Here is a 144,179-nt window from a genome sequence, read left to right as displayed (position 1 = left end):
ACAAGTGGCAAGTGCATCTAGGCGTCACCGTCGTCCTGCTCATCACCTACATATATATAGAGAAGGGTGAGCTTGGATACTCAGTGAATGGTATAAATAATAAAGGGGTTTACATGAATGATATCCGAAATCTTTATCAAATCAAGGCACATCACATCTTGTACAAAATCCAAGGGCAAATCAAGTTTATCTAACAAATCTTTTAAGTCTCAACAATTAAAGTCTTTTAAGGCTTTCAAGTTCCAAGGGATGACATTAACAAAGGTTGTGCTACAAATGCTTATAGTCCCCTAGCACGTACAGACTTTCAAAGATTGTGCTACAAATGCTTATAGTCCCCTAGCACGTACGAACTTTCAAAGATTGTGCTACAAATGCTTATAATCCCCTAGCACGTACAGACTTTCAAAGATTGTCAAAACCAAAGCTAATACTTGATACACAAAATAGGGATAGTCATTCATGCTTAACAAATACTTTTCCAAAACAAGCAAGGCAAAACTTTATCAAAACTTAATAACATAACTTTATTAAAAATACCACTCACATAGTTCTTCAAACGTCGGGGTCAAGGCAAGTCCAAGTCCTACAAACACATGGCAAAGTCTATTGAATGCACTTCTCAAAACAAGTCTTGTATACATGTAAATGACCTCGGCATTCTTCAAAAACTAAGTCAAATCAAAACAAAACACAGTTTCTTATCTCGGGAAAACATGCTGGGCAACTACCAGGCCTAGGCCGAGGTCCCACACCTCCTTGCCGAGGTGTGGCCTCGATGGCCACATTCAAGGAAATGAAGTCGGGAAAATCTGGGTTTTCCTCTCTTGAACAACATGACGAACATGAAGAACATGAACATGAGGAAGACGAATGCAAAGATCATAATTTGCTATTACAAAATCTGAGATTTCATGCTATGAATTCAAAAACATGGACCTGAGTACCCATATTCAAGGATCTTGTGAGAACAAACACAAAAACATGAATCTTAATGCAAACTTTCGGATCAAACAACACTTTTTCTTCAAGAACACGTGAACACTATTTTCTCTTTCTAAAACCAACTTTAAATCAATGCATGACGTGCAGAATAGGTTCGATCGTGCAATGCAGCTAGATAAACATAAAGAACAACAAGAGTAAATCAAGAATCTAACCTCAATACACGAATCTAACGGTTTGATCTCTAGGAATCAAGCTCGAAAGCCTACTCTCTCACTCTAAAACTTCTTCTTCTTCCTAGAGCTTCTCTCTCTCTACAAAGCAAAGGTATAATACAAAAATGTATATTTTCTAGGTCTGCCGGCTGACTTAACCCTCTGCAGGGATACGTGGCAACGGCTGGTTGGTTCTACTCAAAAAGGTGACTGAGTGAAAAGACAAGACTATGACAAAGTGTACTCAACAAGCTAGGCAGCAAGAGCACTCCGACAAGTAACGACATCGGCTAATAACAAGACTTCGGCAAGCAAGGAGCAAGGACATCGGCTAGAAAGGACAACACTTGGCCTAGCTGTGCCACACCTTGGCCTAGATGTGCCACACCTCGGTCTAGGTCATACCAATCCAGGAGTAAGGTCACTTGGGTTCAAGGGTAACATCTCGGCCTAGATAATACACATCTCGGCCTCGGCGATGAACACCTCGGACTAGATAGTGACATCTCGGCCAACATGTCAGAGCGAAGGTGGAGTCAACCAAAGTAAATTCCAAGATGGTCTTAGATGCAAGAGGTTCAAAACTGACCTAGGCTCAGGGTGACCTCGGCTAAACCCACACTAAGTAAGGTACAAAGCATGCTGTAACACTTAAGCGAACAAGGACAAGACTTGAAATGCAAGATTAACAAGACAGAATCATATGAATGCATATGAGTATGGTTAGGACAGTGTGAGGGTTATTACATCCTACCTCCCTTAAAGAAGTTTGGTCCCCAAACTTGAGTTACCTCAATTCAAGAATAACTCCGGATATCGGACTTTCATTTCTTCTTCCATTTCCCATGTAGCATCCCTTGTCGTAATGCTCCTTCCATTCAATTTTCACTATCGGTATTGCCTTGTTTCTCAATTGCCTCACTTATCTATCGATAATACGCATCGACTTTTCTTCATAGCTTAAATCTTCATCAACCACAATCCCAAAATGATCGATCACGTGTAGTGGATCCCGAATATACTTCCTCAACATCGAGATATGAAACACATTATGAACTTGACTTAATCTCGGTGGTAAAGCAAGTCTGTAGGCAACCGGGTTAACTTTTTCAAGAATTTCAAACGGCCCAATGTAACGGGGTGCCAATTTACCCTTCTTCCCAAATCTTGAAACTCCTTTCATCGGCGAGATCTTCAGGAATATATGATCCCCAACTTCAAACTCTAACTCCTTTCTTCTCTGGTCGGCGTAATTCTTTTGTCGACTCTGAGCGGTTCTGATTCTCTGTTGGATAAGCTTGATCTTTTCGGTTGTCCTTTGAACTAGATCGGGACCGATCAAAGCTTTATCTCCTACCTCGGTCCAACATATCGGCGATCTGCACTTTCTTCCATATAAAGCTTCATACGGCGCCATGCCAATGCTAGCTTGATAACTGTTGTTGTAAGCGAATTCTACTAATGGTAAATGCACTTCCCAACTTCCTTTGAAGTCCAATACACATAGTCTAAGCATATCTTCGAGTTTCTGAATTGTCCTCTCTGTTTGGCCATCGGTCTGGAGATGAAAAGCTATGCTAAACCTCAACTCGGTCCCCAGAGCCTTTTGTAAACTTTGCCAAAATCTAGAAACAAACTTTGGGTCTCGGTATGACACAATGGACATCGGCACACCATGAAGTCTAACGATTTCATTCATATACAATACAGCAAGTCGATCAGCATTAAACGAAGTCTTAACAGGCAAGAAGTGTGCTGACTTAGTTAATCTGTCGATTATAACCCAGATCGAATCCATTCCTTTCTAGGTCTTCAGCAAACCAATCACAAAGTCCATGGAGATGTGTTCCCATTTCCACTCAGGAATCGGCAAAGGTTGGAGAAGTCCTGCTAGCCTCTGATGTTCTGCTTTCACTTGTTAACAATATAAACACTAGGACACGAACTCGACTATCTCTCTTTTCATATTCGGCCACCAAAAAGTCTGTTTTACATCTTGATACATCTTGGTGTTCCCTGGATAAACTGCAAATCTAGATCCATGAGAGTCTTGCAAAATCTTTCCTTTCAACTCTGGGACGTCGGCCACGCACAATCTTCCTTCAAACTTAAGCACTCCATTCTCAAGGGTGTAACCTGACCTCGGCCTGGTGATAATCTTGTCGGCTACCTTCTTCAGGAATTCATCCTCCATTTGCCTTGCCTTTACTTCCCCAATAGTAGTCGGCTCCATTGAAATCATGGCTAGGCATGCCAAACTTCCCACTGACTTTCTACTCAATGCATCGGCTACCGAGTTTGCTTTACCTGGGTGATACTGAATCTGCATGTCGTAATCCTTCAATAATTCAAGCCATCTTCTCTGCCTCAAATTTAGTTCCTTTTGAGTGAACAAGTACTTTAAGCTCTTGTGATCTGTAAAAACTTAGCAAGAGGCTCCATACAAGTAGTGACGCCAAATCTTCAAAGCAAACACCATGGCTGCTAGCTCTAGATCATGGGTTGGATAGTTCATTTCATGAAGTTTCAACTGACTAGATGCATATGCTATGACTTTGCCCCCTTGCATTAATACACAACCCAAACCCTTATGTGAAGCATCACTGAAAATCTGAAATTCCTCATTACCTTATGGGAGTACAAGAACTGGTGCCGTAACTAACCTCGTCTTCAACTCTTTGAAGGCTGATTCTCTATCATCGGTCCATTCATATGCTGTTCCCTTCTTAGTTAGTTGCGTCAATGGTACTGCAATCCTTGAGAAGTCCTTCACAAACTTTCTGTAATAACCTGCCAAGCCCAGAAAACTATGAACCTCGGACACGGTCGGCGTCGGCCAATTCACAATGGCTTCAATCTTACTGAGATCAACTGATATACCCTCTTCATTAATCACATGCCCTAAAAATGAAATGCTGAAAAGCCAAAACTCGCACTTGCTCAACTTGGCATACAACTTCTTGTCCCTCAAGATTTGCAGGGCAAGTCTCAGATGATTCCCGTGCTCAATTGTACTCTTGGAATAGATCAATATGTCGTCAATAAAAATAACTACGAACTCATCTAGATACGGCTTAAAGACTCTGTTCATCAAGTCCACGAATGCTACAGGAGCATTGGTCACTCCGAAAGGCATTACCAAAAATTCGTAGTGGCCATACCTTGTCCGAAAAACAGTCTTTTCAATATCCTCGGCTTTAACTTTCAGCTCATGGTGGCCCGACCTAAGGTCAATCTTGGAAAAGACTCGTGCTCCTTGTAGTTGATCAAGCAAATCATCAATCCTAGGCAATGGGTACTTGTTCTTAATGGTTACCTTATTAAAAGTTCTCTGTAATCAATGCAAAGGCGAAGTGTGCCATCATTTTTCTTAACAAATAGAACGGGTGCTCCCCATGGTGAAATGCTCGGCCTAATAAATCCCTTATCCAACAACTCTTGTAATTGCAGTTTGAGTTGTTGTTTTGTGCCTTAAGATTGGGTCATTGTATATGTCTCCATGATTAGGTTTTTGGTGTCACGACCCCATTCCGCCCCTAGTAGAATGGTGCCGTGATGGCCAGTAATCCGAGATTACCGAAGGCCAACTTTCAAAATCCACACACAATCAGAGTGTTACGTATGGGGCTAACATGTGCGGAAGCAATATATACAAATCTAATTAGTACATAAGAGTTGTGCATAAGTTAAATGGAATGGCATACATCTCTACATAGCTTTAATACAACAAAGTGAAGTGCAAAAATACATCTTGACCAAAAGGCTTCTCAGCCATCAAATACAAAATACAATGAAATACAACTAAGAAGCATAATCCTCAAGATGTTGTAGAAGTGCAAAATCCAAAACAAGTGGCAAGTACATCTAGGCGTCACCGCCGTCCTGCTCGTCACCTACATATATATATATAGAGAGAGAGGGGTGAGCTTGGATATTCAGTGAATGGTATAAATAATAAAGGGGTTTACATGAATGATATCCAAAATCCTTATCAATCAAGGCACATCACATCTTGTACAAAATTCAAGGGCAAATCAAGTTTATCTAACAAATCTTTCAAGTCTCAACAATTAAAGTCTTTCAAGGCTTTCAAGTTCCAAGGGATGACATTAACAAAGGTTGTGCTACAAATGCTTACAGTCCCCTAGCACGTACGGACTTTCAAAGATTGTGCTACAAATGCTTATAGTCCCTTAGCACGTACGGACTTTCAAAGATTGTGCTACAAATGCTTATAGTCCCCTAGCACGTACGGACTTTCAAAGATTGTGCTACAAATGCTTATAGTCCCCTAGCACGTACGGACTTTCAAAGATTGTCAAAACCAAAGCTAATACTTGATACACAAAATAGGGATAGTCATTCATGCTTAACAAATACTTTTCCAAAACAAGCAAGGCAAAACTTTATCAAAACTTAATAACATAACTTTATTAAAAATACCACTCACATAGTTCTTCAAACGTCGGGGTCAAGGCAAGTCCAAGTCCTACAAACACATGGCAAAGTCTATTGAATACACTTCTCAAAACAAGCCTTGCATGCATGTAAATGACCTCGGCATTCTTCAAAAACTAAGTCAAATCAAAACAAAACACAGTTTCTTATCTCGGGAAAACATACTGGGCAACTACCAGGCCTAGGCCGAGGTCCCACACCTCCTTGCTGAGGTGTGGCCTCAATGGCCACATTCAAGGAAATGAAGTCGGGAAAATCTGGGTTTCGCTCTCTTGAACAACATGACGAACATGAAGAACATGAACATGAGGAAGACGGATGCAAAGATCATAATTTGCTATTACAAAATCTGAGATTTCATGCGATGAATTCAAAAACATGGACCTGGGTACCCATATTCAAGGATCTTGTGAGAACAAACACAAAAACATGAATCTTAATGCAAACTTTCGGATCAAACAAGATTTTTTCTTCAAGAACACGTGAACACTATTTTCTCTTTCTAAAACCAACTTTAAATCAATGCATGACGTGCAGAACAGGTTCGATCGTGCAATGCAGCTAGATAAACATAAACAACAACAAGACTAAATCAAGAATCTAACCTCAATACACAAATCTAACGGTTTGATCTCTAGGAATCAAGCTCGAAAGCCCACTCTCTCACTCTAAAACTTCTTCTTCTTCCTAGAGCTTCTCTCTCTCTACAAGGCAAAGGTATAATACAAAAATGTATATTTTTTGGGTATGCCGGCTGACTTAACCCTCTGCAGGGGTACGTGGCAACGGCTGGTTGGTTCTACTCAAAAAGGTGACTGAGTGAAAAGACAAGACTATGACAAAGTGTACTCAACAAGCTAGGCGGCAAGAGCACTCCGACAAGTAACGACATCGGCTAACAACAAGACTTCGGCAAGCAAGGGGCAAGGACATCGGCTAGAAAGGACAACACTTGGCCTAGCTGTGCCACACCTTGGCCTAGATGTGCCACACCTCGGTCTAGGTCATACCAATCCAGGAGTAAGGTCACTTGGGTTCAAGGGTAACATCTCGGCTTAGATAATACACATCTCGGCCTCGGCGATGAACACCTCGGACTAGATAGTGACATCTCGGCCAACATGTCAGAGCAATGGTGGAGTCAACCAAAGTAAATTCCAAGATGGTCTTAGATGCAAGAGGTTCAAAACTGACCTAGGCTCAGGGTGACCTCGGCTAAACCCACACCGTGTAAGGTACAAAGTATGTTGTAACACTTAAGCAAACAAAGACAAGACTTGAAATGCAAGTTTAACAAGATAGAATCATATGAATGCATATGAGTATGGTTAGGAGAGTGTGAGGGTTATTACATATTGTCTGTATTAATTAGGTTGGTTTAATTATCATATCACCAAGCCCATCACTGATTAAAGGGCGTGCCCCACACCTATGCTTTGTTTTCTTTAGCAATTATAAATGGCAATGATAGATTCTCTATCCAAGATGCTAAAGATCAAAAGTTTTACCAAAATTTCTATCAAATGTTTCATATAGGTGTGAGACCCGCATAAGACCCACATGTTGTGGATCCCACACCCATGTGAGACATTAGATAAAAATTTTGGTAAAACTTTTAAAGTCTCTAGCATTACTCATTGTTTATTGTTAAAGCTTTGTTGGTTAGGTTTGACTTCTCTTAAGTTGGTCATTTTAACTTGAGAGAACATTTAAATTTGGTAGGTCTATTTTGAGATTGATTTCGATAATCCGATCTATTTACTTTTTAGAACTTGTTAAGTGAAATATTTATGTAAAAAATTGTTGGAAAAAAATAATTTTATGGTGACTTTAATGTGAATTTAAAATAGGTCTCAACTATTAGTTGAGGTGGGATTAAATGAGTTTAGATTCTTTGTAACAAAATCTTTACACCATAAAAAGAACGGTGATGCTACATGCACCAATTCGTATATTAATTAGTATACCAACACTAGTCATGATATTATTATTGACCTCACTCATTAATCGCATTACAAATACTAAAAATCTCTTAAATTATGTCACATCATCAATTGGTACACTAGTTAGTATACTAATTGGTTCATATAGCATTATTCTAAAAATAATGATAAAAAACCATTAAGAATTGAATGAAAAATTGTCTCATAAAGTTGGCCTCATGAATGGGGTATTGAAAATTATGTATAACTACCAATCTCACATTAATTGTAGATGAGAGAATTGATGGGTATTTAAACTTCAAGATTTTGATAAGGGCATGAGCTCTTTGGGGCATCCAAATTTTTCGAAGGAAGGGAGTTATGAATGCTTCAAAGATGGGCTACGACCAAGACTATGATTCAAGTTAGTTGTGTAAAAATTGCCACACGCGTGCCGCCTACCCAAGCCGGGTCGTGAATCGTGGATATTGGAGCTTAAGGAATGGGTTAGGCCGGTTTGGTGGCCCATTAACCTAATCTTTTTAGGTCAGGTTTGTTTGGTGGCTGCAGATATACACACATATGTATATAGAGTGTGTAACTCACACACTTATTCCCCATCAATTTTGTAGGAGTAATAGACTGCATTGGCTAGGAGGCTCCTCCTCTCTTCCCCATTGTGTATAAAAGGAAATCTCCTCTTTGGTCTTAGACACAGAATTTTTGGCTTCCATACAGTTAGTCTGCTCCTATATACTTCTTCCTGTGTGAGAGAATGCTGTCATTGTCAGTTCGCTGGAGCTAAACAGAAGGTGCTTCTGCGTTAGCTAGTATATACTGTCGCATCTTGGGAAACAGACGCCGACACTCCTCCAACACCCACAGTAAGGCGGCAAATCTGTTTTAAGGAGAGTATAGTATTACACAGGCTTCAATTTTCTTTCTTTTCCTAAAGTTTTGTTAAATATTTCTGTTCATCAAAATGTAATCTCTAGCATGAATTAGATTTATGTTTTCTTATTATGTAAATCAATTTAATTAAGTATGAATCTACTTGTTTATTTTATTTAAATTACACAATTTATACAACAAGCTTAAAACAAATTATATGTTTTCTATGAAATTATACAAATAAATTCATATATAATTTCACAGAGTTGTATTTTTCCTAGAACCGTGGCAATCAAAGACAGTATACAATTCATGATTAGGATGTGTAGTTTATATGCTTGCTAATGTTTCTGGGAAATCAGAATTGTTTATATACTTGCATGATGATGAATAATTAGATTCTGTTCGTGACTTAGACATGCAATTTAATATTTATAATCATGCCACTGTTTCTCACATGAAATCCATGATTCTTTTAATCAAATATGTAAATCATAGTATTATAACGCAGCGGGAAAAATATTTAGATCATACCTTTAGGTGATAGAACCTCGCGGGTAAATCACGTGCTTCCAGAATCTGAACAACGAACCCAGCAGTGGAGTGATACTACAAAATGAGTATCACCCACACAAGTCACAGTGCAAAATAGCTTGATCGTTGTTTAAAGAGAGAGAGTCTGGGAAAAAAGGTTATGGGTAAAACCACATAACGTATCTGATATACGTATATCCCATCATATCAGATGTATATTATTAAATATATATCAACCAATATCTATCTATCCATCTATCCATATATATTGATATAATAGATATAGATATCCTGAATGATTATCCAAATAAGTTTTGAATTCAAATTCAAACTTACATGGATAAGGTTCAAAAGGTTTAGGTTCAAAGGGTCATGCCACATTGGCGCCCAATTTCTAACATCTCCCACTCGCACATGAGTTGGCATGACACTGCCACATCTCTATCTCAATCTCCCCAAAAATGAACAATCTCATACTAGCCAATGCACCGTGCAACTGCTGAGAACACCTGCATGTGGGAGCTCTATACTAGAAACTCAAAATGAGCCAACATAGAGACATCAACCCAAAAAGAACAGAAATAATGTCTCATATATCCTAGACCCATCTAATTACACTGGTCCAAAAAACATCTCTAATCCCTCAAAAAGAGCATGTTTGACCCTCTCAATTCTTGCAATATATTCACACTCAATCCGTCTCTCATACAGAGCGATGTGAGTTACCAGCAGTGAATATACAACAGTGGTGTAATACTAGATGATCTTCCTTTTGCCCTCATGCCATTTAGTTTAGGATTGACCGCTTTCCCAGTGATATCCCTTAAGACCGAATCATACATGACCGTAGGCAACATACCAAAGTAGCAGAACATCAACCCCTTACCTTATGACATAGTCAAAAGTCACAAAACGGTACATAAATGAAAGTCATATCAATAATGACATGTAAGACTCACACGGTGAGGAAATAGGGATCCATTCTATCACCTCATTACTCGGTCGCCAAGCACATATAGTATGAATACATGTTACGGTGGAGTAACTCTTCCAAAAGAGTGACGTCATACTCGATACACTGTACAGATCTTAGTCTAGTCACTTTCTAGCGCCTAATCCGAATTCTCTATTTGCTCTCCTTCTAAGTGCCAAATGAAATCTCACATCTGGCTAATCACAACATGCACAACATGGAAAGTGGGTACTAACATCCATGTTTGATCCTTAACACAACCTCATCTTGGTTGTAACCAAGGCGACATACATAGTGGATAATTTTAAGCCTCTCTTGGCTCCAAATAAAAATAAACCACTAGTCTCATCCTTGCTCGCTCCCAAGAGCCAAAGGCAATTGCTCGTGTGAGTAAGCCAATCTTGCCTGCTGACATCATCATCTACTAATCATTATGGCACAAACCATAATAGTGTCAACATCCCATCATCTCAAAATAAGTGATCGATTTTTTAAAAAAATTTGACCACAACTTGCGCAATTCTAGATTCCAAACATAAGCCTTATCAGCACCTCTTGCGATAAGTATATACAACGGAATCCACCATGTGCGCCTCACATGATGTGATTCAAGATCACAATTCTAGATTCCAAACATAAGTCTGATCAGCACCTCTTGCGATAAGTATATACAACGGAATCCACCATGTGCGCCTCACATGAAGTGATTCAAGATCACTACCTCTTGAACAATAACCTCTCTAAAAATATTTTGGTGACCAATTTGCGTTTATTCTGGATGCGCCCAACTAGCGCATTGAATCTTACAAGGAGCAAATTAATATACTACTAGTAAAGCATTCTATCCACAATCTAATGAGCAAGGTTAATGTCTAAACAACTCAGTTAACCATTTACCAAAGATGACACTTATCATGCCGAATACGTCCACATAGCGTACTTTAGGCTCCCACGACAAAGAAAAGATCAAGGAATATAGGTCATCTGTTTCTTCCAAAGACAATTCGAGGATTCACTCAATAGCTAAAGCTCTGGCTTTTACCGATAGGTAATTCAATGGGTTTGCAATTTTGCATCTAGAATCGTTCTAGGATATTCCTTATGTAAGTCATCGAAAACAAAACAGGAATTCTCCCAATACAATCCCTAAGGATCATATATCCGAGCATATAAATTACATCACTCATGTCCATCATAACTAAAACAAAGGACTGCCCACCCTAGGTGGTGACAACCCTATAAATTTCTGGCTCATAATGACTAAATAAGAAAAAAAAACTTCTTTTGGACCATTGACCATGCCTCAGTGGTCTTCATCGATCATCGTTTGCCTATCATGGCTTGACGAAATCTAAGAACCACTATTTGGATAACTGTTTTAGGCTATAAAATATTTATTGGAACTAGCAACCTTTTTGCGCTCCGAACTTTTCACCATAAAAATAGAAGGTAAATCCCTATGGATTTACTTATCCAATTCTCCAATGAGAAAGTTGGGTCACAATGCCTACAAATCAATGTTCCGAACTTATGTCAATCATAGCCTAAGTCAAAATAACCTCACTCCCCAGGAGGAAGTCTTCTCATGGTCTACACTTTCTTCAATGGTGCGACTTTTCGGTATCTAGCGAGCCTTATGCTTTAACAACGACTATTCAAATTACACATAACTTTAGAACAGTTTCGCGTCATAATGGAAAGTCAACCAAATTATAGAAATGGTTAATCCTCAAAGATTTTGTCTTAAACTGTGCAACATTGATCCACTTTCTAAAAAACAGGGGACTAGAGCCTTTGGCATTATCCTAAGCTCTTTATCATCTTGCAGAGTAATCATGAATGTTTCCTTCTCAATCACCCAGTGATGACGTGGAAAATTTTCATATTCGCTACCATGCAACTAAGAATGTAGAGTATTCTTCTCTAATGGAGTAATCCATTAGTAGGCACATCGCTCCCACTGTCCCTAGGATATTGGAAATTTCTTTCCATACTCAATTAGGCTACATAAAAGCGCTATGCTTAGAATTCTCTATCTTGTAGAGTTCCAAAACTCTATTCACATCACCTTTACTAAGAAAAATTTATGTGACTTAGTTACACTACCACAAAGCTGCTTACCTATATGCACATGACCCGAAGGGTTTACATGACCGCATACAATAATGCGCCACACGACCCTATGTGTTTACAAGACAACATACAATAGTGCACTATAGAACCCTAGGTCTTAACCTCGCAATCTTATGAGAAGTAAAATAAAGATAAGCTGCTTAATGGTTACAGATCGCCCATAGATGGCTCTCCGCTAACCCATTACTCAAATGGAGTGTAAAATCTGATATGGAGGGCACTTAGTTAGGGATATAGGCAACAAACTAGTGCAATTTCCAATTGGGAAACATTTTGTGCCATTATCCACCTAACATTAACAATATTTAATTCTTTATCTCTACTACACCATTGTGTTGTTGAGTACTAAGAATAATCAATTTTCTAAGCATCCATTTCTCTTCACAGAGCTTTCTAAAAAAAACTCAAATAGATACTCATCACCTTGGTCAAAACTAAAACCACAAAAGCTCTTATCTAATTGATCTTGACCTCATATGTGCAATGTCAAAAATCATCTCAAAACTTTTGACTTATGGGAGATCAAATAGTTTTGACTCAGATGCATATCGTAATCTATAAATGTGTCGAGATTGAGGCTTAGCTATCATACCCTTACACATATCTAGTCACAAATATCATAGTGGACTAAATGCGCCAATACAAATGACCTTCTACGGCTTTCCTACTTGTGCGCAACCATTGCGAACAAAGTTACACATTCATATGAGAGCAAGATGTCACAAGCGAATGGGCCCGAAAGGGCCTACTCAAACCATCCATGTCATCTTCTCATTAATGTGATTAAGTACAACAAGCCACCGATTTGTGTCCAATGTCATAAACTAATTCCAATCATCCTAATGTGTGAGTTCTCGAAGACAAGTTTAAAGGTTTAGGCCTAACTAGGTAATGACTCATGACTAATTCATGTTCACTAGATCATAGAAGGATGTCATGGAGATACCAAGTGCGCCTAAGTCGCAAGTTTAACTAGTAAGTGCTAATCCCCTGCACTTTCAAGTTAATTTTATTCTCCATATACTTTACTGCATCTAATTGAAAGATGACGATACTCCTCTTGCCATCTCTGTTTCTCGCTTCATAGTTACTTGCAATTAATTCTACTATCCACAAGAATGAGAGAATAAGCTATCAATCTATGACAGCTCCTGAAGTAACTTAAGCGCGAATTAGGCTAAAGAGTCTAATTCAACACAATGCTCTCACAAGCGATGCGTCAAATTCTTAGAGTCATAACAACCTTGTCGGCCTTGACCTTTTCATTACTATGTTACAACGTTTGCGCTTAGTGGTAAACGTTATTCAAAACGTTAGCCTAGCTAAGGAATTATACAAAGAAGCACCTCCTCATGTCTCACACCCAAGTGTGGAAACAGTAAGTGTCCAGACTAAGACAAGTCGGCAATGCTAATAGATTTTGCAGCCACTTGGCGCTAATCTCTTCACTTAGTGTTAATAGATTTTTCTGCTACTAAGAGCTAATCTTTTAACTTCAGGTGATACTTCAATGCACACTATTAAAGTGTGTGAAATTTTGCTCCATCCACTCCTAACAGTTGAATAGAGAGCAAAACACTGCTCATACTGGCTACTCATCTTACACTTAATGACTAATTCATTTAAGCTCGCATTTCTTGGATGACGTGACTCTTGAATGTTACTTCATCTAATGATGCACATCATTACAAGTCAAATTGCAAAGTCAATCCGCGCAGCTCAATGGTCAAGATCACATACAGATCTATTGAGGGCTTACTAATTTCATAACTCCAAAACTCGCCAATCAAAACTACAAGTGTGCCGTTAACCATAGCGCACACATCAAATTTTGTTGTGTCAAACAAGGCAACAAAAACAGGACGACTTTGAGTCATGTTTCCTTACTTTTGCTCAATTAAGCTCTGACCTAAAGTCTCCAAGACTTTTGATCATCTAAAGAATAGGATTACATTGTTCACATTTGAACATCTCTACTAAGTCTAGGTCAACCAAATTAACTTTCATAAGCTAAATCAATTTAGAGAGAAATTCGCATTGAGATTAATTTGATTAGCATAATATAATTTTGCCACAAAAATCTAAATTAAATAGTGACAATATTACACAAGTCGTAAGATCGAAAATCCGCTATGCTCGTAATCATCTCTTGCGCCACAAGTGACAATTATCTAAAATTTAATTTAATTTATGCGCAAAATATTGGTTTTCTGGAGTTAATCTACAAAGATTTCTCTCAACTGAATAGCCTCCCACTAACTATGGCATGTCTAAAAGCATGATAAAATATTTTAATTCCATACAATAGCATCATAATGTAGATTCACAACCAACTCATGCTATGTCACAATTAATAATGGAATTTAAACAAATAACAATTAATCATGCTATTCTAATTACAACATATTAGAAACTCTAGGCAAAAAACAACAGTATGTTGTATTTAATATTCAAATTATGCCATAACAGAAAGTATATCACTTCTGAAAATTTCTAGAATTTTCTGGTATTTTCTGAAATTTTAAATAACTAATAAACACACATAAAATTAGAAATAAATATTCCAGAATCTGGTAAAATGCAATAACCATACCAGTAAATAGTAAACTATAACAATAGTCTATAATAAAAAATTCAGCCCCAGAAACTTAATCATGCAACACTAGATGCATTTTAAAACAGAAATAATGAATTATTATTTCAGGAATTTTTTTTTATTTTCATAAAATTTTGAAAATTTTACATAAGATAAAAAATTTAATTCTGAGTCTAACGATATCAACCATGCTTAAAATAAAGCTATAACAAATTAATTATGACCATTTAACGCGATTCAGAATTTAAAACAAAACAAACAGCGCCTAAGTACCAGCAGCCAAGCCAGCCAAGCCGCGGAGGAAAAACGGCACGGCTCAGCCAGCGGCTCAGCGCACGGTGTGAGCGTGCGTAGTGCGGACGGCACGCACGTGGACAGCGTGTTTGACGCGCGTGATGGCCCGTGTAGGCGCGTTGAAGCACGTGGCAGCGTGTGCCCGCCGCTGACAGTATCAGGTGGCACGTGATGCCCACGCGCCGCCTCTCAGGGTGTTTTTGGGTCCAATTTCGGTACTGCAGGACTCCATTTTTCACAATAAAAACATTTATGGTCTCAAAAATGACATTTAATGAATATAAAAATAAGGTGTATCACACTCTCAATCTAATGAGAGTTGAAATGCAAAAACCGTGCACTTCATCTCCCTCCTCCATTAATTCATGCATATATCATGTATATATATTTATATAAAAATATACGCGTATTTTAATGCATAAAAAAAATAAAAATACTCATATTGGCTCTGATACCAATGCAAATCATAGTATTATAACGCAGCGGGAAAAACATTTATATCATACCTTTAGGTGATAGAACCTCGCGGGTAAATCACATGCTTCCAGAATCTGAACAACGAATCCAGCAGTGGAGTGATACTACAAAATGAGTATCACCCATACAAGTCACAGTACAAAATGGCTTGATCGTTGTTTAATGGGAGAGAGTCAGAGAGAGAGTCTGGGAAAAAAGGTTATGGGTAAAAACCACATAACGTATCTGATACACGTATATCCCATCATATCAGATGTATATTATTAAATATATATCAACCAATATCTATCCATCCATCTATCTATATCTATTGATATGATAGATATAGATATCCTGAATGATTATCCAAATAAGTTTTGAATTCAAATTCAAACTTACATGGATAAGGTTCAAAAGGTTCAGATTCAAAGGGTCATGCCGCATGGGCGCCCAATTTCTAACAAAATATATATATATATATATATATATATATTTCCCTAAGATTTCCTATTACTTCTCTGTATTGTGAATTTTATTTTTATTTTTATTAAAAAAACATGTTTTATTTTCTTAAAAACTGAAACAGTTTCATTTAATTTGTGATTCAATTGCTATTTATTTAATTATATATATATATATATATATATTAGGTTGAGAATACTCTTACATGCTTCTTTGTTTAAGCCCACTGTACAGTGTTTATATGCAATGTTATTTTCTGTTTTCCAATTTAAGGAGATATGCATGATTACTATTGTATTATTTTTAGTTTCCTACCATGTTGTGCATGCTGTTTATTTTATAATTTTATAATGTAATTTGGATGCTCATGAGTGTCTCAAGTTGTAGTTAAAGATACCATGCTAAGTATTTCTAGTTTTCTAGTATAATCAACATGTTCAATATCTACTACATTCTAGATTAATTCACATGTTTATTATTTCTTAAATTTTTAAGATAATTTACATGTTCTTTAAATTTTCTAAAATTAAGTCAAATTACATGCTTATTATTTTCTAGAGTTCTAGAATTGTTTGCATGAGTGTATTTCTAAATTTTTAGTTTAGGCTTCGTTTGGGAAGAATAATCGAGTTGGGTTTGGGGCTATTTTAGTCACAAATAGACAAAATAAGTTTTTTAACTCAATAAGATAAAACATCACATCCAACCCACAATTATTACATTCTTTTTCTTACAAAAAAGCTAAAAAAATCCTTTCCAAACGAGACTTTTTAACCCCAGGCTAAAATAACCAAAAAGCCAACTCACTTCTCAAATAGAATTATTTACATGTTAATTACTCTAGAATTATTTACATGTTAATTATTAGATTTATTTACATGTTTATTGTGTAATAATTTCATATGTAACTCTTGCCAATTAATTCTAATTTAAGTTTTAGAGTTATAAGTTTTGTAATTTATTTCGGAGTTATGAGTTTAATTGTGTAACTTGTCTAGCATTGTAATTTTTGCTTATTTTTGCTATTAATTAGATTGCTAGAATGCGCTTCTTTTTCATCTCCTTTTAATCATTACTTTGCCAAAAGCAAAGAAAAGTTGAGGGGATAAAACTTTGTCCTCCTTCAATCACCACTTTGCCAAAAGCAAAGAAAAGCTGAAGAATGTTTTTGTGAATAATGTGTGTCTTATATTTTGTTGTGATCTTCTGCTAACCTTCTTTATATGAATACCTATGCAAAAAGGGCTGGGGAAAAAAATGCAAAACCAAAATTTTAGACTACTAACATTTTTGTTGAACAAAAATACCTAAGCGTAGAAAGGAAATTGTGGACAAGATAGAATCCTAAGTGGATTGGTAACTTTTCTTTATGATTGAAGCATTTTTTGCTTAGGGTTTAGTTGTGGTTATTTACCAATATTTTTTAAGTAAGTGTGTGTCTTTAATTTCTTGGAAACATTTTATTTGCTTGTTATTGTTGTAGCAATTCTTTGATTATTTGTAATTTGGTTAGCAATTTTTTATTACTTGTAAGTTCTGGAACTTGGTTTGTGTTAGCCTAGTTTATTCCCTAGAAAACTTAATTCTAAATTTGTTTCCCATGGACTAGGAGTCAACATACTCTTGAAAGTGTTGTCGAAGGTTAATTGGGTCTTACGTGGAACTGGTGTGACCCCTCCAGTCTTCATGGAAACTTTCTTGACCATGTTCGATTTTAGGGTAAATGGTGAGACTAGTTTTGAAAGATTAAGGCTTTAAGGAGTGATCGTGGTATAGAATATGAATCGCCTTTTATTGAGATTTGTGCTCAATCTGAAATTATCCACCAAGCTACAACACCTTATTTCCCTCAGTCAAATGGTGTTGTTGAGTAGAAAAATAGGACGTTAAAGGAAATAATGAATGCAATGTTAATAAATTCTGGGTTGCCACATAACTTGTGGGGCGAATCAATTCTCTCTGCAAATTACATTCTAAATAGAATACCTCAGAAGAAAGTAGACATGACTACGTATAAATTATGGAAAGGCCGCAAGCCTTCTTATAATTTCCTATGAATGTAGGGGTGTCTTGACAAAATGGCGGTACCTACACCTAAGTGGGTTAAGATAGGTTCGAAAATCATGAATTGTATATTCATTGGCTATGCACAGAATAGTAGTGCATATAGGTTTCTTGTGCACAAATCTAATATTTCAAATATACACAAGAATACCATTATAAAGTCAAGGAATGCGTTTTTCTTTGAGGACGTGTTTCCTTGCCGAACTCGAGGGGATGATCAAAGTTCTTAAAAGGAACTTGAAGATGATCCTAGCAATAGTGATCAAGACGAGGAAGTAGAAGAGCCAAGAAGAAGTAAGAGGGCTAGGACTTCCAAGTCTTTTGATCCAAACTTCTTGACTTATATGTTAGAGGGAGAACCTCAAACTTTCCATGAAGCCGTGACTTCACCTAAAAGTACCTTATGGAAAGAAGCAATTTAGAGTGAGATTGACTCCATTATACAGAATCATACATGGGAATTAGTTGATCTACCCCTAGGCAGTAAGGCCTTGGGGAGTAAGTGGATATTTAGAAGAAAGATGAAAGTAGATGGGTCAATTGATAAGTATAAAACAAGGCTACTTATCAAAGGATATAAACAGCGAGAAGGCTTGGATTACTTTAATAGGTATTCACCTGTAACAAGGATTACATCCATTCGCATAGTGATTGCGATAGCCACTTTACGTGATCTGGAGATAATTCAAATAGATGTAAATACAACTTTCTTAAATGGAGATTTAGATGAAGAATTCTACATGGAGCAACCCAAAGGGGCTTTTAGCTTCAGAGCAAAGTAAGAAAGTCTGTAAGCTTGTTAAGTCATTATATGGTTTGAACTAAGCTCCTAAGAAATGGCATAAAAAGTTTGACAACTGTATGTTGTCAAATGGATTTAGAATCAATGAGTGTGACAAATACGTATATGTCAAAGACACTGACAGAGGTTATGTCATTTTGTGTCTATACGTTGATGATATACTCATTGTTGGTAGTAATGATAAAATGATTAGAACTACAAGAGATTGTTACACTTTAAGTTTGACATAAAAAGATATGGGCCTTGTAGATGTAATTTTGGGTATTACGATTACCAGAACATCTGGTGGTATTGTACTTTCTTAATCTCACTATATTGAGAAGATACTTAAGAAATTTGGTAAATCAGATACAAGTATGTCTAGGATACCGGTAAACTTGAGTCTACATTTGACCAAGAATAATGGTGAGAGTGTTTCTTAGCTACAATATTCTCATGTCATAGAGAGTTTAATGTATCTAATGAGTTATATAAGACCGAATATAGCCTACTCTGTTAGCAGGCTTAGTAAATACTCGAGTAATCCGAATGCTACTCATTGAAGGGGCATTGTACGGGTGTTAGGTTATCTACGCTACACCCGGGATTATGAGATGCATTATACTAGATACCCAGTGGTACTAGAATGGTATATTGACGTTAATTGGATATCTGATATAAATGACTCCAAATCCACTAGTGGTTATGTGTTTACCCTCAGAAGGGCAGTTGTGTCGTGAAAATCTTCTAAGCAAACGTGTATATTGAGATCAACGATGGAATTTGAGTTTGTTGCTTTGGATAAAGCAACTGAAAAAGATAAATGGCTTCATTAATTCATTGAAGATATTCCACGTCTGTATTCATTGTGATAGCCAATCAGCGATTGGACGGGTGCAAAGTAATATGTATAATGGAAAGTCTAGACATATTCGTCGTAGACATAAATCCATACGACAACTACTCACTAATAGAATTGTCTTTTTAGACTATGTAAAGTCTAAGGACAACATTGTGGATCCGCTAGTCAAAGAGTTAACTCGAGAGTTAGTAAAAACGTTATCAAGAGGAATGGGGCTAAGGCCTTTAGTAATGTTATCAGAACGGAAAACCTAACCTAGTCGACTGGACAAGGGGACAACCTAACTTCATGTAACGGGGTGAGTCACTGAAGAGGTAAATCCTCTTGTCCATTCCTTTGTATAGTGATACCCTATGGGGGTGAAAGGTTAAGCTAATGCTTTTAATGACCTAAGTGATATGAATAATCAACTGTGGTATAATAAGATACCTTATATAGGTCACATATGTGAGTGCAAAGTGGGGCTGCTTCTTTAAGAATTGACAAAGCCGAATTCTTTAAAAATATTCACTGAACCAGGCTAGTGTTCCAGGGCCATATCGAACACTCCAGTGAGAACAAGAACAATGGTTGGACTAACTCTTGTGTGAAGTCTATTGTCTCGATTTATATAAACGGCGAAATAGTTCAAGACATCACGTTCACTGGTCAGCTAGTAAATTCGATAGACTTTCACTACGAAAGGTTTAAGGCCAACAGTTACCTTTTCTGATGCAGGGATAGTCTGTGTGCTCTCTCTTCAAGTCTTTGTTGTAAACGTTATTCGTCTTCTTTATTTGGTCAATTTTTATTCATTTTGGGGATTTAATGTGAAATTAAAGTAGGTCCCAACCATTACTTAAGGTGGGATTAAACGGGTTTAGATTCTTTATAACAAGATCTTTACATCATAAAAACAATGACAAAAAATCATTAAGAATTGAATGAGAATTTGTCTTATAAAGTTGGCATCATGACTGAGGTATTGGGAATTGTGTATAACTACTAATCCCACATTGATTGTAGATGAAAGTATTGATAGGTATTTAAATCTCAAGATTTTGATAAGAGCATGAGCCCTTTGAGACATCTAAATTTTTCGAAGGAATGGAATTATAGATGCTTCAAGGACGGGCTTTTTGGCTAAGACTATGATCCAGGTTAGTTATGCAAAAATTGTCACACGTCGCAATAATACTATTTCTAAAGTTTTCTATTTATGTGGTCTTATTAATCGGAAGTACTATATACACCCGTCGCAATAATACTATTTCTAAAGTTTTCTAATTGGGAAGGGCTTTTTTCTAATCTATTTTGTGGAGTTAGCGGTATTATTGGGTTCATAGGACCCACCACGAGTCTTGTTTTAATAATTCGAACCGTTTAATGTGTGGATCTTGTTGAGCATTTTATTCTTGCAAAAAATTACGTTGATTGGATATTGATAACTTTTTGATCATATCATATTTTTATCAATAATAAATATAATTTTAAAAATAAATTGTTAACAAAAATGTATTTTGATCAAAAGGCTGTCGATATCAAATCAACATGATGAAATACTCGAAGAGCTCTTCACATTGAACAGTGCGGATTGTCAAAATGAGACCTTTGGTGGGCCCCACCCTTTCCTTTGCAATTATATAACATATGATTGATATGTTTGTTTAAGAAATCCATAAAAATGCAACATTTGTTTATGATCAAAATAGATACCATTAAGCATCTGAATAATTTTAGGGGATTAATTAATTGTAAGAGAAGCAGAGATCCACATCAACATTGCTTCCATTATATTTTACCTACTGCTGTGTGGTCCATTCACAATGTCATTGACCGTACTTATATATTTCTATTTTGGGTGGTAATGAACACTTCTATAATTAGTAATTTTATAATAATAATTTGATTTTAATTAAGGAGTCGTGGCCTACCTGTCATTTGATCTGGAATAGATTTAATAAATCAACCACTAAGGTTCATCACTCACTCCATCTAATTCTCCACAACAATTGTTGAATCAGAGCTTTTGACGTTAAAATTCAGAAGTTCTTCTTGGAATATTCTCTCTATTTTTATTTTCATTTTACCTGAAATTAAATGCAATTATGATTATTCTCTTTCTTTATTTGAATATGGATGTGGTTACCTTGTAAGGGATTTTTTTTTTTTTTTTGAGATATTTACTTTTCTTTATCATATTACAAAAAAAAAAACTATTTATAAAAATAAATAAAAATAAATAAAAATAAATAAAAGAGCTTTGGCTTCATGGATTTATTATTATTGAATTGCAGAGGGTATAATGCCTTGTCGATGTTAGATAAATATAAATGTATTATTTTGATACGGTGATATATCTAAGAGTAAACTCATATCCATTATAATAATTAAAAAAAACTAATTTCCATTAAAATAATGACAAATTAAAATTAGGGAGATTTGATCAAAGTTTCCATATAATAAAACTTTAATGCATGTTAAAGATAAATACAAAATATTTTTCTTGAAAAGTACAACTCATACCACTATTATAAAACGGTGATACTATATGCACCAATTAGTATACACACTAGTGTACTAACTACTGTTATGATATTATTATTGACCTCATTTATTATATAAGTTACAAATATCCAAAACCATACAAATGATTCTACATCAGTTGTTAGTACATTATGGCATGTTTGATTGGGTGGATTAGAGTATGGGATTGAGATTATTAATCCGTGAGTCCAATTATCCTATATTTGTTTTAATATTTTGGTTTAGAATTATTAATCCAACGAATTTGCAAATCCAATGGATGTTAATCCAATTGGATAATGAATACCACACTAATTTAATAAGATTATTAATACTGCACTATTAGTCTTGTGAATCAAACATGACCTAATGTGTATATTGATTGGTACATATAGCATTATTTATTATGAAAATATTAAATTATAAAATAATATAACTTTTGATCTAAATGTCGCTTTTTAATTAAATTAGTTTTTTTAGAATTATCTTATCAAGATCTATCAAATAAGATTTATGTTGACTATAAAATTCTTAAATAAAAAAAATTATTACCGTTAAAATTGATGTAAATATTAATATGTTGTTTTGTCACACAGTAACATATTACTTTAGTTCACAGTAACATGTTACTTTAGTAATATTATTCATGAAAAAAAAAAGATATTAAATTTTATCCTTACTTAGTTATGGGAAAATGTCTCGTAGCTCAAATTTTGTGGCTCAAAAGTGGCTCAAATGGCCAAAACGACGTCGTTTTGACCATTTTTATGTTGTTCTGTACTCAAAACGACGTCGTTTTGGCCATTTGAGCCACTTTTGAGCCACAAAATTTGAGCTACGTAGCATTGTCGTTAATTATGTGTCTCCTCGGGATTTATAAAGTAAGATAAACTGAGTTTTCTTTTTTACCAAATAATGAGCCAATGGAAGGTTTTGGCTAAATTTTCCTCAAAATTATGTAAGAAAGTTTAATACCATATAATAAATCATAAAAAAATAAAAACAATAAATCGAACGAATTAACAAGTTTATTGACCATTCCTTCTCGGAACTACGTAAAGTGTGACGTCAACAGCTTGTCATTGACGATAAATATAAAAAAATGGTTTACGAATATCCATGGTGAATCCACTTGGTATCTCCGATAGATTCAATTGGCATCAGCTAAATATTTAATTTATATAGAGATTGTTTATCTAAATAGTTAAGCTTTGACTTTAATTATTATCTGCTGTTACATTATGAGAAAAATGTTTTGAAATACATAATAGTAAAAATTTAGTGTAGCGGTGAAATTAACGACGTGATATTATTAATACCTAATAAAATTATATGATATTATTATTATATTGAATTTTTTTTTCCTTTTAATCTAGAGCTAACCAAACCAAATCAAACCAAGCCTTAAGTCTCATCAAATGAGGTCGGCTACATAAATCCTTCTTCTCCATACGGTCCTATCAAAGGTCATTTCATTAGTCAAATTAAGTAGATTCATATCTCTATTTATAACGCTAGTCAACGTTAATCTAGGCCTACCCCGTCCCCTAACACTTCCATCTACCGTTACAGCATCGCATCTCTTCACTACTGCCTCTGTTGATCTCCGTTGAATATGACCAAACCATCTCAAATGATTCTCTCTCAACTTATCTTCTATCGGTGCTACTCCTACCCATTCCCGAATACACTAATTCCTAATTCTGTCCTGTCTAGTCTTACCACGCATCCACTTTAGTATCCTCATCCCGAATACACTCATTCCTCTTAATCTAGAGCTAAATTAGTAAAATCAGGTACTAGATTATTAAGTAGTTTTTTTATAGAAATATGAGACCTACACAATTAATTACGTGAAAGAGTTGTAATTGATTTTGTAATCAAAATTTTAAATAATAATTGCGGTAGTTAGGTCCAAGTACAATGTATGCATGGGACCACACCAGGAATCTATGACTTTCACTCTCTAAGAGCTAAGAACCAACTGGCATGTTTCCGTTGGCCGCTTTTTGTAGAAAGCTCTCCAAATCAATTAGTGAATCGTTTGGCTAAAATTTATTTTTCACCCTGCTTAAAGATCATCCCAAGAATTAGATTTGATAATTATTTCATATATGTAAGGTGAAAAATTATATGATTAAATATTGAGTCTAACGGTAACGCTATATGTTAGTTAATAAAATAGATGAACGCTCTTTTCTGTCTCTCTAATCTAACTAATCACAATACCGTAATTTGAGATTTTTAATTGATTAATAATATTGTAACATGATATAACTGTGACACTTGAAATAGATATATTAAGAAAATAGTTGGAGTCCCCCGTTTAAAAAAAAAAAAAATGAATGTGGAACCTTTTTTTAAATCGTTTCTCATTTGTTGTCAATATTACCAATTAGAGTTAACTAGTTATGTCAATAGCTGACCTAACCAATGAAATGAAATGCTTTCCTATTATTTCAAATTGAAAAATGAATTCCCTTTTTATGTTATAGTTGATATATTATGATCGAATTAGTGGGTGCCAAACTAGATATGGATCTACTGCTCTGTCCAATCCAAACCACCACAAGCGGAGTATTATAATATTTGATTGGAGGTATTTGCTAGAGAAGTTGGTGTTGGAAATTGGCTTTCGTATAATTTTTTTTTTTTTTTTTTTTGTTAATTTTGAACATTAATTAAGGTGTGACCCAATCATTATTTTTAACGTTTTTAATTGGATTCATATTTAATGTTGTGTAGTGAATATATATTCATGTATTTGGTTGTTCAAAACTATTTTCGACTGAATGAGAATTCAACGCCCGTTTTCTGGTTCGTGAAACTAGTTTTTTGATGAGTTTCCTACACGTTTGTGAAATGTACTTGTCCCACATTGGAAAGGCTTAAAATTTTGAATAGATTAGGTTTATATACCTTAGCTTGGGATACTTGGGATGGGATGGGCCCCAAGGGGTACCCAAGTGTATGAAAGGGTAAGGTTATGGGTGAAGTGGGCTAGACCCTTTGAACCCAAAACAAAAACCCCGCGCTGCTGATCGGTTGTGCACGGTGTGAGGTTGGGTTGGCTTTGTCCAACCTAATACTTATCTTTTTGAGCCAAAAACTTTTATAATTTATTTTTAATTTTTAATTTTGGTTTCAAAACTCAAAATAAATTGGTCCGAAATTTTTTTCTTCACCCAAATAGGTCCCTAACAGATTCACAAGGGTCAAAAATAGGTTCACAAGTGTTGAATTCAACTATTTATCTGTTCAAACAAATTGGTACCTGTTCAATCTGTCCAAATAGGTTTTCCACCTGTTCGAACAACCACCTTTTCTCCTATAAAAATCTAGCCTTCCAGCAATTCAGAACAGACATTTTTTCCTCGGATTTTCGTCTCCCTTGTCCCCTTTCCGTCTTCCTATTCTCTGCATTTAATTTTAGGAAAAAAAAGAGAGAGCTTCAACAAAGTTTTGGTTCGTCAAACTTAATTTTATAGTACTATAAAATCAAGTATTAGTCGTTGCATCTTGGGAGTAGACACCATTTTAACATGAAGCACCGGAGCACAGGCGAAATCTACTTTAAGAAGATTGTATCCAACACAAGTCTCAACATTATTTTCTGTAAACATTTAATTTAAAAAATAATTTATGTAATTATTTTTAAAATTATTTTATTTTATTATTTATTTAATTTATACATTTAATTTACACACACATTCCATTGTGGGGTTTAACAGTTGGGACTAACCAGGGTACTGCAGTGCTACAACGAATTTAATGATGTGCAGATCTTACGGCAAATATTTGCAGTACATTGGCCACGTGTTCATGTTTTCAATACTCCTCTTTTATGTATTATGAATCAACTGGTACTAGATCTGTTGAAAAAAAAAAAATCAACTGGTACTAGACGTCAGAAGAATTATGTGTACTAGACTCATTTAATTTTAATTCACCGCCTTTTAAGCCAAAAAATAATTAATTCGAGACTTTAATGGAACAAAAGAAACACAATATGAGGTTCTTGTTTTGATCCAACCATCACAAAAGAGAAAAAAAGATGCATCACAATATCACAATTTTTTAATGATAAAAACAAAATAAAATCAAACCGCAATGCACAAAGTTTATAATTAACAACATTGTAGAATCTGACACGATGGTGATGGTGATGTCAGAAAGAAGAAAGCATTATTGGATGAAAAATCATATATTTAGGAAACAAGTGGATGGGTCATACTCAACAGATCCATCATTGAACCATACATTAATATTAATTAGAGATTTAATTATTGAGGTTTTGCTATAGAGTTTTGTGTGGAATGCACGTAATTAAAGACAAACCCATAATTTATCATTTTTCACCACGATACTATAATTAGGATTTAAATAGATTTCAACACTAAATAAGCACAAAAATTATGAGAGAGAGAGACAGTGACACATACATATTAAATTACTTTCTTAAATGTGTAGTCGTCAGAGTTGTCAATTGATTAATACTACATTTCATTATCACTGACCAATCAAAGTGGTTTAAAAAATATAGAGTTAGTTCAATTTGAATTTGCAAAAACTTGCATAATCAATTATAATGATGTACCAATGAGAATAGCTGATTATCACTTAAAATCATCACAATCAGGGTTCACTAATACGAAACCATCCTTCTCATATGTGTTCGTCAGCCAACTTTTACAAGTGGACTTATGGTTTAGATTCTATTTTCCACTTCCTTATGCTACATGGTTAATTACCTTGTGTATATTGAACAAGATATTACTTGTATTTTGAAATTTATTAAGGCAAAATCCCAAACACTTTTAAATTAAAAAATAAAAAAGAAAAAAAGAGAGGAGAAAGAAAAAAGAAAAAACGAGTAACTTTCAGTGGATTTATAATTTGATATATTACTTTGTAGTAAGTTGTTGAATCATAATTCCTTCATATTCACCAAACGTGTATATATATAAACTGATGTACAAACAATAAGTTTGAGAAGAATGTTTGATTTTTTTATAGTTGAATGTGATATTTGTAAGAAAAAAAAGTAAAATAATTATAAATTTGTTGTGATATTTTATCTTATTGACTATTTTAATCCATTTTATCTTTTAGTACTATTTTAGTTCAAAAGTCAAAAACGTCTATTGCCAAACACCCCGTTAGTACAGGTCAAGCATATGCTTGTGTAGCATGTCCGGCAGGATTGGTTTTGAACCCAGCTCGGCGTCCAGCTAGGTAGGCAGGCCCAAGCTAGCGAGCTCGAACTTGTGGGATTAAGGCATGTGATGGGATTTAGACCCCCATTCATAACTGCTTGCCAACAATCAAAGGACTGTACATATGGAAGGAGTTGTGTAGCGTCCCTTGATTGGAACAAGCATAACAGAGTTTTTTTTTTCTCTCAATTTAGGTGGAAAGAGCCTCTAGAGGAGAGGAGAGCGTGTGTATATGAAGGAGGTAGACTATACAAAAATGGTACGCATAGTTATTCTAATGATCCTAATTCTCAGTGGTTTTCATCCAAAAGCTCTTTCTAACTTGAGCCTCAGAAGGCACTTGGTTATGACACCTCTTGGTGCATCCAAAGGACATGTTTTGCAAGAAACAAATGAGAAAGGAGGCCTAATTAACCTCATCCTACATAGCTCAATCAACTTCCATTTGATTGGGATTACAAGTCACCCACTTACTTACTGATATCATCACAAACTTTTGAGTGATTTAATATGAATGAGTATGATGGATATATTTTTTAAACTATTTCTTTATTTACTAGATGAGTTCTAAATTAATTTTGCAAAAAAATTAAAAAAATTGAACAATTAGTAATTTTATAGCCAATAAAAAAAAGTTTATATTTGAAAAAAATGGTGATGAAAATTTAGAAAAGTTCACAGAAGTATTAATTAAATCTAAGAAACACCAACAAAAAAGCAATCTCAAAACACTCAAATTAGGTTGCTAATCAACTACAACAAATATTTAATTATCTCAAGAAATGACGATCTTGATATTGACTTGCAGTCCAATTAAATTTAGTAGGTAAGGCCTTGCACATGATTAAGTATGAATGGATAATTAATTAGTTTGCAAAAATAATATAATGTAATATAATATGATTTTTTAATGTGTTTCAACATAAGAAACAAACTTGGGGCCTGCTGGTTTTGTACAAGCGAATTAGTGATGAGGCATTATTATGCATAAATTAATTAATCCTTAAAATCATTAAATCGGTGTTCTTCCCGTGGAATGAAATCATACATAGAGATCAATAATGATTCTCGGAGATTCCATTAACGGGATTACGTTTCCATAATAGAAGTCAAATTATTACACTGATCTCATCTTACCCGCCACCGCATATTAATTAGTTAGATGCGGCGAACATAGGCCGACGACACCACACAAGAAAAATGACTTTACCAAACACCGCCCCCGCTTTTTCTTTTTTTTTTTTAAATACCAACTGACTCCTCCTTCTATAAGATTCCACAAGTAAAAATATATTAGCTACTAAAAGGGTAACATACATTCATCATCCTTGTAATTTTAAAAAATATAATAAATTTTAGTAGAATTTGGTCAAAATCTCAAAAAAAAGGAAATTCTTTAATACATATCCATCTTTAGTTACCATCTTTGTGTCTTGGTTCTGACTTATTGTGCTGTTAGTTATGAAAATTATAAAGTTAGTTATGACATTATTTTGATTATAATTTAATAATTGTTTGATTATAACTCATCTAATAGTTAGTTACAACTCAATTTTTTTTAATTGTAACTCCAATAATATATTAACTTATGTTATTTATGATAATCAAATTTACAAATAACATAACTTACATATTACCATATCATTACCCCTCCCTCAAGGAAAGACATTTGTGCCATGAACTATGTCAAACAGGTATAAGGCAGTGAAAATTGTGAGGACATAATTTTTGAATGATAACACATGCCCAAGGTGGCACCGAAGTGTCATCTGAGGTGCCATGTGTCCTGGTCATGATGCCAAGGTAATCTCGGTTAGGCCGAGATCATATGCGAAAATACCAGAATCTGGGATAAGCGGATAAGAGACAAGAGTCCTAGATTGGAAGAGGACTTCAGTTTGGATGAAGATAACACTCTTAAAGAGTTTATCCCAATCTAACTGGGAGTCCAAGATTAGCATTGAGCCAAAATCCATTGGAGTTAGGCTTCTATTGGGATTAGGTCAGTGTTGGCTATAAAAGAAAGGCACCCTCATAGGTCTAAGGTACGCTTGTTGTATTCTGAATAGTGAGTTAAGCACTTGTGCTATCTTTGAGAAATAACTAACTTGATCGTTAGAATACTCCCGGGTGGACGAGCCACCGCCGGAATCTCTTCTTTCTGTGACAGGTCATTCAGGCTTGATCTATTCTGCCGATGGTCTCCAACTGAGTATTTGTTTGGCAATGTGGTCAGAAATCGACTCATATAATTTGGCGCTGTCTGTGGGAAAGACAGAAGAATAGATGGCCAACGACGGACAGAAAGAGAAGGTTGGGGACGACATTCCTACTGGAAGTGGGAAACATATTGACCCTAGCACAGAAGAAGATAATTGCAACGAAGAAACTCGGGGACAAAACCCCAGAGAGAAAGACGTTGGCAAAGAAGACGACGTAACAAAGAAATCAGACCGAGATAGGTATTATAACGAGGACGACCTCCAAGAATGGAAAGATAGATGCCTACGGAGGGACGGCGAGATGAAGGGACTGGCGAAGGTGGACCTGCAATCGGTTGTCAATTTCATGATGCAGAGCAACGTCATGCAGCCACCATTCCCGTTACAAGACACGCCGATTCCAGCGTCCAAGAACAATGCCCAGAAGAGAGGGCAAAAAACAATCCCTATAGTCCATCAATACACCAAGACCGAGGAACACTGTCACTGGCCTTCAAGGGAGGTCGGGCGAGGAGAGTCAAGAAGGGGAGATTCTCGAAGAATGCATCGTACAAAGGAAGCTGACCCCAAAGAACATCGGCATGTTCAAGGGAAGGAGCTCTATTTCGACGCAACTCATGGAGAAAGGCCCAAGATGACTCATAATGATACTAGGAGTAGCACACCAAAAAGGCTGAAATCTGTTGATAGCCGAGCTCCTAGATAGACCAAGGAGGATCTAAGGGATTACCTCCAGAGGAAGTAACAAGATGCTGAGGTAACCTCTCCGGTCAAGCCTGTTCTCGGTGGAGTTGGACAAATTTGAGACCCCGAAAAAGGTTCTATATGCCGAGGTTCCAAATATATAACGGTAAGTCGGACCCTAACTTTCACATCGACTTGTACCTGAACTCAATGGCATTATACACCGGGAACAAACCGTTGCTCTACAAGGTGTTCTCTTTATCCTTTGGGGAGATCGCATTAGACTGGTTTCACAAGTTGCCAAAAGGAACTGTGAAAAGTTGGGAAGGCTTGGCCGAGATGTTTGTGGCCAGGTTCGTGGCAAACAAACTACAGCCATTGAAGGTGGACACCTTGATGGCTCTGAGAATTGGCAAGGACGAAAACCTTAGGGCCTATGCCAAAAGGTATTATGAAGTATTCAACTGAATACCAGGATGCAACCAAAAGGTCGTGATCGTGTCGTTTAAGAATGGCCTGAAAGATGATTGCCTGCTTTAAAAATCACTGCAAAGACATTGTCAAAAAGCATGGAAGAATTTATGGCTAGATAGAAAAGTATGTCAGGGCCGAGAAGGACATGTTGGGGACAAAGGCGTCGAAACAAGAGAAGCAAAGCGGCTCTCTGAAGCGAGGCCGAGGTGATGGTGGACACAATAAGCAAGTGACAGGATTAAGGACTGCACAGGCAGTCGCAACCGTATTCCGAATCCCAGTTTACAAAGTCTTTGAGAAAATCTGAAATTAGCCCTATTACAGAGCACCAACAAGGGTACTAGGCGAGTTTATGGGAAGAAGCCTTGGCAAGCACTGTGCTTACCACAATGAAGCTGGACATTTGACTCAGGGGTGCAGAGCCCTGAAGGCACATCTGGAAAACCTAGTAAGACATGGCCATTTAAGGGACCTAGTAGACAAGGCCAGGACAAGAGAAAGCAAGCAAGACTACCCCAGGCACTGACAGCACTGCCACCTCCGGCACTGCATCCGTAGGCAGGCGGACCTCGAGTGATCAATGTGATTCACTCAAAGGTCAATGAGAACGAAATACGTAGGGAGACTCAGAACGTAAAGCACTTACAGCATGTGTACCAGCTCCGTCAGAAAAGACCTAGGGCAGACGAGTGTTAGGGACCAGTGGTGTCCTTTACTGAAGACGACCTAGAGATGGTACAGCATCCACACAACGATGCCTTGGTAATATCCCTCCAGATTGGAGAGTGCCAAGTGAAGCGCATCTTAGTTGACCAGGGCAGCTCTTGTGACATCATGTATGTCAGGTGTTACAAGGAACTTGGTCTTCACCAAGATAATCTGGAGCATTCCAATGGCCTAATGGTTGGGTTCAACGGCACGCCAACGTGGCCCCTGGGAGCCGTAATTTTAGAGGTGCAGGATGGCACCAAGAAGATAAAAACAAAGTTCACCATAATCAACACCCCCTCCCCTTACAATGCTATCCTGGGAAGGCCATGGCTACATGCAATGGGGGTTGTTCCCTCAACATTACATCAGCTATTGTAGTTTCCAACGGAGCATGGAATAGAGGAGGTCAAAGGAGATCAGGTGCAGGCGAAGAATTGCTCCATGGCAGCAATGAAATCTACCTGCAACATACGAGAAGCAGAAAAAATAGAGATAAAGGAAGAGGACATAGAGGTCTTGAAGGTCAGCAAAGATCCAGCCGAGAAGAGTGAAGAAGCCCTGAAGAAAATTCTTGTCCAGCAAGGGGATGAAGAACGCTTCTTCCTTCTCGGCTCGGGCTTGGCCAAGGAAGAGGAAAAAGAGCTAGAGACATTCCTGAGAGCAAACATTGAGGTGTTTGCCTGGACACCATATGAGATGCCTGGTATTGACCCCGATGTCACTTGCCATCGACTAAATATAGACAGATCGGCCAAACCTGTAATCCAGCAAGCAAGGAGGCCGACGTTGATGCATATTGAGGCAGTAGAAGAGGAAGTGGGCAAACTTCTAGAGGCCAGAGCCATTTGAGAGGTAAACTACCCAACATGGCTATCAAACACGGTCGTCATGAAGAAAAAGAATGGGAAGTGGAGGGTCTGTGTGGACTTCACTAACCTGAACAAGGCTTGTCCTAAAGATAGTTTCCCATTACCCAAGATTGACCAGTTGGTGGATGCCACTTCAGGGCATAGAAGGATGAGCTTCCTGAATGCCTACAGGGGTTACCATCAGATAGCCTTGTACCCCTCAGATGAGGAAAAGACTACATTTATCACCCTAAAAGGGATGTATTGCTAAAGAGTAATGCCTTTTGGGTTGAAAAATACAAGAGCAACTTACCAGAGATTGGTGACTAAGATGTTCAGACATCTAATTGGCTAAACAGTGGAGGTATACATAGATGACATGGTCATAAAGACCAAGGAACCTGATGATCATCTAGAAGACTTAAAAGCTGTTTTTGACATCCTTAAAACATATCGGCTCCGACTCAATGCATCGAAGTACACATTTGGAGTTGGGTTTGGTAAGTTCTTAAGATACTTGGTAACCAGAAGGGGCATTGAGGCAAGTCCAGGTGTGCATTTGGAGTTGGGTCTGGTAAGTTCTTAGGATACTTGGTAACCAAAAGGGGCATTGAGGCAAGGCCGGATCAGATCAAAGCCATCTTAGAACTGAAGAGCCCAACATCGGCAAAACAAGTGCAGATATTGACTGGAGGACTGCAACCCTAAATAGATTCATAAGCAGAAGCTCTGATAAATGTAAACCTTTCTTCAGCTTTCTGAAGAAAGCCACAGACTTCTTATGGACCGAAGAGTGTGAAGTCGCCTTGGCTGACCTGAAGAAGTATTTGACCACAGCTCCAGTTCTCTCAAATCCAGTACCAGGAGAAGAGTTGTTCTTATACTTGGCAGTTTCAGAACATGCAGTGAGTGCAATAACAATCAGAGAAGAGAAGAGAGAGCAAAGGGCAGTTTATTACGTGAGTAAAACCCTAGCAGATGCTAAGGCCAGATACCTTCCCTTGGAGAAGTAGACACTGGCTTTAGTAATGGCTTCCAAAAAGCTAAATCATTACTTTCAAGCCCATAAAATTGTAGTGTTAATTGAACATCCTTTAAGGTCCCTGTTACAGCAAGGAGATCTGACAGGCAAAATAGCCAGATGGGTAGTGGCTTTGGGCCAATATGACCTGGAATTCAGACCCAGAACAGCAATCAAAGGCCAAGTCTTGGCCGACTTCGTGGTCGAGTTCACACCGGATGCCGTCATACATCGGGCTCTGTTGAGCCGAGGTATATGACATCCAAGTGAACCAGGAGAAACCCAGCTGGGGATAGCAAAGCAAAGGAAGGAAGAGAAACTCAGGCCCTGCAGCATTTACATCAGTGACTCATTCTGGTTGTTTGTTGATAGGAGTTCAAACCGACAAGGAACGGAGGCAGGAGTAGTGCTAGTATCGCCAGATGGGCAGATACTGGAACAATCTATTCGTTTGGGGTTTAAGGCCTCAAACAATGAAGCAGAATATGAAGTACTGATCGCAGGATTAAAACTGGCAATAGCAATGGAAGCAGACGAGGTAATAGTCTTCTGTGACTCCCAGCTTATAGTTAACCAGGCAACAAGCGAATATACAACCCAAGATGAAAGAATGCCGGCCTATGTAAAGGAAGTGGGCAGACTAGTACCCTTATTCCAGAATTGTCAACTACAGCAAGTTAGCCGAGACGACAACAGCCACGCTGATGCTCTGGCCAACCTGGCTAGTGCAATAAAATATGGAGAGGCAAGGACAATAATGGTTGACTACTTGTCAGGCCCAAGTATAGAGCCACTGAACACAGAGCATGAAGCAATGTGTATAGAGATGGGTCCAAGTTAGATGGATACGATAATAATATTCCTTGAGATGGGAAATTGCCAGATGATCACAAAAAGACGCACAAGATCAGACTGAAGTCGGCAAGGTTCAATTTGACAGCAGAAGAACATCTCTACAGAAGATCTTTTACTAGACCCCTTCTGAGGTGTGTGCATCCTTCACAGATTGAAGACTTTCTGTATGAGATACATGAAGGCATATGTGGAAGCCACATTGGGGGCAGGTCACTTGCCCATAGGGTCATTACTCAGGGGTACTGGTGGCCCCACATGTAGAAAGATGCTGAAACCTATGTCAAGAAGTGTAAGAAGTGCCAGAGGTTTGCACCTTTGATACATCAACCAATAGCAGACTTGAACCTAGTGTCCAGCCCTTGGCCATTTGCCCAATGGGGCATGGATCTTGTTGAACAACTGCCTCAAGCAACCGGATGGAGGAAGTACCTACTGGTGGCAACAGATTATTTCACTAAGTGGGTAGAAGCTGAACCCCTTGCAAAAATTCGGGACGTTGATGTGAAGAACTTCATATGGAAAAACATTATCACCAGGTTTGGGATCCTAAGGGCAATAATAGCTGACAATGGTACACAGTTTGACAGTAAGCTAATGAAGTGTTTTTGTGCAAACTACAAAATCAAGAACTATTACTCTACCCCAAGCTTTCCTCAGAGTAATGGTCAAGCGGAAGCCTCCAATAAGGTTATCTTGGATGGGATTAAGAAAAGACTGGACACAGCAAAGGGAAAGTGGTTAGAAGAGTTGCCCAATGTACTTTGGGCATATCAAACTACGCCGAAAAGATCGACTGGAGAGTCCCCATTTGCCATGGCTTATGGCACAGAAGCAATCATTTCACTAGAGGTCAGTATCCTAGGGATTAGAACCCAGGGGGTAGAAAATAGGACCAATAAGACATTCCTGGCCCAAGATCTGGATCTACTAGAAGAAAGAAGGGAGAAAGCAGCAATTCAGCTGGGGGCATACTAGTAGCAGCTTGCCAGGGCTTATAATAAGAAGGTCAACCCACAAGAGTTCCAAGTTGGTGACCTCGTCCTGAGAAAGGTCGTCGGCAACAAGAAGGATTCCAAAGAGGGCAAGTGTGACAACCATCACCTCTAATTAGTGCTAAATTGTGATTGAGTATGTTAAGTAGTTGATTAAGCTGAAATTCTGAACTGATTGCATGAAAATGTTGCCTAATTGCATTTCTACCTGTTTGTCATTAAATGATCTGTTCATGTTTTGATTTCGGACTGCGAATTGAAGGCCTTATCGGCGACCGAATCAGAAATTGATTAGTGTTTTATGCTAGTTAGAATTTATGTGATTTTACGGTAGGTTTAATTAAAATTTGATTTGGAATGATTAATTAGATTAAATAAAATTAAATTACATTAGTTTGATTATTTGCATTTTTACTATTAGTGGGCCACTTTAGAGGCATTGTTTGGTGTGTAATTCATATCACACTTGATGCATCATTCCTTCAGCCACTTTCTAGACCATAACCGTGAGAGAGAGAGGGAGATAGGAGAAAATTGATTCAACAAGAAATTTGGCTAGGAACATTAGACGAATTGGAGAAGATTGCAAAATTGAGCTTTCATACCTAGAATTCATGACCTAAGGTAGGGAATTCATCCTTTTATTTATGTATTTGAGTTGTTACATGCATGGTTCATGAGAAATTAGTGATTTGAGTCAAGAATTAGCTTGATATGTTAAATTAAGAGTCCATGCATGCATGTATATATATATTCTTGAATTTGAGGTTGTTTTCATGGGAATTTCTTCATGCATGTTCATATTTTGGTAGAAGTCCATGAATTGGTCATGTTCTTGAGCTCAATCTTGCATTTCATCTTGTTTTAGAGCATTGGAATTCATAGGAGCTCATGCATGTTATGTTCTTACTTAGTTCATGAAAGTTTCTTTGAAATTGTGTTCAATTGGCTTACCTTTGGGCTTGATTTTACAAATTGATCTTCAAAACATGTTGTATTATAAGTTTCCAAGTGTTTTCTAGAAAATTGGCCCAAAAGGTTGAGTTTTGATGTGTTGAATGCTTGGTTTGAGCTTGGGAGGCAAATCTGGAAATTCCAGATTTTGGCTTCCACGTTCGAGCGAAGGATTCCACGCTCGAGTGACCATCGTTCTGTTCAGAGCTCCGCTCGAGCGACCATCATTCTGTTCAGAGCTCTCAGGTTTTTGTACATGCAAATGCTCGAGCGAAGGGTTGTGTCTCACGCTCGAGCGAGCATCGAACGGGGATTTTCAACATCCAGTACTTTTGCATTTTTATAGACCGCTCAAGCGAAGGAGTTTACGCTTGAGAGACCCCTCTATTTTAGCAAGCTTGCTCAAGCGAAGAAAGCCACGCTTGAGCGAGACCCCTATTTTCAGCAAATTTTGAAAAGTATTTTAAAGCACATCTTTGCATCCTCATTTCATCCTAAGCATTCCTAGGCCATGTTTAAGGCATCTTAATGAGGATAATGTTATAGAACCACACCAAGTCAAGCTAAGGGGCTAAGTTATTAATCCCAAGAGTGTAACTTAGTGTGTGTTCATTCTGCAACTGTGTAGGGTTGGCATCCGAGGACGCTTATTAGCCTGTCTGTAGCCCAGTACTCTGTGAGTAATAATGTTGTAAAGATACGTTCAATTATAACTATTTCTGAACGATTGATTATACTGCTTTCTGAAATGGCATCGTTTACTGAATGAATGTTTGTCCTATTTGTAAACTGTATTCGTGGCATCCATAGCAACTTACTGTTACTGCTACTGTTACAGAGATCTCTGTCGGTTCCAATGTTGGGACCACTACTGTCTACTGTTTGATGGCCATCAACTGACTGTTTGGTCTGTCAAGACCTACTGTACTGTTTTGCTATTAGATTTACCACATATGACTATTATGGTTTTTGAATAACTATTATGGCATGAAATATGAACCACTGATTGAGTAACTGTTTTACTGATACAATTGACTATTTTAATTACTGAAAAGACATTCATTCTTAACCCCTTTACGTATATGTTATTCACTGGGTTTTAGCTCACTGTTTATATTTATATGTAGGTGTCCAAACACCAGGCCGAAGCTAGGAGCGTCAAGTTAAGCACCTGTTTTGTCAAGCCAACCTTTGTGCTTCACTTTGAGGTTCCATGTCTGTTCAAGCTAGAACTGCTCTGGGGTGTCTCAGTTCCACCCTTCTGTCTCTGTTTTGTAACAAGTGTTTAAGACTTGACTGTACAGTTATGTTGAAGGGACTTGGTCCCTAACCCGGTTGTTGTGTATATGACGTATGTATATATGTTGGTTCATTAATGTGGCTTGTGCATAAAGTCTTTTTGCATTCAAGTTTTCACAGCTCATTGGACATTTTTTATTTATTGTTTTGGCTTCAGCCAGCCCCTCATTCTGTATTACTGTCCTTACTATTAAGCAGGCCTTTGGTAATCATGTATTATTGACCGGTTACGATGCTAAACCCATAGGGGCGGGTTTAGGTCGTGACAGCAAGCTTGGTCCGAATTGGGAGGGACCCTATAAAATCATCTCGGTCTTGAGCAATGGGGCATATCAGCTCGAGGACAGTGAAGGCAAAGAGTTGTCAAGACCTTGGAATACTTGCAATCTAAAGTTTTTCCAATCATTAGATTTTCTTGTTTTTTAAGTTTTTTGTTATTAGCCGAAGCAATAATAAAGTTTTAGCTTGATTTTTAAACTTGTGTAGTGTGACTGGGCAGACACTTGACGATGTTTCTAATTAAAACATGACGAATAACTTAGACTTATTATATGACATAGTTGAATTATACTTGCATATAATAGAGTTGAACTAAGTTAACGATGTTTCTGATTGAAACATGACAAATAACTTAGACTTATTATATGACAGAGTTGAATTATACTTGCATATAATAGAGTGAACTAAGTTAGCGATGTTTCTGATTGAAACATGACGAATAACTTAGACTTATTATATGGCAGAGTTGAATTATACTTGCATATAATAAAATTGAACTAAGTTGGCGATGTTTCTGATTGAAACATGACGAATAACTTAGATTTATCATATGGCAGAGTAGAATTATACTTGCACATTATAGAGTAGAACTAAGTTGGATTAACCTGGACTTGTCATATCGGCAGAGTCAGACACAGATTGGAACTAAGAACATGTCAGTCAGATTAACAAAGAGACCAAGGTTGGTAACCTTGGCCAGTCTTTGTTTGAATCTAACCTCGGCGACAAGGTCAAAGCCACATGCTTAATGAGAACCCAAGTGGAACTTAAGTTCACATTAGGGGGCAGAGGGCTGGAGAATGATGCCTGGGAGTTGAAATTTACAAGCCAAGGATTGGTTTAACACTTGTTAAAATTTTAGGAAAAATTTACAAGTTGAAGTTAAGCTGAGGTTATGCTAAAGGAAGATTGGTTTAACACTTGTTGAAATTTTTAAGAAAAGTTTACAAGTTAAGCCAAGTTTGTATTGAAAGAAGTACTTACGTATTTGCCGAAATTACCATTTTGCCAAGACTTAGAAGATATTGGAAAACAGAGGTTCTGATAGGTATAGAGTGGAGTGGCAAGTTGTAAATAACACTTTTGAAAATATTATAAAAAATATTTTCAAGTATTAGGTCAAAGCCGAGACAAACTGTTAGTGGGTATAACCGAAGTGTTCCACACTGAGAAGATTACACAGTTAAGGTGCACGTTGAAGACATGCAAATTATTCAAAGTATAGAATCATACAAAAAGAAGACAAACATGCAATCACTTTGAAAAAAGAAATTTGAAAGTACATTCAGATAAGAAAAGAAAGCACTTCGGCCTGACATTGAAGGATAATTGTTCAGATTACAAAAGTGGCACGTCGGCCAAATTAAAGCTTACATTGTTTTAAAAGTAAGAAAAAAAGTACAAAGTACAAGAAATAGATTAAAGCATCAAAATGGACTACTCGACGTCGGTGGCGGATTGTGTCTCGGCCCCAGAAGACAGTTGGGAAGACTTCTCAGCAGCCTTCTCAACCTCGAGCTTGACATCGATCTCTTGGAGAGTCTGGCCGATGCTCCTCTCGACGATAGGCTCGTCAGATGTTGTCTTCTCGGGGGTGGCCTCTTTTGAGACCTCGTCATCCTCATCCTGAGTCAAGTCCAAGACTTGCTCATTCAGAGTTGGGGACTTGGCCCCAGCAGCTTATTTCGTCGTCTCAGCCTCAGCTTCCTCCTCGGACTCAACCACGCCCTCAGATTGGCTTGGAGTATGAGTGAATAGCAGGACGAGGTTACTGGCATTTTTTAGGGGAGAGTCTTCAGGGACAGCCAACTCCTTTAGAGCAGCCATCCAACCAAAGGTGAAACCCTTATTGCATGCCTACTTCACTTGTTTCTTGTAATCTTCCTTGACGCCGACTACCCCCTCGGCATACGCCTTCTCATCCGCCGCTTTGATCTCAGCGTCCTTCGTGGCCAGGGCAGCAATGAGCTCAGCCTGGGCTTCGGCGGTCTTTGCCTCGGCCTCTTTCTTTTTGGCTTCGAGGACTTTGGTAATGGCCTCAGCGGCCCCAGCCCTCTCATCGACCTCATCCTTAGCTTTTTTGGCCTCATCGGCCTGGCTTATTAAAGTCTTCATCTTGGCCTCAGCCTTGTTAATGGTCTTCTGCAAGCTAGCAGCCTCCTTAGTCTTGTTAGTGAACTCTTTCTTAATGTTAAAGACTTGCATTGCGAAGGAGTGGGCGTACTGGATCGCCTTGAAGAAATGGATAGAACAAAAGTTAGTAAAATTTTCTAAGTATGAGAAATAAAGAATGTAAAGTACCAAGTGTTAGGGGCTTACTTGTGCGGAATGCTGCAACATTAGAGCAAAGTATTCATATTCGCAGACCTCGGCGTTGCGTTCGAGGTCTTTTGGGAGAAACAAAGCCGTAGAGAGGGCAATGCCGACTTCAATGTCAGTCGCACTGTCGTCGGCTTTGACCAGCTTGTCCTCGATAGTGATTGGAGAGGCCCACGGGGCATCGAATTTCATGGACCCCGAGGTTGTCGCGGATTCAGACCTCGGCCTTTTTGACCGCATTGACTTAGAGGAAGCAACCTAGGCAAGCCTCTTTTCGGCAGCAGAGGCATTTTTTTCCGCCTCAGTAATTTTTGAGATCGGCAAGGTGTCCTCAGAGTCAATCTAAGTTACCGTTGCGTTAGGTTCGGCTTTCTTCAGTCTTTTTGGTTTCGGCTTTGGCTGAGACTGGGATGGTGATGGTTGTGCGGTGACAGTGTTAGGGATGTGGGCTAGAAGGTCGTCTGCTACTGCCTTCTAACGACCCATCTCGACGGTGGCTACAGTTCTACGCTAGCATTTGCGTTGAGAAGGTGGGATTAGTTGTGGAGCCGAGGTTGATGGCTTCTCTGCTAGATCAGATGTTGATCCTTGGTCAAGCCTTGACGATTCAGCTTGTGGAGTTGTTGCTAAAGACTTGCTTTTTCTTGGGACGTCGGGAAGTACAAATTTGTAAGTCGGGATAAAATTCAAGAGCAGATGAGCCTTGCACTGATTGATTGGCAAGTTCAACAGCTTTTTGAAGTCCTTGCTGGGAAAAAAGGACTTGCAAAAATCCTTTAGTGGTTGAGGGAGAGCTGCAAGAAAAAACAGACGTCAGCACATATATAGAAGGAACAAAGTGTTAAAGACTTGAGAGCAAGTAAGGTAACTCTTGGCTCTTACCATTACCCTCTTTAAAAACTGATCGGCTCAAGGGATAGAGATGGAGGTCCTCATCTGGTGAGAATTCCCAGATGCCCGAGAAGATGAAATAATCGTCCCCGGCGCCCTTGTTGGAATCAGGGAGGTCGGCGATGAGTTTGTATTGCGTCAACCATGGCTTAAGATAGTAGATGTAGCCTTTTTCTGACTTAAGGCCACACATGGTATAGCAGTACTGGATGTCGGCAAGAGTAACCCTAGTGTTCTCTTTTTTGGCTAAGGCAATTATACCATTGATAACTCGGTAAGAGTTAATGGCAAGCTGCATTGGGTTTAATTTGTAGTAATGGAGGACTTCTCGGAAAAGGATGTCAAGTGGAAACCTGAGTCCACATTCTGTGAAGGCTACGACAGGAAAAGGCATGAATTCCTGTCAGGCATGATGGAGTCTTCCTCCCCTGCCAACCTCAGATGAACGTCGGCTGGGATGGAAAACTCCTGCCTAAAATATTCTAACTTAGTTTGGGTGTCTACCCTATACCTCCATCGAAGGTGTTGGATTTCAGAAGGAAATGTTTTGTGAAGGTTTGAGGAACCTCAGCAAAACCTAGACGAATGCTGGGTCGAGAATTTTTTAGAATCTAAGTGAAGTTTGTTTCAATTTTTCCTAAAATTTGTGAGTTCTACAACAAATCCTAAGCCTAAGACTATAGAAACAAGAATTGAAGGCAAGAATTTGGAAAAGACACAGAAAACAGAAACAAGAACAATGATTCAGAATCAAGAATAGTGATGAATTATCAAGAACACTGTGACAGAGTGTATACAAGGGTGTGAGACCAAAAATAGTGGCAAAAAACCAAGTGTATGAACAGAATGTGTATACGTGTGTATACCTAGAGACAAATTGCAAGCAAGGAAAAATTTATAACATAAATGAAGATTCAAGAACATGAATGAAGTCACAGTAGCAGTATACGAATGTAACAGTTTGAAGTAAAACAAGAAACTGAAACGAAGGGAAGCAGTGGCTTTACCAGATGAGTGAAGTCGGTGTTGAGTACGCCAGAGTCAGATGATGGCAGCAATCGGAAAAGATCAGCAAAAGCTTCGCCGAAGGGAAAGAATGGAAGTGGTTGCAGAGCTTGAGAGCTTGAAACAATGGCGGATTTGGGAGAGTAAAGAGAGAGAAAGTTTGAAGCACAGAGATCAAAAAGTGTGAAGTGAAAAGACGGAGAGAGAGAGGTGATTTTGATCAAACACGAAGAATGGCGGCAAAATGGCAATTAGTGTGCCTAGGACAACGTACTTGTCAGACGGCGCACGTAGACGTGATGTGACATAATGGCGCGTGTCAGGTACAGTTCAGTAGAGGAAAGACACGTGGCAAAAATGGTTGACATACTGTGCGTGACAGCTCATACGGCTGTTGAAACTCTTGGAGTTCGTGATTTAATGAAACAGGACCTCGGCTAGGAAGGTGATCTTGGCTGAAAAACTTAGAACCAATAACCAAGTTTGGTTCTAAAGCATTAAAAAAAAAAAACAGCTTATAAGTCTTGGTCATATTGAACCAACGAATTATGACCTCGGTAATGAAGGATAAAACGAGCTTAACCGATGTGCTAAATGGAAGAAATGATATAAGTTTCATCACCTCAGGATGCCGAGGTAATAGAACCTAGGGGGTAGTTATGGGGACATAAATTTTGAATGACAACACGTGGCCGAAGTGGCACCGAAGTGTCAGCTGAGGTGCCACGTGTCCTGGTCATGATGTCGAGGTAATCCCGGCCAGGCCGAGGTTATCTGCGAAAATACCGAAATCCGGGATACACGGATAAGGGACAAGAGTCCCAGATTGGGAGAGGATTTCAGTTTAGATGAAGATAAGACTCTTGGAGAGTTTATCTCAATCTAACTAGGAGTCCAGGATTAGCATTGAGGCAGAATCCATTGGAGTTAGGCTTCTATTGGGATTAGGTCAGTGTTGACTATAAAAGAAAGGTACTCTCATGAGTTTAAGATGCGCTTTTTATATTCTGAATAGTGAATTAAGCACTTTTGCTATCTTTGAAAGATAACTGACTTGATCGTCGGAGTGTCCCCGAGTGAACGAGCCACCGCCAGAATCTCTTCTTTCTGTGATAGGTCATTCGAGCTTGATCTATTCTGTCGGTGGTTTCCAGCTGAGTATCTGTTTAACAGTGTGGTCAGAAATCGACTCACAAAATGGTCCTCTTTTTCCTGTTGGAGACTTGGGAGTTGCAGAGGCACCCGAAACTCTTACTACACTTTTTTGTACTTATCTCTGCTCTCAATTATTGTGGACACACAGAAAGAAAGAGAGATGAAGATCTTTATAGTTTGGGAAAGGCCCAGTTGCAATGCGCACACAATTAGATAGGCTCAGCTCAAAAAATAAAAAATAAAAAGTAATGGAGGAGGAGGCTACAATAGGTCTTTACAATTAGAGCAATAATAGATATTTTTTTTAAAAAATTATCAAAGATTCTATACAATACTTATATTGGTGTGTCCCTACCACAAAAGACCCACATTTATGAATTATATAAAAAAATTTGAATCTCTAATATTTATGTTTACATAGATCAGAGTTGAATTTTATGAAAGGCATCCCAAATTAGTTAAAAAAAAATAAAGAAAAGAGAGTTGTTGGAGATGCTCAACTGGAACCAAGAATTTGATCACTTCTCGATGGTATTGGGAAGTTATTAGATTTCACCTACCTCCCCTCATTTTATATAATTACGCATATACTCTTAGGTTATGTTTGATTCATAAGATTAATAGTAAAGTATTAATAATTTTATTAAATTAGTGTGGTATTCACTATACAATTGCGGCATGTTTGATTAGAAGGATTAAAGCATGGGATTAGGATTATTAATCCGTGGGCCCAATCATCCTATGTTTGTTTTGACATTTTGGTTTAGGACTATTAATCCAATGGATAATTAATCCAACAAATTTGTAGGATTATTAGTAATGGGGTAGGGGTGGGATAGTTAATACCACACTAATTTAATAGGATTATTAATACCCCACTATTAGTATTGTGAATCAAACATGACCTTGGATTAATATCTATTGGATTAATAATCCTACCCCTACCCCTACCCCTACCCCTACCTCTACCCCATTACTAATAATCCTACAAATTTGTTGAATTAATTATCCATTGGATTAATAATGTTAAACCAAAATGTTAAAACAAACGTAGGATAATTGGGCCCATGGATTAATAATTTCAATCCCATGCTCTAATCGTCCTAATCAAACATGCCCTTAATTTACATTTAAAATTCTATTATATCCTTTATATATATGTACAAGTTAGGGTTAAGATTTACATTTGTATCATTTTACTTTATAATACTATTAACAACATTTATTTATATATATATATATATATATATATATAAAGCTAGTGAGGATTTGGATTTACACTTTTGTATCATTTCACATTATAATAATATTTAATAAATTTTTTGTTTAAGTATTTCTGTGACAGTGATTTTTAAATAAAAAAATATAAGAAAAATTTGTGTGGCGAGACGGGTAAGAATGCAACTAATTAAATAATATAATCAATATAAATATTATAAAATATCACATTAGATGGTATTCACATATAATTGTTACTTATTGTTTCTTAGTGATTAGATCTATTATTTATGCTTTTTGGGACCACAACATTGGTGAATGGTATTAAAATGTTACTTTGAAAAACCCCACTTATGTCTTTGATCCGGAAAATAAGTAGATTCAAAAAGTGGATTTAAATTATTAAATCATAACTAATATTATTTTAAACATAACTGAAGATTCTCTTTAATCACAAATAAATTCACTATGATAGGATATCAAATATCAAAGTAGATCTCGCAATTACCTTTAATTTGGTAATTATCTTGATCACCATCACAATGACTCTCATAAAAAAATTACAATAATTCATAATTAATACTGATTTAAATTATGAATAATATTAAGGACCATGAAAAAAAATCATGAAATTTTTTCATCATTTGATTAGTGTGTGGTGTTTCATCTCTAAAATTACCCTTAAATTATATATATATGATATATCGAAAATTCTATAATATATACTTAAAAAAAACGTATATTATTTGCTTCGATTACAATCTTTAATGGTTTTTTTATTATGACCAAGTGTGATATTAGTTATGACTTAATTATGATTCATTGTATTGTTAGTTATGGTTGGATTATAATCTATTGTAGATGTTATTTTGATTTTGAGCAATGAATTTTTTGATAATCCATAAGTGGTGTTTGGTTATGACCATCTTTCGTTTGGTAATAACACGAAGCAGTATAACACTACAAAATGTCGTAACTTGTATATGTGTTAGCACCATAAATCTGCAATTTTTATTATTATTTATTATTTATATAATTGCAAGACACGTGGCATCTTCTTATTCATTTGGAAATTAAAAGAAGTTTATGGAGATGATGGAGAATATGAAAGACAAAGTGGATGAGTGGAAGGACACATGGCAAGACAAGAATGAAGATGGAAGAAATGGGTAGTTACTAAGTAGTTATTGTTGTATTTTTTCCTCTATAAATAGTTATTAATGGCTACATTGTAATGATCCAGAATTCAAGTCAAAGACAATTGATTTCAATATTTCTTGTATTTTTCCTTATCTTAGGAGTAGTTTAACATAGATTTATATTTCGAAGCATTTATTTTCAGCAATTTCATTTCGAAGCATTTTATGCACTTCATTTTCGAAGCATAGGAGTAGAGGTAAGTAATTATTACTTTGATTGTTCACTCAATCGTCTTTCTCCGTCTCCCTCATTCTTCTTTTAATTTTTCTTTTCTCTACACTTGGCAATTTTGAAGTCTTCTTTGTTAAGGCAAAAGAACCATCAAAGCAATCGCTTGATAATTGGCTTGAATTTAATTTGTAAGGATTTTTCAATCTTTGCTGGCACGCTCGTATTTATGATATTTTCCTTCATAAGAAAAATAAGCCAACAATTTTTTGCACGCCCAGTGGGATGTCAAGTGTAAGGAATGAAAAATGAATTGGATTTGTCCATTTCAAATAGCCTAGATGAAATTTATTGGCATAAACAAGAAATTTTGGATCTTCAAGAAGAGATCCATTTTCTTGATGAAATAAATTTTCATCCCTTACAATATTATTTGGTGGAAGAAAAAAGACACCATTTAATTGGAGAAATTCATCAACTTGACATGGAAATTCGCCAATGGAATGATGAGTTATCAACTCTCACTACCAAGTCTTTAACTGAGGCCTTAATGGCCGGAATTGGTGAATTTTTTTAGAATTTTTTCATGGTTAAAAATAGCAAAAACAAAGAGTTGATTTCATCAATGGCTCGGGGGGTTCAAGAATCCGTTTTTAAAGAGGCAAATTATGAAATTAACATAACGAAAGAACATGTTCTTGAGCCAAATTTGGCTAAGAATGATGTTTCATGCATGGCTCAAGAGGTCTCAAAATCAATTTTTAGAGAGTCAAGTCATGAAAATAATATATCTATGGGTGATTTTCATAAGCCATTAATGGCCAACATGGAAAAACAACCCACTTTGCCAAATAATTATGAAAATCTATTCGGCAAAAGTCATGTTTTTAAAACAAACATGGTCAAAAATAATGAACAAGCCACTGTTCATGAATTCAAAATTTTTGACATTTTTCAAAATGTCAAAAAGTATGAATTTTCATAGTCACGCTATACCATGACTTTTGTTATTCGAAATCTATTTTGGATTTGTGGATCATATCAAACGTTGACTTTGATGGAATAGCTAACAAATAATATTTCGTTATTGCAATATATTGAGCCAAAAATGTTGTTATTAGTTGATCCATAAAACCATCACCATTTGGTTTTGTGGTTACCTTCGAAGCATGTCTCAAAACACTTCGAAGTAGATTATTCATTGAAATATCATTTTATAGCCATTAATGGCTAGTTAAAATGCCAAACTAATTTCATAATAATCCAACTCTTTGGATTTAGTTCGAAGAGATGTCGTGAGCACTTTCGAAGGACGACTTTAATCCTTTAGCAACATATGTGACTTTCGAAATGTAGTTTTGTCATCAATAAACACCTTCGAAATGTAACATGGGACGAGAAAACTTTCGAAATGTGTACCTCTCTTCAAATATATGTAAAATGACAATTAATTAATTATCAAATAATTCTTATTTTTGGCATGATAATTAGTGGCTTTACTGATAACCATTTTTATAGCCATTTGTTACATGAAAATGTAACTAGTATTCTATAAAAGTTGGTTCGACGAACAACGGTTTTGGTGTCTTCGGAGAATTAATAATTGGTTTAAAACATAAAATTAATATTTTCATTAATTATGTGTGAACCAAAACATACAAAATTTGAATAACTACAATGTTGCCCAAAAGTTGCTTCGAAAACCCTTTTGCCATAATTTTGTAAGCTTCAAAACACTCCATCTTACATCAACAACAGCTTCGAAGAAAAAATAGTGATAGTTGTGAACCTTCGAAACTTTGCCGAGTATTTCCAATGATGTAATTCGTCCTTTGTTGGCATTTTCGACCTTCGAATGATAATTTTAGTCCTCTATACCACCTTCGAAGCTGGTTATTTAGCATGTGTAACAGTTTGCTAAGGTAAATCATTGGCTTTGTCTTGAAAATATGTAGTTATCCTTCGAAACTTTTCTGCAATAATATCCCTTCAATACGTATATATATAATTCGCAACATCTAGTCATAATTTCATGCTCATTTGAAGCAGTTTATTGGTGCTATTATATCATTCGAAGCACTTTATTGTTTAGATTAGTCATGTGCTTGGTTCAGCCCTTCAAAAATTCAAATAAACATCATTTTTAAGGGCTGCGAGGGGTAATGTTAGCACCATAAATCTGTAATTTTTATTATTATTTATTATTTATATAATTGCAAGACACGTAGCATCCTCTTATTCATTTGAAAGTTAAAAGAAATTTATGGAGATGATGGAGAATATGAAGGACAAAGTGGATGAGTGGAAAGACACATGGCAAGACAAGAATGAAGATGGAAGAAATTGGTAGTTACTAAGTAGTTATTGCTGTATTTTTTCCTCCATAAATAGTCATTAATGGCTACATTGTAATGATCCAGAATTCAAATCAAAGACAATTGATTTCAATATTTCTTCTAATTTTCCTTATCTTAGGAGTAGTTTAACATAGATTTATATTTCGAAACATTTATTTTCAGCATTTTCATTTCGAAGCATTTTATGCACTTCCTTTTCGAAGCATAGGAGTAAAGGTAAATAATTATTACTTTGATTGTTCACTCAATCATTTTTCTCCGTCTCCCCCATTCTTCTTTTAATTTTTCTTTTCTCTACACTTGGCAATTTTAAAGTCCTCTTTGTTGAGGCAAAAGAACCATTAAAGCAATCGCTTGATAATTGGTTAGAATTTAATCTGTAAGGATTTTTCAATCCTTACTGGCACGCTCGTATTTATGATATTTTCCTTAGTAAGAAAAATAAGCCAATAATTTGATATACCTTTTTTGGACTGTGTATCAGAGAATTTCTCATGATATAGATCGGAAAAAATTTATGTACTGCAAGTTGTAACATAACCCTTTGATCTCAATTTAGAAAATGAAAAAATTATTACATGTTTAAAGAGTATCATGTGACGCTATTAACCTAAGTAATATCAAACATAAAATACATATATTTTTTTTTTGGTTACCGTTCAAACTTATAATTAAATCCATCATAATAATAAAAAAAAAAAAAAGTTACGTCATATACGTACCCTTCTCCACACCTAAAAAATTTCTCAAAAAATGACTCAATTTTTTAACGCACGCCTGGCGGAGCAAACGATTTCGATTTTTTCAAACAAACAAACGTGACGCAGTTTAATTAATTATTTATTTTCATTATTATTTAAAAAAGACAAAAAAGAATGAAGCTAACCAGACACCTGAATCAAGGTTAAAGTCAACTTGGGTAGTTATGGGGGTTGTGCAATGTCATGTATGGATGATAATATAGGATGAGGGGTCACGGTGGTGCCCCTGCTGTGGCTGCTGTGCCGTTCACCGTTTTTTTTTTGTTTTATTTTTTTTTTTTAAGGATTTCATTAACTTCTCATTTCATTATCACAAAACAAAAAAAAAAAAAAAATGAAACTGTGCCCTTTTCATCTTTTTTTTTTTTTTTTTTTTTTTATGTTCTCACTATGTTTTTTGACATGATAAATTACACTTTGTCCATATATTTGGTCACTTTTTTATTTTAATTCTTAAAATTTAATTTTTTTATTTTAGGGTTTAGGGATTTTTTTTATTTATATATTTTAGAGTTTAGGATTTAGGGTTTAGGGTTTAATTTTTAAAATTTATTTTTTTTATTTTATGGTTTAGGGATAAATTTTTTTAATTTTTTTTTAATTTTAGGGTTTAGGGTTTAATTCTTAAAATTTATTTTTTTATTTTAAGATTTAGGGATAAAATTTATTTTTTTTATTTTAGGATTTAAGGTTTAATTCTTCAAAATTAATTTTTTTTTATTTTAGGATTTAGGATTTAGGTTTTTTTTTTTTGAGTAAGAAAATAAGAAGTTAATTCTCAAAAAGAAAAAAAAAAAAAAAAAAAAGGGGTGCCGTTTTGAACGGCATAGCAGGCACAACAGAAGTACCACCGCAGTAACCCCTCATCCGATAATATAATCAATAGTCATTTTCTAACCCCAAATAATAATGATAATAATATAACAGTCATTCACTCAAACTAATCTGATTGATGGAAAGAGTAAGAATCTTTTTTGTCCACAAGACAGCATTAAAATCATTTTAATAAAGAGCAATCACATGAGGTGGAAAAAAAAAATACCAATAAATAAAAGGTATGAATGATATTTACACATTTATAATTTTTTATTTATACTCCACCGCAAGGAAACTTACACCCCCACCTGCACATAATTTTGTTTCTATCTCCTGCTACATGTAATTCTTCCTTTTAATAAAAAAAAGCAAAAAAAACACAAAAATAAAACGGCACTGCTACGTAATTCGAAAATTAAATGGCTCGAAATCTTAAAACGACATCATTTTAGGGTGTTTTTTGATTCTCTTACCGGCAAAATAATATTTTCGAGCTATTCGAGCTCTACACATTTGAGCTCTCACGCATTTTCCAAAACCAAAACAGAGAAAAAGAATACTAAGAGGGACATAATAACCTTTGTTTAATATTAATATATTGAGTAAATGTTAGAATGGCTAAATACATGGAACGCAAACTCCATTATATTACTAATAAAACTCTGTAGTATTAGAAAATATTGAATTAAAAATAGAATTTTATATTCAAGTATTAATTTATAAATTTTTATTTCATTTAATTTTAATTAAAAAGTTTTAAACTTTCAAGTGTTATTAAATTTTTCATAGTCAAAATTACTTTTTAAATAATGATTGTTCATCATTAATGATTATCTATAAAGGAACATGATGATTTGACGTTTATTTTGACCTTCAAAACTTAAAAATATCAAATTTTAACTTAAAAAAATTAATATATATATATATATATGAAAAAAACTAATAATTTTTTTTTAAAAAAAAATTGAATTATTTTTGTGTGCAAAACTGAAAATTTTGTGTTTATAAAGGAGCATGATGATGGAACATTAATGTGCAAAACTAAAAAAAAAAAAAACTTAAAAAAAATTTGATAATGTTCTTAGTTTTAAAACGGAAAAAAAACTAATAATATTCTTGATTTTATTAGATAGTTAAATCAAATCAATAAGTAGAAAGGCAAAAATATTTCTCATGCTTTGTATTTTTTCAGTAGTTAGTGAAACAATTATCTGGAATATTACTATGCATGTAAAATTAATAATATTCTTAGTTTTAAAAATCAGAAAAAAAAATGGTAATGTTCTTAATTTTACTAAATAGGACTATTGGTTTAAAAAAATCTTAGATAGGACTTGAAGTATCATAACATTTATAAATAAGATTTTTGAGTAATTAATTCTTAAAAATAAATGTATTCATAAATTAATAAGAGTAGCAAGCACTTATTAAAAAAAAATTGAAAAGGAACAAATTTAGATGGTTTAATGATGTTTAACAAAAATATAAAGAAAAAATAATAACAAATAACCAAATACATATGGTATATATTTTTTAGGGCAAATTACATATACACCCCTCCAGGTTTGGTTAAATTACAGATACCCCCCTGAGGTTTCGGAAATTACATCCCGCCCCCTGAGGTTTGTATTTTCATAACAATTTACCCCCTGAGGTTTATATTTCATAACAAATTACCCCCTAATTTCTTATGCAAATATAGCATTCAGGGGGGAATTCGTAATTTCTCAAACCTCAAGGGGTATCTGTAATTTTGTCAAACCTGGAGGGGTGTATATGTAATTTGCCCTATTTTTTAAGAGCCGTGTACCGTAAAATTTTATAGTTAAAAAAGTTTGTCTTTATTGATATTTTTTAGAAGTTATATTAAATTTTTTTATAGAACAGACTTTAAAAATATAAAATTTATTTTAAATTTAAAATAATAAAAGTCATTAAAATATAAATAAATAAATAAATAAATAAATAAATCACAAAAAAAAAAGTTAACCCCAAACAAACGCCCGGTTGAATTGATTTGGTTTTGTATTCTCAATCTCAACTAGAGACTACAGTACAGCTGACTTAACATAACAAAAATATTTTAGAGCTCTAATATAGGAGCTCTAATAGTTCTAATGGGAATGTAAGATCTACAATAATTTTAATGAGAATGTAAGATCTACTCTGATGTGATGTTTATACCTTGTCTTTTTTTTTTTTTACTTGAACACATCACTAGAGTTCAAATTAAAACTCTAAATTTAGAGCTCTTTAGCATTCTCCCTTAACATAATCAAAGCGAATTTCATATAGGAATGAATGATGAATGGAAATCTGCTGCCATGGCCGCTTTTTTATTGTGGGTCCTACCTCAGAGGATTAACAGAACAGAAATGACAGACTTTTTAATTTTTATCTTTCCAATCCTTACAGACACATATAAAAATAAAAAATAAAAAATAAAAATAAAAATAAAAATAAAAACAAAAAAAGTAACCGACCACAATAAATTGCGGGTGGTAAAAATTCTCTAAAATGGGGTCCCACCCAACAGAATCTTTTGCAATTCATTTCACACCCTTTCCAATTTTTTCCCTACCCTACACCATATACAGATATAAATGTAAATAACCCAGAAACAGAAACTTAAGAAAGCACTGCCAAAGAAACAAAACTTGAGGACACAAGACAACTGTCTTTGAGAGAGAGAGAGAGAGAGGGAGAGAGAGAGAGCGCACTTTATTTATTGAGTTTGAGATATTTGTTTCTTCTTCTTCTTCTTCTTCTCTGTGGATGGGGGGATTTTAGGAGGAGGGAACAAAGCAACAGCTACAACCACCACCTACTCTTCAAATTTCAGTCATCATCATCATCATCATCATCATCATATTCATATGTGACTCTTTACCAAATCATAGTTTCTGATACATACATACTAGCACAGCATGCCCGCTTAAAGAGTTTCCAAAGAATCTTCACATAAAAGTGAGTCACTTGTTACTTTCTTTTTCCTTTTTTCTTACCTTTTTTTCTTCTCGATCTTACGCTTTCTTCTCTAATTTTCTCACTTTGTTTATTGTATTGGGTTGAGTAGCTTTTGGGTTTCAAGAACTGGGTCAACTTTACTTTTTCATGAAATTTTGTTTAATTCATGCTTATGATTCCTCACTTCACAAATAGGGTTTACCTTTTTTTAATTCCGACTTTATGAATAATCGAAATATAGTTGCGTTTGATTAGGGTGAATTCTCTCGATTTGGGGTCCACCAGAATGCTCTTTCAGGTTGGGTAATTGAGTTTGTTCTTCTAAGTTCATTTTTGTGCTCCAACCAAACTAGCGTTGTGTTTGGTTGGAGTATTTGGGGATGGAATTGGAAAGGGAAAGGAAAAAGGCTTGTGAAATTAAGTGAAATGTAATTATTCATATTTCACCTAACTTTTCATTTTTCTTTTTCAAATTCTTCCTCAAATCTCCCAAACAAACACAGCATAAAGTTTTCCCAGTTCTTGACGAAATGGTGTATTGTTATTTGGGTTTTTTGTTCTGAATGTATTCTGAGTTGGGTTTTCCCTCTCATACTAGTTCTAGTCAAACCGTTTGAGCTTCTACTTAACTGTTATGGTGTCACCCTTCTGTCAAACTCTGTTTGGTTTCTTTCCTCTGAAATGCACTTCTGATTGCAGTTTCAAAGCATTTTATGTTGATGATGTATGTGCGATTCGGGCTGATTGGGTTTTTGAAGACAGACAAAACGAATCCTCCCTGGAAGTTCTTCTTCTTGTTTTTCATATTTACAAACCTTCTCTGTTTCGGGTCGTGACCTTTTGCATTTTTTGATGATCTAGGGTTTATTATGGAGATGGAGACTTGATGATACTTCATTATGGAAGATGGTGCTTTTATACCTAATATAATGTTGGAAACACTTTCAGACAACACTGTGAATTTTGAACTTTTAGACGAGCTCTTATACGACGGATACTGGTTAGAGACCGCTGAAGAATCCAATTTATGGCAGCCCGTTCTGTCCACTTCTAGCCCTTTAAATTTCTCTTCGTATTGCCCTCCTAATTCAGAGACTAAAATGGACCATTTGAATCCAAACCCACATAAGAAAAGCTGTGAAGAAGGAACAGAAAGATCATATTTTGGTGACAATCTGCCTCTGGTTTATCCCCAAATGGATGACCTTATTGGAAGTCAAACACAAAACATGGAAGTTATCCTGTCTGCAGCATCTCCGGGCCAATCAGAAAATTTTATGGTCGATGGCACTGAAATGAGCACAAGATTGTGGATTGCACCAAGTGCAAATCCAAGGCCGATCTTCTCTGTGGAGAAGAGATTAATGCAGGCAATTGAGTACCTAAGAGAATCGACAAGAGATAGAGATGTCCTCATTCAGATATGGGTGCCTATAAAGAGAGGAGGCAAACATGTCCTGACCACTAACAACCAACCGTTCTTTCTCAGTCCCAACTGCAAGAGTCTTGCAGATTACAGAGATATTTCGAGGAACTATCAGTTTGCAGCGGAGGAGAATTCAAAGGACTTTTTTGGGTTGCCTGGCCGTGTTTTCTTGAACAAATTGCCGGAGTGGACTCCTGATGTTCGATTCTTCAGAAGGGAGGAATACCCACGTGTTAATTTTGCTCAGCAGTATAATGTAAGCGGGTCTATTGCACTTCCTGTTTTTGAACGGAGCAGAGGCACCTGTTTGGGTGTTCTTGAGATTGTGACTACTGCTCAGAAAGTCAATTATCGCCCTGAACTTGAAAATGTCTGCAAAGCACTCGAGGTAACTAATGTTTTTACTGTTTTTAATGTCTAGTTTGTTTAAACTATGAAGATCTAAATAAACAAAATTTAGGTTGCATATGGATATGTAAATTTGAATTTGATAATAGATTTAAAATTTTTGTTTGGATAAAAAATATACACGGAGGATTTGAAATTTGGTGATGATATTTACACTACTTCTTTATATGTGTGTATATATACATGTGTATGAATATATATATATATATATATATATAATAAGCTTATAGGGAAAAAAATAAATAAATAAACTTTCATATATAATTCATATTCATATTGTAAGTATACATTAATGATTTTGATTTTGGAGATTGATTAGTACTAGAAAAGGTGGTGGATGTTATATGTATATGTCTACACACACACACACACACATATATATATAGAGAGAGAGAGAGAGAAAGCGAGAGAGAGATGGTTTTGGAATTGAGAAATGCTTTAGACCATTAATTAGTGGTGGCTCTAATGATGTGGCAGTAGGTCCCACCCACTACCAGAGTGTGTTTGTGCCTTGTTTTTTCTTTTCTTTTTTTCAATTGCCACCTCACTAGTTGTGGGATTAGTGATGGCAAATTAGTGGTCTATAGCATTGCTCTTTGGAATTTTCCAACACCAGCCAACAATTTTCCTTCTAAGAGGCATAAGGATGTTTGTTGTGTGATTGGCTACAGTGAGTGATATATACATATCTATATATATGCGTCGGTGTTACAGTCTAACGAAGGGTTGGAAAGAAGTTGAGGGAGAGAGAGGAGCTTGTGTGGATTTGAAATAACGCCTGTTCAGACGTTTTTTGAAATATGTAGCTTCAAGGCACTTAAATCCACAACTGGATTCATAAGGATTTGAAATCATAGCTCCTTATTGACTATCCAAACATATCACATAGATTTGAGTTGTGAATTTCAAATCCACATGATCTGAATCCTTATATCCAAGCAAAGCCTTTTTTCATTGAAGACAAAGGAAATTTAAAGAAAATCTGGACATGACCTGTTGAGTATCCAGTGCCAGTCTGATAGCAGCATGTTATCTTGAATTTTTGTCTAGCATTTGTATAATTTACATGATTTATTCATTTGCTCCTAGCTTTCTAAATGTGCCAGTTTTCTTCAGCTTTATTCATTCTATTGTGTCACTTGCAACCAACTCTATACTAGAGCATGACATGCTGATGGGGATTGCGAAGGCATTGGATGACAATAAATTGCAGAATATAGGAATTTTAGTATATTTAATAGGATTTTATTTCTTTATTAGTAGTTTTCTATTCCTTTTGGTTTCTTAATTAAATAGTGCTTATGCCTTTTTGGGGGACTAGATGTGAATATTGACTATTGAGATTGATAACCGAGAACATTTGCTTGGGAGTGCAATGCCCAGTAGTTTATCTTGAATTTTGAATTTTTGTTCATTCTATTGTGAGTGCAATGCCCAGCATGTTATCTTGAATTTTTGTCTAGCATTTGTATAATTTACATGATTTATTCATTTGCTCCTAGCTTTCTAAATGTGCCAGTCTTCTTCAGCTTTATTCATTCTATTGTGTCACTTGCAACCAACTCTATACTAGAGCATGACATGCTGATGGGGATTGCGAAGGCATTGGTTGACAATAAATTGCAGAATATAGGAATTTTAGTATATTTAATAGGATTTTATTTCTTTATTAGTAGTTTTCTATTCCTTTTGGTTTCTTAATTAAATAGTGCTTATGCCTTTTTGGGGACTAGATGTGAATATTGACTATTGAGATTGATAACCGAGAACATTTGCTTGGGAGTGCAATGCCCAGTAGTTTCTTCACTCTCTCCTTTGTTTTTGGTGCTACATCACACTCTCCCTCATGTTCTTGTCTGAATAAATATTTCTACTTGCAGGCCTTTGATTTAAGGAGTTCTGAAATATTGAGTCCTCCCACAATAAAGGTATATGGATAATATCTGGAAAAACTTGTATAAAAATTAAAAATTCATTCCTAACATCACTCACGGATATGCTTCTCTATTAGGCTTGTGATGATTCTTACCAATCGGCATTGAAAGAGATTCAAGAGGTTTTGAAATCTGTCTGTGACGTGCATGGACTACCTTTAGCTCAGACTTGGGCTCCGTGCATGCAACAAGGTAAAGCTGGGTGCAGACATTCCGACAAGAACTATGCTCGTTGTGTTTCCACTGTTGATTCTGCTTGCTACGTTCCGAATCTGCAAGTCCTAGGCTTTCACGAAGCATGCTCCGAGCACCACCTGCTTAGAGGTGAAGGCGTTGCTGGGGGAGCATTCATGACGAACCAACCCTGTTTTGCCACTGACATTACTGCTTTTAGCAAGACTGAATATCCTCTTTCTCACCATGCCAGGGTGTTTGGATTGCGTGCCTCTGTAGCAATACACCTTCGAAGTGTCTATACTGGATCGGCCGATTTTGTCTTGGAGTTCTTCCTTCCGTTGGATTGCCATGATGCTGAAGAACAGAGGCATATGTTGAGTTCGTTATCCTCTGTGGTACAACATGTTTGCCGGAGTTTACGTGTTGTTACAGACCAGGAGTTAGCGGAAGAAACCATTGACCCTACGGGCGGAGGACTTGATGAAGAAAACACCCGGGAATTGGTGTCTTCGCTTTCAAAAGAACCCTCTCGAGAAGAAGAATCGTCATGGATTGCCCATATGATGGAGGCTCAACGAAAGGGTAAAGCCGTTGCTGTGTCGTTAGGGTTCCAAAAGGAGGAGCCGGAAGAGTTGTTCAAGGTGACAACCCATTCGGATAATGATGGGATGGAGTTCAATTTTGGGGAGGCTTTTTTGGGGCATAAGCAAATTCATCAAGATACTGGATCCAAAGGAAGTGCCAAGAGCAGCGGAGATTTTTCTTCTGTCGGCAGACGTCGTGTATCAGGTGGCAGAAAACCAGTTGAAAAGAGACAGACTAAGACTGAGAAGACTATTAGCTTGCAAGTTCTTCGACAATACTTTTCTGGGAGCCTGAAGGATGCTGCAAAGAGTATTGGGGGTAGGAACATTATTAATTCGTTATTATTCAAACAAATTATATTTGTTCTATTCTGAGTTAGGTAGTTTTCATACTCCACCAGAACACTGAGTAAACTCTTCATTAGGCACTTTAGCCTTTCAGGATGTAGTTAGTCAGAACACCATGAGAAGATTTCTTAATATTTTTCGCAGCCCAGAATCCATTCTCCACATTAAAAAAAAATAAAAATAAATAAAAAAAAAGAAAGAAAAGGGTTTCTATTGTTTAAAAAGTGAAAAGAAATGGAAAATATGCTCAAATCCCAAATTTGGAAAATATATAATGAAATCCACTATCAGTTCAATGACTTCTAATGTAAGCTCATCTTTAATTCAATTTCTTTCATCATCGTTCCCTTTCTATTTGTGTTTTCACTTCCATCTTTGCTTATTTATTGTAGGTGTCCCAGTATTATATGATAATTCCTTGACGAAATCTTGAGCTTATTTAAATTATTCCTCATTCCAAATAATTTCCAATTGTCAAACCTCTTATAATGTTATGGATTCCACTGTTGCTGACTACAAGATTGGGATTGATGTTTAAATTTTGTTCAGAAAACCATTAGATCACAAAGTTCTTTAGAGTTCAAAACTGTATGCAAGTTGTTCTTAGAATGTCTCGGTTACATTGAAAGTTCTTGTTCTTGTCATATGATTTCATGCAAATTAGCCATCATCAGCTTGCCTGTGATTCGCTTACCTGGTTTGTTCCGTTTTGCAGTGTGCCCCACTACCTTGAAAAGGATATGCAGGCAACATGGCATCACTCGGTGGCCTTCACGAAAGATAAAAAAGGTCGGACACTCATTAAGGAAACTCCAAAATGTAATTGACTCAGTGCAAGGCGTCAAGGGTGCTATTCAACTCAGCTCGTTCTACACCAACTTCCCAGAACTAAGTTCTCCAAATTTACCTTCCACGACAAGCCCTCTCTCCACATCGAAGATGAATGATCAGTTGAAGCAGCACGACACCCAACCTGAGGCCAGCCTTTTTAGCCCTGTAACCACTACCTCAAAATCTCCCTCCTCTTCCTGCAGCCAAGGCTCCTGTGCAAGTTTCTGCTGTTCCACAGAAGCTAAGAAGTTGCCACCTGTCACTGTCCTTCACGCCTCAGGTGGTGGAGATGCTGCATTGGTAGAACAGCCCAGTGGGGTGCTAAAAAGAGCATGCAGTGATGCTGAATTACACAAATCGGGTCAAGAGGAAACCAAGCTTATTGGAAGATCCAAAAGCCACAAATGTTTCAGTGAGCTTCCAATGCTTGATGCCGTGCAGACTTCATTACCAAAGAGTGGCAGCCAGGTTTCAAGACGTGGGAGCAGTTTTAAAATAAAAGCTACTTTCGGGGAAGAAAAGATCCGATTCAGCATGCAACGAAATTGGACTTTTAGATATTTACTGCAAGAGGTCGCAAGGCGTTTTGGTATGGAGGATAGTAGTAGGATCGACATCAAGTATTTGGACGATGATTCTGAGTGGGTCCTTCTGACATGTGATGCTGATCTCGAGGAGTGTATAGACGTGCACAGATCATCTAGGAGCCACACGATTAAACTCACAGTTCACCAAGCTTTGAATTTGAGCCTTGGGAGTTCTATTGGCAGCAGTGGTGCACCTTAACACACACAATGATCTGTTTGTGGTGACTTGGGTTTAAAATAATAATAATAGAAAATAAATGAAGTATATATAGCTATGATCTTTTGAAGTCTGGTCGGTTTGTTTTCTTGATATAGAGCAAGTAGGTTTTTTTTTTTTTTTTTTTTTTTTTTTGTTCCTTATAAGTGTTGGAATGGAGGGAAGTTAATGTTTTCCTTGTATGATGACACAACTGTCACTAGCTAAGCTAGATTTGAGATTTGAGCACTTCAACTTTCAGAGTCATGTAATGATATCAATACAATTTTTGGCCGGCCTTCTGAGGCTGGCCATCTACACCTTTTTTAAGTAATGAGAATTGACAGATGCAGTGAAAAAGTCTTTTGATTCTGCATTTGCAACTAGTTTTGTCTTTTGTACAAAGGGCATCCAAGTTATAATGCAAGCCAAAAAGGTTCTTTAATGCTTGGATTTGTTGAAATATTTTTAAATATTCAAAGTTGTTTTGGGTTTTTCAAAAGTTTCCATCTTATGTTATTTATTTGCTTTTAGGAAGCCTTGTCCCGCATAAGAAAAAGATGAGAAAAGTAATGTATTAATAAATGAAGTTATGAAAGACTCTTAATTTAAAGAGAATCAAGGCCATACTAATATGTACGAGTGTGCTTCACCAAAGATATTTAAGAGTCTTTTTGTCGACAACGTAGGCTCGGTGTGCATGGTTAATGGGGACAAATAACATTTTAAGGATAGTGACCTATTTGTCAAATGATATTTCTTATAACTTTTTTTTTTTTTTAATTTTTTTTTATAGGAAACTAAACATAAAAATTGAATTTTGTTGACAACATTTTTTTTTTCTTCGCATTTTCTAGTTTAACCAACAAAAAAAAATGCTTTTTCCGTTCAATCCTTTCTTTTTCTTTATTTTTTCCCTCTCCACAAATACTGCTTTGAAACAAAACAAAAAGGATTCCTAATATAATTTTGGTGTATTTTCGTGCCTAATATCTTTCCAATCATAGGTGCTTGCTTAAGGGTTAATTACAATTTACCTCCTTGTGGTTTAATACAAAAACACATTACCTCCCTAATATTTAAAAATGTACACAAAAACCCCTTGTGATTTGGAGTGAGATGCAAAATTAACGGATTCTATCAAAATTAACAGGGTGTGTTATGCACTCACTAAATTGAGCGTGTGACAAAATTAAAATATTAAATGACATTTTTGCCCTTTTTTCTTTTTGTTTACCTTTTTTTTTTCCTTTCTCTCTCTATTCCATTCTTCTTTTTTTTTTTTTTTTTTCTTTTGTTTTTGTTCTTCATTCTCTCTCTATATATATCCTCTCTCCTTTTTTGGTTCTCTCAGCCACTCATCAGCACATGTTCTTCTCTTCCCCCTCCTTTAATGGCTAAAAATCTACACCCACCTACATGCAATATTGGTTCCCACCCATTCGGTAAACAAAGCACCCCTTACTTACCTCATGGACTAGCCATGATTGACACCAAAACCCAACCTCAAATACAGAGGTGTTGTGCATATTAAAACTCACTATAGGTGGTGTGTCGTGGTGTTGTGCACAAAACAAAGGTGTTGGGTTGGCCTTGCTAATTTTCACATATTTATGGTGAGCATGTAAACGTATACATCAATTCAAGGGAACTTTTATTGATTAAAAAAAAATTAAAAATTTCAAGAGAATTAATTTGCCAAAGTGAAAGCATTAGTGGCCAAATCTTCTCACCTCATATATCATGTCCGCCATAAAGTTATAATAAGAATTAAGTTTTGGATTTGTGATTTGTGATTTGAAATTTGAAATTTTCTTTCCTATCTCCTGTTGTTTGGATCTGCAGTAGATCACCATTGATGGTAGCTATTTGGGGGGTTTATTCAGCCATGGATTGGCTATCTTGGGTTAGAACCAAATCCTAAAATTCTTCTCTGGTTCTCTCACCATCTGCATAGTGCTACTTATAATTCTTGCAGAGGCACAATGAGTCGGCATCTCAGTAATAGCACTGCCATGGATATATATATTATCCTTGTGTGTGCAAATATTTAAATAATTTACCTTTATGCATGCAATGTGAAATAAGTTTGCTTAAAATAAACTGTATAATGTGTTCTTAATTTAAAACAAATTTTTATACTAACTACATTAAGCGTGTCGTGTTCAAATTGATATTGTTATAAGGTGGTCAAGTTAATGTCTAAGATAATTGACACGTATAGTCAAATAGGTCATGTTAGTGTTGGAGTGTTTTGGACATGAATTAGCGATGACATGACATGAAAATGACATAATACAATCCCTACTATTTGAAGTTACATAATACCATTTGAATTTAAAAGAAAAAAACAATTTGTTTTAAATATGTTACAAAAGTCCACATTTGATTCATGAACCAAACAACAGAGAAGTGGAATATTACATTTTTTTTTTTTTTTTGGATAGGCAACAAAGAAAATTCATCATCATTAAAAAGCTGAAATACAAAGGAGGAGGACAAGAAGTTCATAAAAACAAAAGGGAAAGAAAACAAAATAAAAACGAAAGGGAAAGAAAAGGAAAAGAAAAGAAAAGAAAAGGGAAAGAACAAAAAAAATACTGTTGAACAAAAGTGAATCTTTTAGTACATTTAACCTGGCACAAAGAAACAAAAGGCTGATCTTCTACCCACTTTCTCACCACATCTTGATGGTGGACCAGACATTGAAATCACCTTAAAACCACCTGGACCAGACATTGAAATCATCTTTCTGATAAAAAAAAGACATTGAAGTCACCTTCAAACCACCAAGAAGAATCAAGGAAGATACATGTACCTAAAAACACAGGCACGCACGCACACATATTAAAAACAATGCAAGCCTATTTGGTATTGTTTTCTTTATCAGTTCCCTTCTCATTTTTCAAATTTTCCACAATGAAAGGGTTTAGAAGGCTGAAAACGCTATTGTTTTCGTTTCCTTACCATAGATGAGGTGCATTCTGAGACAGCATCCTGCAGAATATAGGATAGTCCAGCCAGAGATGATCTATAACATTTGATCATGAGAAGCAAACAATACTCCAACTTAGCTTAAATGCGACTCCTCTGCAAGAATACATCCACAAGACAAATTAATATTGCTGAGACCATTTATTGGTGATAAAGAAATTCTAAACAGAAATATTGTGTAATCGTAAGGTTTATGCAGTTGGGCTGCTAAATCTCCCACAACATGAGGGCTACTTACACTATAAAATTTTCTAATATGGATTTTACTAAGCTGAGGTTGTACACATCTTGCAAGTGCACATTGGTCTAATAAAATTGCAAACCTGATTTCCATAGCAATTAGAACTGATTACCATCAATATTTGTGCATGGGAACTAATGGATCTCTTTCCTACATGAGGGTTATATATGTCATAATTGATAATTCTACTAATTTGAAGGCAATAAGTGATTTTATGACTAATATAGCATACCGTGCACAAAGTTTGGCAGCAGCATTCCCTCCTTTTCTACCTAATGTACCAACTCCATCATGAGAAAATAGAGAGAGAATAACACAACTAAACAGAGTCACACACACGCAACACTTCAAAATTATACAGTTAGTTGGGCAGGCTGACACACGAAGCATGATAGATGTTCCAATAGAACTTGATGTCCAATTTTTTATATAACAAAATTTGCAGATGAGACTGGATTCAGTTTTCTAATCAGGATTTCCATTTGATATTCAAGTGTTTGATTAGGCAACATCATTTGCAAACGAGGTTTAAATATAAAGAAAAGAGGAAAAAAAAAATGTTACAAAACTCCATAGATACGGTCAATTAGCGTCTCTCTTAGTTCCATACATGACATTAAGCTTGACAGCAGACTGCCCCTAATGAGAGCACGAATGAACATGATACAATATGATACGGTCACATTGATAAGGAAAATAAATATTCATTTTTTAAAATCTCAAAACACGATGAGGTGGGCATATGACAACAAATAAATATACATTTTTTGTATATATAACATGAAAATAATAACTTCTTTGTTTTTTACATTACAAATATATTTATATTTATTATATCTATAGTAAAAGAACGTTTTTCACATTCTATATGTAGGAAAAGAAATGTGCACAAAAATGTCAAAAAGAGTGGATATCAATTTTAAACAGCTCTATTACCAAACAAATTGGAAGTTCTAGGTCTTTAGGTTTCTAAATTTAAAAAGCCTAAAAGCGGAGTGATTACTAGGTTTGAATCTACATTATAATGATTTTTAATAATTGGCTCTCAAGTTTATTTCTTTAAACTTATAATGTATTTCATATGTATCTAAATAATGAACAGGTACGTCCCCAAAGTGTTTGAAGTGTGCTCAATTCCTTTTTTTTTTTTTTCAAATAGTAGAACATGTTTGAATGCATGTCCAACACATATCGGGGCATGTCTGAAATGTGTAGGAGGCTTAGAGCATGAGGAGTGCCATTGGCATAGAGCATGTCCAAGTGTCATTCTCCAACATAGACACATACTTTTTTAGAAGTGTATGTGTTTCTTACACTACCTCCGCAATACAATGTGCTTGGACATGCTAAGTGTTAAAACCTACCATCACCTACTCCACCTACTACACCTACCACCACCTACTACCACCTACTACACACCTACCACTACCACCTACTACCACCTACTCCACTACATCTCCTATATAAGGAGCCCCTCACCATTTGTAATATACAACAATAACAATCAATAATACATCAATTTTAACATGGTATCAAAGCCATAAGATTTAGGCCTGTATTTTCTTTCTCACCGGCGGGCAGCCGGCCGGCAACTTTGCCTTTACTGCCCGCTGGAATTTTCTACACATAGCTTCGAGTTCTTTGCCATCAACGGCGGCAACATTTCTCCCACTCGAACACCCACCAAAAAATGGGGAGCCTTCTAGAATGTCCTGATCAGACTCCAGCTGAGTCATTGGTTGCATCAAAAGATCTTCAAAGTACTCGTGCATAAGTTGCAACCATGAAACAAGAAGAGAATATTCCAAATGGATCTGGAAGCTAAGCCTGACCATTAGCATCAACATCTTGTGTCTAAAGTACACAGACTGATTTTCTCTCTTCTCTCTCTCAACAAACCCAGCTTTTCTTCTTCTTGAACGAGACCAACCCAGCTTTTTTTTTTTTTTTTTTTTAGAGAAATAGAGAGAATGAAACAAGAAAATAATCTGAAAATAAAAAATGGATAGGAGACACTGTATGGTCGTGTCAGACCGTTGTAGAAGACTGTATGGTTATGGCAGACCGATGTAGAAGACACTGGCTCGTGTCGGACCGATGTAGAAGACAGTTTATGGGGTCATGTCGGACCGTTGTAGCAGACAATGTTGTGACAGTTGTTGTGACAGTTTACGGAGTCTTGCTGGACCCTTGTAGAAACTAACCGGAATCAATGTCGGGACAGTTTACAGAGTCTTGTCAGACCCATGAAGGAGCTAACCGGAATCAATGTCGGGACAGTTTACAGAGTCTTGTCGGACCCATAAAGGAGCTAACCGGAATCAATGTCGGGACAGTTTACAGAGTCTTGTCGGACCCATAAAGGAGCTAACCGGAATCAATGTCGGGACAGTTTACAGAGTCTTGTCGGACCCCTAAAAAGTCGCACCCTCAAAAGGTGTGCCCAATCTGTCAAAAGGCGTGCCATCAAAAGGCGTGCCCAATCCATAAAAAGGCGTGCCATCAAAAGGCGCGCCCAAGTTGTCGGCGAGCACCGAGAGGCGCATGATGCGCGTGTTTGCCTCTTCATCATGGTCTTTATGAACCGAAGCGGAGGCTGAGGCTTGGAAGCATAACAAACCAGTTGAAACCTCTTCGTTCTCTGAGAGCTTGTCGCTAAGAGCTGCAAATCTTGAAACACTCTGTAAACACTCTGTAACCAACCCTTCTCTGAAACACTCAGCAACCCATAACATGGCCTCGTCTTCCCGTTCAGCTACCCAGAATATGGCCTCTTCGTCCCGTGGTCTACTCACTCTCTTTCCCGACCTCAACGAGTCAACAAGAGAGATAACTGGTGCGGTGGCCAGTAAACCTCAACCAAGCGCCTCTGGTTTTGCTCCGTTGAATTTTCCGATGCGGTCGGTGGAGCAAAAAATGGCTTTGCAAACTGATATTGAGGCCAATCAGTATACTTTGAAGTCATGTGTAGAGACCATGACGGCGGTCACAAACCTGTCGCACCGGCTGCAGAGTAGGACAAATGAGATGCAGCAGTTAAACGCCAAGCTGGCTCTGCTCCAACGCATGTATAAGGATGCGCGAGCAGAGATAAGTGTGCTAAAGGCGGAAAATAAGGAGCTGAAGCGGAAGGCCACCGTGATGTTCTGATTTGGAGGTCCACCGTATGCTGTAGTGGAGGAGCAGGGGGGAGTGAACGTGCTCGGCGGCGTGGGAAACACGGAGGCAACACCGTCAAGAGCCGCCCAGGACGGAGGCAAGAAGAAGAGACCGGCGGCAGAGTAGAGAAGAAAAATCCCACTGTTCCGATTTGTGTTGGTTTGGTTTTGTTTTTTTTTTTTTTTTTTTTGATTTTTTTTGATTTTTTTGTGTGGTGTAAAATGGTGATCGGGGTGAGCCCCGACATGAATAAAATGAGTTTGGTGTGCAGTTCGTCTTCTTCCTCTTTTTTTTTTTTTTTTTTTTAAGAGAAATAAAAAAAGAAAGAAATAATAAGAATATATGGGAAATCAAAACGAGAGAGTGAGGGAAAAAGGAGAGTGGTTCACGTGGGTTCTTGGCTCACGGTTTTGTGAAAACCTGCAATGGTTTGTTGTTTTTTTTTTTTTTTTTTGGATTGAAAAAAAAAATAATAAATAAATAAATAAAATAAATAACTAAATAAAATAAAATAAAAGAAAGAAAGTGGAGCAACGTGGGTGGGGTGCAAAAGGTGAAGATGGACTCAGTGGCTTCAGAAGAAAAAAAAAGAAAAAAGACAGTGGCTTCAGAAGAAAAAAAAGAAAAAAGAGGTATGGGTTTGTGCAAAAGTTGGCGTTGGGTAATAGAATATAAGAAACATATACATATATATATATATATATATTAAAATAAAAGAAAGCTGAGTGGGGTTTCTTGAAAAGCATCAGAGTATGTGTTGGTGGGAGAGATGAATCAGACTATTTTCTTGTTTAAAGATGAGTTTGTGTATGACGTCTGTTCCTCTGCAACTCACGTGTTGCACACTCACCTCCATTTCTTCAATAAAACCATACAAAACGGCATTGATCACGCTGTCTGTCGTCTCGCCAAGAGCAAGCAAGAGCAAGCAAGAAAGAGAGAGAGAGGTCGGCGGAGAGGTCGCAGCAGAAAGGCCGACAGTGGGTTGGCGATGAAGCTGCAGCGGAGACGATGACAGCGACGGAGCTTGGAGCTGCGGTGGAGGTCAGTGAGCAAGAGGTGGCGGCCTATGGTGTTGTAGAAGCAGATTGTTCTTTTAACACTAAGTAATTAAACTATTAATTTTGAGCACCCTTTGATATTGCATAGATTTTCCTACTTGTCTAAAGAAGGAATCAAATAAACCTCAAATATTGAAAAACTGGAGAACTGCTATAAATGTCAGACGCATATAACCTATGATACAAAAAAGAAAAAAGGAGAATAAAGTCACATTTGATTCACTAACGTGGAAGTGAATATTCAAGTACATTTAACCTGGCACAAAGATGAATAATGCTGATCTTCTAGCCACTTCTCAGCATATCTTGATGGTGGACCAGACACTGAAATCACCTGCAAACCTCCAAGAAGAATAAAGATACATGTACCTTAGATGAAAAGTTTGAAAACACTGTTGTTTTTTTAGTCGTTTTCGTTTTCTTATCGCAGATGAAACAAAGATGGACTAGATTAATGAGGCTATAACTTACCAATATGTTCCGGGCCGGTTATAGACCAGTCGAGAGGCACCTTCTAAAACAAAATCCAGCAGAATATAGGATAGTCCAGACAGAGATGATCTAACGTTTGATCTTGAGAAATAAACAATACTCCGACTTAGCTTGGTAAATGTGATTCGTCCGCAAGAATACATCAAGAAAACAAATCATAAAGTTTTCTAAAAGGAAGTTTGTGTAATTGCAAGTTATATGCATTTGGGCTAATCTCCCACAACACAAGGTCTATTTACACCATAAAATTTTCTAATTTGGATTTTACTCAGCTGCTGTTATGCCTATTTTGCAAGTGCAAGCTAGTCTAATACAATTACAAACCCGATTTCCATAGCAATTAAAACTGATTACCACAATAATTGTAATGTACTACTTAACGATGAGCCAGAAATTTGGAGCTTTGGGAAGCATCACATAGCTCTGTTAATGGCTTTTTCTGCAAAAATTCATCAATCACACAAGCAACTGTATTGCAACCAGTTTTGGTGTAAACATAAATATTTGTGCATAAGAATGGATCTCTTCCCCACATGAGGGTTATATACATCATAATTTTATTAAGTTGAAGGTAATTAGTGATTTTATGACAAATTACCATGATCTTATTTCTTACCTAATGATGAATGATGTTTCATTGTTTCATTGCTTCAACTTCAGCATTCAACTATCCCTCCAACCAGTATCAGATATTGAGAATCAGTCTCAATGAATTAATAAATTTCATACAATACCATCCCAGCTATCAAAAAAATCATTTTTCTGCGGATGCAGACTTGATATACTTCCTTGACCCCAGCCTTTTTGTACCTGCTTCAGAGTTTTCACTGCTATTCCACTGCCTTCATCTCTGTCCATGATTATTTAATAGACATGATGTTAGCAAGACACCAAAAAAATAATAATAATAATAATGGGTTGAAAAAAATATAGAATTATACTATGAATGAAACAATGACCAACTATGATCCCAGAAAGGGCTCTTGACACCCTGTCTAACATTAAAGAAACAAGCTCACTAGGATAGGCCCATCCACCGCACCTCCCATTGTATTGTTTGATGCATCCAAAAGAACTATACCCATTTCCTACATTCTCAACTGGATGGTACTTGAAAAAAGTGTCCTTCACCTTGAGAGAAAAAAACTAAGTCTTTAGATTGGATGATCAACTTTGGTCTAGGGTGAAACTAATCACTAAATTATATCTCCTCTTCATTTGAGCTACAAACATCATTAAGCAATTTTTGTACCATCATTCTAATTTATCATGGTATAGGATTCTCAAACTTTACTGAAACAGGTAATCAAGAATGACCAATCATGAAACAAATTATGAACTACTGAAAAAGGAAGAAGCAGACAAACCCACCATACTCAAATTGAGTCCCATGCTCATATAAAGCAGTGAGAACAGTTAAGAAAATAAAAATGGAAAGAATAAGAAAAACTCTTAACAGCTATACCTGTGCAGTATGGTCTGCCAATTTCCACCGTACTTTTTTGGTTTCCCACGATTTAATTCCCTCTCATTTCGGTAAACTTTATTTGCCACCTTACCCTCTGAAGCCATCTCCAGCATCTTCTCTGCAAGTTCGTCAGCCTCCCGTTTATTTCCCCTTTCACCTAAACCATCAATTACTGGCATGAAAGATGCAGGATCAAACCCATATCCGTTGTAAATCATCTTTTTCAGAATATCACTGGCGCCTTCCAAATTCTCATCCTTACAAAGACTGTCAATGAGATCTTTGTAGAGAAAGCTCCCTATGTCAAAATATCTATCTAATGCAGCTTCCAACAGTGCCTTGGCTCCCAAGACATCCCCTCCAGCAAGTAACTCGTTGAACATCAAACTATAAAGTGCTTCCTTATGGCCACATATGCTGCGAGCAATATCAAATACCTCTCGTGCTACTCCAAACTCACCTGCCTTGCTAGAAGCCTTAATTACGAATCCAAAGGAAGAAATATTAGGGGATATTCCTCTTTGTAACATTTCATTTAAAAGAGAAGTTGCATCTTCTATTCTCCCTATGTCACACAGGCAGCTAATCATATTATTGTACGTGCAAACATTAGGAGAAACACCTTTTTCTTTCATCTCATCCATCAGTCCATACATTTCAAATATTTGATTTTTACTCCCCAACCCAAGGATCAAAGAATTATAAGTTTGTAAGCTCTTGTTGCAACCTTTTTTCTCTATGTCCTTGAGAACCCGGAATGCTGAGGATATCTTTCCATTTTTACAGAAACTATCTATAAAAGTATTATAAATAACTGAGTCAGGGTACAAATTCTTCCCCATCATTTCAATGAACTTTTTTTTAGCTTCGTCAAGTCTCCCAGCCTTGCATAACCCATTAATTATGATCGAATATGAGACCAAGTCAGGCAGGCACTTCTTCCTGTTATTACCATCATCCAATATGCCAATAAATGAATTTCCCAGATCACCAAGAGCGTCACTTCCGTGACTCCACATTTCACTCACAATTTTAATTGCTTTGTCCACCTTCCCACTTTTACATAGGCCATCAATCACAATATTACAGGTTACAGTATCCAAGCCATAATCTCTCTCTTTCATCTTTTGCAATAAATTTTCTGCTTCTGATACGTTCCCCTTTTTCCACAGGCTGTGCAGCAAAATGTTGCAAGTGTGACGGGTTGGATAACAGCTACTCCTCCCCATCTCATGCAAAATGTTATTGGCTTCAAGTACCTTCCCTTTTCTACAGTATGCATGGAGTAGAGTACTATAAGTAACTGCATCAGGGGGAACTCCACTACCTCTCATTAAACCCATTACCATTCTTGCGTCAGCAAACATTCCATTCTTGCATAGCCCATCCATTACAATGTTATATGAGTAAACATTTGGCTCTATGCCCTTTTTTGCCATCTCTTTGAGGATTAATTGTGCTTCTAATGGCTTCCCATTTCTCACCAAACCCAACAACCATATATTATAGCTCTCCACTTTTGTGAAAACACCATTTCTTTTCATAGACTCAACCAGGGTCTTTGCTTCCTCCAACATTCCTTCCTTGCAAAAACCCTGCAGCATTAGATTAAATGTTATGATATTAGGCTGAGGCAACCCCAAATCTTCATCTATTTGCATATCTCTGAAAATTCTAGAGGCTTCCATAATCTTTCTTGAACTACAAAGAGCTGCAATCCTAGAATTAAATGTAACAACATCTGGAGACAGAGCCTCCTCTCTCATCCTCTCCACCAATTTCTCAGCTTCGTCAGTCTTACCTTCCTTACAAAAACTTGAAATCAAAGTATTGTATATTACTGTGTTAGGAGAAAAACCCATACCCTTCATTGCATCCAAAAGCTCCAAACCTTGGGTAGCAAGCCCAGCTATGCAATACCCACGAACCAAAATTCCAAAACTAAACTCATTGGGCAGACAACCTTTCTCAGGCATTTTATCAAACAACTTCCGGGCATCTTCCAAACGACCAGAATCACAGAGCTGGCCTATCAGAAGATTAAAGGTGTAAGTGTCAGGCGAAAACCCAGCAAAGATCATGTCTTTGTACAACCACGAGATGTAATCGACACAATTCTCTCGAAGAGAAGACTCAATAAGCAAATTATAGAAAGACACTGAGTTGGGTTTAGCAGGGAACTGGGTTCGAATGGATTGAAATTGAGAAATGGCCACATTGGAATAACCAAACTCTGCCAAGATTTTCACCACTGTAATTAGAGAAGTATGGGAATGTTCGAGGGGTTGAGAGAGGAGGAGTCGGTGGAGGGAATCGATCGCCGGGAACATTTTGGCGCGAACAAGGATACGGGTAATGAGGGGAACTGATTGAAGGAAGTGAGGGAGGGAATTGGATGAGTTGGGTGAGGAGACAACGATGCGTTTGAAAAGCTGCCATGCCAATTTGGGGTTGTTGGAGTTCTTGAACAGAGCTTTGGCCAGTTTTTTAGTTTGTTCCATGTAACGGTCGATTTACTTTTCAAAAAATATGAACGTTTTCGAGTCGCTGAACTTGTTTTGTTTGTATAGTTTGCCAGAAATGGCGGGAGAGTCAGTTGACAGATTTCGGACATAAATTTTCAAAAAAAAAAAAAAAATTTGGAGGAAGAGTTTAAAAAAAAATTTAGTTTGCTTGGTTACGTATTTTGAAAATTTAGTTCTAGAGAATGGAATTTTGGGATGATTTGATATTTTGTTGTAGTTAAATAGATGTATATAAGAAAAAATAATTAAAAATGAGAGAAAATAGAGAAAAAGTGATTGATTGAGATTCACGAACAACCACACAGTACCAACTCCTTATTTCGTGTTTACCGATGGCAAAAGAGATTAATTTTGACGAAGAAGATGGGTAAATCTACTCAAATCTGATTTAGATCTACTCAGATCTACATCAGATCGATCTTTGGCCGCCCTTCTCGGTGGCCGTTCCCAGCAGCCTCCCAAAACGACGTCGTTTTGGGGGTTTTTTCGTTTTTTTTTTTTTTTTTTTTTTTTTCTTTCCTTCTTCGCAGAACCAAAGGGAAGGGAAGGGAAGGGAAGGGGAGGGGAGGGGAAGAAGAGAGAGAGGAAGGGGAGGGGAGGGGGTCCGGATTCGCCGAAGACTCGCCGTCGCAGGTCGTCGAGCTCGCCGTCGCAGGTCGTCGAGCTCGCCAGCCGTCCGATCGTCACCTCACCTCCACCTCCGGCCCGCCTCCGCCTCCTCTTCCTCCTCCCCCGGTGATTATGGCCCCCTCCAGTCCGGCCCACCGGCGGCTCCCTCTTCTTCTCCCTTCCTCTCTCTCTTCTTCCCCTCCCCTCCCCCTCTCTCTCTTCTTCCCCTCCCCTCCCCTCTGGTTCTGTTCGAACGAGGAAGAAGAAGAAAGAAAAAAAAAAATCAAAAAAACCCCCAAAACGACGTCGTTTTGGGGGGCTACTGGGACGACCGCCGAGAAGGGCGGCCGAGAATCCGGACTCAATTTCAAGAGCTTTCGAAAAAAGAAGAAGCTAAATTAACTTATGATACTGTTTATGATACGTCACATCAATGATAGAAATAGATGGAAAGAAGAAAATTTAAAAAAAGCTTTGAAAAAAAAAAAAACTAAATTAACGTAATGTTTAGAGAGCCTAACGGCTAACCCCTCGACAATAGCTGCCCTTGGAATAATATGTAGTTTTGGGCCTTGATATGGTCCCCTTCTATGTGCGTTCACTTTCATATTCATTGATGCAACTAAGTTCAAGTTTGACATTTATTAAATAATACGAAAAGTCAAAAAGTCACTATCTTATTTAAATCACATCACTTTATTTAAATCACATCACCTCTCTAACACATCACATCAAACCCAACCCATATAAGCCAATAAATCAAAAAGTGCACTTTTTTAAAACATCCCAAACCAACTCTAAAAGGTGTTTCTTAATGATCTAGTACCCCTCTTTGTTGTTTTGTGTGTATATTCAATATCATATTCAGTCGTAGATACGATGTGCTTTGAGTCATGGAATCATAAAATGAATGTCAGCGTTCTTTTAACAAAATTTTATTTTTTGACAAAATTTCTATGAACCTTAATTAATTATTTATAAACTCTTTCTATTCAAGAAAAAATCGAAAAAAGTGTTAAAACACTCATAAAAAAAAAGTTAATTGTGTGGGCCTATAAGACTCTGCAATATTAAAGTGACACGTTATCTTTTTCACTATTCAAATTGATTTGGTTTGAATTCGAACATTATTTTCCTTAAAACAAATAACCTCAAAAACTTTTAGCAATCCACACACAAATCAATTTCCAAAGGACTGTTTTCTTTGAGCCAAAAAAACAATATGCACCAAATCTGCCATTTATCTTCACATGTGCTGTGAGGCCAGAAAACATTGCACAAACATACATAAATTTGATAGGCCTAAAACTGTGAATTGAATCTTGAAAACGAAGAAGATATCCAATACCATTCATGAAATAATAAGCAGAGGGTAATATTATTGAACTCCACATTTATTTTATTTTATATGTCATCTTGCCACTAGTATAACATATAACAATTAACACAAGTGCTCTCCAATTCTCTCCCACCTACAATATCTAATGTTGCTTCTTTTTCTTCTCCAAATAAAAGTGATTCTGATGGAAATTCAAGACTGCCCAAACCAAGTGCCAAAAATCAATCTCTGGCAAAGTGCAAAGAGAGAATACAAATACGAAAATGCGCTCTGCCAAAGAAGAAAATTGCTCAGTCGAGTCTCCCCTGATGTCCGAATCAAGATGTCTGGATCAGGAGTGATTGCCATGTACATATGCTTTTCAATGTTCACCAAATTTATTTGATCATGATCATACTCTTCAATCCTGGCTTCATTGAATTCTGCTCTTGAGTTTTATTCAGTTTTTAATCGCATGATCTTTGAACAGTATTCACAATCTCATCAGTAGAAGTATAGGCAACACAGATAGACATCACCACTTTAGAATTATTAGCAGTGGCCTCCATAACCCTCTCCCCTGCCACCCTCACAGATTTGTTCAAGAGCTTCAGATTTCCAATAAAATGAACCCTCACTCCATAGCGGTTCACTATGCTTTCTTCCTTCATCAACCCTTCAATCTTTTCCTCCATCAAGTCCATAAGGGCTTGAACTTCTTCGGGTTTTCTCTTTAAATTGTCAATGCTGAAAGCATAGACTGTTACATACTTCAAACCAAGCTCGTAGCAATACCTGAGCATTGATATGAGAGCCAAGAACCCAACCCTATGGCCAGCACTTTCAACCATATTCCACTTCTTGGCGTATCTACGGTTCCCATCCATGATGAAGGCAATGTGATAGGAGATTGGACCGACAGAGAGAACATAAAAAATGCAATTTCGTTGGAAACTACACAGAGAGTCAAAAAACAGCCTTCCCCAGCTGCCTACTTTATCCATGACAGATTCAACTATGCAGAACATGAACTGTTCATAAGGACAAAGTTCCGATTGTCAGAAAAAACATAATGGCGCAATGGGAAAAGAAATCCACTCATGAGTTTTAATAAGCTTCGCAAAGGCATATAGCATGGCAAGGACATGGATAATTTGGTCTATAGTTACTAGAAACTCAGCCAAAAACTGTTCTGGCCAAGTTTTTTAACTCATTGTTTTTTTTGTGTGTGTGTGTGTGTGTTTTTTTTTAGTGAACTTTCTGACATTGTAAGCAACTCCTCGAACATCCAAGATGGTGTCGAAAATTCTACAGAATGCAACAAGGTTTAAAAACAGTTTATTTCACATTTGAATTGAAACTTTGACATCTCCAAGAAACCAGTGGAGAAAGAGATGTGTTATCATAGCATTGTAAGATGTCAATGTTGATGGAAGATGGATTGGAAAGAAGATATTGGTTGGAAGATTCCAAAACAATTAGCCAAACCAAAGCAAACCAAACCAAGCCAAGCCTTAAGTCTTATCAAATGGGGTCGGCTACACGAATCCTTCTTCTCCACACGGTCCTATCAAAGGCCATTTCGTTAGTCAAATTAAGCAGATCCATATCTTTATTTACAACGCTACCCAAATTAATCTAGGCCTACCCCGTCTTCTAACATTTTCATCTACCGTTACAGCATCGTATATCTTCACTACTGCTTCTGTTGGTCTCCGTTGAATATGACCAAACCATCTCAATTGATTCTCTCGCAACTTATCTTCTATCGGTGCTACTCCTACCTATTTCCGAATACACTCATTCCTAATTATGTCTTGTCTAATCTTGCCACACATCCACCTTAGCATTCTCATCTCAGCCACACTCATCTTATCTACATGTTGTTTCTTGGTTGCCCAACACTCCATCCCATACAACATCACTGGTCTAATAGCCGTTCTATAGAACTTACCTTTAAGTCTAATGGGTATTCGTCTATCGCACAGTACTCCAGACGCACTTCTTCACTTACACCATCCCGCTTTAATCCTATGGGCCACATCCGCATCAATCTCCCCTGCTGTTGTGATAATCAACCCTAAATAATAAAAATGTTCACTCTTAGGCAGTTCTTGATTCTTAATCTTCACTTATCCTCTGCTTTCATTGTTATTGTTACTAAATTTATACTCAATGTACTGTGTCTTAATTCTGCTTATCCGGAATCCTTTAGATTTAAAAGTTTTTCTCCAAATCTCCAACTTCGTATTAACTCATTCTCTAGTCTTATCTCCTACCACTATATCGTCTGCAAAAAGCATACACTATGGCATGCCATCCTAGATATTTCTCGTCAATTCATCCATAACTAAAGCAAAAGATAAGGACTTAAGGTAGATCCTTGGTGTAACCCTATAATGAAAAGAAATTCATTTGTCTCTCTAGCAGGCGATCTGGTCACCACCCCTTCATATATGTCCCTAATCACATCAATATAGCATTTTGTCACCCCTTTTTTTGCTAACACCTACCGTATTATATCCCGAGGCACTTTATCATATGCTTTCTCAAGGTCAATAAACACCATATGGATGTCTCTTTTCTTTTCTCTATACTTTTCTATTACTCTCCTCAAAAGATAGATCACTTCCATTATTGACCTGCCAGGCATAAACCTAAATTGATTCTCTAACACCTCTGTTATATCTCGCAATCGGCGTTCTATCACCCTCTCCCATACTTTTATTATATGACACATTAGCTTGATTCCTCTATGGTTGTTGCAATTTTGGACATCTCCTTTATTCTTATAGATTGGCACTAAAATATTCTCCTTTCCACTCATCTAGCATGTTCCTAGTCAACAAAATTTTGCTAAACAACCTAGTCAACCAAGCAACCATTTTTTTACCCAAACACTTCTAAGCTTTAATAGGAATATCATCTGGTCCTAAAGCCTTATTTGATTTCATCTTCTTAAGTGCAATCTCCACTTCAAAGTTCCTAATCATGCGATAGAACCTATAGTTTTGGTTTATCGTATTACTGGCTATTTCTTGCCCTATTGCGGCACCTCCATGTTCCTCATTTAATAGTTTTCTAAAATAGTTCTTCCATCTTTCTTTAATCTCTTCATCCCTCACTAAAACCTTAGAATCCTCACTCTTAATGCACTTAACTTGATTAAAATCTCTTGTTTTCCTCTCCCGTATCTTAGCAAATTTGTATACCTTCTTCTCTCCCTCCTTACTATCTAGTCTAGTGTATAGGTCATCATAAGCTATCAATTTAGTCTCTCTCACTACTTTCTTGACCTCTTTATTAGTCAATCTATAGCTCTTAAGGTTTTTCTCAATTTTATCCTTTTGCCATTTGGGAAATAATCTACAAATTCATAATCATCCCATCCTACTGAGTCATAGAGAGTGAATTTGAAATAATCTCTCCTGAGAAGGTCCAAACTAGAAAACAACTTCTCTGTAACCACCACTTCAAGAGCAAACAATATGAATGCAGGTAAATCAGCGTTACCAAAAAACATGGATATATACCCTACCCAATTACATTTTGGAACACATATTACATGGTTACACTTTCGTTCCAAAATGAGAAATTTAACAATCCTAAGCAATTCCAAATGTTTTTTTCAATATATTTCCTTACGGTTTTGTAGGAGCCAAAAAATAAATAAAAATCAAATATAAAGAACCAAAATCTAAGGTAAGTGAAGTTTTGACATGACAAAACATAAAAAATAAAAAATAAATAGAAAAAGGTCATAATGCTAATGCCTATGGAATGTGTTGCTGCATGATTGATTTGGAGGAGAAAAAAAAAAGCTCTAGACTAGAAGTACCACGGTCTTGTTCCCATTCCACTCACCGGCATGATCCACATTCCAGATAACTTCGAGATTAATCTTGCGTTAGGTAAATTATAGTATGAGACAAAATGTGTTATGCCTCATTGATGGTTATCCTCGACAATTTGCACATAGGCTAGCAACATTAACAATTTGAAAATGAAACTAAACTGTCAGAATCATGAGCATGAAATGTGACTGATGATATGAATATTCGTAAAATTGAACAAAAAATGGGTGTTGTTCCCATAAAGATAAAAGAAAAAAGAACCAAAAAAGGAGAGCAAGATAAAAAGAAGCATCAAAATAAGGGGGAAAGGACTACCGTAAGCAAGGCCTCTGAGTTCACTTGAAGGGCCATGACATTACCAAAATCCTATTATATAAGAGGAGGGAGGACAAGCCTTAAAGCAACAAAGAAAAATGTGCCCTTGGGGAAGGGCATGCGAGCACATTTACATCGGCGAGTACATTTAATTAATTTTAGGAATTGTATTTCTGTGGATATCAATTGAATATGCTAGTAGGTATGAGCGAGTACATCAGCGAGTAAATTTAATTAAATGGGCGTGGAAATTGTGGAAGACACTATAGCAAAAAATAGCCTAACTTTACAAATACATGGCATTAAGGACCACAATAACAGGTATGCGCATGCATAATACTATGCTCACCAAAATTTAGATGAGTAAATATTCACTCTTAACTATAAAAAAAAAAAAAGGAAAAGATATGTTTACTTTATAAATAATTAGTTTCATCATCATCACCATCGCTATCAGGAATGCCATATTCTTCACAATCCCTCATTTCAACTGTTTAAATTCACGAAACAATGTATACAATCAATCTACAAATTTTATCAATCCATATAATTTCCTCTTAGTGTACATATAATGACCATGCTACATATCCAAGCACAAGAATAAGATCCACATCTATGGAATACAACCCAGCACTAGAACAACAAAACTCATTACAATTTTCATGAGCTCACATAACAGAAGAAACAGGGACCGTTTGATATAACAATAATAATCAGCAAACATATATTCAAAACCTGCCCCTCATTGGAAGTGGTGTATTGAAGTTACGATGATCGTGGTGGGAGTTGATAGGACTGATTTCCGTCTTGCCAAGGGTGAAGTGGAGATCGATGATGCAAACGCTGCTGGCCACGTCGATTAGCAGTATGGCGTGTAGAATTAATTCTAGGCTCCTTTGGTTTTTCATTGCCTGCATCAATCCGTTCCAGTGTCTGCAAAACTTCTTTCATTGACGGCCTTGTTTTGGGTTCAGTTCCAAGACAATTTAGAGCAAGCTGAGCTATTTGCAGTGCAGCTTTGGAAGGATATTTTCCTTCCAACCGCGAGTCCATTATGTTCTTCAACTTTCTTCTGTCAGTTAAGTATGGTTTGACCCAGTCAACCAAATTATGTTGCCCACTTGGTCGGTTTTGATCAACTGCTCGTAAGCTTGTTAGCATCTCAACCAATACAACGCCAAAACCATACACGTCGCTCTTCACATACAAATGCCCTGCTTAGCCAGCATAGAATTAGTATAATGACACAATATTTGAGTGGGTTTAGTTCAAAAGCTTGATTCTGATAATCATCAGCATTAAGAGCCTAAAGCTTAAAAAGGTTCAGAGATTACCTGTGGCAACATACTCCGGAGCAGCATAGCCAGATGTGCCCATAACCCGTGTTGTCACATGTGATTGACTAGCCGAGGGACCCAATTTTGCTAAACCAAAGTCTGAAATCTTGGCATTGTAGGACTACCAAAAAGAAACAAATATGTCAGACCAAGTTTAAGAAATCATGCTTGACCTTCCTAAAATCTTCTGATATATATATGATACATTTTTGTTACCACTTCACTTTTTTTCCTTTTTCTTAACCTATTTTCCACCAACATAATGCGGTGGGGGAAAAAAAGTCTAAGCAAGAGAATGGGGAGAAGTGGGGGTGTTACTGAATGAGTGCAATTTATAAGTTGCTACTTTCAAATGGTTTATAAGAAAAGCTAAGAAGCACATATATGAATGAGGGACACAAATAAATACAACACGATACTGACACACTAACACGATAGTTTTCATAAAATTAGAACATGCCAAGGACACAAGAACAAATAAGTAAATATTTGTTGAGAGGGTGATTTATGATCTGGAGTTGGGCCGAGATATCGACCGATCAGGTTGAGAGCCCAGGAGTGCATTGGGCCGAGATGATCCACTGTTCGCCCAGAGAAGGGCTGCCAAAACTTGGACCGGGCAGAGTTTGGACCGAGTGTGTGCCATCCCGGACCGTACAGAAATTGCTCGGCCAGGAAGTGACCGGTCAGACCAGGATGCTCGGTCCGAGGATGGTCGAAGCCAGACAGGCTGAGAGACCGACGCCCGGAAAGGCGCGGTCAGCCGAGGTAGTTGATTGACCGGCAGGAAGGCCAACCAAAGGAGGTGCCCGGGCTAGGCTTTGCCGAGATGCCGCCTAGCCCGGCCCTCCACGTGTTTGTCCGGCTAGGCGCATGAGTATGAAGCATGACATGGCCGAGGAAGAGCAGCTCGGCTGCCGAGCTCCAGCTGCGAAGTCAGGCAATTGAGGTTAGGTGGTGAATGGCATGGTTTATGCTGACAGATGGGATAGCAGAGCCACGTGTCAGGAGACGACTGTGAGTGGATATGGGGGTCAGAAGGTATATAAGCATGTCTGCGCCCCCCATACGCAACACACGAACATCTCTGTAAGAAATCCTTACACTAAAACACTCTCTCCCTTCTCTCTATTCCCTCTAAGGTGTGTGCTAACTTGACCGTCGGAGGGTATTTCCGGCCACACACCGCCGGGTAGCTCACCGTTATTTGCTCGCAGGTGATCGGATATCGACGGAGCTCGGAAGAAAGGAATACGGGCACGCCGGAATATTTGCTCCCCGTACAATTGGCGTCGTCTGTGGGAATTTTTCAGACAAAACCTTGTCTTCCAGGTTCATCTGATCGCCGTCCATGGCGAACAACGACGAGTTCCCGTTGTCCGCCATCGACGGAGCCACCCCGGAGTATACCCGAAGGAGAGAGGGACCTCCTGCCGTCCATCCAATGGCTGACTTGGGGACGCCCACTGGAGGACAGTCAGGAGACGCGCGGGATAAGCGCGGAAGGAGCCATGGGCGTTCACGGAGTCCAGACAGACACCGGCGGAGAGACTCACACGCCAGGCGACTGGAAAGCAAGTTAAAGGACCAAGACGCTGTCATCAGGCGGATGGCGGCGGAGATGGAGGATCTTAAGCGGCATGTCAAAGGGAAAGGTGTAGCTGGAGTGGGAGACCACAGTGAGCGCACCCCGTCCCGCCGGTCAGGCGATCAGAGTCAGCGACGTACTCAGTCCATTTCCATCACCAGGAGTTACCAGGTTGGTGATTCCGACGTGCATGCAGAAAAGTCTAGCGCGCAAGACAGTACCTACAAACCCTCACGTCCGGCGACGACGTCGAGGTACTCTTATTCTGCTCAGTCAGAGGACCTACGGGCAGTGTTAAGGGAGCGGGCTCGCCGGCGCGAAGCTCAGAGAATACCAGCTTTCCAGCGGCTCTCCTACGGGGCTCACGCCAGCGAGGAGGTCGGAAGTGCCAATATTTGAAGATACAGACCTGGCCAAGCTGAGTGCCACCCCATTTTCCCTGGAAATAGAAACAACGCCGCTTCCGGCAGGCTTCCACCAGCCTAAGTTCACGCTCTACGACGGCAAAACTGATCCTTATATGCATGTGAGCCACTTCCGACAGGTCATGGCCGGACATAGGCGAAATGACGGACTTATGTGCCTAATCTTCCCGTCCAGTTTAGGTGAGCTGGGCTTAAAGTGGTTTGAGAGGTTGCCGGAAGGGAGCATACAACGGTGGCATCAGTTGGCCGAAGCGTTTGTTACGCGCTTCAAAACCAACACAAAAACACCAAAGGAAGTCGATCACTTGCTGAGTGTCAAGATGGAACCGTGCGACACACTGAAGGCATACAATTCAAGGTATTGGGAGACCTTCAACGAGATCCTGGATTGCCCGGTCAACCTTGCAATCACGCAATATAAGCGTGGTCTCCCAGTCGGACATAGACTGCGGGACTCGCTTACCATGCACCAACCGACCTCCATGGGCCAGCTCATGCAGCGCATCAATGAGCACATCCGAGTAGAGGATGATGCGTCAGCTTCCACCGTGAAGGCCACTCCGGTCGGAACAGACAAGAAGACAGCAGGCAAAGTGCACGTAGTTGGGCAAGAGTCCAGCCGCTCAAATTACCGAGCAGAGGAATCAGACCGAGGTTCAAATCGTAAAAACCGGGGTAGAGGACGTCGGAATGACCGGGATGATTACCCCCGAGATGACGTTGAGGACGCAAACAGGAGAATGAAGGCGAGGACTGGCATAACCACGGTCTTCAAGATTCCAATCTATCGCATACTTAGTGAAATCCGAGACGAGGAGTATGTCCGGTTTCCTGCTAAGTTGGGCGATGGACAAAAGGGCTACAATCCGCGGTATCGTTGTACGTTTCACCGAGAGAGGGGCCACCGGACTGAGGATTGTTTGCCTTTGCGACAACACTTGGAAGAACTGGTTGCGGCCGGGCATCTGGACCTTTACATCGACGGCGGCGTGAAACCGAATCAGGCTCCGGTCGATCCCAGGGGACAGGATGACCGAGATGCACCACCACAAGGAGTTATTAATGTCATCCACGGCATCGTGGAACCGGAGCGTGTTTGCGAACTCCAGGGCATGATCAAGAAGGCAGAGCATATGAGGGAAGTTTTGTCAGTACAGCCTGCCATCAAAAGGGGGAAGACAGAAGAGAAAGACGTGATTAGTTTCACCTCAAGGGATTTAGAGCGTATCCAGACGCCGCACAACGATGCTCTTGTAGTAACACTACGCGTCAAAGAATTTGATGTTAGACGGATCTTGATCGATCAGGGAAGCTCGGTCGAGATCATGTATTATGATGTGTTCAAACAGCTCAAACTCCGTGAGACAGACTTGGCTCCGGCCACTTCGCCACTGGTTGGATTTAACTTTCAGCCGGAGTGGCCATTGGGAAAGATTATCCTGCCGGTCAAAGCAGGATCCGTGGTCAAGCAAGTGGAGTTTTGGGTGCTACAAGTGCCTTCAACGTACAACCTTATCCTTGGAAGAGGGTGGCTTCACGCCATGCAAGCCGTAGCATCGACCTACCACCAGGTGATGAGATTCCCCTCGGCTATGGGGGCAATCGAGGAGATTTGGGGTGATCAGGTCATGTCCAAGCAATGCTTCGTGGCGGTCAACGGGAGCCGGGCTGCCAAAGGATTCGTTCAAATGATCGAGGGACCGGAGGACCGGAGTGTCTTGGATGATGATGGCACCAAAGCCGAAGACAAGGCTGTTGAAGAATTGGTTAAGGTGCGGATTGATGCCGAGCAGCCGGACAGATTCTTCTTGCTCGGTTCAAGTCTCTCGGCCATGGAGAGAACCGAGATGATTGAGTTTTTGATGGCGAATATTGAAGTCTTTGCATGGTCGCCCTACGACATGCCTGGCCTTGACCCAAGCTTTATCTGCCATCACCTCAATGTCTTCCCTGGAGCAAAGCCAGTCATCCAGCGAACAAGGAGATCGGCGCTGCATCACGCCGAGGTAGTAGCAGAGGAGGTAAAGAACTTGCTTGAGGCACGAGCAATACAGGAAGTGCACTACCCTCGGTGGATTTCCAACACGGTAGTGGTGCCTAAGAAAAATGGAAAGTGGCGAGTTTGTGTCGACTACAAGACAGTCAACCGAGCTTGTCCAAAAGACAGCTTCCCTTTGCCGCGCATTGACCAGCTAGTGGATTTGACGGCTGGACACAATCGGCTCAGTTTCTTGGATGCGTACCGCGGCTATCACCAGATTGCCATGCATGGGCCTGACCAAGAGATCACCTCTTTCACGACTCCAAGGGGACTCTTCTGCTATCGAGTTATGCCCTTTGGTTTGAAAAACGCCGGGGCAACCTTTCAAAGGATGGTGACCAAAATGTTTGCTCCTTTGCTCGGTCGGACAATGGAGGCTTACATCGATGATATGGTGGTAAAGAGCCGACATGAGGCAAACCATTTGTCCGACTTAACCGAGATGTTCGCCATTCTGAAGAAGCACAAGCTGCGCTTGAACGCCTCGAAGTGTGCCTTTGGTGTGGGATCCGGGAAATTTTTGGGTTTCTTAGTCACGAACCGAGGCATCGAAGCAGATCCTACTCAGATTAGAGCCGTGCAAGAGTTGAAGCAGCCCAGCTCGGCTAAGGACGTGCAGCATCTGGCCGGGATGGCCGCCGCGCTTAATCGATTTATAAGCCGGTCATCAGATCGCTGCCGCCCTTTCTTTCAAGCATTGAAGTCAAAGTTCTCATGGGATGACGAGTGTGACCGAGCTTTGGCCGAGCTCAAGGATTATTTATCTTCTCCGCCGCTGTTGGTTACACCAGAGCCCGGTGAGGAACTCTGCCTTTACCTTGCCGTCTCCCAGCACGCAGTAAGTGCGGTGTTAGTCCGGGCTGAAGGAATCAAGCACCTCCCAATTTTTTACGTCAGTAAAACCTTGCTGCTGGCTGAGACGAGGTACTTGCCGCTGGAAAAGCTTGCGTTGGCACTGATGATGGCTTCGAGGAAATTGGAACATTATTTTCACGCCCACACCATCGTCGTACTGACCGAGTTCCCCCTCAAGGCCTTGTTTGAACGCGCAGACTTTTCAGGCCGAATTTTAAAATGGGCGGTCGAATTGGGACAGTTCGATGTGAAGTTCCAGCCGCGCACCGCAATCAAAGCCCAAACCTTGGCCGATTTTGTTGCCGAGTTCTCCCCTGGCACTCATCCGGTATGCCCGGTCGACATTGCCGAGGCAGATGATGAGACGCACGCAATGCCAACCGAGGAACAACTAGTTGAAGAAGAAAGCGTCGCGGAGTTAGTGCGCACCATCGCAGTTCCCTCAGTTTGCACGGTCATACCACCCGGCGATGCGATGACGGAGTTGTGTATCACCAACCCATCCACTCTGTCCGGTACCGCATCACCAAGGGGGGCAGGAATGGTTCCACACAGCTTAGAACTTGATGATTCGCCTACGGACTTGGGCATTCTGAACCACCTTGCTGAGTCCGGTGCCGAATCATCAAGGAGGGAAGGAATGGTTCCAGACAGCTCAGAACCTGCGGTCGGCTTCACACCGCAACCTGATGATTCGCCTACGGACTTGAGCATTACAGACCAACTTGCTGAGTCCGGTGTCGAATCACCAAGGGGCACTGAATTTGAACCGGTCAACACCGAACTTGACACCGCGCAGCCGAGCAGTTGTGATCCCATTGCCCTTCGCCACTCTCAGGACCCATCTGACTGCTGGAAGCTTTTTGTGGGGGACATGTGGAAGCTTTTTGTTGATGGAGCGTCCAACCGCCATGGTGCCGGCCTAGGTATTGTTCTTATATCCCCGGACGGCCTAACCATTGAGCATGCTATCACACTTGGCTTCCCGGCGTCTAACAACGAGGCTGAGTACGAGGCGCTTCTCGCCGGGCTCAAGAGCGCAATTCAAATGAAGGCTGCCGAGCTCCTGGTATACAGTGATTCCCAGCTTGTGGTTAACCAAGTTTCGGGGATTTATGAAGCGAAGGACGATAGGATGGCGAAGTACCAAGCTCTGGTCAGGGACCATATCAAGCAGTTTGAGGCAATCAGAGTCCAACGGATTGGCCGGGAAGAAAACAGCCGAGCTGATGAACTCGCCGGCCTTGCTTCCATGGTAGATAGTACGTCTCCAAACCCCCTGTTAATTGACTTTCTTCCGCGGCCGAGCATTGAAAACGCCGGGCAGACGGATGTACTCTGCGCCGAGTTAGGTCCTTCGTGGATGGACCCTTTGATCTTGTTCCTCAGAGACCGGACTCTTCCAACAGACAAGAAAGAAGCACACAAGATCCGGGTGAAGTCAGAGCGGTTTTGGCTCTCTCCATCTGGCGCGTTGTATAAGAAGTCCTTCACCGGTCCTTATCTCAAGTGCGTGCACCCGAATAGTGTGGAGGCCTTCTTGTTTGAAATTCATGAAGGCATTTGTGGCAGCCACATAGGGGGCAGGTCCTTGGCTTACCGAGCTATTTCGCAGGGATACTGGTGGCCGTGCATGCAGGCCGACGCGCAAAAATATGTCCGCAAGTGCGAAAAATGCCAGAAATTCGCCCATCAGATCCACCAGCCTGCCAGGGAACTTCTTCCCCTCACTAGTCCTTGGCCTTTCGCCATGTGGGGGCTAGATATAGTGGGACCACTGCCAACAGCACCGGGCAACCGGAAATTCTTCATCGCGGCCACAGACTACTTCACAAAGTGGGTTGAAGCTGAGCCCTTGGCAACCATCAAAGAGAAAGACGTGAAGCGATTTGTCTGGCAGAACGTGGTCACGCGGTTTGGCGTCCCCAAGATTTTGATCTCTGACAACGGCACCCAGTTTGACGGTCGCCTATTCAGAGGATTTTGTGAAGATTTGAAGATAGAATTCTACAACTCCACCCCGGCCTACCCGCAGTCCAATGGTCAAGCCGAAGTATCAAACAAGACTATACTAGATGGGTTGAAGAAACGGCTGGAAAAGGCTAAGGGCAAATGGGCTGAAGAATTACCTAGCGTCCTTTGGGCATACCGAACAACCCCGCGACGTTCGACCGGGGAAACTCCATTTGCTTTGGCTTATGGCATGGAGGCGGTTATACCTTTGGAAGTTGGAATGCCCACCCTTAGAAGCGAAAGTTTCGAGCCCGAGCTAAATGCCGAGGCTATTGCCTTGGAGCTCGACCTAGCGGAAGAGCGCCGGGAGAAAGCCCTCATCCATGTGGCCGCCTACCAACAAGAGCTCTCCAAGAAGTATAACAAGACAGTGCACCCCAGACCGTTCAAAGTTGGAGATTGGGTTTTGAGGAAGATTATGGGCAACACCCTGGTGCCAGGAGAAGGCAAACTAGGGGCAAATTGGGAAGGACCCTACAAGATCACTGGTCTGGCTGGCAAGGGGGCTTACCACTTGGAGGATCTAGAGGGAAGAGCCATACCCCGGCCATGGAATGCGGCCAACTTGAAACTGTATTATTTTTAAGCTTTTACTTTCCTCTTTTTGTAAAGAAATTTTTTGGCTTGCAAAGCAGAATGTAATTCTTTTTCTCAAATTATAGAAGTCATTTTGCTTTAGCACTTGGATTATTGTTTTAATGTTACGGACCGAGATGATGTACTCCGGTTGGAAGAGTTGGTGTTTTGTCCAACTTTGGATTCCCAACCGAGATGATGTGCTCCGGTTGGAAGAGTTGGTGTCTTGTCCAACTTAGGATTCCCAACCGAGATGATGTATTCCGGTTGGATGAGTTGGTGTCTTGCCCAACTTAGGATTCCCAACCGAGATGATGTACTCCGGTTGGAAGAGTTGGTGTTTTGTCCAACTTTGGATTCCCAACCGAGATGATGTGCTCCGGTTGGAAGAGTTGGTGTCTTGTCCAACTTTGGATTCCCAACCGAGATGATGTACTCCGGTTGGAAGAGTTGGTGTCTTGTCCAACTTTGGATTCCCAACCGAGATGATGTACTCCGGTTGGAAGTGTTGATTTGTTCGACTTAGTTACAGCCGAAGTGGCTATTTCGGTTCATGAATTTGTCTTGTTCTGCTGAAGTGCTTAGACCGTGTTATGTATTCCGGTTCGATGAGTTATACCGAGATGTTTTGCTGAAGACAGAACTGATTACAACCGTGCATACACTTGCAAAAATTTGAATTTTCATTGATAAGAAATTCATTACAAACGGAGGGGACAGAGCCCGGTTACATCAAAAAAGTTGGAAGCAAAAATACAAAAACAAGGAAAAAGAAACCTAAACTAAGGGGGAAAGATTGGTGAACGCATCCTCGGCAGCATCAGCATCAAGGTCAATAGCTTGGCTTGCTTCTTGGGCGCCGGGCTCATCGTTGCCGGGCTGCTCAGGCACCTCGGCCTCTTCTTCCTCAGAATCTGTCTCCCCTTCCCCATCTTCAAGTCCCTCCTCGGCCTCAGCCTGTAAAGCGCTGAAAACATCGTTTGCATATGGCACAAGGTAGACCGGTAGAGAAGCTGGAGGAGGGTTGGCAAATACGTCGGTGTCAGAACTTTGGCCGAGGTGTTCGCAGGCGGACTTCCAACCGGCCTTAAAGTAGATGTCCTGGGTTGCAAAGACCTGCTTCTTGTAGCTTTGCTCGGTCTCGTTGAAGCCGGCGTTGTTGGCAGCCCGGCAAGCTTTCCTCTTGGCCTTCTTCAAGGTATCCACCTCGGTCTGGAGCTCGCTTTGTTTTTTCTCGGCTGCATTCAGTTGACCGAGCAGCCTGTTATTATCATTGTTGGCCATCTCGAGAGAAGCTTTAGCCCGGCCGAGCTCGGCTTGAAGGCTTTCAACCTGGCTGGCAGTGTCGTTGGCTTTCTGCCTAAGCCGGTGGATGCGCTCCAAAACCAAGTGTTGTTTTTGAATGGCCTGCACAAAGAAGCAAAGTTGATCAGAAAGGAGACCGAGCAGAAAGGAAACCGAACAAACACTTATGAAATTTTTCGAAGCAACATCCACTTACCCTGGCCATGGACTTCACCGACGATTTGACCAACTGGGTATCTGGGACGTGGTCGCTGCCGACCACGTCGCTCGGTAGCAGTAGGGCCTTGGTCAGATCAAAGGCGAGCAAATGCTCTTTGTCAGCTTTGATAGAAGCCGTTGCCGGGATGTCCTGACCCCGGTGCTTCAAATGTGGGCGCTAGGCCGGCACTGGGGCGGGCGCGTCTGTTGGGTGCTCGGTGGTAAGCTCGGTGACTAGCTCGGCGGACGGGTCTGCCCGAGCTCTCTTCCCAGCGCGCCTCGCAGAGGGTTCTCGGCTGGATTGCCCGGCGGATGGAGTGGCAAGGGCGACCACAGCGCTACTGGATTGGCCGGCGGCTGGCGACCGGGTTACAACGCTCGGCAGCTCGGCGGAGGTGGCGGTGAGAAGATTCTTGATTCTGCTGCGCTTTGCCATCTCTTGCTCCTCGGTCAGACGAATGAGTGGAACGTCTGGAAGGGTAGGATCTGGAGGTGGCAAAGGAGCTCTGAGGAAGTCAGTTACTCTGCTCCGGCGCGGAGCGGAATATCTGTAAGTTGGGGTGTAGCCGAGCAGTTCGTTGCAATCTCGGTGACGGTACCTAAGCACGGCCCGAATTGCCTCGACGTTTGGGAATTGATAGTTGGCTTGTAAGGCTTGGATTGCTGCAAAGGAGACAGGAAAACCGGTTAGATGCAGAGTAAAGAGTTAGACCAACCGAGCAAGGTGAGCGGCTTACATGAAGAACCGAAGTTTTTGTTTATAGACCAGCCCGGTACCTCGGCTGTTTCGTAGTTGCCGGACACCCAGAAAAAATCGTCGTCGTGCATGTCTTTATCCGGGGTGCCGGTTATGATTTTTTCCTTGCCCGGTCTTATTTTCAAATAGTAAGCTAGGCCATCACCGGTATGGCCCATCGTGTATTGCCTCAGTATCTCGGCTAGACCTAAGTTGATGCCTAGCCGATTGTTCAATTCGTGAACGCCGTTGACTATTCTATAAGTGTTGGTGGACACCTGTGTCGGTGCCAGCCCGGTGCGGCGGAGGAATTCGGTTATAAGAAGGTTGAGCGGGAAACGAAGACCCCCTTCAACGATGGATAGCACGGTGAAGGGGCACTCCTCCCTACCCCAAGGTGTGGTCTCCTCTTCTGCGAGCTGCAGGTGGACATCGGCCGGGACGCCATACTCCTCCCTGAACGTAGCCAGCGCAGCCGGAGTATCCACTAGGAAACGGAATTTCCCCATTTTTGGCCGGCTTAGTGTATCCCGGCTGAGGGGTTTGGCTCTGGGTATTGGATGTTGCCCAGTCCTGAGAGCCTCAGGAATGACAGTGGTCCCCTTGGACTCTGCAGGAAAAGGATGGCAAGTGTTAAGTGTTAGCGCGGTCGCGCGAAAGGTGCTGGATTTTAGCTCGGTCATTCAGGGTGCCAAACCACCTCGGTTGTCTATCTAAGGAGCCCGGTCGCCCAAGCGGACCAGATGTTAGCCCGGTTGAACGGTCAGGTCCTTTGTTATCTCGGTTTTCGCTGGGGTTGAAACAAACATGTTGTTTGCCCGGTTTGGTTGGTTTTTTTGGATCAAAAGAAGGCCCAGAGCCCGGTTCACCCCAGTTCTTCAGCGTTCTTCAGGAAGACGAAGAACACCAAGAACAGTGGGGGGTTTGGGACAGATTCTATGGCCTTTGCCCTAAATGCTACGTTTTTGTGCCCTAATGTGTGTAAAATGAAAGAAAATAGCAACTAGGGGGATCGAAAATCTTACCTTTGGAGGATGGGGGCTGTTCTTCCAAGAATGAGAAATGGCAGTCGAGATAGAGGAGAGGGCTTGAGCTCTGGATCGTCAGATAGTAGAAAGGCAGTAGGAAGAAATGGCGTAGGGAGGTCGTGTGTATGTAAGAGTGAAAGGCCGCCAAAATTCAAAATCCGACAAAAACGGCGGGTTGGCTTCTCGATGACCAATGGGAGCTCGCCACATGTCACCATTTATGGTGGCGTCAGGACTGAAGCGACGGGATGAGGAAACGAAGGGGCAACCGAGCTACTTTCGAGGAAAAGGATGTCAGCCGAGGAATATGACCGGGCAAGACTGCAGATTAAACCCGGTGGAGCTTTGGCATCTTGGAAACCGGAGTAATGTTATCTCGGTCGAAGTGAGTAATCCCAGTCACGCTTTCGCGGACGGAATTAAGGGGCAATTGAGAGGGTGATTTATGATCTGGAGTTGGGCCGAGATATCGACCGATCAGGTTGAGAGCCCAGGAGTGCATTGGGCCGAGATGATCCACTGTTCGCCCAGAGAAGGGCTGCCAAAACTTGGGCCGGGCAGAGTTTGGACCGAGTGTGTGCCACCCCGGACCGTACAGAAATTGCTCGGCCAGGAAGTGACCGGTCAGACCAGGATGCTCGGTCCGAGGATGGTCGAAGCCAGACAGGCTGAGAGACCGGCGCCCGGAAAGGCGCGGTCAGCCGAGGTAGTTGATTGACCGGCAGGAAGGCCAACCAAAGGAGGTGCCCGGGCTAGGCTTTGCCGAGATGCCGCCTAGCCCGGCCCTCCACGTGTTTGTCCGGCTAGGCGCATGAGTATGAAGCATGACATGGCCGAGGAAGAGCAGCTCGGCTGCCGAGCTCCAGCTGCGAAGTCAGGCAGTTGAGGTTAGGTGGTGAATGGCATGGTTTATGCTGACAGATGGGATAGCAGAGCTACGTGTCAGGAGACGACTGGGAGTGGATATGGGGGTCAGAAGGTATATAAGCATGTCTGCGCCCCCCATACGCAACACACGAACATCTCTGTAAGAAATCCTTACACTAAAACACTCTCTCCCTTCTCTCTATTCCCTCTAAGGTGTGTGCTAACTTGACCGTCGGAGGGTTTTTCTGGCCACACACCGCCGGGTAGCTCACCGTTATTTGCTCACAGGTGATCGGATATCGACGGAGCTCGGAAGAAAGAAATACGGGCACGCCGGAATATTTGCTCCCCGTACATTTGTGTATATATATATATGAAAATAACAATTAATTCTTCATTTTCTACTATAACAAAATAGAAAGAAATCTGTTTTATATTCTATATATTGACGAAGAAAAAAAAAAGTGTGAAGAAATTAATATCTATTCCAAAAACTATCTATTAAAATTTTTTGGTTATAGAATAAGTATTTCTTGTATTCATCCCGCATCGGGCGTGAACCCTTCAGGTGAAGAGTAGGTAAGGTCCTCCACCTGTTTAAAAGTTAGACTAGTCCTTTTAGGGTGTGTGGCGTGTTTGACCCTTATGAAACCCTTGTTAGGTATTCCTCATTGTGTGAATACAAATACCCTTTCCTTTTTGTCCGACAGATTGGCTCACACATCTCCCAAGTATTCAAAGTGTGTCAGGTTTAGTAAGAATATTCTGAAATCAATAGGACATATTTTTGTCCAATAGATTGGCTCCCGAGTCACTTTTTCAAACTTGGCATGAGATTTATGTATGTTTAAATAATGAACGCACATCTCCAAAGTATTCAAAGTGTGTCAAGTTTAGTATGAATATTCTAAAATCAATAGGACACATTTGGGCACGTGTCAATAATGAACGCACATCTCCCAAGTATTCAAAGTGTGTTAGGTTAAGTAAGAATATTCTAAAATCAATAGGACACATTGCGGCACGTGTTTGACATGTGCCAGGCGTGTCCAACAAGTGTCAATATCTAACATAAATACAACACCTTCTTAGAAATGCTTGCATTTCTTAGAAGAAAAGTATGACGTTCAACCATGAAACAAAATTTGCATTGCTCTGTATGTCACTCGGTGCTTAATTAATTGATTGAGTAAACTTACCCCATCAAGCAATATATTTGACGCCTTGAAATCTCTATATATTACTTGTTTATCTGATGTGTGCAAAAATGCCAGGCCTTGAGCTGCTCCTATTAGTATCTTAAGCCGTATGTCCCATGGAAGTGGCTGAACAGCAGATCCCCCTGCACAAACCAAACCATAAGCCGTATAGTCAGCCAAATTAATTTGGTTAATTTAAAGAAGACAAAATCAGTTTGCATTGCTAATTAACACTTGCACATTATATTAACATAAATCAATTATATTAGCTCTTACTTCCAAAAAGGTGGTTCTCCAAACTGCCCTTTTGCATGAATTCATAGACAAGGAGTAGCTCTTTATCTTCCCAACAGTATCCCAATAGCTTAACGAGGTTTGGATGAGAAAGCCTTCCTAAGAAATTGACTTCAGACTGCCCAAAAATTGAACAAACAAGTAAGCAGACAACATTCAAAAGAATTTAAATAAACGAAAATAAATTGGTGAAACAATTAGTTATCCCAAATATGAGAGCGACAAAGAGTTTTATTAAAAAATTACTAATACCACAGAACCCAAAAAAAAAATTCTAAGAATGCAGAACAGGTCTTGTTTGCATTCTCAAACCATACAATACCCTAATCTCCTTTGAAATGGTTGCAGATGCCAGGAAACAACTAATTAGATCAGTTAAACCACGACAAAACTAGGCAGCCAAATGAAAACCTCATCATAATAACTGTCAACTGAACCATTTACCTAAATTAATTTTAACTTATAAGGTCCTTTTTTTTTTTTTTTTTTTTTGGGTACTCTCTCTCTCTCCTTGTTGTTTACTCTTTCAAATGAGAGGAAAGCAGGGTTTTCGGAAAACTTTTAAGCCCAATCACATACTGAGAAGGAAATTAGATAACAAAGGTGTTTCTAAGAGACCAACCTAACTTTCCTTAGCACCAAAAAAATATATATAATAAAAAAATAAAAGAAATTTGGCAAAAAAGAGAAGAAGAAATAGTTAAATTTTAGGCTTAGATAACTCTCAGATTTGATTACATTAGAATAGAAGTATCAAAGCCTAATAGGTGTAGGCAAGGAATTGAAGGGCTATTTGGGACTTCTTCACAAATTATTCAGCAACTAATTGACCGAATGAGAGTGACCACACCATAAGTCGGTGGGCCTCTCTGTATCCGATCATCACCCATACAACATTGGTGGTAATCCTTCCCGCAGGAGAGTAGAAGAATCTGGAACAGAATAAGTTTTGAGTTCAAACTTGAACAAACACAATGGTTCATAAACCATTGCACCTATTTCTTGAGTGAGATTGATGTTAACAGTTGCAACTATTTGAATGATCACCCTGATGCCTATATAATCATCATAGATGGATTGGTTCAGAACAATTGAAGACCACCAAATATCTCACGCTTTCCATGCTTCCGATTTATCGACTCTCTTGTGTGATAAACACCCTCACGAGAACTTCAATCTATTGCCATTGTTTGTTCTAGTTTCACTAATCAGTGTTAGTTGAATTACCTGCCACTCCTGAAATCCTTGCATGCTCTCAGAGTTCAACTTCTTGACAGCAACAACTGATCCACTACCGTTCTTGGATATCACCTTCTCTTCAAGCCAACCCTTGTAAACTTTACCAAAACCTCCTTCTCCCAACACTGTATCAGTTCTGAAATTTCTAGTAGCATTCTTCAGTTCTGCAAAACTGAAGATCCTTAAATTGGGGGTCGGTAAGATCTGACCATTGGGATATATCTCATCGCTGCCACTCGCTGCCGAGAACTGGCTGTTTCCGGAGATGTTGGTTTCATCTGAAGATGTAGTGTTGTTGGTTGTCTGAGATATCCCTACTGCTAAATACAACCATGAAAGTCAGAAAAGGGAAATCCAATTCCAATTACACAAAACCCACATAAGAAAGTAAAGTCATCAATGGAACATTGCACAAAATAAGAAGGAAGTAGACAATATTTTTTGTTAAAAACAGAGGAAATGAATTTTTATTATTATTATTATTTTGGGTAAGTGAGTATGTAGTACAAATGATTGGAAATAAATACATATAAAGAAAAGGGCATACCCACAGACAATACAGACACGGATGAGAATCATGTAAAGCAAGCAAAAGATGAAAACATAGAAACAATCTAGAGCTTGGTCTGCTGCTGAAATGAACATATAACAGGTACAACACGCAGAGACCATGAGCAAATATAGAAATAGCTGCACAGATAGACAAAGCAGCAGCCACAGAGCATATAAAAAAGCAGTCAAATTCAGAATCATGCTTTCAAATAAGGTATCGTCGGGGGTCATATATATATATATATATATAACAGTAAATAAAGATATTGAAAATTCCAAAACCTCGATAAGTTCACTATATGAAAGCTATATAATTGTTGTTACGAATTGAAACTGTAACAAAACAGGCATGATGGAAAATACCTTTGGAACTAAATTGACGAGTAGAGACAGGGCTTGGGTTATTGGAAGGAGAAGCCCAGCAAATCCCCATTTGAACCACCCACCACCTCTCTTACTCACTTTTCTATCTTCCCCTCTCTCTCTCTCTCTCTCTCTCTCTCTCTCTCTCTCTCTCCTCCTGTGCCGCGTGAAAATGGCAAAGAGAAGAGAAAACAGAGCCTGTTGTTGGGGTTGGAGGGTTGATCTTGACGTTTAACGATCTGCCCACCTACACACTGCTTTGAAGACCTGTTCAAATGTCATATTCTTCGTCGTCTTCTTCTTCTTCCTTCTCTTCTCTTTCTTCTTATTTATTTTATTTTTTTATGACCAAGAACAAGAATTCATGTTTTCTAATTTTTCACTTTTCCGAGTCTCTGACTCTGCTTTGAGGAAAAAATATGGACGTTTAGGTTAATTTTTTTGATTTTTTATAAAAAGATGTGTATTAAAAAATTATATAAATAAGTGTATATGAGAAGATAGTGGCAGTGTAGGAGATGGGAAAAGACGGTTTCCTTTTCGAGGTTTGATTGGACGGTGTTATTCGGTCCGTGAGGGCCTACCACAGGTTCTATTTTTCTAATCGGAACTGTTCAATGTGTAGAATAAGTTGAATACTATAGTGTCATTTGGTAACATTTATATTTTCAGTTTTTTGTTTATATTTACAAAAATTAAAAAAACTCAAATAAAAAATTTGTTTGGTAAATTTTTAATTTATAAATCAGTGGTCTCAGTTTATAAATTTGGCTAAAAAATGTAAACTCAAAAAATGTGTTTTCTTTTTGAGTTTTGAGTTTTTTTTTTTTCCCACCCAACACTAGCCACCACCCGCCACCCATTTTCCACCACCGTCTTCCGTCACCACACCCACCACTCACCCTCACCACCACCTGCTACCACCACTCACCATCCACCAGCCACCACCCACCCCTCGCGCAGCGCCACCGCCACCACCACCACTACCACCACTCACCTGCCATCCACCCGCCACTACCATCCACCGCCCGCCACCACCTACCCGCCACCACCACTCACCACCTAACCGCCACCACCACTCACCACCCATCTGCCACCACCATTTACCACCCGCCACCACTAGCCACCCACCCGCCACCACCACCACCACTACCACCCGCCACCTACCCGCGCACCACCATCCACCTACCATCCGCCACCCACCCATTACCACCACCACCCACCACCGTCACCCACCTATCCACCACCACCTGCTACCCCACTACTTACGATCACCACTTTCCACCATCGTCTTCTGCCACCACTTGTCATTTCTCACACTTTTTTATATTTTTAAAATTTTTCAAACATTTTGTCAATTACCAAACGCATTTGTAGTTTATGTTTTTCTAAAAATAAACAAAAATTAGTTTATAAAATTTTTGTAAATATAAACTGAAAACATAAACGTTACCAAACAGACCCTATACGTTTGTAAAAAAATTACGTTAATTGGATATCGATAGCTATCTGATCGTGTTAGTTTTTTTTTTTTTTTTTGTCAACGGTTAACTATAACACCATCTATTTTTTATACAAAACTGATTTGAATTCAACTATTTTTTTATACAAAACTGATTTTATACAAAACTGATTTTATATAAAAAAATTACGTTAATTGGATATCGATAGCTATCTGATCTATTTTTTATATAAAACTGATTTTATACAAAAAAGTCAAAAAGTCCATACTATTTTGGGAGAAGCTTGTGGGAAAAAACTTAGAGGACAAATTATTATTTTGCCCTTTGAATTCAACTATCCAAAAGTTAAAAAATTAAACGTCAAAAAGTCAATAAAAGTAGAATGGTCATTTTGATTTTATTATAATATTTTATTACATATCTTTTCGTAAAAAATTAAAAAGTCATCCTAACCATACATATTTTTTTCTCTACTTTTTTAGTCAAAAAATTAAAAAGTGTATAAATCTCAGGGGATGTCAATACAATTGAAAATTAAACCTCAAAAGAGGTTTAAGTCATTTAAAAAACCTAGAGGGAGGTTTCTGCAATTTCATTAAATCTTAGAGAAGCTTAGTGTAATATACCTTTATTTTTTTATCAAAATTCTTACCAAAAACTCAAGTAAGTGTGAGTCCTACATAGATATGGGTCTCAAACCCATGTTAGTGTTTAATAAAAAATTTAATAAAAAAATTTGTATCCATAACACTTTTTAAAAACACTTTTCAAAAAATTTTACTTTCAAAATTTTAATAAAAAAATTTGATTGGTTCCATTTTTGCAAAAACACATTTCAAAAAATTCTACTTTCTTGTTTTCTGTTTTTTTTTTTGTTTTTACTAAATTTTTTTAATATTTTAATTAATTTTTTTTACTTTTTAAAATGCACCTTACTTAGATGTATCTAAAAAGTAAAAAAATTATGGAAAAAACCTTTTAAAAATTCACTAAATACCAAAAATATAAAAAAAAAAAAAAACGAGAATTGAGTACATTTTTTATATTTTTATGTATTTATTAATTTTTTAAATATTTTTTCATAAATTTTTTACTTTTTAGATACATTTAAGTAATGTGTATCTAAAAAAGTAAAAAAAATATTTAAAATTTTAAAAATATTTACTAAAAACAAAAAAAATAAGAAAACCAACAAACTCAGTTCTCAAAAAATTTAATTCAGAAAACTCAAACCAAACAAACTGAATTGGCCTTTTTTTTTTTGTTCTTTCTGTCTCTCTCTCTTAAGATCAGATTAGTTTTGGGTTATGAATTTCTATTTTCTTTCATTGGTTCATTGGTTCATTGGTTCATGTCTATTTGTATCCATAAATTTGTTTTTTCTTTCATTGGTTCATTCTATTTTTGAATTAACGACTTCAATTTTTTTCTCAAGTGGTTATGATAATAATAAGCAAAATCTTGTATGTAGTGCCACAAATATAATATTTAATATAATTTATAAAAATTTAGGGTACTGTAATTGTTGGATGAGATACTCCTTAAAATTTAAGGTTGCGTTTGGTAAAACTTTTTAAATATAATTTGAGAATAAGAGATTTATTTTGAGTCTGTGAGTTTTGGAATTATGATTTAAGTATGAAAATTTTGTTTGCTGAAAGAGTTTTGAAAAAACTTTTGAATTGAGTGGAGAATTTTTGATGTGACATATGATATTTGATACAAAAACTTTCAATTCATAACCAAACATACAACTCAAAATTCTATTAAAGTACATAAATTTTTTTAAAAATTTTGAAAAATATTTTTTCCGAATATATAAAAATTAACATATGTCAATTGTAAAAAAAATTTAAAAAAATAAAAATAAAAATATTTACACTGTTCCGGTCAACTAGCCGAACAACCGATAAGACGTCCGGTGGGACGACCGATTAGTCCAAATTTTCTCACTTCTGACCGAATTTTCATAAGTGAGTGTATAATTATGATTTGAAACTCCTAAACAAACGTGAAGCGCAAATGATATGGTAAGATTGTATTTTGAGAATGCAACCAAATATAGCCCAAGTCTTTTTTTGGTGATTTCTTAATTATTTCTTATAAATGATATTGTTTGAGAACAATTTTTTTCTTAAGTAATTTTTTGATTTTTTGGATTAAAATATGAGATAAAATAAATTAATATGTTTAGAAAGATTTTTTAATTTTTTATAAAAAAATACGTAAAAAGTAAAGTGAATAAAAATATATCTTTGACTTTTTCTATTTATTGATTTGTTGATTTTTTCAATTACTTTTTAATTTTTAAGCTAACATATTAACTCCCCAAACAATTTCTAAAAAGAATAGAAATTTTTTAAAATACGTGATTAAAAAAAAAAGTTGCAACTAATTTATATTTAAAGGTTATTTGGGGTGTCCTAAATAAGTGCATTTTTTATTTTTTTGGACTAAAAAGTTGAGAAAAAAATATGGATGTTTGGGTTAACTTTTTGACTTTTTATAAAAAAATATGTATTAAAAATTGTATAAATAAGTGTGTAGGAGAAGATAGTGTAGTAGGCTGTATGGGTTGGCAGTGTAGTCAGCTGAGTGAGTAGATGGGAAAAGATTGTCTCCTTTTCGGGCTTTGATTGGACAGTGTTGTTCGGACCGTAGGGGCCTACCACGGGTCCCGTTTTTCTAATCGAAACCGTTCAATGTGTAGAACTCGTCGAGTACTATATGCTTGCAAAATCACGTTGATTGGATATCGATAGCTATCTGATCGTGTTAGTTTTTTTGCCAACTATTAACTATAATACCATCCATTTTTTATACAAAAAACTGATTTGATCATGTAGTTAGCGATATCCGATAGACGTGATTTTTTACAGACATATATTACTAGACGAGTTCTACATATTAAACCGTTCGGATTATCAAAACGGGACCTATTGTAGGCCCCCACAGGCTCAACTTTACCATCCAACTTAATGAATGTACACATGTAATTTTTTTTTTCCTTTCACTGCAGTTGTTTTGACGTCAGTACGTTGATGGGTCAAAAAATTGATTTGTATTTTAATATTTGTATATTAATTTTTTTATATTTTTTTAGTGAATAGTGATAACTTTTTTAACTTTTTTGATAATTTTTTGACTTTTTTAAAAGTTCCCAAACTAGCCCTTGATTGAGAAGTGGGTGGGATTGATAATGGAAAACTAGAGATAATAAGAAGTTGGGTACGATAAGGAAATTAACAGCATAATCAAATGTAATATTAAAAATGTTAATGCTACCCAATGTTATGGACCACAAAATAATGACTTCCCAATGCCTAATTTAGGCATTCATCCATTTTTACAAAGTGGTCAGTAAAATAAATGATTTAGATTGTGAAAACAAAATTCGTGGTAGGTTTCACGGGCTCTAATAGCCCCCTCTAGTCTGGATTAGAGGGAATTCTCCTCCTTAAAATATATTTATGATTATTTACGTTAATTTCTGTTATTTTATGCATTAGCAAATTTTCTACCTTTAAAATTTATATCCCTATGTACATAATGCATTGATTTTTGTATTTTGATATTTTTATCTCATCACAATATGCAGCATAAATGTTTGACAAAAAAAAAAAAAAAAATCTTATATTTTAGGTTGAGTGATGCTACGTAGCTCGAAACCCCTCATCGTTTTTGGTTCTTTTTTTTTTTTTTTTTTTTTTTGCAGATCAGAACCAGGAAGAAGAAGGAGGAAGAGGGAGGAGGAGGAGGAGGAGAAGGGACTGGGGGGGGAGGAGGAGGATGGAATGGAGGGGGCATAATATTCGGAGGAGGCGGAGGTGGAGAGGCGGTCAAAGCTGGAGCTGCTGCTGCCGCTGCGACGAGCTGGCGGTGAGGCGACGACGGCGGGCGGCGAGGCTCACAGCCCTCTTCTTCCTTCTTCTTCTCTCTTTCTCTCCCTCTCTCTCTCCCTCTTCCCCCTGCGTTTCAGTTTTAGACTGAAAATGGAGGAAAAAAATGAAAAAAAAAAAAAACCTAATGCCCAAAACGACGTCGTTTTGGGCATTAGGGGATTCGAGGGGGAGGAAAGTCTCGAGCTACCAAACATTATTCTTTTAGGTTAGCATATTTAGTACAACAATGCTACGTCACTCGAAATTAGCCTCCCTGAATCCCCCTAAACGACAAAACGACGTCGTTTCGTCGTTTTAAATTTTTTTTTTTTTTCAATCAGAAAATCAGAAGAGACGAAGAAGAAGAAAGAAAGCAGAGAAGAAGAAAGAAGAAGAGGAAGAAGGGAAGAAGAAGAAGAGAGGGAAGAAGGAGGAGGAGGAAGAAGAAGGGACTGGAGCTGCGACGATCCATCTCCGAGCTGCGACGATGGCGAAGCTGCGACGATCGAACGGTCGGCCGGAATGCAGGGGGGCCTCTGTGTGTGTGTGTGTCTCCCTCTCTCCTCTCCGCTCTCTCTCTCTCCCTCTCCCTCTCCCTCTCCCTCTTCCCCATCTGTGTTTGAGCTCGAAAAGCTTCAAAAATGGAAGAAAAAAAAGAAAGAAAAAAAAAAACCTAATGCCCAAAACGACGTCGTTTTGGGCATTAGGGGGATTAGGGGAGTAAATTTTCGAGTTACCAATCTTTATCCTATTTAGTAAAGAATTTCATGTTGTATCTTGTAATTATTCCATGTTGTAACTGCCTACCCATTCATAATGTGCAAAATGATTGTTGGGGAAAGGCGTTGGATTGCCTTCCGTCTGGAAATTGAATAGGAGGGGGCTGTTTTGGACTTGTGGGCGTGGTTTTAATGATTCCATTAATTTATTTTGTTAGATATTTTATGTATATTATCTATAAAAAAAAATTAAGTCAATAATATAATTGTAACATATTCAATTTTATTTCATTTGTCACTAAAAAAACATAAATGACAATTGCGTTTTTAAAAATAAACCAATAATATTTTGTGAAAAAACACGATAAATTAAATAAATTACAGTTATTGGATCGATCTAATTATTTTTTTTATAAATTATTATAGAAAATATCCAACAAAATGAACGATACAAATTATTGAAACAAGACCCGTATTAAATCTCACGAGCCCAAACAATGGCCCCGTTTGGTGTAACTGTTAAAACAGCTTATAGATTATAGCTTAACAGATTATAGATTATGACTTTAATCAGAAGTTGTTAATCTGTTTGGTGTAGCTGTTGGATTATAGATTTAAATTACTGAGTAATGTTTGTTAAATAAGCTGTGAAATAGCTTTTTCAATTAATTTTTATTTTTTGTTTGTCTACATTTCTCATAAAAAAATAATAATAATATATAGTCCATTTGAGTCTTTTTCTATTTTTAAAAAAATAAAAAATAAAAAAATTTAAGAGTTTAACCATAAATTAACATGTCCACAGCAGAAGCTGATAATCAGAAGCAAGGGGTGAGCAGCTTCTCAGAATCAGCTTTTTTGAGTTGAAATAAGCTGTTAGAATCAGAAGCTGTTTGAAATAAGTTTAACCAAACAATCCAAAATAACTTTTCAAAACTAAAAGCCATAAGTTGGGTCTGAAAAGTTGAAACAAACACCCCCAATGCCCTCCAATCAAAAAAGGAAGTATCCTATTTTTGTACTTTATAAAATTGTCATTATCCTACCTTGATAGCTTGGTTCCATTTTTTTAAAAATACTTTTCAGAAAATTCTACTTTTTTATTTTCTGTTTTTTTTACTTTTGTTTTTACTGAATTGTTGTAATATTTTAAGCAATTTTTTTTTTACTTTTTAGACATACCTAACGTCAATATACCTAAAAAGTAAAAAATTTGTGAAAAAAAACTTTAAAAAATTCATTAAATACCAAAAATACAAAATAAAAAAATAAAAATTCAGTACATTTTTTGTATTTTTATGCATTTATTAATTTTTTAAAATATTTTTTTACAAATTTTTTACTTTTTAGATATATCTAAGTAATGTGCATCTAAAACAGTAAAAAAAATGTTTAAAATTTTAAAAATAGTCGCTAAAAACATAAAAAAAATACGAAAATCAAAAAACTTAATTTTTAAAAAACTTAATCCAAAAAACTCAAACCAAACATTTTACAAGGTAAACACATCACCAATTAAACACATTATCAATTATCTCCTGTAACTCTAATATAAAAGTGATGTATCCTATGATTTAAACCAGTAATTATTATTCAACTTTGCTACAAACCTCCACTGGGGTCGACCTCCAGTGAGGTGGCAGCCCCTCATTCGTCCAAATCACAAGAAAAAAAAAAAAAAAATTTTTTTTTACCAATGGGAAGCCACCATTCATGACCCCCAGTGACCCCACTGGGGGTCTGAGGCATTTTTCATTACAACCGTGCTAGGGACCCCCAGTGGGGGTGACCCCCAGCACCCCCACTCCACATGGGGCTCTGTGATTGGTAGATAGAAAAAAAAAAAAAAAAAAATTCAGTCAATAAGAAAACACTGGGGGTCATTGGGGGTTTGAAAAACTGGGGGTGCAAATCATTTTTGTTTTCATTATTATTTTGGAACGCCACTTAGATATGTTCCAGGAGATTGAATAGTTTCTCCACATGGACTCACCTGATTTTAGGGGCATGAGAGTTTTGTTTAATCATAATACATCATATGACGATAATTAATAATATCTTTCATCAAATACTATTAAAAAATATCATTAATTACTAATTTTCAATAATAACTTGAAAATTTTGTTATAAAAAATGTATTTCAGTAAGTTCTATTGAAAATAAGTTTTAATAAAATCGTCGCTAAAAATAATTTTTTATAACGTTTATTTACATATGTCGTTAAATATTGAGAATTAATGATTTTTTTGTCACGGTTTTATAAATTGTCGCTAAAACTTACAATTAATGATATTTTTCTATGACGAATTTTTTAAACAGTCGCTGAAGTTGAAAATTAGTGACTTTTTTGTGATATTTTTTTTAAACTATCACTAAAATTTATAATAAGTGACATTTTTTGTGACAATTTTTAAATTGTTACTGAAAATTAGCAATTAGTGACATATTTTAATAGTGTTTCATGAAAAATATCATTAATTATTATAGAATCTATTGGACAATAAGTCCATCTATTAGGACTTACACATAAATCTTCCAGAACTATAAAATGAGTACATGACTTTTGAACTTCATTTTTTATTTATTTTATTTTATTTTTTTTGAGAAAAAAAAATTTATTTATGAGAATCGAAAAAGTATATTAAGAGCATTTCTAATGGCAAGCTATTGGAGTTGTTGTTGCCATAATTTGGCAGTTGCAGCATAGCAGTGTGCTCCAATGGTAAGAAATAATAGTTGCTAAATTTGAAAAATGTCAAAACTTGTGCCAAATTTGACACAAGCATTGACAGTTGTTATTTGTGTCAAATCATCAAGAAACATCGGTGTGTTTGGTTTGTGTTAGTAGAGTAATTTTGAGATAAAAAGTATGAAAACTTGTTTGGTTTGCCTTTTTTCAGAAATAGTTTTGGAAAATTATTTTGGAAAGAGTTTTAAAAAAAGTGATTGATTTGATGTGTATGGGAGATAGAGTGATTTTGGAAAGTAGGTAACCAAATAAAATTTTGAGAATTTTTTTTAAAAAAATTTGTTTGGTTTGATTACTCTTGAAAATTTGTTAGTAGAGAATTTTTTTCAAAAATTTTTCTGAAAAGCAAACCAAACAAGGCCCTCATTTCTTCCCTTCATCTTCTCAACAAAACATCTCTCCCTCTTGCTTGCCATTTTGCAAAAGAAACATAGAAACTAGTGTATTCAGTCGACTGAACAGTTGTCCAAACACACCAATTTCTATGCCAAAATGATAGTTGAACCATTGGAGCACCATTGTTATTTTTCATCCATTTTTTACTATTTATTGTCATAATTTAACAACGATAATACTATTATAACATTTGCTATTAAATATACTCTCTGATGCACATCAATAAGAGAATTAGCGAGATAAGCAAGATGGGAAGAAAGGCAAATCTACAAAGTATCCAAACAAATGCCTGATTTTGAAACTTTTTAAAAGTGGCTTTTAATTTATTTTAAGTTACATCACTTTTTTATTGTTTTACACGTTTTTTTTAAAAATCAAAAATAATCAAAAAAATTAACTGTTAATTAACTTTTCAAAACAATTCAAAAATAAATTAATCCCAATTAAATTAACCCCAATAAGATTACTAATCAAACATACATCGGACAGCAGTATAGACCAAGTCATCCCTTGGAAAAGTTACAGAAAATTCATGGTTTACCTCTTTATACACACTATTTATTACAAATGCTTACTAGTCAAACAGCCGTGTATCATAGATCAGTCAATTTGTCAATTACCTCTCTCTCTCTCTCTCTCTCTCTCTTTTTTCTTTGAACGGAGCAGAAATTCAAAGTGACAACAGCAATGATGATGTTGATATATATATATATATATATATATGTAATTTTTTAAATAGTCACTCAAAGTTAAAAATTAATAATTTTTTTGTGATATTCTTTTTAAATTATCACTAAAACTCATAATAAGTGGCATTTTTTGCGATAAAAATTTTAAATTGTTACTGAAAATTAGCAATTAGTGACATTTTGTTAGTAGTGTTTGATAAAAAATATCATTAATTATCATAGAATCTATTGGACAATAAGTCCATCTATTAGGACTTACACATAAATCTTCCAAAACTATAAACTGAGTACATGACTTTAGAACTTAATTTTTTATTTTATTTAATTTATTTTTATTTGAGAATTTTTTTATTTATTTATGAGAATTGAAAAAGTACATCAAGAGCATCTCTAATGGCAAGCCATTGGAGCTGCTGTTGTCATAATTTGGCAGCTGCAGGATTATAGTGTGCTCCAATAGCAAGAAATAACAGTTCTATGCCAAAATAACAGCTAAACCATTTGAGCACCATTGCAATTTTTCATCCATTTTTTGCTATTCATTATCATAATTTAACAATGATAATACTATTATAACATTTACTATTAAAGATACTCATGCACATCAATAAGAGAATTAGCGAGATAAGCAAGGAGGGAAGAAAGGCAAATCTACAAAGTATCCAAATTTTAACTTATTTTGAGACACATCACTTCTTCATCTCTTCATACGTTTTTTTTTTTTAATAACCAAAAATAATCTAAAAAATTAGCTGTTAATTAACTTTTCAAAAAAATTTCAAAAATGAATTAATTCCAATTAAATTGACACTATTATGCTATATTTGGTTGAGAGACTTGGGGATAGATTTAGAAAGGGAAATGAAAAAAGTGTGTGAAACTAGGTGAAATTTAAATATATTTTATTCACATTTTACTTACATTTTCTATTTTTCTTTCTAAATCTCTCCTCAAACCCCCCACCAAACACATCATTAAGATTATTCAATCAAACATAAGTCGGACAGCAGTATAGACCAAGTCATCCCTTGGAAAAGTTGAAAAAAAATTCGTGGTTTATCTCTTTATACACACACAATTTATTACAAATGCTTTTTAGTCTTAGTCAAACAGCCGTGTATCATAGATCAGTCAATTTGTCAATTACCTCTCTCTCTCTCTCTCTCTCTCTCTCTCTCTCTCTCTCTTCTTTGAACGGAGCAGAAATTCAAAGTGACAATAGCAATGGTGATGTAGCCCCATATCCAATATATATCCAATATATATATATGTATTCAGCTTCAATCCCTCTCATATATATATATATATAATTTTTTGTATACCTCTGACCATATTTTATGTATTAATTCAAATCAAACCTTAAAAAATAATTGATTATAAAAAAAAAAAATTCTCCTCAATTAAAATAAAATAAAAACAGAGAATCAGATTGTCATATTTTATGATTTTGTCAGTTTTTTGTTTAGCAGTATCTGTCAAGAAATCAAACCAAAATAATTTATTCTTTATAGAAAAAAGAATAAAATGAACCCTACTTACTAGTACTACTCCATCTTGATGCCTGGAGGAAGTAGTCTCGAAGCTTTGGCATTCTTTCCTCGCATGAAGACTGACTCTGTGTCTGTCTGTTTGTCTTACTCTCTCCCTCAATATTTATATTTAAATTCAAACCAAACAAGTCTCAGATAGCTGCCCTTCCCCCCTTGACTCTCTATTATGTTTTAATTGAGCAATGCAAATGCTACTTTTTTTTTGGCAGAAACTAATTGCCTTCTAAAATTAATTTGTAATCTACATTCATTTTAAATTACATAAGATTGGAATTTAAACCATACATTAGTACATATCCTACATAAATAGCTTTTCAGATTTAATTTTCCAATTTTATTTATTTCCCTACATTAGTAATATACATTAGAAAAAGTCTACAGATCCAGACTAAACCACGCAGACTTTGCCGGGTGGAGTATATAATATCCTACCATAATAGCTTTATAAATAAATTAAAATAAATATTATTCAATTAAGATTGAATCAATGAGAGACGTATGCATTAAGGAGCTTTTGTTGAATAAGTACGTCTGTGTTCACAATTATACAAACCCAGGAAAAAAAAAACTTTTCTTTTTCTCTTTTCTTATTTATTTATTTTAATTTATTCAAATTTCAAAGCAAACCTTCAAGACCACTTCTAGTGACCGGGGACGTGCAATGTATGGTTGCTTGATTTACCATGATTGTCATTTACTACCATGAAACTGGTCTTTTGGGAACAATGTAAAAAGTCAGCTTTTTAGTTTTTAAATTTTTTTAGTCAAAAAAGTCAACTTTTTTACTTAAAACAATCCAGTTTTTTTGCCAAAAAAATTAAAAAGTCAGCTTTTTACCAATTTCTCAAAATACCATATATTCAAAAAAATATTTACAAAAACACATTAATAGATCACAATTATTCTAGGCCAAGTTTGGCATACTTAAAAAAAGACAAAAAGTCAATAAGTCACTATTCTATTTAAGTCACATCATCTTATTTAAGTCACATCACCTCTCTAACACATCACTTCAAACCCAACACAAACCCAACCCATATTTCATAAAAAGTCAAAAAGTACACTTATTTAGATCATCCCAAACAACCCCTAAATGTGATTTAAATTGTACCAAATTTAAGGCTTCGTTTGGGATGTGCATTAGCTTTTTGACTTTTTGCCTATTTTTAGACTAGAGCTAAAAGTCTCTTTTAGATTGGACTTTTTGGGTTTTTTTTAAATTTTTGTAAGAGAAAAAATAAAATGATTATAATTTGAATATGACATTTTGTCTTATTAAATTTTTAGCCTATCTTATCTTTTTGTGACTACTTTAACCTTTTAATCCCTAAAACCAACATGTCAAACAGGAGCTAAAATATACACTACACCATACACCTCGTTTCAAGATAAATTCGTGAAATTTGATTAATTTTCTTCAAACTTGGAAAAAAGATTAGTGTCATTGAAATTTATATGGTGTTTTTGAAAGTCAAGGCCACGAATGAATGGTTGTTTTGGTATAGGTCAATTACATGGTAATTTCTTCTACAAATTCAGACTAGCTTTTTTCTTGTTCAACGAGGCCCAAGTCGCACGTTGTGTGTTTCAATCGACCGACCCTACCCATTTTTTTTAAGGGAAAATTAATACTAAAACATCTCTCTAATTTTATGTAGTAGGAAAAATTTAGGATATTTTCTTTTATTAGGTTAGATCCCTTAATGAAATTTCTATTTAATCATATTAGAAAAAATTTAAAATTTCTTTGAGTGAAAATTAAAATTTCTCTGTGTCGAGGCTGAAATTCCTCTGAGTCGAGTAAAATTTTTCTGTGAAATCAAAGAAATTCTCTGTGTCGGAGTCAAAATTTTTCTAAGTCGAATTTTCTCTGTAAAAATATTGAAAGACCTTAACTACTGTAAAAATATTATATATCATTTATCTTATAAAATCTTAATATCAAAAATGTTACTCCCTCCGTCCCAAAATAATGGTCCCTTTTGGGGAGTCCAACTTTTTTTGGTAGTACAATTATTGTACTTTTAAAAATTTGATTTTCCAAAATTACCCTTTGATAGTACACTTTTTTGGGAATATCAATGTCATAATTGTACTTTTTATATTATTTATGAATTTAAAAGAAGGACAAAATGGGAAATTTATATTATTTTTGTACTTGATTTTTAAAGAGGGACTAATATTTTGGGACAATGAAAAATGGGATAAGGGACTAATATTATGGGACGGAGGGAGTAAAAAAAATTCACCATTTTCCAACACAAAATTTCAAAAAGCCAAGCTTCAACATCATTTTCTACATTTTTTGGGCTTCACTTTTTCTTTTTCTTTTTTTTGCTCCCTTTTTTTTTATAAAAACTTTTTTGACTTGCCTTTCTACGAAATAAGTGTGTTTGATTTCAATTTTCTGAATTTAGTCTTCTAAAAATTGAGTTTTTTGTTTTTTATATTTTATATTTTTAGTTAATATTTTTAGAATTTTAGGTAATTTTTTTACTTTTTTAGATGTATCTTACTTAAATATATCTAAAAAATATTTTAAAAATTAACCAATGCATAAAATATAAAAAAAATGCACTAAATTTTTCATATATATTTTTTTATATTTGTGGTATTTAGTGATTTTTTTTTTTAAAATCAGCAATATTATATTTTTTAAGTGCATTAATATTAGGTGTGTCTAATTTTTTTTAAAAATTACTTAAAATATTAAAAAAATTCATTCAAAACAAAAATACAAAAAATAAAGAGCAAATTACAAAGATGGTCCCTATAGTTTACTCGTGGTTTCATTTTGGTCCCTATACTTCTAAATGTATCAATTTTACCCCTGCAATTTGATTTTTGGCTCGAAATGGTCCAATACTTAACAACTGTTAGACTTTTGAACGGAAACTCCCCGCGTGCCTTGCACACACGAGACTTGCACAGGCTCTATGTTTCATCATGTTCATCAATCAACAATTTTGACTTTCTTGACTGTTTTTGCAACAATTCAATTTGTTCTCTAATATCATCACTCAAATTCAAAACATCCAAAAGTGTTGAAATTTCTTGATTGAGATCATGAAAATGGCCCGAAATAGAATGGTTGTGACGCAACGATCGAGAATTCTTTCGTTGAAACGGTAAAGCCCTCCCCGGGAACGATGCGATGAGCTCCACCGAAACCAAAGCTAGGGTTTCTACCAAAGCCACCTTCGTCAGATCCACCGGTGCCAAGAATGCCTCCACCGACGGCGACCTCCTCCTCTTCCTCAGCGATGAAACTATTGCGGCCGACGCCATAACCAAATCTCTCCCCTCTCTCGCTCTCTCTCTCTCTATATATATTACGGTTTGAAACACTAGATCTCTTGAAATTTGTTTCTCCATAAATAGCTCTGCAACAAGTTGAGATTGATTAGCTGAGTCTAAAATGAGGATTCTAAGCAAATATATGAATTATTATGGAAAAAAGTTTGATACCGAATCACGCGTGATATGAAGAAGAAGTAGAAGCGCAGAAGAAGAGAAATGGATGGGAAGAAATCGTACCCTCACTAAAAATAGCTTAAAGAAAATTTTAATAAATAGTACCTGGAGCTGTTTGTCAATTCAATAATTAAATGATAGCGAAAATTCTAAAGACGAAATTGATAAAAATAAAAAATTAGAGAATCAAAAGTAATATGAAACGCATACTTTAAAGCTACTAGAATTTTTTTTTTGGAAGGATTTTTTTGGTTTTTTTTCACTAAAAGACAAATTGGTTACAAAATCAAAAAAAAAAAAAAATCCAAACAAAATATCACATCAAATTCCATAATCATTTCACTTTTTCTCTCACAAACATCACATCTAACCACAAAAAAACCCAATTATCTTCCCAAACACAAAAAAAAATTTCTCTAATAATATCCTACAACTAAAAAAACCTACAAAAAAATCTTACAAAAAAATCCACTTCCAAAACACCCGCTAGGTGTGTGTATATTTTATCTTTGGTGTGTGAATCCCAGGACTATTTAATTGGATTAGATATGTATCCCATATTTGTTTTCTCATGGGATTTAGTGTTTGAAAATGATTATTTTCGTGAATCTAATATTTGGTTGGATGGATAAACGTTCAAAAGATTATTTTCCAAAACACCCGCTAGGTGTGTGTATATTTTATCTTTGGTGTGTGAATCCCAGGACTATTTAATTGGATTAGATATGTATCCCATATTTGTTTTCTCATGGGATTTGGTGTCTGAAAATGATTATTTTCGTGAATCTAATATTTGGTTGGATGGATAAACGTTCAAAAGATTATTTTACCCTTCCAATTTATAATTTATATTTTCTATTTAATATATAATTTTAAATTTGCAATGTATAATTTATAATTTATAATTTAACAACACTAAAAAAATTTAATTTAAAGGTCATAATTTATAATTTATTATTTTTAATTAAATTAAATTTATAATTTATATTTTTTATTTAATATATAATTTTAATTTATATTTTTTTATTTAATATATAATTTTAAATTAACAACACTAAAAAAATAATTTTATTTAATATATAAATTTAATTTTTTAACAACACTAAAAAAAATTAATTTATAAAGTCATAATTTATAATTTATATTTTTTATTTTTTATGTAAAAAGTACACGTAATCTTCTTCTTATCCATTGGTTGTTTGTTTGGTGGTAACCCCAGTTTTTGCATGATGAGTCATGTGAAGATGGCCAAGGCCAACCAACTATGAATGGCTGATTTCTTCCTTTACAAGTTCAATGCGTGCAAATAACGCGTGGAATCTTCGTCCAAAAGTTTAACGGTTGTTAATTATTAAACCATTTCAAGCTAAAAATCAAATTGCACGGATAAAATTGATACATTTAGAAGTGCAAGGACCAAAACAAAATCACGAGTAAATTACAGGGACCATTTCTATAATTTGCCCAAAAATAAAATAATAGAATTTTCTGAAAATTAAAACTAAACAAGCTGATTTTTTTTTTTTTTTAATTTTATTGAACCCAACTGTTTATTTATTTATTTAAAGATTGGAAAAAAGCCTTTTCAGGCCGCTACTGCTTTGTATAACAGAATGTGATAATATCATTAATTAACAATAAAAAATCTCATATTATATTGATAGTAAAAGTTATAAAATAAGATTATTAACAAATAATGAATGTTCTTAATTCTACTGATAAAAAAAAGTGACTTGTCTCCGATGGCGGAACCAAAAAATTAAATCAGAATGGACACTTTTTGATTACAATTTTAATTTTTTTTTCTCATAACTAACAATAAGAAGATAATAATAATTTTTGAATTAATATTAAGTACAAAAACTTAAATAAATTATTACAACAATATTTCACATAAAATTTTATAATTAATTTTGAGTAAAATCGAAAAAAAAGTATTGCGTGTAACTAATGTATCATGAACAATGTAAAAACAGTCATATATTTAAGTCTTAAAATAATTATATAATGGTAAGATAAATCAATTTTTTACAAAATTTGAGTAAAAATTTCATATAATAGTGATATCACGTAATTATTGACATATGATATCACTAACCAATAGTAAAGCAACATATGAAGGGTTCTCTACATGCAAATATAACTAACACTTTAATAATTTTTACATATATATAGTGAGATTAATTATATTTACATATAAATAATGATGGATATTACCTTTATATTGAAATGTTTTTTATAAAATTTTCATACATAAAAATATAATTTGTTGTAGTCTCTTCATTTTCAATAAAACAATCACAATTGTTTTCATAAATTTAAAAATGCCCTTGATATTTTATTTTAAATATTATTTTTGTTTAAAATTTTATTTATATACACATGTAAAAATAAATAAATAAATCCAGGGGGCGCGTGACCCCCCCTAGGCCCTATGTGGCTCTACCATTGGTTGTCTCTAGTCCTACTACTATCCAATTTTGGACTGAGAAGACTCAATTTTGATAATCCAAATAATTCACTTATAAAATAATTGTAAACCATTCTTTAAAAAAAAAAATATTATTTTTTAAATCCTACTTGTGATCTATTTTTTTATATAAAAAAACAGCTAAATAAAAAAAAATAAAAAATCTACACAATAAAATAACTAAGAAAATAACAATATAAATGATTAAAAAAAGAGCTCATATTAGGCACAAGCTCAAAATTGAACTCTATAAGACTGGATAAAAATTAACTTTATTTCGATCTATATATATATATTTATTTATTTATAATCTTCTATTTATCAATAGTATTGTGGATGTTTCTCAGACTGATATGGGACAACCCCATTTTGGGCTCCTGAACGCTAAGAGACTCACATCGAAGGGAGTTTGTTGGAAAATGGCTTTTGTATAATCTTATTTTTTACTAACTTTGAGCATTAATTAAGGTAGGACCTAAGCGTTATTTTTAACGTTTCTAATTGGGTTCATCTTTAATGCCGCGTAGTGAATAAAATCGTGTATTTAGTTGCCCAAAACCATTTCTGGATGAATCAGAATTCAACGCGTGTTTTTGGGTTCGTGAAATGATTTTAGGTGAGTTTTCTATACATTTGTAAAATGTGCTTGTCCTACATTAGAAATGTGCTAGACCCATTAAACCTAAAACTAAAACAACACGTGCACCACTTCCGGTCGGTCAGCCTTGGCTTGCGCGCGGGTCCGTGGTGTAAGGTTGGTTTGGGCTTGTCTGGCCCAATACTTATCTCTTTGGGCCAAAAACATTTGTAATTTATTTTTTTATTTTTAATTTTGGTTTCAAAATTCAATATAAATTGGTCCAAAATTTATTGATCACCCAAACAAATCCTAACCCACCCGAACAGGTTTGAACCTGTTGAATCCTTCCTGGACAGATCTAGAACTGTCCAAACAGTTCAAACAGATTTCCTATATGTTGAAATATGTCTGAACAGTTGCCTATCTGTTGGCATCTGTTCGAACTGCCACCAATCTGACTATATAAAGGTTACTTCTAGCAACTCATTTCATTCAATTTTTTCCTTAGAATTTTGTCCTTCTTCTTCTGTTCTTCCTGTGCTCTTGCATTTGCTTTTGCATTTATATTTTAGGAAGAAAAATAGAGAGTTACAACAGAGTTTTGGTTCGACGGGCTTGGATTTGTAGTGTTGTAAATTTAAGTGTTAGTCGTTGCATCCTGGGAAGTAGACGTCAGTAAACTCAAAGTATTGGAGCGAGGGCGAAATCTACTTTAAGGAGATTCTGTCCAACACAAGCGTCGACATCAATTTCTGTAAGCGTTTAATTCAGAAAATAATTTTATATAATTATTTTTTGAATTATTTTATTTTATTGTTTATTTAATTTATACATTTAATTTACACACACACGCACACAGACCTCTGTGGGGTTAACAATCTTTAAGTAGATTTATATTTATTTATTTATTTTTTGTTAGACAGACAAATATTTTGTTTCAGGAAATTAAATAGTAGTAATATACTATTTAATAATTTTTTTGATAACATAGTAGTAATATACTGTTTATCATTGGAATTTTGTTACAAAATATTATTCTGTATATTTTGTGTGTAAATTCTTTTTTGTATAAAATTGTGATTGGTACATTTTTTTTTTATTTTGTCAAAAATATAACAACTAATAGTACTGAAACTGTTATTACATCGACCCCTACACCTGTTGTGCCAGTAATGACTCCGGCAGTACCGGTAAATTATGGAGAGATGCCAGAAAAATTCAATGACAATGATTTTAAAAGATGGCAACAAAAAATGATGTTTTATCCTACGACATTGAATTTGGCTTGCTTCACTTATGAAAAGGCACTGGCACTGAACGAGGGAGAAACTGACCGGAAAGTGGTTGCCGCAGTCGATGCGTGGAAACATGGTGATTTTTTTGTGTCGGAATTATATCCTCAATGGGTTAAGAATGCACTGTACAATGTGTATAGTGTCAAAAGCACTGCTAAAGAGCTGTGAGAATTTGTAGATCATAAGTATAAGACAGAAGATGCTGGTACAAAGAAATTTGTTATCGGCCGTTTTCTGAATTTTAAAATAATGTATTCCAAGACGGTTATTAGCCAAGTTCAAGATCTCCAATTAATTCTCCATGACATACATGCAGAAGGAATGGTTCTCAGTGAATCTTTCCAGGTTACGGCAATCATTGAAAAATTGCCACCATTTTGGAAAGAATTCAAGAATTATCTAAAGCATAAGCGCAAGGAGATGAAATTGGAGAAACTGATTGTGTGACTTAGAACTAAGGAGGACAACCGTGGTTCCGACAAGAAGTCAGGAAACCATGTCATGCAGCTTAAAGCAAATGTTGTGGAACATGAACAAGGGTCAAAGTTTAGCAACAAAAAGCAGAAGCATGATGACAATGGTCCCAAACAAGGATCCACTAGTAAAATCAACAAAGGGATCAATAACGGGTTCAACAAGAGATTCAAAGGCAAGTGTTTTGTGTGCGGTAAAGATGGACATTGTGCTAAGGATTGTCACATTCGCAAGGACAGAGAAAGTTTGAGCAAAAAGCCAGCACAAGCCAACATAGCCGAGGATTTTTATCTTTCTGATGGAGTGGTAGACATCAATCTTGCTGCAATAATCTCTGAAGCAAACTTGGTAGGCAATCCCAAGGAGTGGTGGGTGGATATTAGAGCAACCCGCCATATCTGTGCAGATAAGAAGATGTTCATAACCTACAAAGTAGTAAAAAGTGGGGAACAACTTTTTATGAGAAACTCCTCCACTTCAACTGTAGAAGGACAATGAAAGATTGTGCTGAAGATGACCTCGGGGAAAGAACTCACTCTTAACAATGTACTCTATGTGCCAGAGATTCACAAGAATTTGATTTATGGGTCATTGTTGATCAAGAATGGGTTGAAATTAGTCTTTGAATCTGACAAGGCTGTACTCTTCAAGAGTGGAATGTATGTGGGGCGATGTTACATGAGTGATAGGCTTTTTAAGCTCAATATAATAATTGTTGTATCTAATTTGGCTTTTAATAATAATAACACATCTTCTGTTTATATTGCTGAGTCTTCTTTCTTATGGCATAATAGATTAGGACATGTTAATTTTAATTCTTTGCATAAACTTGTTGGTTTAGAATGTTTATCAAACTTAGAATTTGATTCTAATCATAAATGCGAGATTTGTGTTGAGGCAAAACTCACTAAGGCATCATTTAATAAAGTTGAAAGAAGTACTGAACCTCTAAGTTTAATTCATACAGATATCTGTGATTTAAAATTTATTCAAACTAGAGGAGGTAAGAAGTACTTTATTACTTTTATTACTGATTGTACTCAATATTGCTATGTTTACTTATTGAGAAGTAAAGATGAAGCCGTAGAAGCTTTTAGGTAATATAAACTTGAGGTTGAAAATTAGCATGGCAAACCTATAAAGATAGTGAGGAGTGACAGAGGTGGTGAGTATGATGCACCATTTGAAGAATTTTGTTCTGTACATGGTATCATTCACCAAACCACTGCACCATATTCTCCGTAGTCAAATGGAGTTGGTAAGAGAAAGAATCGAACTCTTAAAGAGATGATGAATACCATGTCGATTAGTTTAGGGTTACCTCAAAACTTGTGAGGGGAGGAGATTTTGTCTGCTAACTTTATCCTTAACAAGATACCTCACAAGAAACTGAATCAAACACCTTATGAATTACGAAAAAGTCGACGACCTACCTACAATTATCTCAAAATGTGGGGGTGTTTGGCTAAGGTGGCAATCCCTAGTCCCAAAATGACTAAGATAGGACTAAAAACTGTTGATTGTGTGTTCATTGGTTATACAAATAATAGTAGTACATATAGATTTTTAGTTCATAGATATGAAAATATGGATATGCATGTAAACACCATTATTGAGTCAAGGAATACGTCGTTTTTTGAACACATTTTTCCTTGCAAGGAAACTGATGAGAAAAGTTCAAATAAAAGAACTTTTGATACTGCTATGGGTAGCGGTGAAGATCACAATGATAATAAAGCATATGAACCTAGACATAGCAAGAGGGCTAGGATCTTTAAATCATTTAGTCCAGATTTTCTAGCATACCTGTTAGAAAATGAGCCTCAAAATTTCAAGAAAGCAATGCCAAGTCCTGAAGCTCCATTGTGGAGAAAGGTTATGAATAGTGAAATTGAATCAATACTACAAAATCACACCTAGGAACTGGTGGATTTTCCACTAGGGTGTAAACCTCTTGGATATAAGTCGATATTCAAGAGAAAAATGAAAGTAGATGGTTCAATAGATAAATAGAAGGCTAGGCTTGTTGTTAAGGGATACAAGGAGAAGGAAGGCCTTGATTATGTTGAAACCTATTCACCAGTGACAAGAATAACATCTATTCGCATGTTGATTGCAATTGCAACTTTGTATAATCTGGAAATACATCAAATGCATGTTAAAACAACTTTTTTGAATAGCGAGTTAGATGAAGAAATCTATATGGACAACCGGAAGAGTTTAAAGTTCCCAACCAAGAGAAAAAAGTTTATAAACTTGTCAAATCCCTTTATGGATTAAAACAAGCTCTGAAACAATGGCATGAAAAATTTGATAACGCTATGCTTTCAGATGGTTTTAAGATAAACAAATGTGACAAATGCGTCTATGTTAAAAATACAAACAAAGGCTATGTCATAGTTTGTTTTTATGTGGATGACATGCTCATTATTGGAAGCAATAATGACATGATTAAATCTACAAAGAAAATGTTGAACAAAAAGTTTGACATGGAAGATTTTGGAGTAACAAATGTGATTCTAGGAATAAAGATTACTAGAACATCTGAAGGATATGTTTTATCTCAGTCTCACTATGTTGAGAAGATTTTGGAGAAATTTGGAAAGTATGACGACCGTCCTGCTAAAACACTTGTTGACATTAGTCTTCATTTGTCAAAAAATACAGGTGCAGACATATTACAATTAGAGCACTCTCGGATAATCGGAAGCTTGATGTACTTAATGAATTGGACTAGGCCAAATATAGCCTATGCTGTAAGCAAATTGAGTAGGTACACAAGTAATCCAGGATCCGATCATTAGAAAGCAATAATTAGGGTACTTAGGTATCTAAGACATACCTAGAATTATGGTTTATATTATACCAAATATCCAGCAGTACTTGAGGGGTACAGTGATGCAAATTGGATATCGGATACTAAAGACTCAAAATCCACTAGTGGATATGTCTTTACCCTGGGAGGTGTTACAGTCTCTTGGAAATCCTCCAAGCAGACATGCATAGCAAGTTCAATAATGGAATTTGAGTTTATCGCATTAGATAAAACAAGAGAAGAAGCAGAATGACTTCGTAATTTCTTAGAAGACATTCCAATGTGGCCTAAACCTGTGCCACCTATATGCATACACTGTGACATTGAAACAGCAATAGGATGGGCACAAAATCATATGTATAACGGTAAGTCTCGACACATTCATCGAAGACATAATACCGCTAGGCATTTGCTCTCACATGGAATAATTTCCACAGAATATGCAAAGTCAAAGGAGAATATTGCGGATCCATTGACCAAAGGGCTAGCCAAAGAACAAGTTTACTATTTATCGAGGGGAATGGGATTAAAGCCTATTACTTAAAAGTCACCATAATGGCAACCCAACCTAGTTGACTGGAGATTCCAAGATATAGGTTCAAAGGGACAACCGAATTATGGATGACTTCACGTATCACTAAGGAGGTTTACTCCTACTCATTTCTATGATAAGAAGAGTGATACCTGCAACGTTAGTAGGATAAGCTTTGTTTTTAATGGGATTTATAGCTTGGACATCCAAGTGGGGTATAATAGGATACTCTTAATAAGAAATCACCTATATGAGTGTGAACTGGGCCGATTTTGTGAGAATTGAGAAGGCTAAATTCTCTAGAGCACTCATGAATTACTAGGCATTGTTCAAGGCCAAAATGAACACAACCATAAGAACCAAACTGTGTCTGCGGATACACTATGTGTAGTTTATTGTCTTGACTTACACAAACAGCTGAACAATTCAAGGCATCGCGTCCACTGGTTAGCCAGTAAGTCCGATAGGCTTTCACTAGAGGAGGTTCAAAGCCAAAAGCTACCTATCTCGATGTGGTGTATATTCTTAATGTGCTCTTTCTTTGTCTACATCTTGTTACATGTCTGTTCTCGTGAATTCTATTCATGTGGGGGATTGTTGGAAAATGGCTTTCGTATAACCTTATTTTTTTGCTAACTTTGAACATTAATTAAGGTGGAACCGAAGTGTTATTTTTAATGTTTCTAATTGGATTCATGTTTAATGTCGCGTAGTGAATAAAACCGTGTATTTGGTTGCCTAAAACCATTTTCGAACGAATGAGAATTCAATGCGCGTTTTCGGGTTCGTGGAATGGTTGTAGGTGGGTTTCTTACACATTTATGAAATGTGCTTGTCCCATATTGGAAAGGCTTAAGGTTTTGAATGGGTTTATAAACCTTAGCTTGAGATACTTGGGATAGGTCCTAAGGGGTACCCTAGTTTGTGGAAGGGTGAGGTTATGGGTGAAGTGGGCTAGACCCATTAAACCCAAAACTAAAATCCCGCGCACGCCGCCGCCGCCGCCATCGCCGCCGTCCGTCCAGTCAATCGGGCGGGCTGGCCTAGGCGTGGGTGTGGACGCGTAGTGTGAGGTTAGGTTGGGCTTGTCTAGCCCAATACTTATCTTTTTAGGCCAAAAACATTTGTAATTTATTTATTTATTTTTATTTTGGGTTTCAAAATTCAAAATAAATTGATCCAAATTTTTTTCCTTCTCCCAAACAGATCCTAACCCACCTGAATAGCTTTGAACTTGTTGAATCCTTCCTGGACAGATCTGGAACTGTCCAAACAATTCAAATAGATTTCTTATCTGTTGAAATCTGTCTGAATAGTTGCTTATCTGTTGGCACCTGTTCGAACAGCCACCAATTTGCATATGTAAAGGTTACTTCCAACAATTCATTTTATTCAATTTTTTCCTTAGAATTTCGTTATTCTTCTTCTATTCTTCCTGTGCTTTTGTATCTGTTTCTGTATTTATATTTTAGAAAGAAAAAGAAAGAGTTACAATAGAGTTTTGGTTTGCCAAGCTTGGATTTGTAGTGCTGCAAATTTAAGTATTAGTCATTGCATCTTGGGAAGTAGACGCCGGTAAACTCGAAGCACCGGAATGAGGGCGACATCGACTTTAAGGAGATTGTGTCCAACCTAAGTCTCGACATTAATTTCTATAAGCGTTTAATTTGAAAAATAATTTTATATAATTATTTTTTGAATTATTTTATTTTATTGTTTATTTAATTTATACATTTAATTTACACACATACACACACACACACACACACACACACATACACACCCACCCACACACACCTCTGTAGGGTTAACAGTTCCCATAGACGGCTCCAAATGAAACCACCAACCTAACCTCACTAGCACAATATTGTCCGCAATGTGGGATAAACCTATTTCGAGCTCCTACATAAGTCCCCAGTTGACTGGATTCAAACACTAAGGTCCTCACATCGGAGGGAGTTTCCACAGATGGCGCCAAATGAAGCTGCCAACTCAACTCCACTAGAACAATATTGTTCGTTTTGGTCGAAGCCTCACGGTTTTGTTCTTCTTTAAAATAGGCCTTATGCTAGTTAGGAGGAGTTAGTCAACTTATTAAGTAAGTTGCGGATGTCTCTCAGACCGATATGGGACAAACCCATTTCAAACTCCCACAACTATATTACCATTAAAATATTTATTCCAAATTTAATTATAGTAATACTACCAAAAAAACTAATAATAATAAAATTTTCAAATTTTCAACAGTGATTCCACAACTACTACTTTAGATATACATTACTAATTTACAATTTTTAATAAATTTATAAGAATTTTTTTCGTCCAGTTATGATTTGATTATCCTTATTAGAGGAAAATCCTATTGATTAAATTGATTGATTGAAGATCCTTGATTACGACATAGAAATATCTTCTAAGTTTAGCTTCTTTGTATATAATTTCATAGTTTAGCTCCTCAGTATAAAAAGGACTCTGTATCTTTGTAAAGAATATATAACATTGATAAAGAATTTTCTCCATATTTATTTTCTCCTAAAGTTGACATGGAATCAGAGCAATTAACATTATAGCTCTAATATCTTATTTCTTTAATCACCCTCTTTTATTTTTCATCAAAATTGGACACAGCTTTTGATTTTTTTGAAGCCCTCTAATTTTTTTTTTTTTTTATCAACCTATTATGGGAGATGACAGTGGCTTTTCCAGTCCCAAACTCAAAGAAGGGCTTCACCTATCAAGCCATTATTACTTCCATCACTCGGATACTTCCGTTACCAAGCTTTGCTCATAACTACTGGATGGAAAAAATTGGGCAACATGGATTAGATCCATTGAAATTGCTCTTTCTGTTAAGAACAAATTAGGCTTTGTTATTGGAAAATTAAAAAAGCCTTCCAAGTTTACCAATCCAGATGAGTTTGACTTATAAGAAAGGGCCAACCATATGCTGATCTCATGGTTCTCTCATTCAGTTTCACTAAATTTAATTCTAAGTGTGCTTTTTTCTCCCACAACTCAACACGTTTGGGAGGATTTTGAAGCCCGTTTTGCTCAAGATAATCTACCCTGAATATTTCAAATCAAACATTCCATTGGATTACCTGTTTAGGGAACCATATCAGTTGCAAACTACTACACAAAGCTATGTGGATTTTGGGATGAGTTAGACTGTTATTGCCCTCTTTCTACATGCGACTGTTGTCAATGTGGTGAAGGTAGTAAAAGGAATTCACATCATAATGAGGATTGTTTCATGCAATTTCTCATAGGGCTCAACGATACTTACAATTCCATTCGAGGCCAAATACAACTTCTAAAGCCAATACCTGATATTCGAGAAGCTTACAACATGGTAATCCAGAACGAGAAACAATAATTCACTCATGGAAAATTTCTCAGTTGCAGCGGCTGTGCGATTTTCTAAAGGCTCCAATTCAAACAACAAATTCTCTGGTAACTCATCTTTTTTGCCGTCCAATTCCAATATTGAAGGATTATTTTGCAGATATTGCAAAAAGGATTGAAAATTGTTATAAGTTGCATGGATTTCCACTTGGGCACCCACGGCATGATCACAATTTTAAATCAAAAGGCAATCGTTCAGGACACCATAATCAGCAACATGGTGCCTGATCCAATCCTATTGTTACGCATGCCGTATCTCCCGATGGTTCCATCCCGTCTCTCCCAGGGCTTTTTACTGAACAGTATCAACAGTTGACCGCGACCATGGAAAATGAACTACACTTATCCAAAGGTAATAATGATGTTTATGCAAATGTCACAGGTTCGTGTAATCATCCCTCTATTAATTCTATGTCCTTGAATTTCTGAATATTAGACAATGGTGCCACGAACCATATTACTTATGATTCTTCTTTATTTGTTAATTCTCATCCACCTCACACACCTTGTGTTAATTTACCCACCGGTTCCATTGTACTCATCAACTCTGCTGGCACACTCCTCTTCAACAAAAATGTTGTTTTAAAAGATGTTTTTCATTTGCCGCATTTTCGATTAAATCTTTTGTTTGCCAGTAGCATTACCAAATCCTTAAACTGTTGTGTGATTTTGTTTCTAGAGTTTTGTGTTTTGCAGGACTTGGCTATGGGGAGGATGATTGGTTGAGGTAAGCAAAGTGGCGGCCTCTATTATATGTCCCTAGATCGCACCTTGCCTACTACTTGCCGTATTACTCATCTCGATGCTACCTGGCACCATTGCCTTAGCCACCCATCACCTGCCTGTCTGCACCTCATTTCTAAGTCAAATTCTAATGTTTATGTTCCTTTTGAAATTTTTTGTAATATTTGTCCTCTGGCCAAACAAACTAGATTACCATTTCCATAAAGTTCTATTTCTTCTACCTTCCCTTTTCAATTAATTCATTATGATATTTGGGGTCCACATAAACATCAAACACATTCCGATGCTCGTTATTTTTTAACCATTGCGGATGATTTTACTCGTTGTACATGGTTATTTCTTATGTCTCATAAATTTGATGCTCCTCTATTACTTAAATCTTTTTTCACCTTCGTTCACAACCAATTTAACACACACATTAAAATATTTTGAAGCGACAATGGTAGTGAATTTCCTTCTCTACGATCATTTTTTACAACTTAAGGTGTTGAATTTTAGCGCTCTTGCGTCTCCACTCCACAACAAAATAGAGCGTAAGCATGGTCATATCTTGCAAGTTGCTCATGCTCTTCTTTCCAGTCTAATTTGTCCATTCATTTTTGGGTTGACAGTGTTACCACAACTGTTTATTTAATCAATCGCTTGCCTACTCGACTTATTTCTTTCATTACACCTTTTGAGCGCTTGCATGGTCATCCATCTACTTATGACCATCTTCGTGTTTTTGGATGTCTATGTTATGCTACTATTGTCCAACATGTTTCTAAACTCACTCCTCAAGCTAGGCATTGCATTTGTTTGGGCTATCCTACTGGATAGAAGGGTTACAAACTGTTAGATCTAGAGTTCCACCAAATTTTTGTTAGGGATGTGTGAAAACCCATCTTTTAATTATTCTTTAAAGAAAATTAATTAATTAATTAATTTTGTCCGCAGTCTATCTGAGTTATATATTAGTGTAAAAGTTAGTTTTAAATCGACTCAATTCAATCACTAACAAGACATTATTAAGAATAATAATTTTGTGGGTATTCAATATTTGTTGTTTATAAATTATTTTAACTAGGATTCAATATAATAACTATTCTTACTAAATACCTTAGTTAAAAATCTTAGTGTGTCAACTTTCAGAAACCCACAAAAAAAAAAATAAATAAATAAATAAAAAAAAATAAAAAAAAATAATACAAACAAACAAACCGTGGGCAAACAACCCACAGCTCCTACCAAACCCACCATCCTTTATAGAATTTAGGGAAGAACTTATAAAAATTAGAGAAAGTTTGCTCTTAGAAATTGGAGAAAGGGAATGGAATGTTTTTGAGAAAATAAAATAATGGAAAGAATGAGAGGGAGAGAGAGATGTCTTCAATTTATATATATGCATGCAAGCCTTCGTTGTGCATGCAAGCATTCGGTGGGAAAAAAAAAAAAAAGAAGAAGAGAGAAATCCCCAAAGCAACCAAGCTTAGTGACAGGAGAGGAAGAAGAGTAGGAGATTAAGGAAGCCAAAATTCTCAACCATTTTGTCACCCTATTACTAGGTAAGAAAACCCTCTCAATCCTCTCAATTTTTTTTACATAATTGAAATTTTCAGATTGTGTACATATGATACATTGTCTAAATTGTGTTGAAGATAATCTATGTTGAATCTGCCAGCATGTTGCTCGAATTTTTAGACAACTTTATACTCAAAATTTCGAGATGATTTCTTCTACAAAATTGTTGATAATGATGTCTAGTTTATCCAGAAATTTTTGGAAATAATTTTTGAGCTTTCTATGAATTTATACAAATTTTTAACTAAATCGGAAACTGTGTTGAGAAATCTGTCTTGAATCTGCCAGCATGTTACCCGAATTTTTAGACAATTTTATACTCAGAATTTCGAGATGATTTCTTCTACAAAGTTGTTGATAATGATGTCTAGTTTATCCAGAAATTTTTGAAAACAATTTTCGAGCTTTCTACGAATTTATACAAATTTTTAACTAAATCTGAAACTGTGTTGAGAAATCTGTCTTGAATCTGCCAGCATGTTACCCGAATTTTTAGGCAATTTTATACTCAGAATTTCGAGATTATTTCTTCTACAAAGTTGTTGAAAATGATGTCTAGTTTATCCAAAAATTTTTGGAAACAATTTTCGAGCTTTCTACGAATTTATACAAATTTCTAACTAAATCTGAAACTGTGAGACAGATTTTACCATGTATTTGAAAATTTATTTAAAATTCTATACTAAGCCAAATATGGTAATTTCTAACTAGAAGATGAAATTTGAGAAGTCTAGTTTCATAATAAATTTTTAGATTATGGGTTTGATCTATAAATTTAAGCATGGAATTAATGTAAGGAAATGTGACAAATCTGTGTCATAAACACCCTTGGAATTTGTTTAGAATTATTTATAAGTTATTTTTGGAAAAAGCTTTCTGAAAAATAACCATAACATGTTTATTGAGTATCCTGTAGATTGATATGAATTTTAGAGTTGTATAAGTAATGTATTTATAATTTTAATTGCAAAATATATACTCTGAAAATTTTTCTGAACAGAATAAAATCACCACTTTAATATTATGCTAGTCTAATTTTGTAAATCAAAAATTTGTGCATGTGTGTGTTTAGGGTTTAATTCTTGTATCTAAGTTATTATTTCATACCATGGTTTAAATAAATTGTTTATTTAAATTCTGTACTTTTATTTAGTATTGTGTGACACATGCAATATTTTATGATTGAGAATTTTAATGAGTTGGTATAACATTATTTGTGATTAAAAATTTAGAATTATTTGTGATTAATATCAAAATTAACTGAAATGATTAACGGCATATACAAAGTTAACAATTGACGGTTAATACCAGTTGTTCGGGGTGAGTCTTGGTTTAAAGACTTTACGGAATTAAGGGTTGACGGTTAACACCGGTTGTTCAGGGTGAGCCCTGGTTTTGAGAATTCTCACGTAAATTATGTTGCGAAACTCTAAGATGGCACGGGACTTATTTGAACCCTTTTCGGTATTCGGTTTTGGAATAAGGGTGGATGTGCAGGTGGCACACAGGGAGGTTGCTTACCCCTGGCAGACCGTTTCCTTGGGGCAGACCACGGATGCCACTACTTGGGTATATAACTCCGGACGTGGGCATCCCTGGTAGTTACGGTTGGTAACACTTAAATATTTAACCAAGGGAGGGTTTCAAATTAACCGTTGCCATGCTTAGTGGTTGGTAAGTTAAATCTCTTTGGTGAGATTTCGAGTGTCACCTAATTTATTAAAATTACTGAAACTATTCTAATGGTTGTAATTTCTGTGTATAATTATATTGTTATCTCATGTTTAGAATATTATTATTTGTCTCTTAAAAAGAATGGTAGGATGGTTACGTTTTCTTACTGTGTTGCAAAACTCATGGCATATATTTTGTTGCCCTGGCGTTTCATGCCAGATTATGTTGAAGAAGGGACTGAGGCTGAAATTGGAGCTGCTGCCAATATCGAACCTTGGCTGACTTAGAGTCAAGACTTTGTCAGAATAAAATCCTGTTATCCCTTGTATTAGGATTAAACTATGTTGTGACGTTGTGTGTGAACTCGTAGTTTTATTTTGTCGTTGGACTTTGGCTTTGTAAGAACTTAAAAGTTCCTAACTAGTAGTTAAAATTTTATCTAGCAAGTTATTGTTATTTAAAACTTGTGACGTTTCAAAAAAAAAAAATTTTGGGGTGTCTCAGCGTGGTATCAGAGCCTAGGTTTGAACCTTTGGGCCATGGGTAGTAGTTTATTATTTTTACAATTAAGAAAACCTTAAGTTAATTTGTAATTCTCGGTGACCTAACTAAGTTAGAACCTTTTTATTTGTAGGATGCCAGGGTCATCAGACATTAACTCTAACGAGGAAAATTCGGTGGAAAACTATGACATAGAATCTGACCCAAGTGAAGACGTGGAAATGCCTATAGAAGACTATGAATCTGAGCCTGAGCTTGACCCTGAACCTGATCCTGAACTTGAGCCTGAACCTGAGTCCGAAGAAGTTGAAGAAGTTGTACCAATATACAACCCCCCGGAGGTTATTGTGATTGAGTCAGACACTGAGGACGAGTCTATGGAAGGCAATACCGAGGGGAACCCTGGAGATATAGGAGCCACGTTTGAGGGTTGGGATGTGCAAAACGGGTTGCAGATTGGCTCTTTTGTATATGTCAGACTTTATCCCCTCGGAGGTTGTGCTTGGAAAAATGAGAGTTAGGTGGGCACCTATATCGGACCTATCCAGATTCTAAGACAAGAGACTCCCTGGGTATATCAATTAGGCCCTTTCCCGGATGGTTTCACCGAAAGAGTGGGCGACCTTTTTGACTTTTGGAGCCTTCAATATATCATGCCCGACCCAAGCAGAATTGTGAGGAGAGATGGGTCAGTGGACTTCAGAGACTGGAGGACCTATCGGGAGGAGCCGGTGCTGCTGCTAGCGCATCGTGTGTGCGAAACTGCTATCTTCGTAAGGGTGCTATGGCGATTCATGGGACTTTTCCAAGCCACATGGGAGCCGGAAGCCCTGGTGTGGAGAGACTTTCCTTGGCTATTTTAAGGGGTCTTAAGGGAACTATAAACTAGGCTAACTGATTGTTTTGTATGCTCACATGTAAAAGAAATTGCCTAGTTTAGAATTGTGAGTGTAGGAGTTAACTCGGATTGTAGGGGCTATCTCTTGCCCGTAGTATGTTATTTAATCTTTTCCTTTGTTCTATTTATATTTTGCTAATTGTAGCTTATCTAATCTAATTGATAAAGTCTTTTTTTTTCTGTCCTTGCACATAAGTATAATAATAATACTGATAATAAATAAGTGAATAAATCACAAGAAAATCCCGTCATGCAGAATGGCTGGACGAACAAGAAATAATAACAACGGTAATGGCGATGGAGTGCCTGATGGCGATGTTGCTCGAATTATACGCGCGATTGCTGATAGGGTAGGCAATATACCACCCCGAAACCAAGATCAAAACAAATCGGAGATGATAGCAAAATTTGAAAAGCTACGTCCCCACAAATTCCTTGGTGGATCAAACCCCCATGAAGCTGAAGCTTGGTTAAGACAAATTAAGAAGTTTCTAGATGCTTCCGATATCCGAAATGAACAAGATAGAGTGACTATAGCGGCATTTCAAATGGAAGGGGAAGCAGATCATTGGTGGGAAATGATCAAAAGTACTCGACAAGTAGAGACATTAACTTGGAGATAGTTCGAAGACCTGTTCATGGAAAAGTATTTTCCTAACTCGCTAAGACAAGAAATGATTCAAGAGTTCCTTCAACTGAAACAAGGAAAAATGTCAGTCGCTCAATATGCGAACCGTTTTGAAGCTCTTTCACGGTATGCTGCAGCCATAGTAGCAAATGAAGGGGATAAGGTTAGGCGATTTGAATGGGGTTTGGACACAGACATTAGAGGAAAATTGATCGCAGTACAACTCTCCACTTATGCCCAAATGGTGGATCGAGCTTTAATTGTGGAACGAGAGTTACCAGATTCTGAACGCATTCGGAATCAGCGATCAAGGAACAACAACCAACCACGCGGAGGAGGCCCAGTTCGCAACACCAGAAACCATCCTGCGCCAGCACCTTATGCCGGAGGAATGCAACAGCAACAAAGACAGAATTGAGGAAACCAGCAAGGAGGAAACTTTGTAAGTGAGTGGAAAGGAAGATGTTTCGGATGTGGTCAACAGGGGCATCGTCGAAGTGAGTGTCCTCAAGGAGGGAAGTATTTTATGGATCAGCGAGGGGCACAACCATACAACAAATGCCAACCAGGGCAAGGTTCTAAGCCTACTCAACATGCCCAGACCAACAAGGGGCAGCCTCAAGCCTCTAAGAATGCAGGCCGACCAAGAACACAACCACAAGGAGCTGGAAATGGAAAGAAACCAGGAGAGACTAACCAACAGGCAGTAGGAAGAATGTATGCTCTCCAAGAAGAAGAAGATGTTGATAACCCATCAGTAATTCAAGGTATGTTAATCCTTATGAATTCTTGGGTTAAAGTATTATTTGATTCTAGAGCTTCGCATTCTTTTATATCCACTGCATGTGTGACAAGTTTGGGTTTAAAGCCAGAAGCGTTAGAGATAGCTATGAGTGTCGCTTCACCCTTAGGAGGTCAAACCCGAGTAAATCTAGTATGTAAATCTTGTGAGCTAGAAATCTCCGGTTCACATTTGATCTGTGATCTAAGAGTTATGGATATGTCGGATTTTGACGTCATCCTAGGAATGGACTGGTTGTCAGTTCATCGAGCCATTATTGATTGTTACTGTAAGACAGTGACAGCTTCTTCCCTTAACGGCACGAAAGTCCAATTTAAAGGGGATAGACAAGATTCTCTAACTCCAACGTGTCGCAAGTCGCGATGGCATGATCAACTAACTGGATGGTTGGCGAGCCTAATTTTGGAAGACAAAAATCGAGAGGATCCAAGATTACCCCATGTGGTGTGCGAGTACGCTGACGTTTTCCCTGACGAATTACCAGGATTACCTCCAAAACGAGATGTAGATTTCATGATTGAGCTTCAACCTGGGACTTCACCGATTTCAATAACACCACATCGTATGGCGCCAACTGAACTTCGAGAATTGAAGGAACAGTTGAATAAAAAGTTCATCAGACTAAGCACGTCCCCTTGGGGACCGCCAGCATTATTCGCAAAGAAGAAGGATGAAACCTTAAGATTGTGCATCGATTATCGACAACTAAATCGAGCCACCATTAAAAATCGATATCCCTTACCCAGAATTGATGACTTGTTTGATCAATTAAGAGGTTCAAAATGTTTTTCCAAAATTGACCTTAGGTCGGGATATCACCAACTTCATGTTAGAGGAGAAGATATACCCAAAATCGCGTTTCGAACCCGTTATGGCCACTATGAGTTTGTGGTAATGCCATTTGGTTTGACGAATGCTCCTGGGGTATTCATGAGTTTAATGAACAAAATCTTTACCCCCTATTTGGACCAATTTGTGGTAGTATTCATTGACGATATTTTGATATACTCACGATCGGAGGAAGATCACGAGCAACATCTGAGGACCGTTTTGCAAATTCTAAGAGAAAACCAATTGTATGCTAAAGCTAGCAAATGTGAATTTTGGCTAAAGGAAGTAAAGTTCTTAGGTCATGTTGTATCTGAATCAGGGATATCAGTGGATCCTGCTAAAGTAGAGCAGTGATGGGGTGGAAACAACCTAAGAATACGTTTGAGATTCGTAGTTTCTTGGGATTAGCAGGTTATTATAGGAGATTCATTCAGGATTTCTCCAAATTAGCCAAGCCGATGACACGCCTAACGCAAAAAGGAATAAAGTTTGAATGGAACGAAGCGTGTGAACAGTCATTTCAAAAACTCAAGAAGAGACTGACAAGCGTTCCTATATTAGTCATACCCGAACGTGACGTTGGGTACACTGTTTATTGTGATGCCTCTAAGGAAGGGTTAGGTAGTGTGTTAATGCAAAACGGGAAGGTAGTAGCTTATGGATCAAGACAATTGAAGAATCATGAGAAAAATTATCCTACTCACGATCTGGAGTTGGCGGCCGTGGTCTATGCACTTAAGACTTGGCGACATTACCTTTATGGCGAAAAATTTGAGATATTTACCGATCACAAAAGCTTGAAGTACTTGTTCACACAAAGAGATTTGAACATGAGGCAGAGACGCTGGATGGAGTACCTTGAAGATTACCAATTTACCTTGTCCTATTATCCCGGAAAGGCTAATGTTGTAGCAGATGCACTAAGTCGACAGACAAGGGAGATTGTAGCCAACATATCAATTAAAGAATGGGAAATGGTAAGCACTGTGAATGGGTTTAAGTTACAACCAGAGACTCAGAATGGGAAGGGTAGGTTGTTTACAATAGTTACAACATCCCAACTTCTTACCAAAGTGTTGGAAGCCCAAAGGTTTGATCAGGAGACCGACTTCATCAAGGCCCGATTAGTGACCGAGGAATCTTCACCGGATTGGACACTCCATCAAGATGGTAGTTTAAGGTATTTAGGTAGAATTTTTGTGCCAAACATCGAACAATTAAGAGAGGAAGTACTTAAAGAATTTCACTATTCGATTTTTGCGGTTCATCCGGGAGGAAATAAGATGTACCAGGATCTTAAGCGGCAGTATTGGTGGAGTGGAATGAAGAAGGATGTTGCTCAATTCGTATCTAAGTGTTTGACGTGTCAGCAAGTGAAGGCAGAACATCAAAAGCCGGCAGGGAAACTCCAACCCTTACCAATACCTAAGTGGAAATGGGAACACATAACAATGGATTTTGTAACAGGATTACCCCGGTCGCCGCAAGGCCATGATGCCATTTGGGTGGTGGTTGATCGATTAACTAAGACGGCACATTTCCTACCAATAGGACCAGCAGGCACACTCGAATCTTTAAGCCGATTATTTATTCGAGAAATCATTAGATTGCACGGAGTACCAGTCTCAATAGTGTCAGATCGTGATTCTCGTTTTACGTCACAGTTCTGGCAAAAGTCTGCAAAAGGCCTTGGGTACAGAGTTGTGTTTTAGTACAGCTTTTCACCCTCAAACTGACGGTCAATCGGAAAGAACAATTCAGACTTTAGAAGACATGCTTCGAGCTTGTGTGATGGACTTTAAAGGTAGTTGGGAGAAATATTTACCACTAGTCGAATTCTCTTACAATAACAGTTTTCAAGCAAGTATTGGTATGGCACCGTATGAAGCTTTGTACGGACGGCCTTGCCGATCACCAATATGTTGGACAGAAGTCGGAGAAGCACCTCTTTTAGGGCCAGAGTTAGTTCAAGAAACTACCGAGAAGGTGAAACTAATTAGGCAAAGGCCTGAGACCGCTCAGAGTAGGCAGAAAAGCTATGCAGATCAAAGGAGAAGACCTTTAGCATTTAAAGTTGGAGATCATGTGTTTCTGAAAATACAGCCTCGTCGAGGAGTTGTTCGTTTCGGAAAGAAGGGAAAGTTGTCACCTCGCTTCATTGGACCTTTTGAAATTTTGGACAAATTAGGAGAAGTGGCGTACCGTTTGGCTCTATCGCCTCAACTGGCTGGAGTACATAATGTTTTCTACGTCTCTATGCTATGGAAATACGAGCCACACCCTTCTCACATCATCAATTGGGAGGAAATTAATCTTGATGAAGACGTGACATTTGAAGAAAAGCCTGTCAAGATTTTAGATCGTCGCGAGAAGAAATTACGAGGCAAAACTATACCATTGGTTCGAGTTCTCTGGAGACATCGTGGGACGGAAGAGTCAACGTGGGAGCGAGAAGATATGATACGTGTCAATTACCCTCAACTATTCGAGTCTAAAGATACAAATTAATTTCGAGGACGAAATTCTCTTTTAGGAGGGTAGATTGTGAAAACCCATCTTTTAATTATTCTTTAAAGAAAATTAATTAATTAATTAATTTTGTCCGCAGTCTATCTGAATTATATATTAGTGTAAAAGTTAGTTTTAAATCGACTCAATTCAATCACTAACAAGACATTATTAAGAATAATAATTTTGTGGGTATTCAATATTTGTTGTTTATAAATTATTTTAATTAGGATTCAATATAATAACTATTCTTACTAAATACCTTAGTTAAAAATCTTAGTGTGTCAATTTTCAGAAACCCACACAAAAAAAAATAAAAATAAAATAAAATAATAAAAAAAAATAATACAAACAAACAAACCGTGGGCAAACAACCCACAGCACCTACCAAACCCACCATCCTTTATAAAATTTAGGGAAGAACTTATAAAAATTAGAGAAAGTTTGCTCTTAGAAATTGGAGAAAGGGAATGGAATGTTTTTGAGAAAATAAAATAATGGAAAGAATGAGAGGGAGAGAGAGATGTCTTCAATTTATATATATGCATGCAAGCCTTCCTTGTGCATGCAAGCATTCGGTGGGGAAAAAAAGAAGAAGAAGAGAGAAATCCCCAAAGCAACCAAGCTTAGTGACAGGAGAGGAAGAAGAGTAGGAGATTAAGGAAGCCAAAATTCTCAACCATTTTGTCACCCTATTACTAGGTAAGAAAACCCTCTCAATCCTCTCATTTTTTTTTTACATAATTGAAAATTTCAGATTGTGTACATATGATACATTGTCTAAATTGTGTTGAAGATAATCTATGTTGAATCTGCCAGCATGTTGCTCGAATTTTTAGACAATTTTATACTCAAAATTTCGAGATGATTTCTTCTACAAAATTGTTGATAATGATGTCTAGTTTATCCAGAAATTTTTGAAAATAATTTTTGAGCTTTCTATGAATTTATACAAATTTTTAACTAAATCTGAAACTGTGTTGAGAAATCTGTCTTGAATCTGCCAGCATGTTACCCGAATTTTTAGACAATTTTATACTCAGAATTTCGAGATGATTTCTTCTACAAAGTTGTTGATAATGATGTTTAGTTTATCCAGAAAGTTTTGGAAACAATTTTCGAGCTTTCTACGAATTTATACAAATTTTTAACTAAATCTGAAACTGTGTTGAGAAATCTGTCTTGAATCTGCCAGCATGTTACCCGAATTTTTAGGCAATTTTATACTCAGAATTTCGAGATTATTTCTTCTACAAAGTTGTTGAAAATGATGTCTAGTTTATCCAGAAATTTTTGGAAACAATTTTCGAGCTTTCTACGAATTTATACAAATTTCTAACTAAATCTGAAACTGTGAGACAGATTTTACCATGTATTTGAAAATTTATTTAAAATTCTATACTAAGCCAAATCTGGTAATTTCTAACTAGAAGATGAAATTTGAGAAGTCTAGTTTCATAATAAATTTTTAGATTATAGGTTTGATCTATAAATTTAAGCATGGAATTAATGTAAGGAAATGTGACAAATCTGTGTCATAAACACCCTTGGAATTTGTTTTGAATTATTTATAAGTTATTTTTGGAAAAAGCTTTCTGAAAAATAACCATAACATGTTTATTGAGTATCCTGTAGATTGATATGAATTTTAGAGTTGTATAAGTAATGTATTTATAATTTTAATTGCAAGATATATACTCTGAAAATTTTTCTGGACAGAATAAAGTCACCACTTTAATATTATGCTAGTCTAATTTTGTAAATCAAAAATTTGTGCATGTGTGTGTTTAGGTTTTAATTCTTGTATCTAAGTTATTATTTCATACCATGGTTTAAATAAATTGTTTATTTAAATTCTGTACTTTTATTTAGTATTGTGTGACACATGCAATATTTTATGATTGAGAATTTTAATGAGTTGGTATAACATTATTTGTGATTAAAAATTTAGAATTATTTGTGATTAATATCAAAATTAACTGAAATGATTAACGGCATATATAAAGTTAACAATTGACGGTTAATACCAGTTGTTCGGGGTGAGTCTTGGTTTAAAGACTTTACGGAATTAAGGGCTGACGGTTAACACCGGTTGTTCAGGGTGAGCCCTGGTTTTGAGAATTCTCACGTAAATTGTGTTGCGAAACTCTAAGATGGCACGGGACTTATTTGAACCCTTTTCGGTATTCGGTTTTGGAATAAGGGTGGATGTGCAGGTGGCACACAGGGAGGTTGCTTACCCCTGGCAGACCGTTTCCTTAGGGCAGACCACGGATGCCACTACTTGGGTATATAACTCCGGACGTGGGCATCCCTGGTAGTTACGGTTGGTAACACTTAAATATTTAACCAAGGGAGGGTTTCAAATTAACCGTTGCCATGCTTAGTGGTTGGTAAGTTAAATCTCTTTGGTGAGATTTCGAGTGTCACCTAATTTATTAAAATTACTGAAACTATTCTAATGGTTGTAATTTCTATGTATAATTATATTGTTATCTCATGTTTAGAATATTATTATTTGTCTCTTAAAAAGAATGGTAGGTTGGTTACGTTTTCTTACTGTGTTGCAAAACTCATGGCATATATTTTGTTGCCCTGGCGTTTCATGCCAGATTATGTTGAAGAAGGGACTGAGGCTGAAATTGGAGCTGCTGCCAATATCGAACCTTGGCTGACTTAGAGTCAAGATTTTGTCAGAATAAAATCCTGTTATCCCTTGTATCAGGATTAAACTATGTTGTGACGTTGTGTGTGAACTCATAGTTTTATTTTGTCGTTGGACTGTAAGAACTTAAAAGTTCCTAACTAGTAGTTAAAATTTTATCTAGCAAGTTATTGTTATTTAAAATCTTATGACGTTTCAAAAAAAAAAAATTTTGGGGCGTCACAGGATGTCTGTTTTCGTGAACATATTTTTCCCTATCAAGGGACTTCTTCTCCGCTACACCACACTTTTATCCAATTCTATTGACCCACTTAGCCCCGATATACCAACCCCTTCACCAGCTATAATCTATCCCTCCACCAATTCCATAATCAATTTCTCATCCGATCAATCTGCTAATACACCACCAATCATTCAACCGCTTACAGTACCAGACTCACTCCCTTACTACTACTTCCACCCCAACCAATGCTCTTCGTCACTCAACCAAACCTCGTACCCAACTTGCGTGGCATGCTGATTATCAAATGCACTTTGCCCATATTACTTCCTCACTATCATTCCCATGTCGAACCCAAGGTACAAGGCACCCTCTCTCTAATTCTCTCTCTTATTCATGTCTTTCTCCTGCTCATTATTCTTTTCTTACTTTTATTTCTGGTTGTCTTGAGCCTACTAACTATGATCAGGCAATTCTTGACCCGAAATGGATGGATGTTATGCATGCTGAACTTGATGCCCTTGCTCGTAATAATACTTGGTCTATTGTTTCACCATCCCATTGGCTACAAATGGGTTTACAAGATCAAATACAACTCTAACAGGTCTATTGAACGTTACATGGCTCGCCTCGCTGCTAAAGGTTGGGGATACCTGCGTTATCAAAAAAAAAAAGAAAAAGAAAAAAGGTTACACTCAAATTAAAGGAGTTGATTATTTGGAGACTTCCTCTCCTATTGCCAAACTCACCATTGTACGCTGTCTCTTAGTGGTGGTTGGTTCCCGCAATTAGATCCTTCATCAAATAGATGTTCATAATGCCTTTCTACAAGGCGACCTTGATGAGGTTGTCTATATGGCCATTCTTTATGGTGTTCGTCGATCGGGAGAGAATATGGTATGTCGGCTCAATAAGGCATTATACGGTTTAAAGCAAGCTTCTTGTAATTGGTTTTCCAAATTTTCTTATGCTATTCAAAAGGCAAGCTTCACTCAATCAAAGGCTGACTATTCTCTATTTACCAAATCCAAAGGTAACACATTCACTGCAGTACTTATTTATGTGCATGACATTCTTATCACCGGCAATTATGAATTGGTAATCAAGTCTTTCAAAGACTTCCTTTTCCAACAATTTCATATCAAAGATCTTGGAAATCGAAAATATTTTCTTGGCATTGAAGGCTCCCAGTCCAAAAAGGGAATTTTCATTTCCCTACGAAAATATGCATTGGATATTCTGAATGATGTGGAATTATTAGGATCTCGTCGTAATTCTTTCCTAATGAAGGCATATTTGAAATTGAGTCCTGATGATGGTAATCCATCACATGATCCAACCAAATACAGAAGATTCGTTAGGAGATTGATTTACCTAACAGTAACAAGGCCAAATTTGGTATACTCTGTGCAAATCTTAAGTCAATTTATGCAGAATCCTCAAAAAACACATTGGGAAGTTGCTCTAAGAGTTTTACGTTTCATTAAAGGGAATCCTGATCAAGGATTATTCTTTCCTTCTTTCAATAATCCTACATTAAAGGCTTATTGTGATTCAGATTGGGCGGATTGTGAGACAACTCGACGGTTAATTACAGGATTTTGTGTATTTTTGGGCAATTCTTTGATTTCCAATAAAACAAAGAAACAAACCATTGTGGCTCGTTCTTTCATTGAAGCTGAATATCGAGCCATGGCAGCATCATGTTTGGAAATTACATGGATATGGCACATTTTGGAAGATCTCAAAGTTTCACAAAGTCAACCAACATCTTTATTTTGTGACAACCAGGCAGCTCTCCACATTGCAAAAAATCCCGTCTTTCACGAACACACAAAATATATAGAGATTGATTGCCACATTGTTCGTGAAAAATTGTAAGCCGGAGTAATTATACCATCCTATGTTTAGTCAAGATCTCAACTTGCAAACATTATCACCAAACCTTTGGGAAAGGAACAATTTCAACATTTAAGTGGCAAGTTGGGACCTCATGATTTTCGCTCTCCAACTTGAGAGGGAGTGTTAGAGGAAATTTTGTTGATTAAATTGATTGATTGAAGATCGTTGATTACAGTGTACGAATATTTTCTAAGTTTAGCTTCTTTCCTGATTTAACTTCTTTCTACATAATTTCCTACTTTAGCTCCTTAGTATAAAAAGAACTCTGTATCTTTGTAAAGAATATATAATATTGTTAAAAGATTTTCTTCATATTTTTTTTTGTTCTCCTAAAGTTGACAATCCTTGTCATGAACACTAACGTCATTGGCAATGGGTACTTCAACATCTGTACCCGCTCTTGCATGGAACTCGCTTGTCAATACTTTTTTAATTAAAAAAATTGTAAAAAAGAAAATATCACATTATACATATTAATATTTTTTTTTTGATCTCATAACTATCTATCTATTTAATTAATAAATTAATTTTTTTTCACCTCACTGTAATGTTGCTTGCAATTTTTTTGTGGAGCACAAACTTTATAGTCCATTAGTGGCACATGCAATACTTTGCTTCGGAAACAAAAGAATAGAAAATAAAACAACCATAAATGATTAAACATGAAACAACATTTCATATATTTTCCGCCATACATGCAAACATGAAGCACCAAAGTCACAATATATTTTAAGGGTTTGGCTTTGGTCTAGTTTAAAATCGGACTGGACCGTACTGTTTGGTCCATGAGAGTCACAACGGGTTCCGTTTTGATAATCCAAACCGTTAATGTGTTGAACTCATCAAATACTATATATCGGTAAAAAATCATATTGATCGGATATCGACAGGTATGTGATCAAATCAGTTTTGTATAAAAAAAGGACGGTGAACAAATTAATGGTTGACAAAAAAATATTTTGATCACATAACTATCGGAATCCGATCAATGTGATTTTTTACAGGCATATAATACTCAACGAGTTCTACATATTAAACGATTCAGATTATCAAAATGAGACCCGTGTTGGACCTCCATAAGCCCAATAGTACGATCCAGTCTAATCTTCGACTGGACCAAAGCTAAACCCTTACTTTAATACTAATGCCTGAGCGCAGGGCCGGCCCGGGATGGGATAAGACAAGTCAGTCTGGTGCCTTGATCTCCCAAATTAGACTCCTTTGAAAAGTTGATTATTTTAGTTAATTTTTAAATTTTTTGACTATTTTAATTTGATTAAAAAATTATATTAAAAATTTTAATTTTTTTAGTTGATTTGATAATTATAAAAGAAAAAATAAAATAATTATAATTTAAATGTGACATTTCATTTTATTAAATATTTTAACTTATTTTGTCTTTATTGATTATTTAAGCCCTTAACTCTCTTCCAAATAGGGCCATTATATTAAAAGTTCAAATGGATCCATTTGTTTTTTACGCCCCCGGGGGATTCTATTTAAACTCAAAATATGTCTCAATACGTCTAATTTAAATTCCTATTATATCCTAATATGAATTTACTAATAAGGATAACATATATTAAACATTAAAATAAATATTTTTTCTCTCATAGTATACCCTGATCAGTTACTCCTATTTAAATCTCTGTATTTTCTTTCCTAAGAGATCAAAGTTATTTCTTCTTCTTCTTCCTCCTCCTCCTCCTTCTCCCTCCAAAACTCCATTCCACCCTACCAAAACTCACCATCATCATCAACATCATTGTTTTTTTTAATTATTATTTTGAAATCCTAAACCCTAAAAGAAAATTTGAACAAAATCAAATAATGGATGAGAGTAATAATTAAAATAGTTTTTTGAAGCAACCCATTAAAAAGAAGGTAAGTATTCATATAAAGGGATTTTACAATTTTTGTAGAACACCATCAATTATTTTCTATATCGTTTTTTTGACAAAAATTAAAGGGCCTAGTTAGATGAATAATAATATATTATTAGAATTATTCTTATTTATAAGTTTGATTTTTACTTTTTCAAAAGTATTCTTGTAGATAATTTATAATGTAAAAGTTTTTTTTTTCTATATTAAAAAGTTTTATAATGCTTATGCAAATTGAAATTTTTTTGAAATAATTTAATTTTTTTAGTTTGTTTATTATTTATTATTTGAATTTACTTTAAGGGTAATTTAAAAAAAATAAGGAAAATTTACCCATAAGTCCTAATTTCTGAAAAGTTGAACCATTTAGTCCTAAAAATTTTCTTATGCTCCATTTAGTCCCATTTACACATCAATCTAATGTTTGAGACATTAATCTGATGTTCGAAATCTAATGTTCGAAACATTAATCTGATGTTCGAAATCTAATGTTCGAAACATTAATCTGATGTTTGAAACATTGTAATGGGACCTTTCAGTCTATAAGAAAATTTTTAAGACTAAACAGTGTATAAGTTATTAATTTGGGATTTATTGGTGCATCTCCCAAAAAATAATAAGATGTAATAAGAGTATAATAAAATTTTAAATAATTAAACAGGATATACTTAGAAATTGAGAATATTTAATATTTTTTTAGGTATAAATAGAATCCCCGTTTTTTACTGCTTCAGCCCAATCTAAGAGACCCCCAAGAAAATCATGTCTCGGCCCAATTTTAAATAAATGAAAAAAAAAAAAATTATCTATGCATGTATAAAGCAAAATGGTGAAGGATTCTATTTTACAACCCCAAAAAAAATTAGGGCAAATTACATATACCCCTTGAGATTTAGTAAAATTACAGATACTCCCTGAAGTTTGAGAAATTACAGATACCCCCTAGAGGTACTAGTTGCATAACAAATTAGGGGGCAAATTGTTATGAAAATATAAACCTCAGGGGGCAATTTGTTATGAAAATATAAACCTCAGGGGGTACCTGTAATTTTCGAAACCTCAGGAGGGTATCTGTAATTTAGCTAAATCTCGAGGGAGGTATATGTAATATGCCCAAAAAATTAGTACTCTCAAATTTTTAATACACTATACAATTATTTTAAATTTTAAATTCCTATCAGTACACTTTATAATTTTTCATAAATTACCTTGAAAGCACATCTAAATAAAAACAAAATCACCACATTTAGACTTACAATATCGAACAATATTATTTTATTCAGACTTTTAGAAAGTGAATTTATTCAGATCTAAAAATCTAAAAGTCAATGACATTAAACAAACTAAATATTTGTTTTTACACCAAAAAAAACACAAAAATTAAAAATTATACTTTGATATTTATATAAATACTTACCTTCTTCCTAATAGATTATTTTAAAAAATATTTATTATTATTATTCTCATTCATTGTTTAATTTAAATGATAATGATAAATTTTGATAAGGTGATTTGACATTTTAGAATGAAGTTAAAAAAAAAAAAAATGAAACTAGAAAAATAAATAAATAATGAAGAATACATAATTAAAGTGTACCATGAGAATATTATTTTAAAATTTAATATATATTATCCTTATTAATAAATTTATATTAAAATATAATAAAAATTTTAATTTTAATTACACATACTTAATATTTTTTTTATGTAAATAAAAAAAATCTTCTAAGTGCTTCAAATCCTCGTGCTAAAATTATAACTTTTTTAATTAACAAATATTAAAAATTAAAAAACATATAAAAAAATAAAATATTCACATTAATAAATCAATTTTTTCCATACACTATCTATTCAATTAAAAATTAATTTTGCATACATTAATTTTTTTTCAACCAAGCGTTTTTCCCAGAATTTTTTTGGGAGGAAAAATCAAAGTTAGTGCCAACTACACACAATGCTTTACTTTTGCCAAAAATGTACTAGAAATCTTAATTATTATTATTATTATTATTATTTTTTTATTTTTATTTTTATCAAATACCATATCTCGTAAAAAAAATTAATAAATTTTTTTATAACCCTAACATTGCTCTTATAAAATTAAAAAAACCAACCCCATACATAATTAAAACATGAAACTAGCATTTCATATAATTGCCACGATACATGAAACGTCAAGCAACAAAGTGGCACATTTATTTTAATATACTATCTTACAGGGTACATGAACACATCTACCACCACCACAATTTTCCTGTGGACTCTCATAAGGCACAGCTGCAGATCCACCAAATTCTTCACCTAACCCTCCCAGAGATTTTGAATTTTAGGCGATGACGAGGCTGATCGGTGGCGATGGAGAGAGGTAAATCTGTTTAGAGACAGATCAACAACAACCTCAACCTCACGCATTGTAGATTTGAGTTCTTCATCTTCATCGACGGCGATGACACTGCAGATCTGAGTTAGGGAAGGAGGCGGTGGTTCTGGTGGCGGAGCTGGATGTTCAACAACGGAGCTCTGTCAAGGACATCGATAGAAGACTTGAGGATAGAAGGGAGAGGGAAGGCGACATCGAGACAGCTTGCCTGGAGTTTGTTAGAAGGGTAAATTGGTCTATTAAAAATTAATGGGACTTGAAGGAGCAAATAATTTTATGTAGGACTTAATGGATTATAAGTTCACAAAATGGGACTTGTATGTAAATGACCCAAAAATCAAGAAGTCATCCCAAACATACTAGTTTTTTTTACGTCATATTTTAGTCAAAAAGTCAAAAAATTATTAAAATAGTCTGTTTCCAAACAAGGCCTTAATTTTGGCCAAATTACAATTTATTTTGGTTCCAATTTTCACACTTTAATTTTTTTTAAAAATTGAATTTTTTTGAAGTACTTGGGAAGAAAGTTGAGCTAAAATAATCTATTAAAAGACAAAATAGTTAAAATAGTCAATAAAACAAAATATCACATTCAATCTATAACTATTTCACTTTTTCTTTCATAATCATCAAATCAATGAAAAAAAAATCAATTATCTTCCCAAACACAATTATTTTAGCCATGCTAAAATAGTTAAAAAAATCAACTAAAATAGCCTACTTTTCAAACAAGGCAAATGATTTTTTTTTTTTTTTTTTTTTTTTTGTATTTTTATGTTTTCACTGAATTTTTTAATATTTTCAATAATTTTTTTTTTAATTTTTAATTACACTTAATATGAATACAATTATAAAGTATAATATTTGTGAATTTTTTTTTTATAAAGATTTACCAAATACAAAAAAACTAGTACATTTGTATTTTTGTATATTTATTAATCTTCTAAAATATTTTTACAAATATTTTATTCTTTAGATACATCTAGGTTAGGTGCATCTAAAAAGAAAAGAAAAAAAAATTGCTTAAAATATTTTTAAAAAAATCACTAAAAAATAAAAAAAAAATGAAAAATTACAAATTCAATTTTCAAAAAATTAAATTCTGAAAATTAGAACCAAATAAGGTTTTAGTTATTTATTGATTTTTTTTAACCAAAAAAATCTTTCGCCAAATGGGACATAGTCTGTTCGATCAAAAATATTTACAAAATTATATGACTCTGTAATTCTTTTTTGTATAACAAGAGTTGCATTCCACCTTTCATAATTTTTTTCTCCCAGAATTCTAATTTCTCCCCCAATATTTCACTCAATCACAAACTACTTAATCTAACGTTTTAAAACAATTGCATAGTCATTTTAATGAAATCAATCAAAACCATATCAGTCTTTTTTCTCTTTTAATCAAATTAAATTGTTGAAAATAATTATTTATCATTTTAATCAAATCAAACAAACCAAATCAAATTGTTTAAATTCAATAGTGAAGTACTTCTCTAGTGGATCGCCCTAGAAATGCCTCACTCATCAATTTTGTTTTAGCATTACTTAGGTGCTACTTGGTTTTGTTTATTTGAGTTGTTTATATTTTTATATTTTTTATTTTGTAAAAATTTATGTCAAACTGTTTGATTACTTGAAAATATGAAGAAGAAAAACAACAATTTTTAAGCATATCGGTTAGTACCGAATCAACACGTAGAGTTGTCTTAGAAGGCGTATGATAAGTTTGGTAATATTTACTGTTGAATCTGACTCAACCATGGCTATCAAGATGCTAGAGAGTGGGTCTCCACCTCAATCTCCATACAAAAGCTTGATGGAAGACTTGAGACATCTGCTATGCGTGAAAGAAACCAATGTGCTGACGGGCTTGCTAAATTAGGGGCTGATCAAACTGAGCAATTGGTGGGGACTCTTAATCCACCAGAGGAAATCCATAGTTTGGTTAGGGCAGACTCGATGGGTGTTGAATACCCCAGAGTGTAGTTGTTTGTTGCTTTTTTGTTTTATTTTCTGATGTACCCAGGGAAAAAAAATTTGTTGGTGTGGTAAGCTAAGCTCAATTGGTGGAATTATTCAATCACCACAAATTAAAATTTTGTGGATGGAAAAAGTATGAAAAGTTGATCTAATTTACCACACAAACATATATATCATCATCACAGGCCCCAATAACTGAGTTCTGGTGGTGGTTGCATGTTTGCCAACAGCACGCAAATACCAGAGAGAGACCAACAGGAAAAGCCTAGCCAGTTTAGAACAGCAAACCCACACAGACAAGACTTTTGACTACAGCTGATATTATCAAAAAGATTAATTAACATGCAAAAGTCTTATTTGAACAACCAAATTCAAAGTATTCTACAAAACAGTGAGTCATCTCCACAAAAACATTACTGTAGGCAATTCAATAAAATCATATGATATAAATTTATCAAGTTAATATACCCGCCATAACATCACTCTTCCCTCGTGCAAAGATTGTGTAAACTAGACGGATCGCATCAAGCCATCCATCCAAGGATTCCCAAGAATCAGCAATCTGTGAAGTATAAATCAGCAAAATTTTCCAATTAAATAAATTTCGTAAGGAAATAAGAAATATAAATATATATGTATATATATTATCTTCCTGGTCCTGTCATCTTTTCCAACAAAAGGAGTTATTTTTTATGTGTCTTACATAAAAATGGCAAGCATATTTTCAACATGTCACTGGCACATCTACACAATAAAAGGTCGTGCTCAAAAGCCCCTTTTGTGGTGAGCAAGGGCAAAAGTTCAACAGCTAAAACAACGTTTGTAGAGGGGGAAAAGAAAACAGCATGGAAAGGGGAAGAGGACACTTACCAAGAAAACTGGTCCATGAATTGTATCAATGCAGAGTCCTGCACCTCATGGTAAGGTCAGATCGGCACATGCTGAAACAGAGACTATGTCTGGGACATCAACTTTAATAACTAGTCTATTGGAATTCATGGTATCTCCTGAGTTGCCAGAAAGGCTTCGTGACATCTGCTTCTGCTCAGCTTTGTTAAGCTGCATTAGAAGTTTGAGCGTTTTATATCAAGCACATATCAAGCAGCACATAATATGTTGACACGACAAAAGCAGAGCAAAACTAGTTAAATACGTGGAAATCAAATAAATGAATTTGATCTTTTTATGTTATCCACATATGCCACGTTTTGTATACTAATTTATCATTATTATGCAGATTGCAGAAAGTAGAACTCAACCAAGATTGCAAAAGTAATGCGTTTGACAATTTGGTCAATCGAAGTAGTAGTATTTATTCTTGAGATTGTATAACATTTATGCTTGCAGTAAAAGTTATTGTTGGCTTTTTGGCTTTTCGAAGGATATTTGTGTGAATGTGAGCGTGCCAGCAAGGATCAATCAGTCCTTACAGAAATTGTGATTGCCAACCAATTATCAGACGATTGTGTTTTAGTTTTTTTCAGCCTCAATGAAGAGGACTTTTACTGGTGGCTTGACTTAGGAGAAATTAAGAGAAATAACGGTGATATGAAGAACAATTGAAGTATTTCATAAAAATGAACACTTACAATGGTCCGAACTCAGCCTCGGAGAGGTTTACAACAGCAATCTACTTGAATTTACTTGAAGCTACTCCTATGAATCGAAGTGCAGTGCGGGTATTTAAAGTGCAGGTATTTAAAGAACAGGTATTTAAAGACTGGAAATGTAAAAGACTGGAAAAGAAAATATATGAAGTAAATGACTGATTTGTATGATCTGAGTCCGTCCTCTTTTTCTGGGGTTGCCCTGCTATTTATACTCGTCAGTGATGACCTTCGAACTGCACTTCGAACCGTCGAACTGCTCCTCCATGATCGCTGATCGTGCTTCCTTACAAGTAGCTCCATTACGCCATTACTGGCAGTTGAGCTTCTCTCTTGTACTTGAATTTGAATATGAGTAACCGTTGAAGACACGTCATCTTGCATCCCGTTATTGATCTAGTATTACTCAGATCATGTGAGGACCAATATTTATTGCCACGTGTACGATCAGGATTAAAGGCTCGAACAACCTTCCTTTATTACCCTTACTCTGCCACGTGTCGAACTGTAACTGGCTTTTACAAAATATGTAGCCAACATTACCCCCCGCACTAATATACCCAATACTTGGCGATATTAGTGGATTGCAGTTTTCCCGCGCTTCTAGAACGTGTATGGAGTCCATATTCTGGAAACACAACCGTCATCCATTTGGAGATCATCTGCATTAACTCGTCGAACATCCCAATACCTTAGTATTCGAACAGGCTATGGCTGCATCAACTTCCCTTTCTATTGATCAAGCATATGAAGAGCCTTTGAGTGATGTTGTTCCCCCTCGAAAGAACCTCCACGCATTCATTAGCCACCTTTACCCGCCCTTCTATATTCAGGTAATGGAGGCTTTTGCAGATTATAAACCTTTGGACTATGAACACATTGCCTTTAATCCCTTGGTTTACAAACTTACAGATACAAAGAGTTCTTCCCCTAAGCTCCCTTTGTATTCTGACCGAACTACCCTCGAGCCTTTGCTTCGACAAGTTGCAAATATGGATCTAGGAAACTCTTCTTCACAGACCTCTGCATGGGATGAAACTGCGACCTCTTCATCCTCTGGGGCTTCTGGCTGGACAAGCTGGTCAACTCCTGAGACTTATGATTTAAGGGAGCGAATCAATCACCATTTTGTTGAGTTTACTGACCCCTTGGAGTTTCCCTCCTACGCTCGAAGCTCAGTGGTCTACCCTTACGTGCCCATTGACCTTCGACGTAGCTTGGAGGAGAATCTGCTTGTGGCTTGGTATACTTCTTC

The 144,179-nt window shown here is 36.6% G+C and overlaps 4 protein-coding genes and 1 pseudogene across 13 annotated transcripts in view; 1 reads left to right on the top strand and 4 right to left on the bottom strand.

Annotated features, from left to right (window-relative positions):
* The first annotated feature begins 52,115 nt into the window (after positions 1-52,115).
* LOC114299194 (protein NLP2) lies at positions 52,116-59,380 on the top strand. Of its 2 annotated transcripts, none has more exons than XM_028243881.2 (5): positions 52,116-52,503; positions 53,203-54,317; positions 56,218-56,265; positions 56,349-57,351; positions 58,096-59,380. In XM_028243881.2, the coding sequence occupies exons 2-5, from the start codon at positions 53,403-53,405 to the stop codon at positions 58,995-58,997; spliced, it is 2,868 nt and encodes a 955-aa protein (XP_028099682.2). In that variant the 5' UTR covers positions 52,116-52,503; positions 53,203-53,402; the 3' UTR covers positions 58,998-59,380. The 2 variants fall into 2 exon arrangements, with proteins under 2 accessions (XP_028099682.2, XP_028099683.2); XM_028243882.2 differs by having other exon boundaries at positions 52,130-52,503; positions 53,365-54,317.
* A 1,968-nt stretch (positions 59,381-61,348) lies between these two features.
* Positions 61,349-71,040, bottom strand: LOC114323873 (Pentatricopeptide repeat (PPR) superfamily protein). Of its 8 annotated transcripts, none has more exons than XM_082868160.1 (7): positions 68,407-71,040; positions 67,558-67,791; positions 66,921-67,022; positions 66,706-66,791; positions 62,462-62,501; positions 61,962-62,084; positions 61,349-61,812 (listed from the first exon to the last, which is right to left on the bottom strand). In XM_082868160.1, exons 1-2 carry the CDS (start codon positions 70,908-70,910, stop codon positions 67,665-67,667), a joined length of 2,631 nt encoding a protein of 876 aa, XP_082724286.1. In that variant the 5' UTR covers positions 70,911-71,040; the 3' UTR covers positions 61,349-61,812; positions 61,962-62,084; positions 62,462-62,501; positions 66,706-66,791; positions 66,921-67,022; positions 67,558-67,664. The 8 variants fall into 8 exon arrangements, with proteins under 8 accessions (XP_082724286.1, XP_082724288.1, XP_082724289.1 ...); XM_082868162.1 differs by having other exon boundaries at positions 66,706-66,783; XM_082868163.1 differs by lacking the exon at positions 62,462-62,501 and having other exon boundaries at positions 66,699-66,791.
* Positions 71,041-72,897: 1,857 nt separating this feature from the next.
* LOC114323895 (dehydrodolichyl diphosphate synthase CPT3 pseudogene) lies at positions 72,898-73,921 on the bottom strand (annotated as a pseudogene).
* Positions 73,922-77,497: 3,576 nt separating this feature from the next.
* On the bottom strand, positions 77,498-94,035 carry LOC114323872 (putative serine/threonine-protein kinase PIX13). 2 transcript variants are annotated; one of them, XM_028271541.2, is made up of 6 exons: positions 93,647-94,035; positions 92,720-93,051; positions 91,475-91,610; positions 91,199-91,341; positions 78,365-78,488; positions 77,498-78,244 (listed from the first exon to the last, which is right to left on the bottom strand). In XM_028271541.2, exons 1-6 carry the CDS (start codon positions 93,714-93,716, stop codon positions 77,796-77,798), a joined length of 1,254 nt encoding a protein of 417 aa, XP_028127342.2. In that variant the 5' UTR covers positions 93,717-94,035; the 3' UTR covers positions 77,498-77,795. The 2 variants fall into 2 exon arrangements, with proteins under 2 accessions (XP_028127342.2, XP_028127343.2); XM_028271542.2 differs by having other exon boundaries at positions 92,720-93,048.
* Positions 94,036-141,654: 47,619 nt separating this feature from the next.
* The window catches only part of LOC114298408 (protein HLB1-like), a 17,936-nt gene continuing 15,411 nt past the window's right edge, over positions 141,655-144,179 (bottom strand). The window contains exons 5-6 of the mRNA XM_082868158.1: positions 142,188-142,376; positions 141,655-141,879 (exon numbers count right to left, since the gene is read on the bottom strand). Of these exons, the coding sequence (XP_082724284.1) occupies positions 142,233-142,376 (144 nt within the window). The 3' untranslated portion in view covers positions 141,655-141,879; positions 142,188-142,232. The remainder of the gene's footprint in view (positions 141,880-142,187; positions 142,377-144,179) is intronic.

This window comes from Camellia sinensis, chromosome 5 (genome assembly GCF_055761805.1).
Source record: "Camellia sinensis isolate YWXY chromosome 5, ASM5576180v1, whole genome shotgun sequence".
NCBI classification, from domain to species: domain Eukaryota; kingdom Viridiplantae; phylum Streptophyta; class Magnoliopsida; order Ericales; family Theaceae; genus Camellia; species Camellia sinensis.
This window is presented reverse-complemented; position numbering and strand designations above follow the sequence as displayed.

What these genes read in the sequence shown, in the direction of transcription:
- LOC114299194 (XM_028243881.2), top strand. Translation starts at nt 53,403, where the DNA reads ATGGAAGATGGTGCTTTTATACCTAATATAATGTTGGAAACACTTTCA. An exon ending in ATGTCTGCAAAGCACTCGAG is followed by an intron (nt 54,318 to 56,217) that starts GTAACTAATGTT and finishes TTCTACTTGCAG; the next exon opens with GCCTTTGATTTAAGGAGTTC. An exon ending in TGAGTCCTCCCACAATAAAG is followed by an intron (nt 56,266 to 56,348) that starts GTATATGGATAA and finishes CTTCTCTATTAG; the next exon opens with GCTTGTGATGATTCTTACCA.
- LOC114323873 (XM_082868163.1), bottom strand. Translation starts at nt 70,910, where the DNA reads ATGGAACAAACTAAAAAACTGGCCAAAGCTCTGTTCAAGAACTCCAAC. An exon ending in TGGCAGACCATACTGCACAG is followed by an intron (nt 67,792 to 68,406) that starts GTATAGCTGTTA and finishes AATCATGGACAG; the next exon opens with AGATGAAGGCAGTGGAATAG.
- LOC114323872 (XM_028271541.2), bottom strand. Translation starts at nt 93,716, where the DNA reads ATGGGGATTTGCTGGGCTTCTCCTTCCAATAACCCAAGCCCTGTCTCT. An exon ending in TCGTCAATTTAGTTCCAAAG is followed by an intron (nt 93,052 to 93,646) that starts GTATTTTCCATC and finishes GGTTGTATTTAG; the next exon opens with CAGTAGGGATATCTCAGACA. An exon ending in CAAATATATTGCTTGATGGG is followed by an intron (nt 78,489 to 91,198) that starts GTAAGTTTACTC and finishes TCTTTTTGGTAG; the next exon opens with TCCTACAATGCCAAGATTTC.